This window comes from Oncorhynchus tshawytscha, unplaced genomic scaffold (genome assembly GCF_018296145.1).
Source record: "Oncorhynchus tshawytscha isolate Ot180627B unplaced genomic scaffold, Otsh_v2.0 Un_contig_10867_pilon_pilon, whole genome shotgun sequence".
In the NCBI taxonomy this organism is placed as follows: domain Eukaryota; kingdom Metazoa; phylum Chordata; class Actinopteri; order Salmoniformes; family Salmonidae; genus Oncorhynchus; species Oncorhynchus tshawytscha.
Genome location: NW_024609139.1, coordinates 1 through 113,305, shown reverse-complemented (window position 1 = coordinate 113,305; position 113,305 = coordinate 1). Strand labels below are relative to the sequence as shown.

At 43.5% G+C, this 113,305-nt stretch overlaps 9 protein-coding genes across 18 annotated transcripts; 6 read left to right on the top strand and 3 right to left on the bottom strand.

Annotated features, from left to right (window-relative positions):
• The first annotated feature begins 655 nt into the window (after window positions 1–655).
• On the top strand, window positions 656–2,078 carry LOC112240165 (myosin-7-like). The gene is made up of 4 exons (XM_042314320.1): window positions 656–802; window positions 899–994; window positions 1,366–1,497; window positions 1,946–2,078. Exons 1-4 carry the CDS (start codon window positions 671–673, stop codon window positions 1,964–1,966), a joined length of 381 nt encoding a protein of 126 aa, XP_042170254.1. The 5' UTR covers window positions 656–670; the 3' UTR covers window positions 1,967–2,078.
• A 3,585-nt stretch (window positions 2,079–5,663) lies between these two features.
• On the bottom strand, window positions 5,664–21,003 carry LOC112238570 (zinc finger protein 883). Of its 2 annotated transcripts, none has more exons than XM_042314310.1 (3): window positions 20,732–21,003; window positions 11,149–12,023; window positions 5,664–7,686 (listed from the first exon to the last, which is right to left on the bottom strand). In XM_042314310.1, the coding sequence occupies exons 2-3, from the start codon at window positions 11,951–11,953 to the stop codon at window positions 6,413–6,415; spliced, it is 2,079 nt and encodes a 692-aa protein (XP_042170244.1). In that variant the 5' UTR covers window positions 11,954–12,023; window positions 20,732–21,003; the 3' UTR covers window positions 5,664–6,412. The 2 variants fall into 2 exon arrangements, with proteins under 2 accessions (XP_042170244.1, XP_042170243.1); XM_042314309.1 differs by having other exon boundaries at window positions 20,806–21,003.
• A 7,142-nt stretch (window positions 21,004–28,145) lies between these two features.
• On the bottom strand, window positions 28,146–31,636 carry LOC112238571 (zinc finger protein 883). Its single transcript, XM_024407136.2, has 2 exons — window positions 31,483–31,636; window positions 28,146–31,035 (listed from the first exon to the last, which is right to left on the bottom strand). Exon 2 carries the CDS (start codon window positions 30,923–30,925, stop codon window positions 29,090–29,092), a length of 1,836 nt encoding a protein of 611 aa, XP_024262904.2. The 5' UTR covers window positions 30,926–31,035; window positions 31,483–31,636; the 3' UTR covers window positions 28,146–29,089.
• On the top strand, window positions 31,617–47,944 carry LOC112238573 (gastrula zinc finger protein XlCGF17.1). Of its 3 annotated transcripts, none has more exons than XM_024407142.2 (4): window positions 31,617–31,697; window positions 32,962–33,148; window positions 33,776–33,889; window positions 46,910–47,944. In XM_024407142.2, the coding sequence occupies exons 2-4, from the start codon at window positions 33,016–33,018 to the stop codon at window positions 47,224–47,226; spliced, it is 564 nt and encodes a 187-aa protein (XP_024262910.2). In that variant the 5' UTR covers window positions 31,617–31,697; window positions 32,962–33,015; the 3' UTR covers window positions 47,227–47,944. The 3 variants fall into 3 exon arrangements, with proteins under 3 accessions (XP_024262910.2, XP_024262908.2, XP_024262909.2); XM_024407140.2 differs by lacking the exon at window positions 46,910–47,944 and adding an exon at window positions 43,199–44,639; XM_024407141.2 differs by lacking the exons at window positions 31,617–31,697; window positions 46,910–47,944 and adding exons at window positions 31,707–31,836; window positions 43,199–44,639.
• Window positions 47,945–48,865: 921 nt separating this feature from the next.
• Window positions 48,866–62,721, top strand: LOC121844330 (zinc finger protein 2 homolog). Its single transcript, XM_042314321.1, has 3 exons — window positions 48,866–49,110; window positions 54,483–55,495; window positions 60,452–62,721. Exons 2-3 carry the CDS (start codon window positions 54,553–54,555, stop codon window positions 61,837–61,839), a joined length of 2,331 nt encoding a protein of 776 aa, XP_042170255.1. The 5' UTR covers window positions 48,866–49,110; window positions 54,483–54,552; the 3' UTR covers window positions 61,840–62,721.
• Window positions 62,722–66,861: 4,140 nt separating this feature from the next.
• Window positions 66,862–80,911, top strand: LOC121844329 (oocyte zinc finger protein XlCOF6-like). Of its 2 annotated transcripts, none has more exons than XM_042314319.1 (3): window positions 66,862–67,139; window positions 73,141–73,966; window positions 77,054–80,911. In XM_042314319.1, the coding sequence occupies exons 2-3, from the start codon at window positions 73,207–73,209 to the stop codon at window positions 78,541–78,543; spliced, it is 2,250 nt and encodes a 749-aa protein (XP_042170253.1). In that variant the 5' UTR covers window positions 66,862–67,139; window positions 73,141–73,206; the 3' UTR covers window positions 78,544–80,911. The 2 variants fall into 2 exon arrangements, with proteins under 2 accessions (XP_042170253.1, XP_042170252.1); XM_042314318.1 differs by having other exon boundaries at window positions 66,862–67,215.
• Window positions 80,912–83,897: 2,986 nt separating this feature from the next.
• On the top strand, window positions 83,898–95,723 carry LOC121844328 (inner centromere protein-like). Of its 6 annotated transcripts, XM_042314315.1 has the most exons (9): window positions 83,898–84,275; window positions 84,455–84,528; window positions 84,647–84,706; window positions 84,920–85,103; window positions 85,241–85,666; window positions 85,880–85,957; window positions 86,033–86,243; window positions 93,662–94,182; window positions 94,293–95,723. In XM_042314315.1, the coding sequence occupies exons 2-9, from the start codon at window positions 84,481–84,483 to the stop codon at window positions 95,462–95,464; spliced, it is 2,700 nt and encodes an 899-aa protein (XP_042170249.1). In that variant the 5' UTR covers window positions 83,898–84,275; window positions 84,455–84,480; the 3' UTR covers window positions 95,465–95,723. The 6 variants fall into 6 exon arrangements, with proteins under 6 accessions (XP_042170249.1, XP_042170247.1, XP_042170245.1 ...); XM_042314313.1 differs by having other exon boundaries at window positions 83,899–84,275; window positions 85,880–86,243; window positions 94,344–95,723; XM_042314311.1 differs by having other exon boundaries at window positions 83,899–84,275; window positions 85,880–86,243.
• Window positions 95,601–107,843, top strand: LOC112263864 (partner and localizer of BRCA2). The gene is made up of 8 exons (XM_042314317.1): window positions 95,601–95,972; window positions 96,093–96,245; window positions 97,247–97,329; window positions 101,805–101,954; window positions 102,054–102,170; window positions 102,545–102,632; window positions 106,049–106,200; window positions 106,310–107,843. The coding sequence occupies exons 1-8, from the start codon at window positions 95,931–95,933 to the stop codon at window positions 106,518–106,520; spliced, it is 996 nt and encodes a 331-aa protein (XP_042170251.1). The 5' UTR covers window positions 95,601–95,930; the 3' UTR covers window positions 106,521–107,843.
• A 388-nt stretch (window positions 107,844–108,231) lies between these two features.
• Window positions 108,232–111,010, bottom strand: LOC112240166 (myosin-7-like). Its single transcript, XM_042314322.1, has 5 exons — window positions 110,831–111,010; window positions 109,575–109,679; window positions 109,383–109,478; window positions 108,872–109,003; window positions 108,232–108,364 (listed from the first exon to the last, which is right to left on the bottom strand). The coding sequence occupies exons 1-5, from the start codon at window positions 110,993–110,995 to the stop codon at window positions 108,344–108,346; spliced, it is 519 nt and encodes a 172-aa protein (XP_042170256.1). The 5' UTR covers window positions 110,996–111,010; the 3' UTR covers window positions 108,232–108,343.
• Window positions 111,011–113,305: the final 2,295 nt, after the last annotated feature.

Here is a 113,305-nt window from a genome sequence, read left to right as displayed (position 1 = left end):
CTTCTGTCTTGCTGTGGACTCACTTGGCAAACTTCGCAATCCCCCATAACAGAAGCAAACTCATAACATTAAAAGAGGCGTGTGGCGGCCTCTATTGGCCATACTGGTACTGCAACATGCACTGCTAAATGAACGACAAAATCGGTCAAATCAAACAAGAGTCCTATATATTATAACTACAAGAAGAATTTAGTTAAAAAATATATATATAATTGTTGGAATAGTGGGCCTACCAATATCCCTGTTAGTCTCCCATGCCCATGTTGTACATCTAGGGGTTAAGAACATAAATAGTGGATTAATAATATTACATTGTATTGTATTCTAATCTTGTTAATAATATTACATTGTATTGTATTGTATTCTAATCTTGTTAATAATGTTACATTGTATTGTATTGGACCTTCTAATCTTGTTAATAATATTACATTGTATTGTATTGGACCTTCTAATCTTGTTAATAATATTACATTGTATTGTATTGGACCTTCTAATCTTGTTCCACAGATCCTCGGTAGTTTCATCTGTTGTTGCTAGCAATATTCATGAACAAATTTAAGTGTAAATTCCACTTTGGGAACCACTTGGAAAAATACATAGTGAAAGACAACAATTGTGCCTCATTGACATCCTCCTGTTTTACAAAGATTTGTTTCACCACCTCAAACAAATGCCTAAATGTATTTCTTCCACAAAGGTGCGTGAGCTTGAGACTGAGGTGGAGGCCGAGCAGAGAAGAGGTGCAGACGCAGTCAAGGGAGTCCGGAAGTATGAGCGCAGAGTCAAGGAACTCACTTACCAGGTAAGAGAAAGTGCATTCTTTACACTCTTGGCACTTACAATGACAGGTTTGTGTATAAAACTCTTGGGGCATTGATTATTTGATCTTCTCTCACAGACTGAGGAGGATAAGAAGAACGTTAGCAGACTTCAGGACCTGGTAGATAAGCTGCAGATGAAAGTGAAGGCCTACAAGAGGCATGCTGAGGAAGCGGTGAGTCACTGACAAAACTTCATGTCCATACAACTTAGTTTGACGTGTTGCTACAGCAACAACACATCAGTCAACAATGACAATTGATAGTGCAAGTAAATGCTGATGAAATGATGCACATTTCTAAATGCCTCCTATTCGTTACCAACTTATAGGAGAGGGGTTGAATATTAATTAGCTGCACCAGGGGCTGGTCTAGTGATCGTGCTGGAGGCAGTGGTTTGATTCCCTGTTCTGCCGCTCACTTCCTCTGCTGTATCCTCTAGCTCCCTGTATACATTGTTATCCTAAAAACAGAACATTAATTTGCTACCTGAAGCTTCAAACTTTAAATGCTGATGTTCTGCTCTCCCTCTCCTTTCCTCACCCAGGAGGAAGCAGCAAACCAGCACATGTCTAAGTTCAGGAAGGTTCAGCATGAGCTGGAGGAGGCTGAGGAGCGTGCTGACATCGCTGAGACTCAGGTCAACAAGCTCAGAGCCAAGACCCGTGACTCTGGAAAGGTACAGAACTGCTACTAAACCTGTACCTGACTCATGTTCAGATATGAACACATCAACACCACCTATGATTCAGTCTTCTCAGAGGTCAATACAGACTTTTACACTCAACTGTATTGAAGATCCCTAAGAAGAACATTTCAGGAAGGGCTAAACAATCTAATGAGAGTTATTCAGTTGGTACTTCAACATCAAATATCCAAGCTGAGTACTGAGCACTAAAGACTTGATCCATTATATTCTATCCATATATTTATCATGTTCATTATTATTACTGATCCATTATATTCTATCCATATATTTATCATGTTCATTATTATTACTGATCCATTATATTCTATCCATATATTTATCATGTTCATTATTATTACTGATCCATTATATTCTATCCATATATTTATCACGTTCATTATTATTACTGATCCATTATATTATTTCTTTCTTCTTACAGGGAAAAGAAGTTGCTGAATAAACAAGACCAAAGTATTGAAGATCAAAGTCTTACCATTTTCCTGTGATGCATAAAATATGATTTTCATGGTGAAATGTTGAGCATTGATTAAAAACATGTAGATCTACATACACTTCCTTTGTGACTGTGGATTTATTACTCAGCAAACAGCTTTTTAAACCATAATAATATTGTACTTTAAATAATGGAGCAATCTGGGATTTGAACAACAATAGTGGTCACCCCGAAAAAGCAGTCAGTTTTTTGGGTAAACAGATGAGGGATGAGCCTGGAGAAATGTCACCACTTTCAAATTCTCAGACTGAGCTTCGTCACACTTATAGATTTCAATGTAGTTCAGCCAGCCTCTGCAGTTAAGCTGCTTCTTTTTACAAGGTTGCTGGTAGATTGCCGTTGGAAATAATGACTCTAGTGTGTAAAAATCTGACACTGGCTAAATATGCAATTACTAAAATATCAATCGAGCCTTACCACCAGGAGTTGATTTTGCACTTGTATTTATTATGGATGCCCATTAGATCCTGCCAAGGCAGCAGCTACTCTTCCTGGGGTTTATTATGGATGCCCATTAGTTCCTGCCAAGGCAGCAGCTACTCTTCCTGGGGTTTATTATGGATGCCCATTAGTTCCTGCCAAGGCAGCAGCTACTCTTCCTGGGGTTTATTATGGATGCCCATTAGTTCCTGCCAAGGCAGCAGCTACTCTTCCTGGGGTTTATTATGGATGCCCATTAGTTCCTGCCAAGGCAGCAGCTGCTCTTCCTGGGGTTTATTATGGATGCCCATTAGTTCCTGCCAAGGCAGCAGCTACTCTTCCTGGGGTTTATTATGGATGCCCATTAGTTCCTGCCAAGGCAGCAGCTACTCTTCCCAGGGTCTGGTAGAATGAAGGCAGTTATACAATTTTTAAAACATTACAATACATTCATTACAGATTTCACAACACACTAAGTGTGTGCCCTCAGGCCCATGCCACATATCTCCGACACAAAATCTGTTATCATGTGTGTGTATGCATGTGTCTGTCTGTGCCTTTGTGTTGCTTCACAGTCCTCACTGTTCCTTACTTAACCTTTATTCAACTAGGCAAGTCAGTTAAAGAACAAATTCTTATTTACAATGACAGCCTACCCCGGCCAAACCCTAACCCGGACGACGCTGGGTCAATTGTGCGCCGCCCTATAGGACTCCCAATCACGGCCAGTTGTGATTCAGCCTGGAATCGAACCAGGGTCTGCAGTTACGCCTCTAGCACTGAGATGCAGTGCCTTAGACCGCTGAGCCACTCGGGAGCCCCATAAGGTGTATTTTCATCTGTTTTTAAATCTGATTCTACTGCTTGCATCAGTTACCTGATGTGGAACAGAGTTCCATGTCGTCATGGCTCTATATAGTATGGTGCGCCTCCCATAGTCTGTTCTGGACTTGGGGATTATGAAGGGACCTCTGGTGGCATGTCTTGTGGGGTATGCATGGGTGTCTGAGCTGTGTGCTAGTCGTTTAAACAGACAGCTAGGTGCTTTCAACATGTCAATACCTCTCACAAAAACAAGTAGTGATGAAGTCAATCTCTCCTCCACTTTGAGCCAGGAGAGGTTAACAAGCATAGTATTAATGTTTGCTCTCTGGGTACATCTAAGGGCCAGCCGTGCTGCCCTGTTCTGAGCCAATTGACATTTTCCTAAGTCCCTCTTTGTGGCTGAACAGTCGTCCAGGTGCGACAAAACTAGAGCTTGTAGGACCTGCCTTGTTGACAGTGTTGTTAAGAAGGTAGAGAAGCGCTTTATTGTAGACAGACTTCTCCCCATCTTAGGTACTGTTGACTCAATATGTTTTGACCATGACAGTTTACAACCCAGAGTTACTGCAAGCAGTTTAGTCACCTCAAATTGCTCAATTTCCACATGATTTATTGCAAGATTTAGTTGAGGTTTAGGGTATAGTGAATGATTTGTCTAAAGAATACATTGATTTTTAATTTTTAAATATTTAGGACTAACTTATTCCTCGCCTTCTGAAACTAACTGAAGTTCTTTGTTAATGAACGGGAACGTCAGACAAACAGTGAATACAGGTCATATCTGCATACAGTCGATATCAATGCAACATTTGAAGTGTAAACCAATATTAGCTATGAGAGTAGCAGCGTCAACCATCACAATGGACATCACAACCATCAGATTAGGATTAACACACACTTACAAATCAACAAAGACGTAGTTAAGAAAGACAATATAGCATTGATTTCCTCACACGATAGGTTATAGGTAACAATCCTTCGTATGAACTGCCAACTTTATTGTGCATATTATTAGTTCATTGTGGAAATAAATTAAGATATGCAAGATGTTTTAATATATATGCATATTTTTTTAAATAACTGTATATAACGAGGGGAGTGCGTTGGAAATGCTTTTGTCAGTTAATCAGTTTCTGTCCTGTAGGTGGCACTGTGTGCTCTTTATAAAGGATGGGTGGGCCATGTCCTAAACACACGCTATATCAAGTTTATTTGTCGCGCGTGCATAGCATACAGCAGGTGTAAACGGTACAGTGAAACGGTTACTTGCAACAGGAAGTGTCCAGATAAAAAAAATATTTTAAATATTTTGTAATTGTTAGATGACGCTTACCCGGCACATTTATCTAAATTGATGGGTCATGTGAAAGAAATGCTAAACCACTCCCCAGCCACATCTAGCTAAGTGGATGGGTCATTTTGTCTCGACATGTACACATGTTTATGAAATACAATAGATGGCCATAATCACCCCCCAGACACACCTGGGGGTCCACTCCCCAGTCTAGCTAAGTGAATAAACCACTCCCCAGGCTGAAGTGGAGTCTTTTGTTCAGACATGTATCTAGCTGTGGTATGAATCGGCAGGTAGCTAAATCTAACAAACTAGGTTCAATGTTAGCTAGCTAACATTAGGCTATACCTAGCAATGAAAATGGTTTTCTGATTAGAATAATGTGACTACACAGATCATACACGTAACGTTAGCTAGAGAGCCAGCAAGCTGTCGTTCGCTAGATAACTAACGGTACGCTTTAACTTGTAATAAAGCGACATTCTGACCAAATTAGAAACTTGTATCTGAAAATTGAGCGAGACTCTTAGATGAACGCTCACAGCAGACTGGAACCATTTCACTCCCTTTTATTTGTAACTACATCTTGTTTGGCCAGCGTTGTGTCAAGTCACTCTGGTTCACTCTGACCGTGGCGTGTGCAGAAAGTAGCCCATCACTTTTTCCAACTGATTTGTCGATAGTGCCTGATAAATTCAGGGCATTAATGTTTGTTTGAGAAAAGTAGCAAAACTTTTGTAGTCCTCGATGGCTAACGTTATATCTTTCAAAAACGGCACGGTAGAAAGGACTATCAACACATACTGAGCAGCTCATGTTATAGACAGAAGCATGCTACATGGCAGACCAATCCACACTCATCTCCCGGCATGTCCAGCCCATCCATTATCTCAGCCAATCATGGCTAGCGGGAAGGTTCCTGACTTTTTCCGTGGCTAAACCAACTAGGCTCGTAATTTAACAATTTGATTCATATTTATGGATGGAATACAAGTTTGTTATTAAGGCACATGAAAGTTCACATGTTCCAGAAGGCATTTCTGCCCAAAAACACATTTTGATAAATAAATTAAATGCACTCACACAAAATGGGCATTATAATAATTTTCACAATTTCAGAGTGTTATTTCGACCTCATAGTGTAAAATTACAAAGACTGACAGAGGCTTTAAGGCTAGGATTTGTGGAGAAGAAGCTGATCCTATATAGATCTGTAGCTATGGGAAACTCCACCCCAGGACTAGGAGAGCAGAGGTTAGGTCTCCCTGTCAGATACTGAATGTATGTAATTTCAGGCAGTTTAAAACCACAATCCTGGCTTTGTGTTTCAGTCCAATGGCAGCTGTGGGACGGGGCTGAGCAAACGTAACCTCAAATACAAAGCTACGGACCCTCTGCTCCCAACCCATGTGTGTGTGTCTGCAACAACAATAATAATAATAATAACTTGATGTTTATATTGTCCTTATTTCACACATGTACAAGTGTGTCTTATATACACGCGTGTGAATTGGTCATTTGTTTTTTTGCATATCCCAACTCCCCCTGAGACGCCATCAGAGAGTGGAGTCGCGGCCAGGGTCAGCCATTATCAACGGCAACCCAGGAGCAATTAGGGTTAGGTGCCTTGCTCAATGGCACAGCAACACATTTTTTTGCCTCGTCGGCTCGAGGATTAGAACAAGTGACTTTTCGGTTACAGGCCCTAAGCTCTAACCGCTAGGCTACCTGCCACCATGTGTGCTTGTGTCCCTTTCTCTCTCTAGAGGTAGATTATAAGCAAAAAGACAAATCCCTTTAGTCTAAAAGTTAAACAATGGACAATAAAGTCTCTTCATAGAGCTTCGATCATTCTAAGGCTGTTCAGCATAGAGTGCATCGGCAGGATGTCCATGTCCTTTCTTATGTTTCAACATGGCTACTAAATACGTGAACCTCTCCCCGCATATATCACAGCTGTAAGGCTTCTCTCCGGTGTGGGTGCGTTTGTGTACAGCCAGTGCGTCGGTTCGGGAAAACCTCTTCCCACACTGATCACAAGCATGAGGCTTCTCTCCAGTATGAGTTCTCTTGTGTGCAGCCAGGTTTTGTGACCGACTGAAGCTCTTCCCGCAGAAAGAACAGTGGTAAGGTTTTTCCCCAGTGTGCGTTCGCTGGTGATTCACCAGAGTACGAGACAGCGAAAACCTCCTCCCACAGTGATTGCAGACATAAGGCATCTCTCCAGTATGCACACGCTGGTGTGTTATTAAACGGCGGCGGAATATGAAGCTGCTGCCGCAGTCGGAGCAGTTGTACAGTTTCACTCCTCGGTGTATCTTCATGTGAATTCTGAAGTCGTCAGGATGGTTGAAGGTCTTTCCACACAGGTCGCAGACAATAGACTTCTCTTTACTGTGCCTTTTCTGGTGATTCTTCAGATACACCGGATGAGAGAAACAGTTCCCACACTCAGAGCAGCGGTAAGGTCTCTCTCCCCGGTTGTGCGTCAGCTGGTGAAATTTAAGATTACCTTTTGTAGTAAAACACACCCCACATTCAGAGCAGCGGAAGGGCCTTTCGGCGGAGGGCTTGTGTTTATGTTCATGTGCTTTCAGTAAACTGAAATGAATGAACCGCATTCCGCAGTCAGAACATTGGAACGGTTTCTCTTCGGTGTGCATTTTCATATGGAAATTAAAGGTTGCCAAAATACAAAATGTCTTCTCGCAGAAGGAACATTGGTAAGGCCTTTCTACGGCAGGCTTGTGTGTTTGCTTGTGTGCTTTTAAAGTGGCGTTTTGTGCAAAACTTTTCCCGCAGTCAGAGCAGTGGTGAATTTTTTCACCTGTATGTGTTTTCTGGTGCATTTTAAGATTACCTTTTAGACTGAAACTTTTTCCACACTGTGAGCAGCGGTAAGGTTTCTCTCCTGTATGGATTCTCTGGTGCATTTTAAGTTGCGCTGAACCAGCTAAACTCTTCCCACACTGAGTGCAGCAGTAGTGATGTTTCTTCCCTGTAAGTCTCTGCGGTTGTTTGTTGGCGTGTTTTGATTCGGTGAGACTCCAGTCTGGGTCATCAGCATCATGATGATGATGTTGTTCTTGGGGCTCCCCAGAGGATCCACAATAGCCACGTCTTTTTCCTGGGTGAACAAGGAAAAACAATCAAAACATTGAATACAGTTTGTCCTAGAGAAGTTACATCATTCTGAGGTATCGTTAAAACCATTCATCAGATAATCAAATTCCCTAGACTGCACTGTAACTTAGGATTTAAAAAAAAAATCTTCCACATGCATAACCAGTCCTTGAGAAGTATTGTTATCAAATAGTTCATGGAATTTTGAATAACGCTTATTGGCCAGCTAAAGGACTGCGATTACCATAAAAAAAATGTTTAAATAGCAAAACAAAGATATATATACACACGGTACCAGTCAAACGTTTGGACACACGTACTCAAAGATTTTTCTTTATTTTTTACTATTTTCTATATTGTAGAATAATTGTGAAAACATCAAATTTATGAATGCATATGGAATCATGTAATAGCCCAAAAAAGTGTCATTTTAGATTCTTCAAAGTAGCCACACTTTGCTTTAATGACAGCTTTGCACACTCAACCAACTTCACGAGGAATGCTTTTGCAACAGTCTTGAAGGAGTTCCCACATACGCTGAGCACTTGTTTGGCTGCTTTTCCTTCACTCTGCAGTCCAACTCATCCCAAACCATCTCAAAGGTGTTGAGGTTGGGGGATTGTGGAGGCCAGGTTATCTGATGCAGCACTCCATCAGTCTCCTTGGTCAAATAGCCCTTACACAGCCTGGAGGTGTGTTTTGGGTCATTGTCCTGTTGAAAAACAAATGATGGTCCCACTAAGCGCAAAGCAGATGGGATGGCGTATCACTGCAGAATGCTGTGGTAGCCATAATGATTAGGTGTAAAAATCACCAACAGTGTCACAAGCAAAGCACCCCCACACCATGACACCTCCTCCTCCATGCTTCACGTGGCAACCACACATGCAGAGATCATCCGTTCACCTACTCTGTGTCTCACAAATTGTTGGAACCAAAAATCTCAAATTTGGACTCATCAGACCAAAGGACAGATTTCCACCGGTCTAATGTCCATTGCTCATGTTTCTTGGCCAAAGCAAGTCTCTTTTTCTTATTGGTGTCCTTTAGTAGTGGTTTCTTTGCAGCAATTCGACCATGAAGGCCTGATTCACGCGGTCTCCTCTGAACAGTTGATGTTGAGATGTGTCTGTTACTCCGTGAAGCATTTATTTGGGCTGCTATCTGAAGTGCAGTTAACTCTAATGAACTTATCTTCTGCAGCAGAGGTAACTCTGGGTCTTCCTTTCCTGTGGTGGTCCTCATCAGAGCCATTTTCCACATAGTTTTTGCGACTGCACTAGAATAAACTTTGAAAGTTCTTTCAATTTTCTGGATTAACTGACCTTCATGTCTTAAAGTAATGATGGACTGTCGTTTCTCTCTGCTTATTTGAGCTGTTGTCGTCATAATATGGACTTGGTCAATTACCAAATAGGCCTATCTTCTGTATACCACCCCTACGCTGTCACAACACAACTGATTGGCAAAAACGCGTTAAGGAATATAATTCCACAAATTAACTATTAACAGACACACCTGTTAATTGAAATGCATTCCAGGTGACTACCTCATGAAGCTGGTTGAGAGAATGCCAAGTGTGCAAAGCTGTCATCAATATTTGTTTAACACATTTTAGGTTACTACATAATTCCATGTGTGTTATTTCATAGTTTCGATGTCTTCACTATTATTCTACAATGTAGAAAACAGTAAAAATAAAGAAAACCCTTGACTGAGTAGGTGTTCTAAAACTTTTGACTGGTACTGTATATATTTTTTAAGTATAATAATACGTTTTAATGTATGTGCATTGAGTGTGGGAAATGTGCTTTACAAAACATAATTATGATTTTTTTTTTAATGAGGTAAGGACTCATAAAACCTGAATAAAGGATACATCTCGTAATAATATACAAGGTCAAGCACTTTTCATGTTTAGTCTTCACATGATAAACACATGTGGACTCAGACCTTTGTGTTTCAAGTGGGTGTCAGGTAAAAGTAGACGATGGCAGAGAACAGGATTCTTAGTGAGAGGGCTGTTGTTGTTGAACGTGTGCTTGACTTATACACCACCGTTCAAAAGTTTGGGGTCACTTAGAAATATCCTTGTTTTTGAAAGAAAAGCAATTTTTTTGTCCATTAAAATAACATCAAATTGATCAGAAATACAGTGTATACATTGTTAATGTTGTAAATGAATATTGTAGCTGGAAACAGCTGATTTTTAATGGAACATCTACATAAGCGTACAGAGGCCCATTATCAGCAACCATCACTCTTGTGTTCCAATGGCACGTTGTGTTAGCTAATCCAAGTTTATCATTTTAAAAGACTAATTGATCATTAGAAAACCCTTTTGCAATTACGTTAGCACAGCTGAAAACTGTTGTCCTGATTAAAGAAGCAATAAAACTGTCCTTCTTTAGACTAGTTGAGTATCTGGAGCATCAGCATTTGTGGGTTCAATTACAGGCTCAAAATGGCCAGAAACAAAGAACTTTCTTCTGAAACTCGTCAGTCTATTCTTGTTCTGAGAAATGAAGGCTATTCCATGCGAGAAATTGCCAAGAAACTGAAGATCTCGTACAACACTGTGTACTACTCCCTTCACAGAACAGCGCAAACTGTCTCTAACCAGAATAGAAAGGGGAGTGGGAGGCCCCGGTGCACAACTGAGCAAGAGGACAAGTACATTAGTGTCTAGTTTGAGAAACAGATGCCTCGCAAATCCTCAACTGGCAGCTTCATTAAATACTACCCGAAAAAACACCAGTCTCAACGTCACCAGTGAAGAGGCGACTCCGGGATTGCTGGCCTTCTAGTGTTTTTACAGTCGTTTTACAGAATTTGGCAGTACGTCCAACCAGCCCCACAACCACAGATGATGTGTAACAATGCCAGACCAGGCCCTCCACATCCAGATTCTTCACCTGCGGGATCGTCTGAGACTAGCCACCCAGACAGCTTATGAAATTGAGTATTTCTGTCTGTAATAAAGCCTTTTTATGGGGAAATACTAACTCTGATTGGCTGGGGCTGTTGCATTTTATATTTTTGTTCAGTATTCAATAACATTCTCAGTAACGGTTACAGAAATATATTTTTCTTGTTACAACTGTGATATGTTGTTTATCTACATTAGTTGAATGCACTGACTAAATTAGCTCTGGATAAGAGCTCCTGCTGAATTACCAAAATGTAAAAGTAAAAACAAAACACATTCAAAGCATGCTGGGTATTATTCTAATGTTCTCGGTCTTCAGCCACAACTGTCAGATACACGGTTATATGTTAATTGTATCAAAACCATTGGCAACATGTTGCGCTCCTCTATGTTTAACAATGTTTCTACAATGAAAAAAGGTGTTGATGCAACTTACAAACGTTGATATCAGAGGCCCCTGGACTGCACTGTAATGTTAGAAAACAACAACTCAACTTCACAATGGAACCAAAACAAAAGGTATCCTGCTGCACTTACTTTGATGAATCACGTCTCCTTCCTCCTCCTCGTCTCCTCCTCCAGCAGTTCCTCTCAACCCTGGTGTTTTCCTGCAGTCGACCAGCCGCACAGACACCCTCTTCAGACCCAGCAGTAAGGCATTACCAGGAGAGGACAAAGAGGGGGCCCCACTCACTCTCTTCAGACCCAGCAGTAAGGCATTACCAGGAGAGGACAGAGAGGGGGCCCCACTCACTCTCTTCAGACCCAGCAGTAAGGCATTACCAGGAGAGGACAGAGAGGGGGACCCACTCACTCTCTTCTCCTTCTGTTCTGGTGTGTGTCTCTCTGGAGCTGATTCCGCCTCCAGCCCTTTGCTAGGCAACAAATCCCTGTCCTCCTCATCCCATTCTTCATCGCAGTCTGCAACTTCGTCATCAAAGGATTGGTTGTGATTCATGGGTTCCCCCTCCAGCCTTTTGCTAGGTAACCAATCCATGTCCTTCTGGTTCTCGTCTTCATCACAGTCTACAGCATCATCATCAATGGATTGGCTGGGACTCAAAGGTGCACCGATACCCTCCTCCTGTATCTTCCTGATGTCCTCTTTCAGTTGGAGTAACCAAGACATTCCCTGCTCCTCCGATTCCATTGAATCTGCATTTTCCCAAAGTTCCTCCAGGATTTTACGGCACAATGAGTGATGGTGATTCTTTCCTTGAACATCAGAGCCATCCTTGCCACCTATTCCACTGCGTTCACACAGGCAGCGTAAATTGTCGTTGGTTAAAGTGTATAAACTCTGTTCCATTTCATCCATCAATGTTTCCCTCTTTCCACTCATATTGTCCTGCTCACGTGGCAACAGCAGCAATGAAGTCAATGTCAAGACTGATATAGTTCAGTTAGATGACCTGTAATGAAAATGAAAGATTAGAACACATTAACGATTGCATCTGTCATTTCACCCTAAAATGTTGTTTCTTTTTACTTTGAGTGTTAAATTAGTTTAGGAATATTCAGGCATGTTTAAATTTAAATATTAATGTTGGTATAGTCACAAAATGACATGAAAAGATTATGCATGTCAAGATGACATGGTGGTTTACATCTATTGTGTTTTGCCTTAGTTTGATTAATACCTAGGAACTAAGATGACATCATACAGGGAGATCTGTGGAAGGGAGCCATTTCAATTACGGCGGGCATGGGTTCCCTACTTGCGGATCTTCACAGGGGAACCCAGGCAGTGGGAGAGCAGGGATACATGTTCCCCGGTTTCAGATACACCAGGGGAGGCAGATGTCTGATGCAGTTTCAGTCTTCTCTGCTGTGTTGTTGGCACTAGTGTGGGGTAGTGTTGGGGGAGTGTTGTGGGGTAGTGTTGGGGTGTTGGGGTGGTGTTGGGGTAGTGTTGGGGTGTTGGGGTGTGTTGGGGTGGTGTTGGGGTAGTGTTGGGGTAGTGTTGGGGTGGTGTTGGGGTAGTGTTGGGGTAGTGTTGGGGTGGTGTTGGGGTAGTGTTGGGAAGGTGTTGGGCTAGTGTTGGGGTGGGTGGAAGACGTGGGGCCTAAAAGGGTTACTTTGTGTTCAGACTGCCACTGCCCTGGTCACGCTGAGAGAAGGGGAGTCTAGAGCACAACCAGACTTGTTAAATCGAGCTGTTGATGGCGCTTAATAGGGTGGAAGGCTTCTCTGTCAAAAGGCACCTCCTGCTCTCTGTTACTGTGGATATTTGAAAGGTCCATTGGATTTACTCATATGTTCATCATGGACAACATGCAGCGTGTAGCTACAGCTTTCAATACCAGTGTTGTCCTGAATACAGCTGCTGGTATCGATGCAGCTCTGTCTTTTGAGGCTGAAGCAGTCTGGACTGGTTGAAGCCGAGTGGGAAGGATTATTCTGGAAGTGTTTCAGTCTGCCGTGAATCATCATTATCCATACACCGGTAAGAGTCTACAGTTAAAATGCTAAGATGGCTACATACGTTATTGTCTCAACTGTATCAAAAAGTTGTTTTCATTGCTAGCTATTGTTCGCTATATAGCTAGTTAGATAGACAACTGCATACAGGTAAAGTTGTAGCCAGCTAGCTAGCTGAGCTGGCCAGCCGCATTCTGCTGTCTAAGAGTCTACAGTTAAAATGCTAAGACAGATACATAATTGTACATACGTTATTGTCTCAACTGTATCAAAACAGTTTTTTTTATTGTTAGCTAAATAGCTAGCTAGATAGACAGTTGTATACAGATACTGTTTTGGCTCGCTAGCTAAGATGACCAGTTGCATTCTGCTGTTAATGTTGATTGTTGATGTGCTAAGCCGCGCATGACATTATGATCATATTTTAATTGTCTGTCATGTTCAACGAGCTGGCTACCGAAAATAGCCACTGTGGTGCGAATGCTAATCGATTATCAAGCTAATCATACCCCATTTTAAGTGATTAGGTACACATGCGAAGTTGGCTAGTTAGCAAGCCACGATAAAAATGATAGCTAAATAGCTAGCTATTGGATTGTAGATTTCAAGGTCTTTTTTTTCCATGTTCAACTAGCTGGCCAGCTAGATGAATACAACTTACATTTAGCCAGCTGGTAATTATGAAGCTAAATGTTTGCTAAAACTAGCTAGTAATCTTGTCTGCATTGCCATTGTTTGACAGGAAGCAGGTTAAGTGTGTACAGGATGCTTTATTACAACTGTAGAGGTCAACAGGAAATAAAAATCTATAAGAGATTAATTCATTGATGTTTCAACACCTTTTTCTGGAATTTGTCTTTCAGCATAAACCTGCTCTCCACCATCAGTACAAGGAGATGATCACGGGTGAACAGGAAACACTTCAGGTATTTTGTCTTTCAGCATAAACCTGCTCTCCACCATCAGTACAAGGAGATGATCACTGGTGAACAGGAAACACTTCAGGTATTTTGTCTTTGAGCTTATTTCTCTAACTTGGGGGGTCAATCAGTGTTATTTATGTTATGCAAGGTTTGAATGTCTTGTCTATTTTATAGTCTGCTTTCGTCCTTCACAGCTTTAATTGTCTGGAGCCTGGTGTTGTTGTGGCCAAGGAGCTTCCACTCAGATGGAAGCCTGGTGTTGTTGTGGCCAAGGAGCTTCCACTCAGATGGAAGCCTGGTGTTGTTGTGGCCAAGGAGCTTCCACTCAGATGGAACCAGGTTTCAGCTGCTGTGCAACGTTGACGTCCTTCCTCCCAGAGATGTGAAAGCATCCCCCCCCCCTGGACTGGACACAACCCGGCAAACATATTTTGAGAAGATCAGGACTTTTGCAATGAAAATAGCATGGACATTACATGTCCTGCACCAAAAGGGCAGGACAGAAATATGCTCTCAGGCTAGATTGGTTCATGTTATGATATGGACAAAGCAAAGTTACTCCAGAGTTTATGATATAGGCCTAGGACTAGATAGTGTTTTTACCTTTGTGTTTTCAGTGTTTCCTAATTGTAGACTATTAACTTGAAGTGCTACAGGTAGTAACGTACTTTATTGTTGAAATCTTTTCCGTTTTTTAAAGCACGGCCTCCCTGCTTTTAGCACATGGCCACAGTCACCTGCTTCCAAATGAATTATTTAAGAGATGGGTGTGTCTAAGGCTTCCAATGCTAAATTGGTGTAAAACCAGGGGTGTCAAACAACCAGAACACAGGCCATATAAAAAAAAAAATAATAATAAAAAATACTTGTTTCTGCATCCCCAAATTTTCCACAAGGCAAAATAAATGGCTACACGTCAACTGCTCGTTCAGTGCAGCAGCCTGCGGGTTTGTAGTGCTGCCTGAGCTCCGCCACTTCTCACAACGGTGCTCCTTTAGTAAAGTTAGATAACAGTGCGCGCCTCTAGGCAGAATGTGCTTTGATTGAAACAAAATACAGGAAGTATAGTATAGTTTAACACCAGCTGTTCTAATTTGCTCACAAAACAGTCATTTAAGAAGATCTAAATGCATATGCAAATACTGCCAAATGGTTTTATTCATGTGGTATTCACGACACCCCCAGGAAGAATGACACTTTGTTTTTTTTTCCTTCACATTTGACAAGCGATCACTTAGATATGATCATTTTCCTGAATTCATAGAATGTTTGGGAACAATGTAGAACAGTGGTCCACAACCTTTTCAAGCCTAAGATCACATCCCAAGTCCAAATGTAAACCAAGATCTACCACTTGCAAAAGAAAACAAGGCCACAGTGAAGTTCCACTTTGACATTCTCTATTTTGTTACCTGCCAATCACAGGCAAAGTATTAATTTAATTATACAAATAGTATAATCAGAAGGGCAACTATCATTCAACATTTTATAACAGTCATATTACATTGTTCAATATTTCCACAGGCCTATTACTCATTCACCATTCATATATAACCTCAATAATCAGTCAATTACAGGCCTAAGCCAATCATATATAACCTCAATAATCAGTCAATTACAGGCCTACTACCATTCATATATAACCTCAATAATCAGTCAATTACAGGCCTAAGCCAATCATATATAACCTCAATAATCAGTCAATTACAGGCCTAAGCCAATCATATATAACCTCAATAATCAGTCAATTACAGGCCTAAGCTAATCATATATAACCTCAATAATCAGTCAATTACAGGCCTAAGCCAATCATATATAACCTCAATAATCAGTCAATTACAGGCCTAAGCCAATCATATATAACCTCAATAATCAGTCAATTACAGGCCTAAGCCAATCATGTACAGTTCTGTTTCACTTTCCCTTTTTAAACATCATATTTCAAGACACTTCAAAATGACAATTCATAACCTTCAAAATAATCAGTCAATTACAGGCCTACTGTTCAATCATATATAACCCTCACTACCATAATCAGTCAATTACAGGCCTACTACCATTCATATATAACCTCGATAATCAGTCAATTACAGGCCTAAGCCAATCATATATAACCTCAATAATCAGTCAATTACAGGCCTACTACCATTCATATATAACCTCAATAATCAGTCAATTACAGGCCTAAGCCATTCATATATAACCTCAATAATCAGTCAATTACAGGCCTAAGCCATTCATATATAACCTCAATAATCAGTCAATTACAGGCCTACTACCATTCATATATAACCTCGATAATCAGTCAATTACAGGCCTAAGCCAATCATATATAACCTCAATAATCAGTAAATTACAGGCCTACTACCATTCATATTTAACCTCAATAATCAGTCAATTACAGGCCTACTACCATTCATATATAAACTCGATAATCAGTCAATTACAGGCCTAAGCCAATCATATATAACCTCAATAATCTGTCAATTACAGGCCTACTACCATTCATATATAACCTCAATAATCAGTCAATTACAGGCCTACTACCATTCATATATAACCTCGATAATCAGTCAATTACAGGCCTACTACCATTCATATACAGTGCCTTGCGAAAGTCTTCGGCCCCCTTGAACTTTGCGACCTTTTGCCACATTTCAAGATATAAAACTGTATTTTTTTGTGAAGAATCAACAACAAGTGGGACACAATCATGAAGTGGAACGACATTTATTGGATATTTCAAACTTTTTTAACAAATCAAAAACTGAACAATTGGGCGTGCAAAATTATTCAGCCCCCTTAAGTTAATACTTTGTAGCGCCACCTTTTGCTGCGATTACAGCTGTAAGTCGCTTGGGGGTATGTCTCTATCAGTTTTGCACATCGAGAGACTGAAATTTTTTCCCATTCCTCCTTGCAAAACAGCTCGAGCTCAGTGAGGTTGGATGGAAAGCATTTGTGAACAGCAGTTTTCAGTTCTTTCCACAGATTCTCGATTGGATTCAGGTCTGGACTTTGACTTGGCCATTCTAACACCTGGATATGTTTATTTTTGAACCATTCCATTGTAGATTTTGCTTTATGTTTTGGATCATTGTCTTGTTGGAAGACAAATCTCCGTCCCAGTCTCAGGTCTTTTGCAGACTCCATCGGGTTTTCTTCCAGAATGGTCCTGTATTTGGCTCCATCCATCTTCCCATCAATTTGAACCATCTTCCCTGTCCCTGCTGAAGAAAAGCAGGCCCAAACCATGATGCTGCCACCACCATGTTTGACAGTGGGGATGGTGTGTTCAGGGTGATGAGCTGTGTTGCTTTTACGCCAAACATAACGTTTTGCATTGTTGCCAAAAAGTTCAATTTTGGTTTCATCTGACCAGAGCACCTTCTTCCACATGTCTGGTGTGTCTCCCAGGTGGCTTGTGGCAAAATTTAAACAACACTTTTTTTGGATATCTTTAAGAAATGGCTTTCTTCTTGCCACTCTTCCATAAAGGCCAGATTTGTGCAATATACGACTGATTGTTGTCCTATGGACAGAGTCTCCCACCTCAGCTGTAGATCTCTGCAGTTCATCCAGAGTGATCATGGGCCTCTTGGCTGCATCTCTGATCAGTCTTCTCCTTGTATGAGCTGAAAGTTTAGAGGGACGGCCAGGTCTTGGTAGATTTGCAGTGGTCTGATACTCCTTCCATTTCAATATTATCGCTTGCACAGTGCTCCTTGGGATGTTTAAAGCTTGGGAAATCTTTTTGTATCCAAATCCGGCTTTAAACTTCTTCACAACAGTATCTCGGACCTGCTTGGTGTGTTCCTTGTTCTTCATGATGCTCTCTGCGCTTTTAACGGACCTCTGAGACTATCACAGTGCAGGTGCATTTATACAGAGACTTGATTACACACAGGTGGATTGTATTTATCATCATTAGTCATTTAGGTCAACATTGGATCATTCAGAGATCCTCACTGAACTTCTGGAGAGAGTTTGCTGCACTGAAAGTAAAGGGGCTGAATAATTTTGCACGCCCAATATTTCAGTTTTTGATTTGTTAAAAAAGTTTGAAATATCCAATAAATGTCGTTCCACTTCATGATTGTGTCCCACTTGTTGTTGATTGTTCACAAAAAAATACAGTTTTATATCTTTATGTTTGAAGCCTGAAATGTGGCAAAAGGTCGCAAAGTTCAAGGGGGCCGAATACTCTCGAAAGGCACTGTATAACCTCAATAATCAGTCAATTACAGGCCTACTACCATTCATATATAACCTCAATAATCAGTCAATTACAGGCCTAAGCCAATCATATATAACCTCAATAATCAGTCAATTACAGGCCTAAGCTAATCATATATAACCTCAATAATCAGTCAATTACAGGCCTAAGCCAATCATGTACAGTTCTGTTTCACTTTCCCTTTTTGAACAACATTACAACTCAGATCATATCCCTTTGTAAACAATAGAGCCTACAACTGATTTCAAATTGGCAATACCCACTCACTGATGGCTGTGGATGAGATCCCCCCCCACACACACACACATTCAATGTGATGGCACACTAACAGCAAGTGCTTTGTAGTCTGGATCATAGTTTGACACAGCAAGTCTGACACTGTGTGAGACGTCTATTAGTTAGACAAGACCTGTTCTTTTGACTTGATCATTTTCATCTGTGAAAAGGCCATCTCACAGAGATATGTTGATCCAAAGTAGGCCTTCGCCTTAAGTGCACTGGATGAAAGGAGGGGAAACATTTCAGTGTTTACAAGAACCCAACAGTCACGGTCTCTTGATCTTGCTTTCAACTCTGTGTCCTTTTGCAATTCAATTATCTCCATGTCAACTCCGATTGGTAAAGCAAATACTTGCTGGAATTTGGCAGACACCTCCTCAATCTCAATGGGGAGGTAAGGGTTTGAGATAAATGCAACAACCACTCCTATGTCATTGAACTCCTGAAAACGCATGTTGAATTGAGATGCCAGTTTCTGCAGGTGGGAACAGAATTCGTGCTGGAGAAAAGCATCTTTGTTTCCGATGTGTTGCTACATTTTCTCCAGGTTTGGGAAGTGCACCAGCCTTCCATTCCTCAGCTGAGAGGCCCACACACCCACCTTGGCCTTAAAGGCACTGACAGCGCTGATCATGTTTGCCACGTCTTTGTATTTTCCCTGAAGCTCATAGTTGAGCTGGTTCAGTTTTGCTGTTATGTCCGTGAGGAAACCTCAGTCTAGCAGCAGACAGTTCCTCATACTTCTCATTTCGTGACTCCAGAAATGATTTGAGCTCGGGCAGCAAGTCAACAAATCGCTGCAGTACTTTCCTGCGACTCATCCACTTTACGCAAAAGCGTGGAGACTCAAGTCACCATATGCGGCGTCAAACTCATATAATTCAAATTTAAACAAGCGGTGCTAAAGTCCATTTGCGCGAATCGAATTAACAATCGTAACAACAAGTGTCATGACATGAGACAAGTACACTACTTTACTAGCTAGTGCTTGCTGATGAATCACACAGTGATAGTTCAAAAACGAGGAGAAATCGGGATCACGACGGCACACTGCAACGAAGCCCGAATGCACCCCACGCATTGCTGGTTCCCGGTCTGTAGTAATATCGCCACCAGCTTATGAATGGGAATGCTGTTTTCATGCACATAACGTTTAAACTCGTTGTAAATGTTCTCACCTCTTGTCCTCCCTTTTAATAGCAACAAGGGGATAAAACGCCTCCTTAAAAAAAAAATTAATTAATTAAAACAGTTATGATTTTTTCCCCTCTGATTTTGAAAACTCCTCCCGATCGACTTGGAATGCTTCCAATATCGACTTGTCGACCACGATCGACGGGTTGGCGACTCCTGATGTGGAATAAGGCATTTGTGAAAATTATAAAGTAATATATTCAGCTGGTGTTGCGTGTTGTTAAATTCACCTATTCTGCATCAGGCGCACACAGACCAGACTGCTCTGAAATCGGAGTAGATTGCCAGAATGACTTCTACGACCGCTAGAGACATGTTAACTGGATAACAGTCGTTCAATTCAGCATAGCTAGCTAGCAAAGCGATTCAAATGTATTTCTAGCTAACCAAATGACACCTGCATCTAGTTGTAGCCACCGAAAAACGATATGAGGGGGAAAAATCGGTTACTCACCCACTCCTCCAATGACATGACATCCTCCCAGCAGCTAACTAATGATAGCTTCCGTGCTTTTAACTTGTTAAATAAATAGATACACTAGTTTATTAGCCACGTTATAACTGCCTTGTGATCATTGCTAGTTTGATCGTATTGATATTCCCAGCCTTAGTTATATTCGTCAATTTTTGTCCGAAATATAGAATCATTGAAACTGAAACGGTGCTTTCCGAATTGATGCCGCAAACAATGCACCAGTCCAGCTGTGATTTACAACCAGATATCAATATTTTTTGGAATAGCAAGAAATGTATTGGTGAATTACATCGCTCATGCATTGAATTGCATTCTTACTGTACGTCATTTAATTGAGTCAAATCGAACCTATTTATAAAACCTCTTATAAAGTTGGTTTTGTAGCATACACTGGAAATTTGATAGTTTAGACTGATATGATTGTTTGTTTCATATCTGCAAAGTAGTTAGAACGCTGTCGTTTACACTTTAGGGTTAAGCAAGTTATTATCAAACCAAAGCCATAAACAGTAGCTAATCGTTCACAGGGTTGGTGGTGTACAAAACATCAAACTGGCTCCAGTAGAAGTGCTCGTAACCTTTGCTACCTACCAGGTACAGTAGAAAGGCTAGCTAGGAAACTAACAGGCCAGCGCGTATCTGTCCAACCTGAACTAGAAGTATACCTCGTGACTTTCGCTTGATGTTCCTTCGATAACGTTGTTCTGAGATCAGTTTTAAGCTGTATTTTGGAGTTTGAGTGTAGAAATTCCCACTATGTTGGAAGACTGATCTAGTTCGGGTTAGCTGCTCATTCTTTGCTTGGTTCCAATGTATGCTATGCCGTCATCACGCACAGACCAGACCAGTCGAGTATCGATAGATCAATGGTAAACTTCTTCTTCGATGAGGTTTAACGGCGATTGGCATCCAATGTGTTGCATTACCGCAATTTACTAGAATGGTGTACAACTCCTTTATACTTTGCTTGATTTTTTAATTAAAAAAAAGATTTTCAAATACCCTACCATCTAACACTACACTCACAAACAAATCTACAAATGAATAAAATATTCATATTTCTCTCGCACGGGATATTTCTGATCCCCAGCCCCATGAGGGACACAATTAACACATACCACTACTTTCCCCAATGCTACCCATTCCTTTGTCTCATGCCCATCTGCACACTTCTCATACCTAGGAACCTCCCTCTTACACACTTCTGTCACATGCCCATAAGCTTGACACCTGTAACAACATAATGTATTCGGTATAAAAGCTTGCACAGATTAATTTATATATCCTAGCATTACTTTGTCGGACAAAGACTCAACATCAAAACTCAAAAGAACAGACAATGACTCTTCTGTTTCACCACTCTCGCCACCCTGTCTGCTTCGCAGCAAACAACGAGCATCACAAACACTGGGAATCTTCCTCTTCAGTTGGTAAACTTTACATTTACTGCTACCCCAGTAATCACTCCTTTCAATGGCACCCTTATCTTGAGAGCAAAACAATTCGGGCGCCTTCTCCCTCTGACCAGCAGAAACATAAACAATTATCACAAGACCACTTTTGGTTACACTCACCAATTTCAAGGCACCCAGCTCTGTTTTCACCCACCCTGAAACCACAAATGGATCAGCAAAAAGGCAAGGGTCCACTTTCTCCAAAAACTTCACTCCACTGTCATAGACTCATCTTCATCCTGACTCTCGGTTCAAGCCTCAGGCGCCTGAGAACTTCACCACACCCACCACCTCCGATACGTCAACCTCATTCACTTCCAATTCTCATCCTGTCTTCAGCTCCATCTGCTTACACTTTCTACCATTCTTCTTTAAAAAACCATCTCCCCTTTTCCGCCATTTTTAACCGACTCAAGCTCACCATCTTCCTCCCTCTGTTTTAGACCTCTGCCTCTCTTTTTCCCTGCATTCCTCCTCCTTAATTCCAAGTATATGTAAAGTTACACTGTTACATATACGTCCCCTTATGATAATACTGCACTTCTCCTGACATACATCTTGTTTTTGCTTTCTCAAGTGACGCCATTTAACCTGCTGTCACAATCTCCGTACAATCAGCACAAATCCCTCAGGATGTAGCGCTCAACAGCGCATCCCACTTATTATGCAGCTGCCTAGTCTTGAAGATATTCTTTATCAAAAGCTATTGCGACACTTTCCAATTTTGACTTCCTTCTACCAGCTCTGTACGTGATCCACCATTAGCTGGGACCGCTCTCTCTTTCTCCCCACCAATGGTAAACTCTATGGCTGATGATGCTTCGTGTAATCTCACTTCAGGCGACATTTTTGCTGCATTTAGGATGTTTTCAGGCAAATATAAAGTGTGAAAAAAACGAATTTTGAAGTTCAGAGGAGCTTTTTCTGTTTTTCATTAACATTACGAGGCTTAGTTGTCTAAGGATTACCACGCACTTCTTAACATGAAAAAAGGCGTGCATAGGTCAAAATAAATAATAATAATCAAAACACAAAACAATTCAACTTTATAGCATACATTAATTGATAAACCCATATGGAAAAAAATCTACATTGGAATATATTTAAATGAAATTGAATTAAACATAAAATGTCAATATATTATTTTTTTTACGTATGGGAAAGTCTATGAAATAAGATAACCCATCAGGAGCACTAACCCCCTTCAACGTGTCCTCTAAACCAGTGCATTGAATATTAATTTAGAGATCTGGAACCTCTTCACTAGGTGTTTTCTATTGAACCTTTATTTAGAGATCTGGAACCTCTTCACTAGGTGTTTTCTATTGAACTTCTATTTAGAGATCTGGAACCGACCACTAGGTGTTTTCTGTTAGGTGGATGGATTATCTTGGCAAAGGAGAAATGCTCACTAACAGGGATGTAACAAAAAGTTGTGAACAACATTTTGGAGAAATAAGCTTTTTGTGCCTGGAACATTTCTGGGATCTTTTATTTTAGCTCATGAAACATGGGACCAACACTTTACATGTTGCGTTTATATTTCCGTTCAGTATACTTGCACCACAAAGTTCTTGTTGATAGTACGGATGTTTTCATTGGGTGAAGATTGGTGACCACAGGAAGTATTCAAACCTGATTGACTGGGTGCGTTGCTATAGTATCTCCTTAAGTGTGCAACCATTCTACTTCCCACAAATCTAAAAGCATTGGATTGGTGGAGACATGGGCTAGCGGGAGTTTTTATGATTTTAATTTTAAATACCAATCATTACCTTTCAAATTAGCAGTGGCGATTTTAGCATGTACATCTTGGTGGGGCACTACACAATACAATACAACACTAAACAATACATTAATTGCACTATAACGGTGACAAATGGTGCCCACAAACTGTTAGGGTCTACATAAAGCTGTCCCAACAACAGAGTTCCAACAGCAATCCCAACACCTTACCACTGCTACACCTGGCTATCAGCGGAGCCTTGTCTGGCAGCGAAACATTCAGCCTCATTTACTGCCTTTAAAAAAAACATAGCTGATATGGCTGACTTGTTTAAACAAATGTGGGTTATACGGGCAATTGAGATGTACAAACTATGGCAAAAGCAGACAACAAATGGATATGAGGCAATCCGTAATTTCAATTAAGACATTACTGAGTGAGCTAGGACAGACGTAGTCAATATAACTATTTGTTCAGCACTTTTGAAATGTACAGCGACAGAATTCAGAACATGGGCCGTTCTTACAGTGTTCTCTCTGTACACCAAGTCAGAACCGTAGGATAAATAAAGGGGGCATATAAGCAGACAATGAAAGCTCTTACAATATTCAATGATTACATTTCTCAAAAACAGGTTATAGGCTACATGTGCACCACCAAGTCAGAACAGTAGGCGAAATTAAGAGGTGACGATAGACCAAATTAGGGTGAGACACATGGGCTACTAACAGCTTACTACACTACATACACTTAGTATTACTTTCTTAGCTACAGTATACATATCTCCCTGGCATATTACATCATTTATGCAGCAGCATACAATACATTTTTGGAATCACCTTGTGCTGTGCTCACTTGAACAGGAAGGTGGTGCGGCAGTCCTTCGTGGGCAGATTTTTTCATCAAACTTTGTAATCAAAGTTGCCATTCTCTGAGTTTATGGTGCTTTCAAGACAACTGGGAACTCGAAGAAAGAAAAAAAGGTTGAATCATGATGACATCAGAGATCTTCAGGTCATAGCGCTTGAAAGAGCCCCGAGTTCCCAATTTACAATTCCGAGTTGATGAAAATTCAAAACGCATTTCCCCAGTCGTAGCTCGTTTTTCCCGAGTTCCCAGTTGTCTTGAGCTAACTAAATTTAGATTTTGCATTTCTGAGTTAACAGTTGTTTTGAGCGTGGCATAAATCATGCTTCATTGACAGCGTGGCCAATGTTGAATGTTTATAATTTTAAACTAGGAAAAAAGACCCTTAATCTTAGACTTGGGACCCCACAGCCACTCCACTGAAGAGCAGGCTAATGATTGCTTTGTAATGCTTGCAGTTAGCCACTTATTCCTTCCAAACCACTCATTGTTGAATTTGCGATTTCCAACTTGTTGTGTAATGTTTATGCCCAATAGCCGATGAGTACTGATACGTTTTATCTATAATTTCTCTTCATTATTTCTCTTCGTATGACAAGGATTAAAAATGATTTTTAGTCAGCCACCAATAAAAAGGATATTTAGTCAGCCACCAATTGTGCAAGTTCTCCCACTTAAAAAGATTAGAGAGGCCTGTAATTTTCATCATTTCATCACTGCTCTAGAGGAGATCTGCATGGAGGAATGGGCCAAAATACCAGCAACAGTGTGTGAAAACCTTGTGAAGACTTACAGAAAACGTTTGATCTCTGTCATTGCCAACAAAGGGTATATAACAAAGTATTGAGATAAACTTTTGTTATTGACCGAATACTTATTTTCCACCATAATTTACAAATAAATTCATTAAAAATCCTACAATGTGATTTTCTGGATTTTTTTTCTCATTTTGTCTGACATAGTTGAAGTGTACCTATGATGAAAATTACAGGCCTTTCTCATCTTTTTAAGTGGGAAAACTTGCACAATTGGTGGCTGACTAAATACTTTTTTGCCCCACTGTATATATATATTTTTTTTAACATTGTTTGCAAACGGATGTGTAACACGTATTAATGCCAAAACAACATGCAAAACAGGCAAGCCCCAAAAATATAATTACATGCTGCTAAAAATGTGGGGCTCTGCCCTGAATGATGGGTCACCACTGCAAGTCATTAACCTGGTTTCTATCTAACCTTGTTATGCAAATAAAATGTATCTAATGACAAGCCTGATGTGAACAGAAAATTTGTCGGTAAACTTTCCTAATGTCAACAAAACAAAATACGCTAGACAAGGCTGGATAGATTATTCCACTCAGCACGGACCGACGCCAATGTCTTCCGGCCGTGTGTTTTTGGTGTGGTCCGGCCCTGTGTTTTTGGTGTGGTCCGGCCCTGTGTTTTTGGTGTGGTCCGGCCCTGTGTTTTTGGTGTGGTCCGGCCCTGTGTTTTTGGTGTGGTCCGGCCCTGTGTTTTTGGTGTGGTCCGGCCCTGTGTTTTTGGTGTGGTCCGGCCTTGATTTGACCCAAACATAGACGCCTATGTTTCACAAGTTTGGACAGCACAATACAGCACAGTCCAGTAGAGAGCAGCACAGTACAGGAAAGTAAAGTAAAGTATAGTTCAGTACAGTACAGTAGAGTAGAGCAGCACAGTACAGTACAGGAAAGTAAAGTATAGTTCAGTACAGTAAAGTACAGTAGAGAGCAGCACAGTACAGGAAAGTAAAGTAAAGTAAAGTAAAGTATAGTTCAGTACAGTACAGTAGAGCAGTACAGTACAGTAGAGCAGCACAGTACAGGAAAGTAAAGTATAGTTCAGTACAGTACAGTACAGTAGAGAGCAGCACAGTACAGTACAGTACAGGAAAGTAAAGTATAGTTCAGTACAGTAAAGTACAGTAGAGAGCAGCACAGTACAGTACAGGAAAGTAAAGTATAGTTCAGTACAGTAAAGTATAGTTCAGTACAGTACAGTACAATACAGGAAAGTATGGTTCAGTACAGTAGAATAGTCCAGTATAATGTACTGTATTGTACCCTACTTTACTCTAATGTACACAACTGAATTATACTCTACTGTACCGTACTGTACTCTAGGGAATAAAACTCTACTGTCCTGTACCGTACTGAACCGTGCTGTTCAAACTTGTGAAACATAGCCAAGACGTCTATAATTCGTTCAGATTTGGTCTGGTAATTATTATTATTTTTTTTACCCCCTTTTCTCCCCAATTTCGTGGTATCCAATTGTTAGTAGTTACTTGTCTCATCGCTACATCTCCCGTATGGGCTCGGGAGAGACGAAGGTCGAAAGCTATTCGTCCTCCGAAACACAACCCAACCAAGCCGCACTGCTTCTTAACACAGCGCGAATCCAACCCGTAAGCCATCCGCACCGCTAGTGCGCGATGAGACAAGGATATCCCTACCGGATCCCTGTGCCACCCGGGAGGCCCTTGGTCTGGTAATTTAATGTTAATTTCATTAGAATCATATCCAGCACGCTTTGAACATGTTTGTTTTTACTTTTACAGTTTGGTCATTCAGCAGGAGCTCTTATCCAGAGTGACATAGTCAGTGCATTCAACTAATGTAGGTAAACACCATCACAGTTGTAAGAAGAAAAACATATTTCTGTAACCGTTACTGAGAATGTTATTGAACACTGAACAAAAATATAAAACGTCTTCTGTAAAATTACCTCTCTACCATGGTTTATGGTTGAGAAATGAACATTAAATGATCTGGCAACAGCTCTGCCAATTGCACATTCCCTCAACAGGAGACATCTGTGGCATTGTGTTGCGTGTGAAAACGGCACATTGTAGAGTGGCCTTTTATTGTCCCCAGAACAAGGTGCAGGAGGTTTCTTTTCAGTCACTTTGTCTTCGAGTCTCGGTTTTTCCTTTTCTCTTCATACCGTTTTTGATCTACGCATTTAGTTTAAATGTGTTAACTTTGATATTCAGTTGTGTTATACTGATGTTGTGTATGTTCATGTCATTTATGTCAAAATAATTGCTCACAACAAAATGTACATTTGTATGCATTTTTCCTCTGCTCTACAATAAAACATATTTGAAACATTTTATACAGAACAGCATGCCTATGCTGTTGAAAAGCATACAAACTCACCTGATTCATTGTGGAAGATATTGTTTCCTCAGAGTTTATTCACATGACAAATAAGTAAGTGGGCTACATTTACTTTGTTAGTCGCAGCCCTTAGATAAAGATTAGGGGGTTGCTGGGAAATAATTCCAGGATTTCATGTCCGATGAGCTCAAATACCAGACCAATCAAACGTTGATTTAGATATAAAAACTTGATTTAAGTAGTGACAAATAAGCGTCTCGCGTAGGCTAATCTTACTTCGGAAAGATCCTGGATAAGATTTTACCGGATCTATAAATCAAGAACACGGTTCAACAACAACAGCCCTTTCACTAAGAATCCTGTTATCTGCCATCGTCTACTTTTACCTGACACCCACTTTGAACAGGAACCTCTCAGAGTCCTGATGTTTTTTCGGGTGAAGACAAAGCATGAAAAGTGCTTGACCTTGTATATTATTATGAGATGTATCCTTTATTCCAGTTTCACGAGTCGTTTCATAATTCTTTAATAACAATAATTATATTTTGTAGAGCACATTTCCCACACTCAATGCACTTTATATATTATATAGATGATATATTAGATTATATATATATTTTTAAGCGTACTAAACAATTAAGGTGATAAGCTGACATTGTTGAGAAGATAATGGGTTGAATTTATTGATCAATTGAATACATGAATACATACCTACTATTGTTAAAACATTCTACATTATAACAATTGAATTGATAATGGGAGTACATGAAAGATACAACTCTCAACACCCCCCCCACACCCCACCCCACTCACTCACCCAAACATCCCCCACTCCACACACACAGTTCACTATGACATGTTCTATGACATTGAAACAGGTCAGTATGATGTTGTTTGGCCCATAGAGCCGGTTTCCGAGACAACACTTAATACTAGTTCAGAGCAGGCCAGCCCCAGAAGAGACCCTTCTTATCAACTGTAAGCCAGAATGTCCTCTGTGTCGTCTTCTCTGTGTTATTCTCCAACCGCATTGTCAGACCTCTGACAAGCAGAGCTTCTGTTGTCTTTACAGGTCTGTGGGTATGATATCTGATTGGAGGTTAGCTTTACAGTAATGCTATTGGTCAACAACTCAGATTTTGAATTCAAACAAGTCTGACATTATAAAAGGTCTTACATTCACTGCCTCTCTCTTTTTTGGTTCCTGAAATGCTGTGGTGAGATACTCTCTCAATTTCTTTCTCTCTCCCATGAGCCATGGTTTCTTCGTCTCCCTCGTTCTCTCTCTGACCATGCCTAGAAGGATGTCTTGTAACACTAACTATAGTCTCTTGCATATTGCCATTAATCTTATGGAGTCAGATAATTAAATTTAATGGGCTTTTTTTGCTGTCTTATTACGATTAGCATGTAAGGTACACATGCATATATGATAAATATAACCCCATTACACTAGCCCTAAACTAAAAAACAAGCTCAATGGAGAATCTCAATTCAATTATTTTTTAAATGATACTCTGTGTCCGGGAAACCACCCCATAGTGTCCACGGTGTTGAGCAGTGTTTCTCAAACCTCTCCTTGGACACCCCCAGACGTTTCACAACTTTGTTGTATTCCTGAACTAGCTCACCTGGTTCACCTAGTCAAGGGCTTTAGGATTAGTTGACCAGTTGAATCAGGTGTATTAGTTCTGGAATAGATCAAAATCCACAAAATGTCCCTGAGGAGAGGTTTGACAACCACTGGTGCAGAAAACAGGTCAATAAGGGGGTTTAGTAGCAGAAGGTGCTGTGTGTAGCGGGTAGCCAGTGTTCACATAGAACACTGGTGACGTGGTTTCAGAACTTGGTGTGGCTGAGGAGTCCGGCAGCTGAGTTTTGGACCATTTAGAACTTACAGAAGGTACCGGAACAGATGTCGGAGAGGAGAGGGTTGGAAGAGGACACATTCCTCCTCTGGCGTGGGCTTTCTGGTGACTTTTTAGGTGCCCCGACTGAGCGAAGCTCTTCTCGCATAGATTACAACCGTAGGGCTTCTCTCCCGTGTGTGTTCGTTGATGATTGGCCAGGGTGGCTGATTGAGTGAATCTTTCACTACACTGATCGCAGCCATACGGCTTGGCTCCTGTGTGTGTGCGCTGGTGGCTCGTCAGTTGCCCAGACTGAACAAAACTCTTCCCGCACAGATCACAGCTGTAGGGTTTCTCTCCGGTGTGTGTTTTGCGGTGGCTCGCCAGGGCTCCGGCCCGCGTGAAGCTCTTGCCACATTCATCACAGAGGTGAGGCTTCTCTCCAGTGTGAGTCCTCTGGTGGCGTCTCAGGTGGCTAGAGGTAATGAACCTCTTCTCACACTGATCGCAGGCGTAGGGCTTCTCTCCTGTGTGTGTCCTCTGGTGGATTGTCAGAGATCCCGACTGAGCGAACCTCTCCCCACACTGATCACAGCTGTAAGGCTTCTCCCCAGTATGAGTTCTCTGATGATTTGACAGGGTGCCGGATTCAGAGAAGCACTTGCCACACTGCTCGCAACAGTAAGGCTTCTCACCGGTGTGGGATCTTTGATGGGAGTTTAAGTGGGCCCAGTTAATGAAGCTCTTTCCACATTCGCAGATGAAAGGTTTCTCTCCGCTGTGGGTTTTCTGGTGGAGTCTCAGGGCGCTCGAGTGGGAGAAATTCTTCCCGCAGTCCGAGCAGTGGTAGGGCTTCTCTCCCGTGTGGACTCTCTGGTGGGATTTCAAGTGTGCCGACGTGACGAAACGTTTCGGACAATCCAAACAAGAGAATGGCAGCTCACCGGTGTGCCTTCGCATGCGGTGTAGCTTCAGGGCGTTCGATTGGCCAAACCTCTTCCCACAGTCGGAGCAGCGGTAGGGCTTTTCACCAGTGTGCGTTCGCATGTGTGATATCAGATAAGATGAGCAGTAGAAACTGTTCTCGCACTGCGTACAGTGGTAAGGCTTCTCTCCGGTGTGCGTGTGCTGATGGACAGTCAAATGACTTTTGTGACTGAAGCTTTTGCCACAGTCTGAGCAGCAGTGGGGTTTTTTCACTGTGCGTTTCGGCTGGCGTTTTTTAACACTCTTCTCTGCTGCCTCAATCAAATCTTCTTCTTCCTCCTCCTCTTCTCCTCCTTTCACCGTTCCACTCAGCCCCGGTGTTTTCCTGCTTTCGAGTCCAAGTGAAGCACTACCCGGGGATTCTTGGAAGGGGGACAGGTGAGGGTTGTTCTGGTAACTATAAAGATTCCCTCCATCCTCTTTACGTTCTGCGTCGCAGCTTCCTTGTGCTCCGTCGTCCACATGCGCTGACGCTGATTGTCTGGAGGCCACACCCCCAGCATCCTGTATCCTTTTGATGTCCTCTTTCAGTTGGAGTAACCATGACATTCCCCGATCCTCAGATTTCATTAAATCCTCATTTTCCCATGTTTCCTCCATGATTTTACGCCGTAGTGCTCGTTGATTCTTTCCTTTAATTTCGGATCCATCCTTGCCACCTATTCCACTGCATTCACAAAGGGAGCGTAAATTGTCCTCTGTTAAAGTCCATAAACTCTCTTCAATTTCATCCATCAACGTTTCTCTTTCACGATTCATATTGTCCTGCTCACGAGGTATCAGAAATGATGAAGTTGTTGAACACCTGAAATTCGTTCGGTGCTCTCTAGTAAGCTACTCCAAGGTCTTTCACTCGTTGTCCTCTGTTCCTGAAGAATAAAATAATTTGATACTACTTTAATTACCATTAAATAAATACTTTGTCAAGGGCTCAACTGCAGGTGATTGTTAGACAAGATACCCCTTAGAAGTGTGTTGATCTTATAGGTGTTCGGCTGTAGCTAAGCAATATAGCCTAGTAGCTCAACTACTGTACTCCATCTCGCCCTTCGAAAGGCCAGGCTGGTGGAATTATTGCTGTATTGCAAACAGACTCCTATCCAATCCTCTCAGTTATAGCTACATAGCTAAGTGCATAAGGAGCTGTGTGTTAATTCGGGATTCAGTGTAGGATTCGAGCTAGATATCGGTTATAAACGTTGGTAGCTATAGTTACCCGGACCCATTGTCGGTAGTTATAGCTAGCTGGCTAACGTTAGCTGGATAGCTAGCAATTATCTCTACGACTATATTGCGTGGCATTAAAATATTATCACCTTATTTTCGCTTTGTGGTTCTTCAGTGCGTCCAGATAAAGTTGTCTTGTTGCTCAAGTTTTTACGTTTTACATTGTATATTTAGAGAAAAATACAGTTGCAGTCGTGGGGAATCAACGATAAGGCAACAACTTCCTGTTTGTCTGCGCTCTCAGGCCAGAGCAATCGAATGTCGACGTAGATCTCCAGTCATAACATCCGCTAGGGAAGTCGAGGTGAGTAACAGCTCGCTGGCTAGTTAACTAATTTTGTTTTAACGGGCAATTAAATGTACGCAGTTATATTGAAAAGGTGCTCACCCAAGCTAGCACTATATACCAGAACGCTAGGTGGCTAATGCTACGAAAAGGACGGGTCAGTTTCGGCGAGAGCTAGCTCAGTTAGCTAATATTGTGTAGCATCACCACTGTCCATCTTGTTTAGCGTATCTTCTCTCCTTGTGTCTATGATAATACAATCACATGTAAACTAGAGTGTAACCTGCATTTGTAACACAATTAATCTTTGAAGTGAGCCGATCTACGCGCCCTGTTTAAAGAGGTGAGGTCATCTGGTAAATAACTAGCACTAAGCAATTGCACAACAAGTTCTCATCAGGGGTGGAGCATGAGAATTCAAAGATCTGCTGCAACAATTTATTTTCGTTTTTTGTTAATTTTCAAAATGCACAATAATGACCCCCAGCTTACAATTGCCTCATTCATCTCCTCTCCCCTGTAACTATTCCTCAGGTCGTTGCTGTAAATGAGAATGTGTTCTCAGTCAACTTACCTGGTAAAATAAAAATAGATTTTTGTAGTATGCCTATAAGACAATGACCAAGGTTAGTGACAGTTGCTGACAATCAACAAACAAGACATCCTAATGTGATTTATCACCTGCCTCTAACAGTGAAATGCTTACTTACATGCTCCTATAAAAATAGAAGTAGTGACACAAGGAATGAATACAGTGAATAACGTATACAGGGAGTACCAGTACCAAGTTGATGTGCAGGGATACCATGTAAAATGACTAGGCATCCAGATACATAATACTGAGCTGTAGCAGCAGCTTATGTGGTGAGTGTGTGTATAGTCGGTGAAAGAGCGTTAGTTTAAAAAAATAAAAACCGGTCAATGCAAGTAGTCCTTATTAGCAGCCTTGACAGTGTCCAGCGCGTGTCCACAGAAGACCGGTTCTAGGTGGAATAAGAGCATTGCTATAAAAACAACTGATTTAAATGACTGCCATCACCAACCTACACCATCAAGGGGAGCCCCTGACTGAACTCATGGCCAAACATTTATACCTGATGCCACACCCTTAATTAACAATAAGGCACACCTGTGTTAACAGGCCATGAGCACATGCCTGTTAAACCAGGGTTTCCCAAACTGGGTCCTGGGCCCCCCCCCGGGTGCAGGTTTTGGTTCTGCCCTAGCACAAATAATTGAATCAGCCTCATATCATTGTGTGTATGTAACACTGAACCCACAGATAACCATGGATCTACACTAGAATACACAATTACAAGCCCAAAAGGATTCAGAAATGGATTTTGTGGAGAACGCGGGGTCTGAGTCGGAATCAGACTACCTTCCTAGTCCCACTGCCCCAGAACCTGAACCCAATGTGACTGTGAAGGAAGAGGAAGAGGAGGGACATAGTGACATGGCTGACCCAGGTGAGTCCATGTTGCGTGAAGTTGGCCCTAGACGCTGATCTTTGGTCAGTTTTGTATTTCTCCCACCAATGAGAGAGGCTTGGGGGAGATTAGGCAAATCCTAGATCTGCACCTATGGGAGAGAGAGGTTAGTAGTGTTAAAAATATAAAGCAGTGAACAAAATGATTATGAATGGAATACTATGAAAAAAAAAAGTTGGATCCGGGACTGATCAAAGATAACAGTAGAGGCAACTAGAGGTAGATGTTGCCTTAGGGAGAAACCCAGCTAGAGGTAGGCCTAACCAGAGCATTATGCTGCCTTAGGGAGAATCCCAACTAGAGGTAGGCCTAACCAGAGCATTATGTTGACTTAGGGAGAATCTCAATTGCATTTCCTTGATTCCTCGCATCCTCTCTCCTTCTGAAAAATGATCAGATGTAAAGGTCAGAGGGGAGGGACCTCTGACCTCATCCAATGGGTTTTGAGAAAGAAGCAAGGAGAGAGGACAAGGAATCAAGCAAATTAAACTGAGATTCTCCCTTACTTATTCCCTTCAGTTCCTAGAGGAACACAGGGCCCCAACGGTGCATGTCCAGCATTACAGTATTAGCTGGCAATTAATTATATTGGTTTGGTTATTTCAGACCACCTCTCAGGTCTCACCGTGGCAGAAAGACCCAGATTTAATATGATTATCAAAGAAGAGGAGGAGGAAGATGATGAAGCAGAAGCAGAGGAAGATGAAATGGTTTACTCGGGTAAGTCCAGAGGCCTGTTCAGAGGATGTAAGTTCGAATCAGGTAGAAATCTATGGTGTCAAACAGAAATGATTGCCTGTCAGATTGAATAAGCAGGGCTATTCAACTCTTACCCTACGAGGTCCGGAGCCTGCTGGTCTTCTGCTCTACCGGATAATTCAGCAGCCCTGGTTAGAGGTGAAAAATGAAAACAAGCAGTGGAACTGGCTTCGAGGTCCAGAGTTGACCTTGAGGGGGAATAGGGAATCACGTCAACTCCTTTCATTCCATTTCTATCTGCAACGTTCAGATTGTTTCATGTCACTGAATCCACCCGTTGTAGGTGGGCCTGTGAGGTGTCGGGAGAAAGTTAGTGTCATAATAATGTTGATATCACAACAACATCACGATCTGTCTGATACAGTGTGATTTGTGACAAAGGAAGGAAGGGTTGCTAGGATACACAATAGTAGGTGTTTGTAGATAGGTGCTCTTTGGTAGAGCGGTAAGATAGGTGCTCTTTGGTAGAGCGGTTAGATAGGTGCTCTTTGGTAGAGCGGTTAGATAGGTGCTCTTTGGTAGAGCGGTTAGATAGGTCATCAAAGAAAGAAGGACCAAGACACTCTTCATATCATTAAAATGCATTTATTGTTATGGCATGTTCAATAGAACAAAGATTTAAAACCTTGGCGTGTTTCGGCAGCATGGCCATCGTCAGGGACTACAAAGATACGATGACAGCACAGGAGGTTGGTGCCACCTTAAGTAGGGAGGATGGGCTCGTGGTAATGGCTGGAGCAGAATTAGTGGGATGGTATCAAATACATCAAACGCATGGTTTCCATTGGCTCCGTTCCAGCCATGATTATGAGCCGTCCTCCCCTCAGCAGCCTCCACTGAATGACAGTGTGATTTCTCAGTTGTATTTTCCCTTATATTTTCCATACAATGTTCGTTGAAATACAAACGGCAAGGTGCTGTCTGCAATAAATAATAAAAAACTGGTGGTAGGTCAAGAGTGTTGATCTAGGACCAGGTGCCCCCGGTCCACATAATCTTATTCATTATGATCTAAAAGGCAAAAATGATCCTAGATCAGCGCTGGTACACTGAGACGCTTTGTGAATGCAGTCGCTGGTCTGTGATTATCAGGCAGTTTGATGGATTTGGTTTTGGGCTGGAATCCTAACTGGATACTTGGCCATTTAACTGAAACTAGCTTGTAAATTATCAAGCTTAGTTCCTTGAGCGAATTAATCTGCAGAAAAACTGGTGAAGACAGAACGAGAGATTTGCTCTTCAGAAAAAGAGAGAAACTCCTGTGCAGAGCAGTGCGTCTAGATCTAGGTGCTAATTTTGGCGGAAACAACTGCTATTCTAAATCAATTCTAAAACCACACAGTAAAACAAGACAGACATGCCTGCCCTCTGTTCTAGTGTGGGATTGTTACACTTTTTTGAGAGAGATTTGCTCTGTCTCATTGTTAACCATGGCACTTTGACAAACATTTTTGGCTTGTATTGTTTATTCTGGTTTAATTTTTAGCCAGTTATGTGAATTTAGAACAAAGTCTTATTTACAATGACTGTCTGTGTGTTTGTCTGTAGCTGGAACGTAATACCCCCCTCTAGTGATGTCACAATGCCAGAATTTTGTATCATGATACTCGATACGAAACGATACCGAAACCACAGCAAAACCATTTTTTACAATATGTTTAACTGTTATTCGAAATTGAATTTATAAAAAAAAAACAAAGCACCATGTTTAATAACAGAATAATCTTTAATTGTCCTTCTGCAAAACCATATGAGACTCAGAGCATACTAAATAATTGTACAATTAAATCTAAACTGTTTTAACATGTAATTTCATACATATCAGGCTTATTTTGCTCATCTATGGTCATAATATTGGGTCAAATTACATTAATCAGCAAAATAATTGTATGTAAAATGTAATAGTTTAGTTCCAAAACAATATATAAAAACACTTTGACGCTCTTGTCTTGCCCTAGTCCACACACCGTAGAAATAGAATGGATTCTATGGTCCACACAGCATACTACGATTCCCAGAATGAATTTCACCTCCCATGGTGCAATGCTCTGCCAAGGGCTGCTGGCTGGCTAGCAACACGACTAGCAGGCCCAGACGAGCTAGCTACGTAGCTAGTTGAAATATATAGCTGTCATAGCTAAGTTATGAGTGCATTGGTGGGTGATATAATATACTAGCCTTAACAATATAATACTGACAAAAGCACATACAATGCCTTCAGAAAGTATTCAGACCCCTTGACTTTTCCCATATTTTGTTATGTTACAGCCTTATTCTAAAATGGATTAAACTGTTTTTCCCCTCATCAATCAACACACAATACCTCATAATGACAAAGCAAAAACAGTTTACATTTTTTAGAAATTAAAATAACATCACATTTACATAATTATTCAAACCCTTTACTCAATACTTTGTTGTAGCACCTTTTGCAGCGATTTACAGCCTTAAGTGTTCTTGGGTATGACGCGACAAGCACCCCTGTATTTGAGCAGTTTCTCCCATTCTTCTCTGCAGATCTTCTCAAGCTCTCAGGTTGGATGGGGAGCATTGCTGCACAGCTATTTTCAGGTCTCTCCAGAGTTGTTCGATCGGTTTTCAAGTCCGGACTCTGGGCCATTCAAGGACATTTAGAGACTTGTCCTGAAGCCACTCCTCTGTTGTCTTGGCTGTGTGCTTAGGGTCGTTGTCCTGTTGGAAGGTGAAACTTCGCCCCAGTTTGAGGTCCTGAGCACTCTGGAGCAGGTTTTCATTAACCTGTCTAGGACTGGGGAACCCCGTTCCGCTAGCGGAACCCCTCGCCAACAGCCAATGAAATTACCGGGCGACAAATACAAATCAACAGAAATCTCATAAATCTAATTTCTCAAACATACAAGTATTTTACACCATTTTAAAGATAAAATTCTCGTTAATCCAGCCACAGTGTCTGATTTCAAAAATGCTTTAAAGCGAAAGCTCCACAAATGATTGTTAGGTCACCACCAAGCCACAGAAAAACCCAGCCATTTTTCCAGCCAAAGAGAGGAGTCACAAAAAGCACAAATAGAGATAAAATTAATCAATAACCTTTGATGATCTTCATCAGATGACACTGGATTCACATAGGATTTCATGTTACATTATTGTGTATGTTTTGTTCGATAAAGTGCATATTTATATCAAACAATCTAATTTTACATTGGCGCGTTACGTTCAGTAGTTCTAAAACATGCAGTGATTGTGCAGAGAGCCACATGAATTCACAGAAATACTCATTATAAATGTTGATGAAAATTCAAGTGTTATGCATGGAACTTTACATACACTTCTCCTTAATGCAACCGCTGTGTCAGATTTCAAAAGAACTTTACGGAAAAAGCATAATCTGAGTACGGCGCTCAGAGCCCAAACCAGCCCAAATAAATATCCGCCATGTTGCGCAGTTAACATTAGTCAAAAATAGCATTATAAATATTCACTTACCTTTGATGATCTTCATCAGAATGCACTCCCAGGAATCGCAGTTCAACAATAAATGTTTGTTTTGTTCGATAATATCCATCATTTATGTCCAAATAGCTTCTTTTGTTAGAGTGTTTGGTAAACAAATCCAAACGACCGTTCAGGTCCAGTCGGACGAAAAGTTCAAAAAGTTATATTACAGGTCGAAGAAACTTGTCAAACTAAGGACAACTAAGGATGTTTTTATCATAAATGTTCAATAATGTTCCAACCGGAGAATTCCATTGTCTGTAGAAAAGCAATGGAATGAGAGATACCTCTCATGTGACTGAGAACGAGGCTGCTGCCAGACCCATTAGTCAAACAGCTCTCATCCGGCCCCCCTTCACTGTAGAAGCCTGAAACAACGTTCTAAAGACGGTTGACATCTAGTGGAAGCCTTAGGAAGTGCCTTAGAAAATAACCCATATCCCACTGTGTATTCGATAGGGGCTGAGATCAAAAACTACAAACCTCAGATTTCCCACTTCCTGTTTGGATTTTTTTCTCAAGTTTTTGCCTGCCATATGAGTTCTGTTATACTCACAGACATCATTCAAACAGTTTTTGAAACTTCAGTGTTTTCTATCCAATACGAATAATAATATGCATATATTAGCATCTGGGACTGAGTAGGAGGCAGTTTACTCTGGGCACGTTATTCATCCAAAAGTGAAAATGCTGCCCCCTATCCCAAAGAATTTAAGGATCTCTCTGTACTTAGCACCGTTCATCTTTACATCTATCCTAACTAGTTCCCAGTCTCTGCCACTGAAAAACATCCCCATAGCATGATGCTGCCACCACCATGCTTCACCGTAGGGATGGTGCCAGGTTTCCTCCAGACGTGATGCTTGGCATTCAGGCCAAAGAGTTCAATCTTGGTTTCATCAGAACAGAGAATCTTGTTTCTCATGGTCTGAGAGTCTTTATGTGCCTTTTGGCAAACTCCAAGCGAGCTGTCATGTGCCTTTTACTGAGGAGTGGCTTCCGTCTGGCCACTACCATAAAGGACTGATTGGTGAAGTGCTGCAGAGATGGTTTTCCTTCTGGAAGGTTCCCCCATCTCCACAGAGGAACTAGAATTCTGTCAGAGTGGCCCCTCTCCCCCGATTTCTCGGTTTGGCCAGGCGGCCGGCTCTAGGAAGAGTCTTGGTGAGTCCAAACTTCTTCCATTTAAGAATGATGGAGGCCACTGTGTTCTTGGGGACCTTTATTTCTGCAGACATTTTTTGGTACCTTTCCCCAGATCTGTGCCTCGACACAATCCTGTCTCGGAGCTCTACGGACAATTCCGTTGACCTCATGGTTTGGTTTTTGCTCTGACATGCACTGTCAACTGTGGGACATTATATAGACCGGTGTGTGCCTTTCCAAATCATTTCCAATCAATCGAATTTACCACAGGTGGACTCCAATCAAGTTGTAGAAACATCTCAAGGTTGATCAATGGAAACAGGATGCACCTGAGCTCAATTTCAGGTCTCATAGCAAAGGGTCTGAATACTTATGTAAATAATGTATCTGTTTTTTATTTTTAATAAATTTGCAAAAATGTGTAAAACTCTGTTTTCGCTTTGTCACTATGGGGCATTGTGTGTAGATTGCTGAGGTTTTTATTTATTTAATCAATTTTAGGATAAGGCTGTAACATAACAAAATGTGGAAAAAGTCAAGGGGTCTTGTTGCTACATTTGATGTATTGTCTATGCCCAATAATGTTTGTACCATGTTTTGTGCTGCTACCACGTTGTGTTGCTGCCATGCTGTGTTGTTGTCTTAGGTCTCTCTTTATGTAGTGTTCTGGCGTCATGATGTGTGTTTTGTCCTATATATATATTTAATCCCAGCCTAGGTCCCCGCAGGCCTTTTGGTAGGCTCTTTATGTAGTGTTCTGGCGTCATGATGTGTGTTTTGTCCTATATATATATTTAATCCCAGCCTAGGTCCCCGCAGGCCTTTTGGTAGGCTCTTTATGTAGTGTTCTGGCGTCATGATGTTTCGTATGATGCTCCTTTCCAATAAATATAGACAAATACAAATATTCTAGCTCTTATCCATAATCATGTATTATTGTAGACTACCCTACTCACACAGTTTACCCGCACTGTATCTAGCTGTTGGCTAGAGCGCACATGCCAATACCAGAGTAGACACATTTGCTATTTAACGCAACAGTTTTTGTTATTATCTACATGTTTCTCTCTTAAACAAGTGGATTATTTACAGTGCCCTCCACTAATATTGGCACTCTGGGTAAATATGAGCAAAAAGGGCTTTGAGAAACATGTATTTGCTGTTTATCCTCTTGGACTTTCATTCAAAATATTCACAAAAATCAAACATTTAATTGAAGTAAAATAATAAAAATTCAAATGTGAAATTAATATTTTGCTCTGAAACGTGTGCGACAATTATTGGCACCCCTAGAAATTCTTATGAGTAAAATCTAACTGAAGTATCTTCCCATTCATATGCTACATTTAAGATAACCTGGGTGATTAGGAACACTTAAGAGGTAAGCCACGACTTCCTGTTTCACTGGGGTATAAATATGTGGTGACACAAAGGCCAAGTTCCCATAGTCATCCAACACTATGTGAAAGATCCGAGAATACAGTAATGATGTGCGACAAAAGGTTGTCATGCTGAACAAATCAGGAAATGGCTATAAGAAAATAGCTCAACGGTTGAAAATGACCATTTCCACTATCAGGGCGATAATTAAGAAGTTTAAAGCAACTGGAAATGTTAACAAATCGGCCTGGAAGAGGACGTGTTTCTATATTGACCCCACACAGTGAGGAGGATGGTTCGAGTGGCCCAAAAATGTCCAAGGATCACAGCTGGAGAATTGCAGACCTTAATTGGGTCTTGGGGTCAGAAAGTCTCCAAAACTTCGATCAGACACCACCTACATAACCGCAAGTTGTTTGGGAGAGTTGCCATAAAAAAAGCCTTTGCTGTCATCAAACAACAAACTCAAGCACCTACAATTTGCCAAAGTTACTGGAACTTTCAATGGGACTGAGTTCTATGGTCAGATGAGACCAAAATAGAGCTTTTTGGAAACAAACACCAGATGTGGGTTTGGCGTAGACAGAAAGATGTCCATTCAGAAAAGTACCTCATCCCCACTGTGAAGTATGTTGTGGGCTGTTTTTCTTCCAAAGGCCCAGGACAACTTGTTAGGATGCATGATATCATGGACTCCATGTACCAGCGGATATTAGATCAAAACCTAACTGCCTCTGCTAGGAAGCTTAAACTGGGCAGTGGTTGGATCTTCCAGCAGGACAGTGATCCAAAGCTCCACTCAAAATCAACACATTGTTCACTGACAACAGAATCAAGGTCTTACCATGGCCATCCCAGTCTCCTGACCTAAACCCCATAAAAAAACCTGTGGGATGAGCTAAAGAGGAGAGTCCACGAGCGTGGACCTCGACTCTGAAGGATCTGGAGAGATTCTAAATGGAGGAATGGTCTCAGATCCCTTGCCATGTGTTCTTAAACCTTATTACGCATTCAGAGCTGTTATCTTTGCACAGGGAGGTTGCACAAAGTATTGATTGAAATGGTGGCAATAATTGTGGCACACATATTTGAGAATATTTGTTTGACGATAAGAATTGTATTTTTTCTTTCAATTATTTTACTTTAAAGTTTGGATTTTTGTGAATATTTTGATTGAAAGACCAAGAGGATAAACAATAAAAACATTTTTACAGACCGTTTTTCTCATATTTACCAAGGGTGCCAATATTAGTGGAGGACACTGTATCTCAAGGCTTTCCTACTTGTATTTTTTAAATTTTTTTTACAATTATAGATCTAACATTGGAATATATCTACAACTTTTTAAAAAATGTACAAAAATTATAACAACTTACCACAAAATCGTTTTTGTTTAAATATCTAAAAGTTGTGATGACAGAGGGCATTTTTTGTTGAGCAAGAGCAGTGGGAAAATAATTTGGTGACATCTTATGGTCTTAATGTGAATTACAGGGGGCGGGCGCCAGTTACCCCAGGTGGCCAGTTGTCCCCTGGTACACAAGGGTCTCAGCTCCAACTGGCTCTCATTTGGATCATAGGTGGGACCCAGCCCAATTCAACCCTGGGTCATTTTGGAACTAAATCTCCCTTGCACTGCGCTGTTTTGTAACACCTTTTTCTTTGTTGTTTTGTTGGGCTGGCCCTCATCTGCTCTGTAAACAAAGTTTTCCCATAGTTTGAGTCCAGTGTCAGTTTTGTCAACAAATTGTGGGCGTGGAGATACCGGTTTGATGTTTTTGTTAGAAGAAGCCATGCTGTTGGCATTCTCTCTCCGTGAGAAGATTCAGACAAATTACTAGACTCAACCCTCTCAATCAGTACACACGTGAGACACATGGCAGAAGTAGCGAAAGGTCCAAAAATTCTAGTACCGAACCATTTTTCATATAGTACAGAAGTTTCTGTACACCACACAACATTACCCCCCTCTAGGAACAATAAAGTAATAATCTGTGCATAGCCGTGATTGAGTGTCAACTCCCGGGACCTCCCATGTATGACTCCTCACTGGAGACCAGGGTTTAATCCCCTTTCACTGTTCTCCCCACTCGAGACCAGAGTTTAATCTCCTTTCACTGTTCTCCCCAATGGAGACCAGGGTTTAATCCCCTTTCACTGTTCCCCCCACTCGAGACCAGGGTTTAATCCCCTTTCACTGTTCTCCCCACTGGAGACCAGGTTTTAATCCCCTTTCACTGTTCTCCCCACTGGAGACCAGGGTTTAATCCCCTTTCACTGTTCTCCCCACTCGAGACCAGGGTTTAATCCCCTTTCACTGTTCTCCCCACTCGAGACCAGGGTTTAATCCCCTTTCACTGTTCTCCCCACTGGAGACCAGGGTTTAATCCCCTTTCACTGTTCTCCCCAATGGAGACCAGGTTTTAATCCCCTTTCACTGTTCTCCCCACTGGAGACCAGGGTTTAATCCCCTTTCACTGTTCTCCCCACTGGAGACCAGGGTTTAATCCCCTTTCACTGTTCTCCCCACTCGAGACCAGGGTTTAATCCCCTTTCACTGTTCTCCCCACTGGAGACTAGGGTTTAATCCCCTTTCACTGTTCTCCCCACTGGAGACCAGGGTTTAATCCCCTTTCACTGTTCTCCCCACTCGAGACCAGGGTTTAATCCCCTTTCACTGTTCTCCCCACTCGAGACCAGGGTTTAATCCCCTTTCACTGTTCTTCCCACTCGAGACCAGGGTTTAATCCCCTTTCACTGTTCTCCCCACTCGAGACCAGGGTTTAATCCCCTTTCACTGTTCTCCCCACTCGAGACCAGGGTTTAATCCCCTTTCACTGTTCTCCCCACTGGAGACCAGGGTTTAATCCCCTTTCACTGTTCTCCCCACTGGAGACCAGGGTTTAATCCCCTTTCACTGTTCTCCCCACTGGAGACCAGGGTTTAATCCCCTTTCACTGTTCTCCCCACTGGAGACCAGGGTTTAATCCCCTTTCACTGTTCTCCCCACTGGAGACCAGGGTTTAATCCCCTTTCACTGTTCTCCCCACTGGAGACCAGGGTTTAATCCCCTTTCACTGTTCTCCCCACTGGAGACCAGGGTTTAATCCCCTCTCAAAATTCTCCCCAATGGAGACCAGGGTTTAATTCCCACCCGTGACAATCCTTTCTCAGTGTTCTCCCCAGGTGCTTGTCTGTCTCCTCTTGCTGAACGGTCTTCAATAAAAATGAAGTATTAATCTATTTGTCTGTTTTATTCAATCTGTATAGGAGACAGGATAAAGTTGGACCCAGACTATCTTCCAGAAATGACTGTGGCAACAGGGCAACCACAACACCAGAAGAAGAAGGCTGCGAAGAAGCTTCATCCATGTCCTGACTGTGGGAAGACATTTGACAGACCATCACACCTAGAGAGACATGAGAATACCCACACTAGAATCAAGAAGCTGGCCCCTGACTACACTTGTTCTTACTGTGGCAAGATCTTCGCTAAACCGTCAAAGCTGGCTCGGCACGAGCGAGGACACACCGGAGAGAAACCGTACTCTTGCTGCAAGTGTGGGAAGTGCTTCGCTGAGCCAGGACACCGGAAGAGTCACGAGCTGACGCACAATGAAGAGAGACCGTACACCTGCGCTGACTGCGGGATAGGCTTCTTCAACCAGTCCAAGCTGCAACGGCACCAACGCACACACACGGGTGAGAAACCGTACTGCTGCACCGAATGTGGGAAGACCTTTGCTCGTTCAGGAGGCCTAAAGACTCACTGGCTAAGCCACACAGGAGAGAGACCATACCTCTGCTCCGACTGTGGGAAAAGCTTCTTCAGCTCTGGGGACCTGAAAGTCCACCACTTGACCCATACCGGAGAGAAACCACACTGCTGCTCCGTGTGCGGGAAGGGTTTCGCGCAGAGGGGGAATATGCGGGCTCATGAACGGTCTCACTCGGGGGAAAGGCCTTACAGCTGTGCCGACTGCGGGGCCAACTTCGCCCATTCTAACTATTTAAAGATACACCGGCGCATTCACACGGGAGAGAGACCCTTCCCTTGTCCTGTCTGCGGCAAGAGGTTTATTCTATCCGGGCACCTCGGAAGACACCAGAAAACACACATACCTAAAAACAACACTTAGGAGAACACACATATCCAAACACACACGGGGACACACTCATGAGCTTACTGAAGTATATTTTATTTGCATATAATCATGAACTACAATGAAACGGATGAAGAACAAAAAATAAAAGACATGGTAAAAGTCCTGAGAGAGCGAGGGTAAGGGATGCTCCCCCGTGAAGCTCCACCCTCAACACTTCTCTTTCCATACTGTGTCCCAAATGACACCCTGTTCCCTATATGGTGCACTACCTGGTCAAAGGTCAAACCTATACAGAGCAGAGGGTGCCCATTGTCCTGTTCCACTGTTTTAATCTAAACATTGTATAGAATTTATTTGGCAGGTTGTTGTGTGTGTGTGTGTGTGTGTGTGTGTGTATATATATATATATATATGTGTGTGTCTTTGTCCTGAACTTTTTTGGTGGTTTTCATAATGTGAGAGCTCTGGTGAGTAAGGTTTCTATTGTAGTTAGTTACCTGTCTTACCTGACTTTTTCCACATTTTGTTACGTTACAGCCTTATTCTAAAATGTATTAAATTGCCCCCCTCCCCTCAATCTATACACAGTACCCCATAATGACAAAGCAAAAAGGCCTGTCTCACAGTCCCTGCTACTGAAAAACATCCCCACAGCTTGATGCTGCCACCACCATGCTTCACCGTAGAAATGGTGCCAGGTTTCCTCCAGATGTGACGCTTGGTTTCATCAGAACAGATAACCTTGTTTTTCATGGTCTGAGAGTCCTTTAGGTGCCTTTTGGCAAACTCCAAGTGGGCTGTCATGTAGCTTTAACTGAGGAGTGGCTTCTGTCTGGCCACTCTAACATACTGGTATAGTGCTGCAGAGATAGTTGTCCTTCTGGATGGTTCTGCACATAACTTTGGAGCTCTGTCAGAGTGATCATTGGGTTCTTGGTCACCTCCCTGACCAAAACCCCTTTCCCCCTCAGTTTGCCTGGGGCGGCCAGCTCTAGGAAGAGTCTTGGTGGTTCCAAACTTCTTCCATTTAAGAATGATGGAGGCCACTGTGTTCTTGGGGACATTCAATGCTGCAGGCATGTTTTTGGTACCCTTCCCCAGACTCTGTGCCTCAACACAATCCTGTCTCGGAGCTCAATGTACAATTCCTAAAACCTCATGGTTTGGTTTTTGCTCCGACATGCACTATCAACTGTGGGACCTTATATAGACAGGTGTGTGCCTTTCCAAATCATGTCCAATCATTTGAGTTTACCACAGGTGTACTCCAATCAAGTTGTAGAAACATCTCAAGGATGATCAATGGAAACAGAATTTACCTGTGCTCAATTTCAAGTCTCATAGCAAAGGGTCTGAATAAGGTATTTCAATTACTTTTTAATCAGATTTTGCAAAAATGTATAAAACTGTTTTTGCTTTGTCATTATGGGGGATTGTGTGTAGATTGGTGAGGGAAAACATGACATTTAATCCATTTTAGAATAAGGCTGTAACGTAACAGAATCTGTATAAAGGGAAAGGCTCTGAATACTTTCTGAATGCGCCGTATATTCTGAAAGTATCGCCTTGCTAACTATAGTTATTGTTACTCAAATACAAAGTGTAATTAGTTATAACACCTTGTTACTGAGTCAAGTAATCATATTATTGTGCCACATTATGTTACTGAGAAGTTAACCCACGATCCTGGTGAAATGGACGTCAATATGCCTGAATAAAACGGTTCCACGAGGAGCTGGCTGTCTGGCTGGTTAAATTGCAACAATGGAAGTTTGGTTTAGAAAGTATTGATTTATGCAGATGGAAAGTGAATGGATTTCTGGAGGAATAAGACAATTTAGTTCAAATGTGACCCTCGTCGTAATTCATACTCTTTAGTACATTTTCATATTAGAATATAAAAAAAAAATGTACTTCGGGTTTCATGAAGAGGGGAAAAAAATAGTCTGTCAACATTAGTTAGATATGCACATAATTGACCAGCTTGGCAACAAACACCAATATGACATCAGGGTCTGTGTCCACAAGACATCTCAGAAAAGGTCCTAGGAATCCTGTTAAAACCTGTTAAGACTATTAAAACTCCCAGCTCAGAGGAAGTTTTAGGATGATGTTAGAACACTGCCCAGACAAACTGAGCCCAGAGTAAAATCAACTCATACAGTGGGGCAAAAAAAGTATTTAGTCAGTCACCAATTGTGCAAGTGCTCCCACTTAAAAAGATGAGAGAGGCCTGTAATTTTCATCATATGTACACTTCAACTATGTTAGACAAAATGAGAGAAAAATCCAGAAAATAACATTGTAGGATTTTTAATGAATTTATTTGCAAATTATGGTGGAAAATAAGTATTTACAGGCCTCTCTCATCTTTTTAAGTGGGAGAACTTGCACAATTGGTGGCTGACTAAATACTTTTTTGCCCCACTACATTTCTGCATATTGCGTCTTTAACATAAACCCTAGATGCCTTAAATTGCCCAATTTGTAGGCTTTTTTTTTTTAAATAATGTGATTGTGCTCCAAAGGGATTACTTGGAATAAATAACATGATGTAGGTAATTCAATAATCAAAAGAAAAACATGTTTAATTAGCCTAGTGGTCATAAATATTTAGACATATCATGTGAAATTTACAAAAACAAAGAAATAGGCCTTGTGAAATCATTGTATAAAGAGCGAGAAATACTGTTGCATGTATTATTTCTGGATTGATCATATAGAAATATCAAAACATTCTTTGAACAACTCCAAACCAATTGCATGTGGTGCAGGAACCACTGACCCACTGCCTTTTTCTATTACAAAGACACCTGCTGGCGACTCTTAACTGGTCAGGACAGCTCATGAGGTCTCCTAAATATCTGTCCACTAGGTGGAACTCATGACGAAAGAGGCTTCACGCATCGAACCGCAGTTCTCGTGGGAACCGTCACTGATGATGTCAGAATTCAGGATATCCCCAAGCTCAAGGTGTGCGCTCTGAAGGTGACTGACTGCGCTCGCCGCAGGATCCCAAAGGGCAGGGCACCGTGCTGCTGTCAGGACCCCGTAAGGGCAGAGAGGTGTACAGGCATTTTTGGAAAAGCCTGTGGAACCCCCCACAGTCACACCAAGCCCTACATTCACTCCAAGGGCAGGAAGTTTGAGCGTCCTCTTGGGCGCAGATCCAGCCGTGGATACAAGGCCTAAAGTCATTTTTGTTTTCCCTAGAATCTGATACAAATAAAGATAGCGATACAAAATGAGAGAAAAAAACGAGAAAAAACTATGTAGCTAGCAACGCAACGTTTAACCAAGAAAGAAAATATATAAAGCAATTGTACGTGATATATACTTGATACATTGTTCAGCCAAGCATTACTGCCACTACCAGAACGCTAGATAACAAAATAGCTTTACTCTATGAAAAGGACAGCTTTAAGTGTAGGTGTGGGGCTTTTGTTTTCCTTGCTGCGGTGCTAAACTAGTCTCGGAAAATCCTAGACACAGGGCAACAACACGAACAGTGAGGGGATTTGATTAATGCTCAGGATGAACCAGGTTAGCGTTGAGTGCATTCGCTTTGGAAACCGGGCTGTCTCCCGGGTGCCCCGCCCCGTTTTGGCCGAGGGTGAAGTCTGCTCAAAACAAAAGTGCCGTAGGTTAAGCAAGTGGAGTAATGAGTAGGATTCTGGGTTTTCACTTGCATAAGTGATTACTTTTGATAAAAGGCTTTGTCTGTCTTCTCAATGAAAACAGGTTTGAAAATTCAAACACATTTAATGGAAAACATATGTATGTTTCTGAACGATGCTTTGTTGACAACATGCGGCACAGATTACTGTTCAATTGAGGGTGCTCCTCTCATAACGCTTTTGCCCCACGGGCCATGCCATAGCTGTGCCAACTTTACTTAAATAAACAACATTCAAACACAACTCCAGAGCATGACTCTTCTTTCACCACCATCATTTTATTTTATAATAGCTACAGTGTTAATAACATGATATCAATTTTAAAAGGTTGTCACCCTATTCAATATACAATATTTAAACTGAAATTCTTCTTTCACTACCACTTATTACCAGACATCCAGGGTTTATTACAGGATACTCAATGATTATAACACGTTACTCTTGCATCTTCAAAGTATTTGGGGCTCTTTGTTGTGAGTTCCCTAGCGTTTCTTCAGAGCTGATGACTGCCTGAAACTCTCCCCACCTTGGGAGCAGTGGAAATGCTTCTCTCCCGTGTGAGATAGCTGATGTATCTTCAGAGTTGATAACTGACTAAAAGCATAGTGATTTTGAGATTTGAGGTTGGTGTGAATGTTCTTTTGCCATACTGGCTGGAAAGGTTCTTATACCTTGCTTGCTAGCTAGCCAACTTCGGCTAATTTACAGTCACGTCAAACAGTGCAGCTCAATCTTGCTTACTCACAGTGCTAGGGCTAATTTGGGCTCCAGATGTCCAGCCTGTTAAGATTATGTACCTGATAAGTAAAAAATAAAATAAATATAAAAAAGTGTCTGAGCTTGACCAATATGTTTTTCTGAAAGTCAAACGTCCTTTTTCAGATAACACACACACACACACACACACACACACATATATATATATATTCTATGACGTCCAAAAGGAACCATATAGGAGGAATGATCCGATTTATTGATTTTAACATAAAAATGCATGTTGATTAGTGATTTTTGGGTAGTCAGTATGATTTTATCCATATCAATTTTGGGATATTTATTTTCATCTAGTTTGTGGCAAAAACACACATTTTTGCATGTAGTTCGTCATAAAACCCGAAGTAGAAGCTTTTAATCATGGTTATAGCTATCGGTACTCGACTGCTCTGGTTTGTGTGTGATGAAGTTGGAAGTAACATTAGACAAGGAAGAGTTAGTCATCTAGATAAGTCTTCAAGCATAGCTGGATATTCTACTTTACTTTCAAACTCCAACGGGAAACTGACATTAGAACAACGTTGTCGAAGGAACATCAAACGAACGTCAGGAGACATAACGTTACTTCTTTCCCACGTGGACAGAAACGTGCTAGCTAGCTACTGTAGCCTTTCACCTGAATCAGGTAGGTAGCAAAGATTACGGTCACAGTCATACTAGAGCCGAGTTTATGTTTTTGTACACCACATTATTAACCCCTTGTACGATTAGCTAATATTCAGGGCTTTCATTTGATAATAACTTAATTCCCGATGTGTGAGGTGGCGACAAACACCCGAAAAGTTGTGTTTAACGTTGCTAGCTAACGTAGATAACTATCCAAGTAACTTTAGAAGATTGGAACATTCTCTATTTAAACTTTTACGTTGAACCGAATAACTTTCATTTTCATGTCGACATTTGTCATATATGTATATATATGTAAACATTCATACACATAGCTCATATATTATACAGCGCCAAGCCAAACCGCCTGACTCAAGTCATCTTACCTACCCCTGTTAAAACAGGAACTAGCTCACACAGCCAGCAATAAAACTACCCCCCTAACACTATCCCCTCAGCTTTGTTGTCTCCCGACCCCAGGAAACAAAGACATTCCATCGCAAGAACACATACACCCAGCCATAAAACTGACCCCCTCTGCTCTCCTGTGTCAGATTTCCTGATACACAAATGTCTCCTTGTATAAACACACATCTCACTCAGTCCAGGTCAGGGAGCTCAGAGAACACGACTCTGCTATGCACCAATGGGGCCCGCTCTGGCTAGAGCAAGGCCCGCCTCCAACCCTTTGTGACCAGTCAGAAGACCAAAACGACAAGACTCCACCTACTTTATTCTATGTATAAAAATGAATGTAACCTTTGTATAAGGCCTCTTTTTCACCTGACTCCTTGCCGAGTTATATGAACTAGATCCGTGCACGTAAAACTGCGGGCCAGATATCTTTGACTCATTAAAACTGTCTTTTGTTACAACTGAAATCCACTCTGTCCAGCGTCCGTGATTTGGTCTCAACTCTCCAATATATAAACACCAATCATAACACATTACATTGTTGAACGCTATGTTATGAAATCTGCCAAAAGCATAAAAGCTGGTTTACTACAGTCCGTCTATCGACATGTCTGTGTAGACCATTACCGTAGCAACATCATGAACGTTCTATTGTCGTCCGACATCATACTTGTCGTAAACACAAAACGACAGCCCCTGCATGACATCATCAGCCCTGTGCTCCAAATAACATACTTTCTCTATTTTAACACCAATAAAGCCATCCGTTTAAAAACACATTGAGGAAATGTCAGCCAGGTTCGTTACTTGGTAGCTAGTTTAAATAATGACCAGAGTATATCCAAAGACTTGTAACTAATTAAGTGATAATGCCAGAGAAGTCGGTGTTTGGAGGATATATTGGCACAGGTGTCATCGAGGGCTGGCAAATCATGCCAATACATCCTCCAAAAACTGGCTTTGTTGTACCTTTTTTTTAAATGGACTTTTCTTTGTATATATCCATAAAAATGATATCAGCTGATTCATGATTTCGACTGGCTGAGAAAAGCTACATGTCTGTCTCCTCCAGACTCCCTACACATTGCAACATATTGAAACAATGTTGCAAATGTCAGAGAGACAGACAGCAGGGTTTATACAAATCTCTGCTGTTGAAAACTAGATGTTAGTCTAAAAGAAATGTGAGATGATGTCTAGATGCTTTTTGTAGTGGATCAAGTTTATAAACTGCCTGGCTGGGCTGATGAGACAGTGGATTGCACAGTCAGCTGAAACAGAGTAAATAGCAGCAAAGACACAGCGGTTGCAACTACAACAAAATATTTCAAATTTGGACTCATCAGACCAAAGGACAGATTTCTACCGGTCTAATGTTCATTGCTCGTGTTTCTTGGCCCAAGCAAGTCTCTTCTTATTATTGGTGTCCTTTAGTAGTGGTTTCTTTGCAGCAATTCAACCATGAAGGCCTGATTCACACGGTCTCCTCTGAAAAGTTAATGTTGAGATGTGTCTGTCACTTGAACTCTGTGAAGCATTTATTTGGGCTGCAATTTCTGAGGCTGGTAACTCTAATGAACTTATCCTCTGCAGCAGAGGTAACTCTGGGTCTTCCTTTCCTGTGGTGGTCCTCATGAGAGCCAGTTTCATCATAGCGCTTCATGGTTTTTGCGACGGCACTTGAAGAAACTTTCAAAGTTCTTGACATTTTCCGGGATTGACTGACCTTCATGTCTTAAAGAAATGATGGACTGTCATTTCTCTTTGCTTATTTGAGCTTTTCTTGCCATTATATAGACTTGGTCTTTCACCAAATCTTCTGTATACCACCCCTACCTTGTCACAGCAGAACAGATTGGCTTAAACGCATTAAGAAGGAAAGAAATTCCACAAATGAACTTTTAACAAGGCACACTAGGCAGGGTAGCCTAGTGGTTAGAGCGTTGGACTAGTAACCGGAAGGTTGCAAGTTCAAACCCACGAGCTGACAGGGTCGTTCTGTTGTTCTGCCCAATGAACAGGCAGTTAACCCACTGTTCCTAGGCCGTCATTGTAAATAAGAATTTGTTCTTAACTGACTTGCCTAGTTAAATAAAGGTTATTAAAAAAATTGAAATGCATTCCAGGTGACTGCCTTGATGACAGCTTTGCACACTATTGACATTCTCTCAACCAGTTTCATGAGGTAATGGGTGGCTACTTTGAAGAATCTCAAATATTACATCTATTTTGATTTGTTTAACACTTTTTTGGGGGTTACTACATAATTCCATATGTGTTATTACATAGTGTTGATATCTTTACTATTATTCTACAGTGTAGAAAATAGTAAAAATAAAGAAACTGTTGAATGAGGAGGTGTGTCCAAACGTTTTGATTGGTACAGTATATGGATGATGTATAAAGGCACATTTAACAGTTAGGCTGTTGATTATAGACCTAATGAAGATGGGGTTTCCTCACTTTCCTTAGACCATTAACAAGGAAACTGCTGTTTTCTCGTCTCCCAACTCCACCGCATTGTTCTCAACACCTCTCTCTCTAACATCACTCCATTACCTCTCTCTAACATCACTATATTACCTCTCTCTATAACATCACTACATTACCTCTCTCTAACATCACTCCATTACCTCTCTCTATAACATCACTCCATTACCTCTCTCTATAACATCACTACATTACCTCTCTCTATAACATCACTCCATTACCTCTCTCTCTAACATCACTCCATTACCTCTCTCTGTAACATCACTCCATTACCTCTCTCTGTAACATCACTCCATTACCTCTCTCTCTAACATCACTACATTACCTCTCTCTCTAACATCACTCCATTACCTCTCTCTCTAACATTGCTCCATTACCTCTCTCTCTAACATCACTCCATTACCTCTCTCTCTAACATCACTCCATTACCTCTCTCTCTAACATCACTCCATTACCTCTCTCTATAACATCACTCCATTACCTCTCTCTAACATCACTATATTACCTCTCTCTCTAACATCACTCCATTACCTCTCTCTCTAACATCACTCCATTACCTCTCTAACATCACTCCGTTACCTCTCTCTTTAAACATCACTCCATTACCTCTCTCTATAACATCACTCCATTACCTCTCTCTATAACATCACTCCATTACCTCTCTCTATAACATCGCTCCATTACCTCTCTCTCTAACATCACTCCATTACCTCTCTCTATAACATCACTCCATTACCTCTCTCTATAACATCACTATATTACCTCTCTCTCTAACATCACTATATTACCTCTCTCTCTAACATCACTCCATTACCTGTCTCTCTAACATCACTCCATTACCTCTCTCTATAACATCACTCCATTACCTCTCTCTATAACATCACTATATTACCTCTCTCTCTAACATCACTCCATTACCTCTCTCTAACATCACTCCATTACCTCTCTCTATAACATCACTCCATTACCTCTCTCTAACATCACTCCATTACCTGTCTCTCTAACATCACTCCATTACCTGTCTCTAACATCACTCCATTACCTCTCTCTCTAACATCACTACATTACCTCTCTCTCTAACATCATTCCATTACCTGTCTCTCTAACATCACTCCATTACCTGTCTCTCTAACATCACTCCATTACCTCTCTATATAACATCCATACATTACCTCTCTCTAACATCACTACATTACCTCTCTCTAACATCACTCCATTACCTGTCTCTAACATCACTCCATTACCTCTCTCTCTAACATCACTCCATTACCTCTCTCTCTAACATCACTCCAATACCTCTCTCTCTAACATCACTCCATTACCTGTCTCTCTAACATCACTCCATTACCTGTCTCTCTAACATCACTCCGTTACCTCTCTCTATAACATCACTCCATTACCTCTCTCTAACATCACTCCATTACCTCTCTCTAACATCACTCCATTACCTGTCTCTCTAACATCACTATATTACCTCTCTCTAACATCACTCCATTACCTCTCTCTCTAACATCACTCCATTACCTGTCTCTCTAACATCACTCCATTACCTCTCTCTCTAACATCACTCCATTACCTCTCTCTCTAACATAACTCCATTACCTCTTTCTCTAACATCACTCCATTACCTGTCTCTCTAACATCACTCCATTACCTCTCTCTCTAACATCACTCCATTATCTCTCTCTCTAACATCACTCCATTACCTGTCTCTCTAACATCACTCCATTACCTCTCTCTCTAACATCACTACATTACCTCTCTCTAACATCACTCCATTACCTGTCTCTCTAACATCACTCCATTACCTGTCTCTCTAACATCACTCCATTACCTGTCTCTCTAACATCACTCCATTACCTCTCTCTAACATCACTATATTACCTCTCTCTCTAACATCACTACATTACCTCTCTCTCTAACGTCGCTCCATTACCTCTCTCTCTAACATCACTCCATTACCTCTCTCTAACATCACTCCATTATCTCTCTCTCTAACATCACTGCATTACCTCTCTCTCTAACATCACTACAATACCTCTCTCTCTAACATCACTCCATTACCTCTCTCTCTAACATCACACCAAAATGCTGGTTAACTTTTCTATTATGCACATAGCAACATGGTCTAGGAAAAGGCGCCAATTCAACAGCGCACTGATGTGATTCAGAACCGCGGAGAGCGACCGCATTTGTTTTAAAATATATACATTTTTTGTTAGTGTTGTTCTGACAATATAGCTATATACAATTACAGTAGCACATGTCTTAGACGGATGGACTGTACCATCCCCACGGCCTCCACAATGGATCAGTCCACTCAGACAGGAGCCAATCAGAAAGGTGTCTTACACCATGATTATTATATATTTTTTGCTACTGCTCAACTAAAGAAATCTCTGTTGACCAACAGCCAAACAATGGACCAGTCGACTAAATGGGGTCAGCACTAATGTGTTCTAATCTTTCATTTTACTTTCATTACAGGTCATCTAACTGAACTATATCAGTCTTGACATTGACTTCATTTCTGTTGTTGCCACGTGAGCAGGACAATATGAGTGGAAAGAGGGAAACATTGATGGATGAAATGGAACAGAGTTTATACACTTTAACCAACGACAATTTACGCTGCCTGTGTGAACGCAGTGGAATAGGTGGCAAGGATGGCTCTGATGTTCAAGGAAAGAATCACCATCACTCATTGTGCCGTAAAATCCTGGAGGAACTTTGGGAAAATGCAGATTCAATGGAATCGGAGGAGCAGGGAATGTCTTGGTTACTCCAACTGAAAGAGGACATCAGGAAGATACAGGAGGAGGGTATCGGTGCACCTTTGAGTCCCAGCCAATCCATTGATGATGATGCTGTAGACTGTGATGAAGACGAGAACCAGAAGGACATGGATTGGTTACCTAGCAAAGGGCTGGAGGGGGAACCCATGAGTCCCAGCCAATCCTTTGATGACAACGCTGCAGACTGCGATGAAGAATGGGATGAGGAGGACAGGGATTTGTTGCCGAGCAAAGGCCTGGAGGCAGAACCAGCACCAGAGAGACACACACCAGAGCAGAGGGAGAAGAGAGTGAGTGGGTCCCCCTCTCTGTCCTCTCCTGGTAATGCCTTACTGCAGGGTCTGAAGAGAGTGAGTGGGTCCCCCTCTCTGTCCTCTCCTGGTAATGCCTTACTGCTGGGTCTGAATAGAGTGAGTGGGTCCCCCTCTCTGTCCTCTCCTGGTAATGCCTTACTGCTGGGTCTGAAGAGAGTGAGTGGGTCCCCCTCTCTGTCCTCTCCTGGTAATGCCTTACTGCTGGGTCTGAAGAGAGTGAGTGGGTCCCCCTCTCTGTCCTCTCCTGGTAATGCCTTACTGCAGGGTCTGAAGAGGGTGTCTGTGCGGCTGGTCGACTGCAGGAAAACACCAGGGTTGAGAGGAACTGCTGGAGGAGGAGACGAGGAGGAGGAAGGAGATGAGGAGGAGGAAGGAGACGAGATTCATCAAAGTAAGTGCAGCAGGATACCTTTTGTTTTGGTTCCATTGTGAAGTTGAGTTGTTGTTTTCTAACATTACAGTGCAGTCCAGGTGCCTCTGATATCAACATTTGTAAGTTGCATCAATACCTTTGTGTGTAACATTGTAGAATCGTTAAGAGGACAGTGACATACCAAATCCAATCAAATGTCTTTTTCACACATGCCGAATACAACCGGTATTACTGTGAAATGCTTGCTTAAAATGCAAAGGTTTTAATTTAAAGCCTTAATTTTAGAATCGTAAAACATAGAGGACAGCGATATGTAATGCACTCCCCCTGCCCTCTAACATCGCTCCATTACCTCTCTCTCTGACACCACTCCATTACCTCTCGCTCTAACACCACTCCATTACCTCTCTCTCTAACATCACTCCATTACCTCTCTCTCTAACACCACTCCATTACCTCTCTCTCTAACATAACTCCATTACCTCTATCTGACATCACTCCATTACCTCTCTCTCTAACACCACTCCATTACCTCTCTCTCTAACATCACTCCATTACCTCTCTCTCTAACATCACTCCATTACCTCTATCTGACATCACTCCATTACCTCTCTCTCTAACATAACTCCATTACCTCTATCTGACATCACTCCATTACCTCTCTCTCTAACACCACTCCATTACCTCTCTCTCTAACACCACTCCATTACCTCTCTCTCTAACATAACTCCATTACCTCTATCTGACATCACTCCATTACCTCTCTCTCTAACACCACTCCATTACCTCTCTCTCTAACATAACTCCATTACATCTGACATCCATTACCTCTCTCTCTGACACCACTCCATTACCTCTCTCTCTAACATCACTCCATTACCTCTCTCTCTAACACCACTCCATTACCTCTCTCTAACATAACTCCATTACCTCTATCTGACATCACTCCATTACCTCTCTCTCTAACATCCATTACCTCCAACATTATTACCTCTCTAACATCTGACAACACCACTCCATTACCTCTCTCTCTAACATAACTCCATTACCTCTATCTGACATCACTCCATTACCTGTCTCTCTAACACCACTCCATTACCTCTCTCTCTAACATCACTCCATTACCTCTCTCTAACATCACTCCATTACCTCTATCTGACATCACTCCATTACCTCTCTCTCTAACATCACTCCATTACCTCTCTATCTGACATCACTCCATTACCTCTCTCTGACATAGCTCCATTACCTCTCTAACATCACTCCATTACCTCTCTCTCTCACATCACTCCATTACCTCTATCTGACATCACTCCATTATCTCTCTGACATCACTCCATTACCTCTCTCTCTAACATCACTCCATTACCTCTCTCTCTGACATCACTCCATTACCTCTCTATATGACATCACTCCATTAACTCTCTGACATCACTCCATTAACTCTCTCTGACATAGCTCCATTACCTCTATCTGACATCACTCCATTACCTCTCTCTGACATCGCTCCATTATCTCTCTGACATCACTCCATTATCTCTCTGCCTCTGCCCCATCTCTCTGTCTATCCTCTCACATCACTCCATTACCTCTCTCTTTGCCTTTGCCCCATCTCTCTGTCTATCCTCCCTCACTTTTGCTCCATTGTCTCCTACTTTTTACATCTCTACCGTGACTCGGTCTGCCCTCCATTTCTGCCACTGCACCCCCCTCCTGGTAAGGCTCCTGGACTACTGTTCAGAGAGATTGACTTCATCACTACTTGTTTTTGTAAGAATTGTTGACGTGCTGAATGCACCGAGGTGTCTGTTTTTAAACTAGTAGCACAGAGCTCGGACATCCCATGCATACCCCTCGACATGCCACTCGAGGTCTCTTCACAGTCCCTAAGTCCAGAACAGACTATGGGAGCCGCACAGTCCTACTATTTAAAGCTGCAAAATGTTTCATCGAAATGTACAGCTGTGTGTCGTCCGCATAGCAGAGAAAGTTGACATTGTGTTTCCGAGTGACATCACCAAGAAGTAGAATATATAGTGAAAAAAATTGTGGTCCTAAAACAGAACCTTGAGGTACAACAAAATGTACAAATCTTTCTGACAACCAAGCAAGAACTTGTCCATGTAGACCAATTAGGGTTTCCAATCTCTCCAAAATAATCTGGTGATCGGTGTCAAAAGCGGCAGTAAGGTTTAGGAGCACGAGGACAGATGCAGAGCCTTGTACACGCTCCCTTCTTTTCACTCGGTCATTTAGGTTAGTATTATAGAGTAACTACAATGTTGTTGATCTGTCCTCAGTTTTCTCCTATCACAGCCATTAAAGTTTTTGTTTTAAAATGACCATTGGCCTCATGGTGAAATCTCTGAGCAGTTTCCTTCCTCTCCGGCAACCGCGTTAGGAAGGACACCTGTATATTTGTCAGTGGTGTAAAGTACTTAAGTAAAAATACTTAGAATGTACTAATTTAGTTGTTTTGGGGGGTATCTGTACTTTACTATTTTATATTTTTGACAACTTTTACTTTTACTTCACTACATTCTTAAAGAAAATAATGTATTTTTTACTCCTTACATTTTCCCTGACAACCAAAAGTACTTGTTACATTTTGAATGCTTAGTCGGACAGGAAATGGTCCAATTTACACATCCCTATTCATACCTACTGCCTCTGATCTGATGGACTCACTAAACACTAATACATCGTTTGTAAATTATGTCTGACTGTTGGAGTGTGCCCCTGGCTATCTGTAAATAAAATAAAAACATTGTGACGTCTGGTTTGCTTAATATAAGGAATTTTAAATTACTCATACTTTTACTCTTGATACTTAAGTATATTTTAAAACAAAATACTTTTTGACTTTTACTCAAGTAGTAATTTACTGGGTGACTTTTACTTGAGTCATTTTCTATTAAGGTATCTTTACTTTTACTCAAGTATGACAATTGGGTACTTTTTCCACCACTGATATTTGTAGTGACTGGGTGTATTGATACACCATCCAAAGTGTAATTAATAACTTCACCAGGCTCAAAAGGATATTCAATTACTGGTATTATTTATTTATTTTTATTCCTAAACTTATTTCGGCTTTCCATAACAAATTGGTTGAATACTTATTGTTTGAATACTTACATTTTAAGCTTTTCACTTTAAATGAATTTGTAGAACTCAAAAACTCTGTAGAACTCTAGAACTCTTTGTAGAATTTGTAGAACTCTAAAACTCTGTAGAACTCTAGAACTCTTTGTAGAATTTGTAGAACTCTAAAACTCTGTAGAACTCTAGAACTCTTTGTAGAATTTGTAGAACTCTAGAACAAGATAATTCCACGTTGACATTATGGGGTATCGTATGTAAATGAATTCTGTAACACAAACAATATGGAAAAGATAAAGGGTGTGAATACTTTCTGAAGGTATTCAGACCCCTCAACTTCTTCCAATTTTGTTAGGTTACAGCCTTATTCTGAAATTGATTAAATCGTTTTTCCCTCATCAATCTACACACAATACCCCATAATGACAAGGCAAAACAACTTATTAGAAATGTTTGCTAATTTATATATATATATATATTTATATATATATATATATATATATATATTTGAAACCACATTTACATAGGTATTCAGACCCTTTATTCAGTACTTTGTTGAAGCACCTTTGGCAGTGATTACAGCCTCTAGTCTTCTTGGGTATGACACTACAAGCTTGGCACACCTGTATATGGGGAGTTTCTCCCATTCTTCTCTGCTTGAGGTTGGATAGGGAGCGCTGCTGCACAGCTATTTTCAGGTCTCTCCAGAGATGTTAGATTGGGTCCAAGTCCGGGCTCTGGCTGGGCCACTCAAGGACATTCAGAAAATTGTCCCGAATCCACTCCCGCATTGTCTTGGCTGTGTGCTTAGGGTCATTGTCCTGTTGTAAGGTGAACTTTCACCCCAGTCTGAGGTCCAGAGCGCTCTGGAGTAGGTTGTCATCAAGGATCTCTCTGTACTTTGCCTCGATCCTGACTAGTCTCCCAGGCCCTGCCGCTGAAAAACATTCCCACAGCATGATGCTGCCACCACTATGCTTTACCGTGGGATGGTGCCAGGTTTCCTCCAGACGTGGTACTTGGCATTCAGGCCAAAGAGTTTCATCAGACCAGATAATCTTGTTTCTCATGGTCTGAGTCTTTAGGTGCCTTTTGGCAAACTCCAAGCGAGCTGTCATGTGCCTTTTTACTGAGGAGTGCTGCGGAGATGGTTGTCCTTCTGGAATGTTCTCCCATTTCCACAGAGGAACTCTAGAGCTCTGTCAGTGACCATTGGGTTCTTGGTCACCTCCCTGACCAAGGCGCTTCTGCCCCGATTACTCAGTTTGGTCGGGCGGTCAGCTCTAAGAAGTGTCTTGGTGGTTCCAAACTTCTTCTATTTAAGAATGATGGAGGCCATTTTTTGGTACCCTTTCCCAGATCTGTGCCTCGACACAATCCTGTCTCGAGAGCTCTACGAACAATTCCTTCGACCTCATAGCTTGGTTTTTGCTCTGACATGCACTGTCAACCGTGGGACCTTATGTAGACCGATGTGTGCCTTTCCAAATCATGTTCAATCAATTGGATTTACCACAAGTTGACTCCCAAGTTGTAGAAACAGCTCAAGGATGATCAATGGAAACAGGATGCACCTGAGCTCAATTTCAAGTCTCATAGCGAAGGGTCTGAATACTTAGGTACATGTTTTTTTAAATTTTTTATAAATGTGCAAAAATGTCAACCTGCTTTCGCTTGGTCATTATGGGGTATTGTGTGTAGAGGATTGTTTATTTATTGAATCCATTTTAGAAAAATGCTGTACCGTAACAAAATGTGGAAAAAGTAAAGGGGTCTGAATATTTCCAGAAGGCACTGTAATACCTCAATATGATGTCACTTCTGTTTGGACAAACTGTATTCACTGTTTGTTTGATTGTCTCTTTCACACAGGAGAGAGACGTGGCAACCGTGGATCTTCTGGGGAGCCTCAACAACAACCTCATCATGCTGACGACCCAGACTGGAGTCTCGCCACATCAAAACACTTCCACAAACAACCACAGAGACATGCAGGGAAGAAACCTCACCACTGCTATGACTGCGGAAAGAGTTTCAGTGTTTTATCAGGCTTGAAAATCCATCAAAGCACCCACACTGAAAATAAACCATTCCAATGCTCCAAGTGTGGGAAAGGTTTTGCAAACAACCACTATCGAAAAATACATGAGAAAACGGTACATGAGCCTCCCACAGAAAGGTCTTACCACTGCTCTGACTGCGGGAAGAGCTACAGTTTTTTATCAACCTTCAAAAACCATCAAAGGATACACACAGGAGAGAAACCATTCCAATGCTCCAAGTGCAAGAAAAGTTTTGCTCAGAAATCCACTCTGAAAGCACACGAGCAAACACACATTCCTGCCGCAGAAAGGCCTTACCAATGCTCCTACTGCGAGAAGAAGTTTTGTATTTCGGCGTCCTTTAATTTCCATATGAGAATGCATACTGAAGAAAAACCATTCCAATGTTCCGTCTGCGGAATGCGGTTCATTCAAGCCTATTTACTGAAATCACACAAGTTTAAACACAAGCCCATTGAAGAAAAGCCCTTCAGCTGCTCAGAATGTGGTGCGGGTTTTGCCACGAAAGGTAGTCTCAAATTTCACCAGCTGATGCACAACCCAAGAGAGAGACCTTACCGCTGTTCTGAGTGTGGTCATTGTTTCTCTCATCTGATATATCTGAAGAAACACCAGAAGAGACACAGTAAAGAGAAGTCCATTGTCTGCGACCTGTGCGGGAAGACCTTCAACCATCCAAGCAACTTCAGAACGCACATGAAGATACACCGAGGAGTGAAACCGTACCACTGCACCGACTGTGGCAGGAGCTTCATATTCCGCCAAGGTTTAACAACACACCAGCGTGTGCACACCGGCGAGCTGCCTTACGTCTGCGATCAATGTGGGAGGAGGTTTTCTCAGTCCAATTCTTTGGTGACTCACCAGCGAACACACACCGGAGTGAAACCTTACCCATGCTTGGTCTGTGGGAAGAGCTTCAGTCGGTCACAAAACCTGGCTGCACACAAGAGAACTCATACTGGAGAGAAGCCTCACGCCTGTGATCAGTGCGGGAAGAGGTTTTCCCGAACCGACGCACTGGCTGTACACAAGCGCACTCACACTGGAGAGAAGCCTTACAGCTGTGATATATGCAGGGAGACATTCACCTATTTAGTAGCCATGCTGAAACATAAGAATGGACATGGACGTCCTGCAGGTGATGTACTCTGTGCTGAATGTCCTCAGGACGATTCCAGCCCTGTCTATGAATAGAGAACTTTGTTTAACTTGCAGAAGACCTCAATTTGTTGTTTTACTTACAATCTAACCCCCAGAGAGAGAGAGACACAAACACTCACACACGCAGACAAACCCAGAGGGCGGCAGGTAGCCTAGCGGTTAAGAGCGTTTGACCGGTAACCGAAAGATCGCTCATTCGAATCCCTGAGTCGGCAAAGGTTAGAAGGAAAAAAATCTGCTGTTCTGCCCTTGAGCCAGTTAGTACCCAACAACAACTGCTCCCTGGGCACACATGACTTGGATTAAGGCAGCCCGCCGCGCCTCTGTGATTCAGAGGGTTTAGATGTGGAAGGTTGAAGGCATTTAGTGGTGCAACTGGCTAGTTATCCCTCATTTCCTTTCCACCCAGAGGAATTGGGAGCACAGAGTGGTTACTATGAGTTTTGAGAGTAGTTACTCTGGTCTTTGAGAGTGGTTACTGTGGTTTTTGAAAGCAAGGATTGTGGCTTTAAATAGTCTGAAATCATAATGTTGTGTTGTATACATACACACCTGACAGGTGTAGGATCAGGTTCCTCTCCCCCAAATCTCCCCCAAATCCTATCTTTTAGCATTAGTGGGGAAAATGCTAAACTGACACAAGATCAGCATCTAGGGGCAACTTCACCCTACACTTGCCCCTTCCCTGGGGGCTGTTCCAGATAGCAGATTCATTGAGGTACTGTCCTAAATATTCTCAACTATTATAATTTTTTTGGACAAATATAGACTTGAAATTGGCAGAGTAGTGTAGTACATATACAGGAAGGAGTGGCTTCCGTCTGGCCACTCTACCATAAAGGGGTGCTGCAGAGATGGTTGTCCTTCTGGAAGGTTCTCCCATCGCCACAGAGGAACTCTGGAGCTCTGTCAGTGTGACCATCAGGTTCTTGGTCACTTCCGAGACCAAGGCCCTTCTGCCCCAACCTCAGTTTGTTCGGGCAGCCAGCTCTAGGAAGTGTCTTGGTGGTTCCAAACTTCTTCCATTTAAGAATGATGGAGGCCACTGTGTTCTTGGGGACCTTCAATGCTGCAGTAATTTTTTGGTGGCTTGGATTTTGCTCTGACATACACTGTCAACTGCGGGACCTTATATAGACAGTTATGTTCCTTTCCAAATGATGTCCAATCAATTGAATTTACCACAGGTGGACTCCATTCAAGTTGTAGAAACATCTCAAGGATGATCAATGGAAACAGGATGCACCTGAGCTCAATTTTGAGTCTCAGTGGGTCTGAATACTTATGTAAATAAGGTATATCTGTTTTTTATATTTTTTTAATATAAGTTTGCAAAGATTTGTAAAACCTGTTTTCGCTTTGTCATTATGGGGTATTGTGTGTAGGTTGATGAGGAAAATATTTTCTTTAATCGTTTTTAGAATAAGGCTGTGACGTAACAAATGTGGAAAAATCAAGAGGTCTGAATACTTTCCTGAATGCACCGTACATTCACACACAAACAATGAAAGCACATGGCAAAAGCTGGCTCCTAATTACTGATTACAATTATTTGACGAGCAAGCTTTTTTATTTTTGTGTTTATGTTGCTTAAACATACCTAGTATTACATTAACATTATGCACATTGTGACTGAAATCATTTCAAATACTTTATCTGGGCATGATTGAGTTTGACTGATGTATGTATAGTTGTAAAATAAGATAAGGACTGCAAGGGATTATGGATGTGTAAGTTGGTGGCAAGCTTGGCTCCGCTGTTCAAGGATAGAATCACCACGCTCATTGCGCTGTAAAATCCTGGAGGAATTTGGGTAAAATGCAGATTCAATGGAATCGGAGGAGCAGGGAATGTGTTGTTTCCATAGCGATTACCGCAATCGGGTTTGCATTGAACTGTTCTGTACTTAACTCCCTGTGACGTCAACTAGTCAAAATGTAAATCCTGTTGTTTAACAAATACAATAGGGCCTTCAAAAAGTTGGGGCTGACTTATCAGCTCAGTATTCGGTACTAAAACATTTACTTGGATCTACTCCAATTCTAGACAGTGTTCCACATCATGGAAACAGATTATTGTTTTAGATGACATTACCTTCTTATTTAAATCACTGGTATATTCAAACTATCAAATTGTATAATAACAATTGGAAATAGTCAAAGACGTATCTTCTATCTGCCCCTAAATTTTCCCACTGTGTTCCTTCCAGCCTGTTTGAGTTCAGTACCACTCACTTTCACTGGAGGCTTATCTATTTATCCACAGGAAGCTTATCTTTAACCCAAACACCAGATGGCAGCCTCTAGTTTAATATCAGTCCCAAGGCTCAGTCCCTCTGTCATGTGACCTTGTATTGAAACATTTACTTCTTCAAATTACTAAGATATTGCATTATTAGAGTGCTATCTGAAAGCCGCTAATATTACCATTCACTTTGTTACTTTCACTAGTCTCCATATCTGTTTCCTTCAACTAGGAGCCTCCCTTTCTTCCCAATAGGAAAGACCCTCTCAATCACTACTGCTAATGCACATAGATCACACTCAAACTATGTTCTGCTTTTACACCTATTGTAAGGTTTAAAAACAAACAAAACAAACATGATAACGTTCTCCTTATTGGAAGGCATTGTTTTTATTTTAGTCTAACAATGTTACTTTCTGCTTCGCACTCATTAAATGTCTTATTTTGAGATTGATCTGTAATGTACCGAAATTATAAAATACACCAGCCAATTCAGACGGGGAGATGTAAACTTTGGAGGGAGCTTCCTTTTTAAGGTAGCTCTCGAGACTAGAGTTTCTTTCTGGGATCAACAGTTATTATAATGGAATCTGCCTCTCATACTCATCAGTGCCAATGGAAGCACCTTTACCCATGTCAGGCATGTTTCACCAATTTGTTTAATAAATGTTATTTTCAGAGTTTGGTTCAACGTTGTTAGTCATGTACAACCCCACCACCTGTGAAATGTTTTGCAAACACAGTAAAAACCCTACTGTACATAAATATCTATTTACAAGCGCCACCATCCCTCCTTTTGACACATGGTCTTGACTATGTGGCAAGAAATTGGAAAATACAACGTGGCATGGATGGTCTGCTCCAGTGGTCCAGCCATACACGCCAGGCGTCCTTCTCTGATGCATCAGCCGTTGACTGCAAAGCAATGATGTCATTCGTGGAAGCAGGAACTGCTGCCATCTGTAGGAGGGAAATAGAAGATGAAGCAGCCATTTTGGCTGTGCAGTCAGCCTTAGCGTTCCCCAGAGAAAGGTTATCGTTAGAGGAAGAATGTGCCCGACTTGATTATAGAAACAGAGGACGGAGGCTGGACAGACTGTAAGAGATGAAACAAGATTACTGTGTGCAATCTGTTTTCTAGACGAGGTCAAAACCCCTCTATTCTTCCACAATGTTACAAAAATAATGCACTATACCAAATGCATATCTACTGTCAGTGTAAATGTTAACAGAGCTCTCTCTACTGTCAGTGTAAATGTTAACAGAGCTCTCTCTACTGTCAGTGTAAATGTTAACAGAGCTCTATCTACTGTCAGTGTAAATGTTAGCAGAGCTCTCTCTATATCTATTGTCAGTGTAAATGTTAGCAGAGCTCTTATCTACTGTCAGTGTAAATGTTAACAGAGCTCTATCTACTGTCAGTGTAAATGTTAGCAGAGCTCTATCTACTGTCAGTGTAAATGTTAACAGAGCTGTCCTTGGCCAAAATACACAAGCTCTAGTCAAGCCAAATAGTTCTGCTGCCTATGCAATCAACCAAAGAAATGAAGTCTGGATTGTCTAACGGGGTGTCTCTCGAGTCCAACCTATGGCTACAATCAACTACAGTCATGGTCTTCACCGGCATCTGCTGTAGGGAGAAGAGTTGAAGGGTTAAGAATTGTACATTGTTTCAGAGTAACATATGGGACATTGTCAACAGGATAGTCTTGCAGGTTTTTTCCTGTGTAATAATTGTGTGCACAGCATGAGGCACATGTACGGTCAGAGGAGACATTGCCACAATATCAGAACTTGGCAAAAACAGTCCAGACCAACTTCACTCGTCTCCATCTTTCTCCCATAAACACAGTCCTGCAGCGGTTGAACTAATGAATTGCCTCTAATCTATCTTTGGAGAGGGCGCGACCCTCAGAAGTAATGTCATGGGTAAGTTGAGAACAAGTTCTCATTTACAATTGCGACCTGGCCAAGATAAAGCAAAGCAGTTCGACACATACAACAACACAGAGTTACACATGGAGTAAAACAAACATACAGTCAATAATACAGTATAAACAAGTCTATATACGATGTGAGCAAATGAGGTGAGATAAGGGAGGTAAAGGCAAAAAAAGGCCATGGTGGCAAAGTAAATACAATATAGCAAGTAAAACACTGGAATGGTAGATGTGCAGTGGAAGAACACTTCCCAGTGAGCACACAAGGGGGAAGGGAGCGATTGCTCTCTCAGCTGTCCCTCAACATGTTGGTCATTCAGGTGCCAAGCAGTGTTAGGTTCGAATTTTTAGAGTAAGTAACCGCTGCACCACATAAAAAAAAATTTAAAGTTCATTTTAGGTTCGGTAACCCCTATACTAATTCCTCGTGAGCCCTCCACCCTTTCATCCATTTTTAGAAATCTATTTCCGAATAAGACGACATCAAATGTTTCATGAGATCAAAAAAACAAAACAAGGCTTTCTGAGTTTTAAAGGAGTGTTTGGCCATATAATTTGTTAACTTTAGAATACAAATAAAATATTGAAATGTTATGTTTAATTCAATTTTATTTAAATATATTCCAATGTATAACTTTTCCGTATGGGTTTATCAATGAACGTATGCTATAAGGTAGAATTTAGTAATATATGTTAGTGTTTTGATTACATTTTCTTTAACCTATGCACGCCTTTTTTCATGTTGAGAAGTACGTCGTATGCCTTAGACAAACTAAGTATCGTAATGTTAATACAATCACAGAAAAAGCTCATCTGAACTTCAAAAATCATTTTTTTTCACAATTTACATTTGCCTGAGAACATTCTAAATGCACCAAAAATGTATCCTGAAGTGAGATTACGAGGAGTATCATCAGCCTCAACTGCTCCAGCCATAGAGTTTACCATTGATCTATCGATACTCGACTGGTCTGGTCTGTGCGTGATGACGGCATAGCATACATTGGAACCAAGCAAAGAATGAGCAGCTAACCCGAACTAGATCAGTCTTCCAACATAGTGGGAATTTCTACACTCAAACTCCAAAATACAGTTTAAAACTGATCTCAGAACAACGTTATCGAAGGAACATCAAGCGAAAGTCACGAGGTATTCTTCTAGTTCAGGTTGGACAGAGACGCGCTGGCCTGTTAGCTAGCTAACGTTAGCTTTTCTACTGTACCTGGTAGGTAGCAACGGTTCTGTAAATCACAGCTGGCCTGGGAAATTGTTTGCTGCCTATATTCGGAATGCACTTGTTTCAGTTTCAATTACTCAATATTTTGGACAAAAACGGACGAATGTAACTAAGGCTGGGAATGTCAATTACAATCAAACTAGCAATGATCACAAGGCAGTTATAACGTGGCTAATAGGCTAGCGTATCTGTTTATGTGGCAAGTTTAGAGCACGGAGCCTCATATTAGTTAGCTGCTGGGAGGATGTCATGTCATTGGAGGAGTGGTTGAGTGACCGATTTTTAACCCCTCGTCGTTTTTCGGTGGCTACAACTAGATCCAGGTGTCATTTGGTTAGCTAGCAAGAAATGTGATTCACTTTGCTAGCTAACTATACTGAACTTGAACGACTGTTATCCAGTTAACATGTCTCTAGCGGTCGTAGAAGTCGCTCTGGCAATCTACTCCGATTTCAGAGCAGTCTGGTCTGTGTACGCCTGATGCAGAATAGTTGATGGATTTACCAACACGCAACACCAGCTGAATATATTGCTTAGGAATTTTCACAAATGCCTTATTCTACATCATTCCCAGACATTCATTTTTTATTTTTTTATTTCACCTTTATTTAACCAGGTAAGCTAGTTGAGAACAAGTTCTCATTTACAACTGCAACCTCACCAAGATAAAACAAAGCAGTGCGACACAAACAACATAGACTTACACATGGAATTAACAAGCGTACAGTCAATAACACAATATAAAAAAATTAAGTCTATATACAGTGTGTGCAAATGGCGTGAGGAGGTAAGCCAATAAATAGGCCATAGTAGCGAAGTAATTATAATTTAGCAGATTAACACTGGAGTGTTGGATGAGCAGATGATGATGTGCAAGTAGTGATACTGGTGTGCAAAAGAGCAGAATAGTAAATAAAAATATGGGGATGAGGTAGGTAGATTGGGTGGGCTATTTACAGATGGACTATGTACAGCTGCAGCGATCGGTTAGCGGCTCAGGTAGCTGATGTTTAAAGTTAGTGAGGGAAGTCTAAGTCTCCAGCTTCAGCGATTTTTGTAATTCATTCCAGTCACTGGCAGTAGAGAACTGGAAGGAAAGGCAGCCAAAGAGGTGCTGGCTTTGGGGACGACCAGTGAGATATACCTGCTGGAGCGCGTGCTACGGGTGGGTGTTGTTATCGTGACCAGTGAACTGAGATAAGGCGGAGCTTTACCTAGCATAGACTTATAGATGACCTGGAGCCAGTGGGTCTGGTGACGAATGTGTAGCGAGGGCCAGCCGACTAGAGCATACAGGTCGCAGTGGTGGGTGGTATAAAGGGCTTTGGTCACAAAACGGATGGCACTGTGATCGACTGCATCCAGTTTGCTGAGTAGAGTATTGGAAGCTATTTTGTAGATGACATCGCTGAAGTCGAGGATCGGTAGGATAGTCAGTTTTACTAGGGTAAGTTTGGCGGCGTGAGGGAAGGAGGCTTTGTTGCGAAATAGAAAGCCGATTCTGGATTTGATTTTGGATTGGAGATGTTTGATATGAGTCTGGAAGGAGAGTTTACAGTCTAGCCAGACACCTAGGTATTTGTCGGTGTCCACATATTCTAGGTCAGAACCATCCAGAGTAGTGATGCTGGTCGGGCGGGCGGGTGCAGGCAGCGGACAGTTGAAAAGCATGCATTTGGTTTTACTAGCATTTAAGAGCAGTTGGAGGCCACGGGAGGAGTGTTGTATGGCATTGAGGCTTGTCTGGAGGTTAGTTAACACAGTGTCCAAAGAAGGGCCAGATGTATACAGAATGGTGTTGTCTGCGTAGAGGTGGATCAGGGAATCACCCGCAGCAAGAGCGACATCGTTGATATATACAGAAAAAAGAGTCGGGCTGAGAATTGAACCCTGTGGTACCCCCATAGAGACTGCCAGAGGTCCGGACAACAGGCCCTCCGATTTGACACACTGATCTGTCTGCGAAGTAGTTGGTGAAAGAAGGCTATGAAAATGATCATATCTAAGTGCTCGCTTGTCAGAATTGTAATTTAAACAGTGTCATTCTTCCTGGGGGGTGTACAGTTGTGGCCTAAAGTTTTGAGACAAAGTTTAAATGTCCACGTTTCGGTTCCAACGAGTTATTGTTGTAGCCTACAGAAAAGGTAATGTTGGTTATCAACAATTCACACGCGGGTATAAATTACTTCTAATCGGTTACCCAAGCGAGTATAAATGAGTCAACAGTTGAGTCATGTGCTTTATGAAATTACAGCCTGATCCGCTGTCACGAGAAATTTCAATCCTAATGATAGTAACTAACAATTATTTAAGTGCTGACTAATAATCCCCGAGGTTTGTAAGACCCTGGGTTTAATAATAATTAGGCAAAGACTCAGCTTATGCAAAAGGTCCGTAAAGTTTATTCACGAGAACGTTCTAAAGTCAAGAATACAAAGACCTGCCATTTTATAACTCACTCCCTACTTACGCACACACCTCCACACAAACAGTAGATAGCCTACGCACATACATACACATGAACAGTAGGTGGAATGTATCCTTTCCCTGGTTCTCACCACTGTTTATCACTAGCAAACTGGCAGTTCCATTTCCCTGAGATTAGAGGAACCTTGACAGGACTCCCTGTCCTGCCGTAAGTTTCTCAGAGTTCTAGCCAGGTCAGGTCATACACAGTTTAATTGTTCTCCGGATCTTCTTAGTCACACACACTTTTCTAGTTGTCTCGACCAAACCTTATTAGACTGAAGTTTATCGTTCTAATTCATTATACATGTTACAGAATCGAATGATTACTAATAGTTACGTTTGTCTAATTATTCGTTATATCTGTTACATAATGTCATAGTTACGTTTCAGGGTGGAATTGTTTAGTCATTACCTTTTTAAGCATATAACTTCCCTTCCCATCCGCTCCCATCGATGAATTCAACTTCAATTGCTTTCATGTGTCTGTTTTACTGCGCGCAACAGAGCGAAACTGTACAGACACATGCCTAAGGTGACCACATTTGAAAATACCCACATGCAGGACAACAGGATGATTTTGCAGGCGAATCGTGGAACGGTGTAGCCTACATGAATAAAACCATTTGGCAGCATTTACATATGCATTTACATATGCATTTAGATCTTATTGAATTACTGTCTCTGTGAGCAAATTAGAACACATGGTGTTAAACTATACATCCTTCCTGTATTAACTTCAAGTACTAAAGGTAATGATATGGACAAAGGAATCTAGCCCGAGAGCATATTTCTGTCCTGCCCTTTTGGTGCAGGACATGCAATGTCCATGGAATTTTCATTGCAAAAGTCCTGATCTTCTCAATATGTTTGCCGGGTTGTGTCCAGTCCAGGGGGGGATGCTTTCACATCTCTGGGAGGACGGACATCAACGTTGCACAGCAGCTGAAACCTGGTTTCATCTGAGTGAAAACTACTTGGCCACAACAACACTAGGCTCCAGACAATTAAAGGAGGAAAGCAGACTAAAATAGACAAATAGACCTTGCATACCAGAAATAACATTAATTAACCCATTTTTTAAATTTTATTTAACCTTTATTTAACTAGGCAGGTCAGTTAAGAACAAATTCTTATTTACAATGACGGCCTACCAAAAGGCAAAAGACCTCCTGCGAGGACGGGGGCTGGGATTTAAAATAAATAACATATATGACAAAACACATCACGTCAAGAGAGACAACACAACACTACATAAAGAGAGACCTAAAGACAACAACATAGCAAGGCAGCAACACATGACAACACAACATGGTAGCAACACAACATAGCAGCACAAAACATGGTACAAACATTATTGGGCCCAGACAACAGCACAAAGGGCAAGAAGGTAGAGACAACAATACATCACGCAAAGCAGCCAGAAGTGTCAGTAAGAGTGTCCATGACTGAGTCTTTGAATGAAGACATTGAGATAAAACTGTCCAGTTTGAGTGTTTGTTGCAGCTCGTTCCAGTCGCTAGCTGCAGCGAACTGAAAAGAAGAGCGACCCAGGGGTGTGTGTGCTTTGGGGATCTTTAACAGAATGTGACTGGCAGAACGGGTGTTGTATGTGGAGGATGAGGGGCTGCAGTAGATATCTCAGATAGGGGGGGGAGTCAGGCCTAAGAGGGCAGGACAAAAGTGAAGTGTTTCTTGTTCACCCGTGATCATCTCCTTGTACTGATGGTGGAGAGCACGTTTATGCTGAAAGACAAATTCCAGAAAAAGGGGTTTAAAACATTAATTAATCTTATAGATTGTTATTTCCTGTTGACCTCTACAGCTGTACTAAAATGTCCTTTACACACTTAACCTGCTTCCAGTCCAACAATGGCAATGCAGACAAGATTACTAGCTAGATTTAGCAAACATTTAGCCTCATAATTACCAGCTGCCTAGATGTAAGTGGTATTCATATAGCTAGTTGAACATGCAAGGAAAAACGACCTTGACATCTATTGTCCAATAGCTAGCTAGCTATTTATTAATAATTTCATTCTGGCTCGCTAGCTAACCAACTTAGCATGTGTCCCTAATCACTTAAAATGGGGTTTGATTAGCATTCGCACCACAGTGGCTATTGTCAGTAGCTAGCTAGTTGAACATTACAAACATGAGAAAGAGGATCGTCGTGCAGGGTTTAGCACATCAGCTATCAACCTTAACACCAGAATGCGGCTGGGCAGCTCAGCTAGCTAGCTGGCTACAACTTTACCTGTATGCAACTGTCTATCTAACTAGCTATATAGCGAACAATAGCTAGCAATGAAAACAACTTTTTGATACAGTTGAGACAATAACGTATGTAGCCATCTTAGCATTTTAACTGTAGACTCTTACCGGTGTATGGATAATGATGATTCACGGCAGACTGAAACACTTCCAGAATAATCCTTCCCACTCGGCTTCAACCAGTCCAGACTGCTTTAGCCTCAAAAGACAGAGCTGCATCGATACCAGCAGCTGTATTCAGGACAACACTGGTATTGAAAGCTGTAGCTACACGCTGCATGTTGTCCATGATGAACATATGAGTAAATCCAATGGACCTTTCAAATATCCACAGTAACAGAGAGCAGGAGGTGCCTTTTGACAGAGAAGCCTTCCACCCTATTAAGCGCCATCAACAGCTCGATTTAACAAGTCTGGTTGTGCTCTAGACTCCCCTTCTCTCAGCGTGACCAGGGCAGCGGCAGTCTGAACACAAAGTAACCCTTTTAGGCCCCACGTCTTCCACCCACCCCAACACTACCCCAACACTAGCCCAACACCACCCCAACACTACCCCAACACTACCCCGACACCAGCCCGACACCACCCCGACACCACCCCGACACTAGCCCGACACCAGCCCGACACTAGCCCGACACTAGCTCAACACTAGCCCGACACTAGCCCGACACTACGACACTAGCCCGACACTAGCCCGACACTAGCCCGACACCAGCCCGACACCAGCCCGACACCAGCCCGACACTACCCCGACACTACCCCGTCACTAGCCCAACTAGCCCAACACTAGCCCAACACTAGCCCAACACTACCCCAACACTAGCCCAACACTCTCCCACTGCCTGGGTTCCCCTGTGAAGATCCGCAAGTAGGGACCCCATGCCCGCCGTAATTGAAATGGCTCCCTTCCACAGATCTCCCTGTATGATGTCATCTTAGTTCTTAGGTATTAATCAAACTAAGGCAAAACACAATAGATGTAAACCACCATGTCATCTTGACATGCATAGCCTTTTCATTTCATTTTGTGACTATACCAACGTGAATATTTAATTTAAACATGCCTGAATATTCCTAAACTAATTTAACACTCAAAGTAAAAAGAAACAACATTTTAGGGTGAAATGACAGATGCAATCGTTAATGTGTTCTAATCTTTCATTTTCATTACAGGTCATCTAACTGAACTCAGTCTTGACATTGACTTCATTGCTGCTGTTGCCACATGAGCAGGACAATATGAGTGGAAAGAGGAAAACATTGATGGATGAAATGGAACAGAGTTTATACACTTTAACCAACGACAATTTACGCTGCCTGCGTGAACGCTTTGGAATAGGTGGCAAGGATGGCTCTGATGTTCAAGGAAAGAATCACCATCACTCATTGTGCCGTAAAATCCTGGAGGAACTTTGGGAAAATGCAGATTCAATGGAATCGGAGGAGCAGGGAATGTCTTGGTTACTCCAACTGAAAGAGGACATCAGGAAGATACAGGAGGAGGGTATCGGTGCACCTTTGAGTCCCAGCCAATCCATTGATGACGACGCTGTAGACTGTGATGAAGACGAGAACCAGAAGGACATGGATTGGTTACCTAGCAAAAGGCTGAAGGGGGAACCCATAAGTCCCAGCCAATCCTTTGATGACGAGGATGCTGTACACTGCAACGAAGAATGTGTGGAAGACAGAGATTTGTTGCCTAGCAAAGGGCTGGAGGCAGAACCAGCACCAGAGAGACACACACCAGAGCAGAGAGAGAAGAGAGTGAGTGGGTCCCCCTCTCTGTCCTCTCCTGGTAATGCCTTACTGCTGGGTCTGAAGAGAGTGTCTGTGTGGCTGGTCGACTGCAGGAAAACACCAGGGTTGAGAGGAACTGCTGGAGGAGGAGACAAGGAGGAGGAGGAAGGAGACGAGGAGGAGGAAGGAGACGAGGAGGAAGAAGGAGACGAGGAGGAGGAAGGAGACGAGGAGGAGGAAGGAGACTTGATTCATCAAAGTAAGTGCAGCAGGATACCTTTTGTTTTGGTTCTAAGTATCATTATGAAGTTTAGTTGTCTAAATTACAGTGCAGTTTGATATCAACGTTTTGTAAGTTACATCAATAAATTTTTTCATTTGTGATTCGTTAAACATAGAGCACAGTGACGTGCAATGCACCCCTCTGCCCTCTCACATCACTCCATTACCTCTCTCTGCCTCTGCCCCATCTCTCTGTCTATCCTCCCTCTCTCACATCACTCCATTACCTCTCTCTGCCTCTGCCCCATCTCTCTGTCTATCCTCCCTCTCTCACATCACTCCATTACCTCTCTCTGCCTCTGCCCCATCTCTCTGTCTATCCTCCCTCTCTCACATCACTCCATTACCTCTCTCTGCCTCTGCCCCATCTCTCTGTCTATCCTCCCTCTCTCACATCACTCCATTACCTCTCTCTGCCTCTGCCCCATCTGTCTGCCTCTGCCCCATCTCTCTGTCTATCCTCCCTCTCTCACATCACTCCATTACCTCTCTCTGCCTCTGCCCCATCTCTCTGTCTATCCTCCCTCTCTCACATCACTCCATTACCTCTCTCTGCCTCTGCCCCATCTCTCTGTCTATCCTCCCTCTCTCACATCACTCCATTACCTCTCTCTGCCTCTGCCCCATCTCTCTGTCTATCCTCCCTCTCTCACATCACTCCATTACCTCTCTCTGCCTCTGCCCCATCTCTCTGTCTATCCTCCCTCTCTCACATCACTCCATTACCTCTCTCTGCCTCTGCCCCATCTCTCTGTCTATCCTCCCTCTCTCACATCATTCCATGACCTAGCCTTAACAGGAAGTCAGTGTAGAGAGGCTATCACTGGAGTAATATGATAGTTATTGTTTTGGTTCTAGTCAAGATTCTAGCAGCTGTGGTGTTGCAGAATTCTATAGTAAGAGAGACTGCAGATTCTTTAAAAAAAAACAATTTAGTGTAAGTTTTTTGCAAAAATGAAGCAATTAACCATCACTAAGAGTAGTTAAGTGTTGAAAGCTCAACGAACAAAGTTATCTATCTCCTCTTAAAGTAAGTACATCCTTTTATCTCTGTGACAGTTAGCAGATGCGCAGCATCAGGCCCTGGGAACAGAGTTGTAAAAAGTAATTTAGCTTGTCTATGTAGATAGCTGATATCGCCACCATTCTCTGTTCCTTCCTGCACTTCCCACATAGCTAAATTCCTGCCGATCAAAACATAGGAGGTCACATATTGTGGTAGCACCCAAGCAGCTCATAAATCTGTACGCTCAGATTAATCACTAAGTCACACAAGACTAGCCTGTGTCAGTAAAAATACTAACATATAACAATGGACAAATCTCTAAGTTAAAACAGCATAGTATGTCTAATTAAACAGTACAGTATATAATGAATATTACATTTCCATCACAGTGGTTAGCAGCAGTAACTGAAGTGCATGTAGTGCTTATCTGGGTAGCAATGTTACAAAGATGGGGTCTAGAGTAACGCTGAGGTCCTACCGTTTTATTTGAGACGACTGTACAACCATCAAGATTAATTGTCGGATCAAACAGCAGATCTCTCTGTTCCTTGGGACCTAGAACTAGCATCTTCATTTTGTCACAGTTTAAAAGTAAAACATTTGACCCCATCCGCTTCCAGGGTAAGCAATTTTGGTGCTTCAACATGTTTCATCAAAATTTACAGCAATGTGTTGTCCGCACAGCAGTGAAAGTTGCCATTGTGGTTCCGAATGACATCACCAAGAAGTAGAATAAATCATGGTCCTAAAACAGAACCTTGAGGAACACCCCGAAACTTACAATTGATTTGTCAGAGGACAAACCATCCACAGAAACAAAATTATATCTTTCTGACAACCAAGCAAGAACTTGTCCATGTAGACCAATTAGGGTTTCCAATCTCTCCAAAATAATCTGGTGATCGATGGTGTCAAAAGCAGCAATAAGGTCTAGGAGCATGAGGACAGATGCAGAGCCTTGTACACGCTCCCTATTTTTCACTCTGTTTTCTCCTATCACAGCCATTAGTCTTCAATTCCCGAGCAGTTTCCTTCCTCTCCGGCAACCGCGTTAGGAAAGACGCCTTTATATTTGTAGTGACTGGGTGTATTGATATCAAATCAAATCAAATGTATTTATATAGCCCTTCGTAAATCAGCTGATATCTCAATGTGCTGTACAGAAACCCAGCCTAAAACCCCAAACAGCAAGCAATGCAGGTGTAGAAGCACGGTGGCTAGGAAAAACTCCCTAGAAAGTCCAAAACCTAGGAAGAAACCTAGAGAGGAACCAGGCTATGTGGGGTGGCCAGTCCTCTTCTGGCTGTGCCGGGTGGAGATTATAACAGAACATGGCCAAGATGTTCAAATGTTCATAAATGACCAGCATGGTCGTAAAGTAATGATAAGGCAGAACAGTTGAAACTGGAGCAGCAGCACGGTCAGATGGACTGGGGACAGCAAGGAGTCATCATGTCAGGTACCTGGGGCATGGTCCTAAGGTCAGTCATCAGATGGACTGGGGACAGCAAGGAGTCAGTCCCTGGGGCATGGTCCTAGGGCTCAGGTCCTCCGAGAGAGAGAGAGAAAGAAAGAGAGAATTAGAGAGAGCATATGTGGGGTGGCCAGTCCTCTTCTGGCTGTGCTGGGTGGAGATTATAACAGAACATGGCCAAGATGTTCAAATGTTCATAAATGACCAGCATGGTCAAATAAGGCATCCAAAGTGATGATAGACCATCCAAAGTGTATTTAAATAACTTCACCAGGCTCCAAGGGTTATTCAAGGTCTGTTTTATACAAAATATTGTACTCCTGAACTTTTTAGGTTTGCCATAACAAATGGGTTGACTGAAGATTTTTCACCTTTTAATTTTTTATTAATTTGTAAAAATCTCTAAAAAGATAATTCCACCTTGATATTATGGGGTGTATGTGTGTAAATTCAGGCTGTAACACAACCAACGTGGAAAAAAATCAAGGGGTGTGAATTATTTTGGAAGGGACTGTAATACCTCAGTATGATGTCACTTTCTTCTGTTGGACAAACTGTATTCACTGTTCGTCTCTTTCACACAGGAGAGAGACGTGGCAACCATGGATCTTCTGGGGAGCCTCAACAACAACCTCATGCTGACAACACAGACTGGAGTCTCCCCACATCAAAACACCTCAATAAACAACTGCAGAGACATACAGGGAAGAAACCACATCACTGCTGCTCTGAGTGTGGGAAGACTTTCGGCTGTCCAGCGACACTCAAAATGCACAGAAGAATCCATACGAGAGAGAAACCTTACTGCTGCTCACAGTGTGGGGATACTTTCAGTCAAAAAATGACTCTTAAGATTCACCAGCAGATGCACACTGGGAAGAAACCTCACCACTGCTCTGACTGCGGAAAGAGTTTCAGTGTTTTATCAAGCTTGAAAATCCATCAAAGCACCCACACCGAAAATAAACTATTCCAATGCTCCAAGTGTGGGAAAGGTTTTGCAAACAACCACTATCGAAAAATACATGAGAAAACGGTACATGAGCCTCCCGCAGAAAGGTCTTACCACTGCTCTGACTGCGGGAAGAGCTACAGTTTTTTATCAACCTTCAAAAACCATCAAAGAAAACACACAGGAGAGAAACCATTCCAATGCTCCAAGTGCAAGAAAAGTTTTGCTCAGAAATCCACTCTGAAAGCCCACGAGCAAACACACATGCCTGCTGCAGAAAGGCCTTACCAATGCTCCTACTGCGAGAAGAAGTTTTGTATTTCGGCATCCTTTAATTTCCATATGAGAATGCATACTGAAGAAAAACCATTCCAATGTTCCGTCTGCGGAATGCGGTTCATTCACGCCAGTTTACTGAAAGCACACAAACATAAACACAAGCCCTCTGACGAAAGGCCCTTCCACTGCTCTAAATGTGGAGCGTGTTTTACTACAAAAGGTAATCTTAAATTTCACCAGCTGACCCATGACCGGGGAGAGAGAACTTATCGCTGCTCTGAGTGTGGGCATTGTTTCTCTCATCCGATTTATCTGAAGAAACACCAGAAAAGGCACAGTAAAGAGAAGTCCATTGTCTGCGACCTGTGCGGGAAGACCTTCAACCATCCAAGCAACTTTAAAACGCACATGAAGATACACCAAGGAGTGAAACCGTACCACTGCACCGACTGTGGCAGGAGCTTCATATTCCGCCAAGGTTTAACAACACACCAGCGTGTGCACACCGGTGAGCTGCCTTACGTCTGTGATCAATGTGGAAAGAGATTTTCTCAGTACAATTCTTTGGTGATTCACCAGCGAACCCACACCGGGGAGAAACCTTACCCATGCTTGGTCTGTGGGAAGAGCTTCAGTCGGTCACAAAACCTGGCCGCACACAAGAGAACTCATACTGGAGAGAAGCCTCACGCCTGTGATCAGTGCGGGAAGAGATTTTCCCGAACCGACGCACTGGCTGTACACAAGCGCACTCACACTGGAGAGAAGCCTTACAGCTGTGATATATGCAGGCAGACATTCACCTATTTAGTAGCCATGTTGAAACATAAGAAAAGACATTGACATGCAGGTGATGTACTCTGTGCTGAATGTCCTCAAGACAATTCCAGCTCTGTCTATGAATAGAGAAGAACTTTGTTTAACCGACAGAAAACATCAATTTGTTGTTTTACTTACAATCTAACCCCGAAAGAGAGAGAGACACAAACACTCACACACGCAGACAAACCCAGAGGGCGGCAGGTAGCCTAGCGGTTAAGAGCGTTTGACCGGTAACAGAAAGATCGCTGGTTTGAATCCCTGAGTCGGCAAAGGTTAGGAAGAAAATCTGCTGTTCTGCCCTTGAGCCAGTTAGTACCCAACAACAACTGCTCCCTGGGCACACATGACGTGGATTAAGGCAGCCCGCCGCGCCTCTGTGATTCAGAGGGTTTAGATGCGGAAGGTTGAAGGCATTTAGTGGTGCAACTGGCTAGTTATCCCTCATTTCCTTTCCACCCAGAGGAATTGGGAGCACAGAGTGGTTTTTGAGAGTGGTTACTGTGAGTTTTGAGAGTGGTTACTGTGAGTTTTGAGAGTGGTTACTGTGAGTTTTGAGAGTGGTTACTGTGAGTTTTGAGAGTGGTTACTGTGAGTTTTGAGAGTGGTTACTGTGAGTTTTGAGAGTGGCTACTGTGGGTTTTGAGAGTGGCTACTGTGGGTTTTGAGAGTGGCTACTGTGGGTTTTGAGAGTGGCTACTGTGGGTTTTGAGAGTGGTTACTGTGGGTTTTGAGAGTGGTTACTGTGGGTTTTGAGAGTGGTTATGTTTCCTCCGCATTGGACTGAATCACAAAACAAGGATTTGTGGCTTTAAATTGTCTGAAATCAGTGTTGTGTTTTATACATACACACCTGACAGGTGTAGGATCAGGTTCTCCTCCCCAAATCCTATTATTAAGCATTATTGACGAAAATGCTACAAGATCAGCATCTAGGGGCAACTTCACCCTACACTCACCCCTTCCCTGGGGGCTCTTCCAGTTGGCAGATTCATTGAGGTACTGTCCTAAATATTCTTAAGTATAATTTTTTTTAGACAAATTTCCACTTGAAATTGGCATGGTGTCATTAACTTGAAACCAGCAACACATATTCATGTTTAGGTTTCCAAATAAACCCCTGATTTAAGAGATAAGAGATAAGTTAAGGATCCTGGTCTCTGGAACACCCCACTGCTCCCAGTCACAGTAAAGCAGGAGTCAATTCCACCGTGCCAATTTCAAGTCCTTATATTCCTTTACCAATATGGTTAAGTTATTTCAGAATATTTAGGACTAAAAATGTTTCCATGGTAACTTAAATCTTCATGCAGATCTCATGTGAGCATTTGAGAGAAATTCATTTTTATTGCGAGACATAAATCTTTATCAATGAAACTAACCAGGAATAAATGAAGTTTTAAAGGCTGTAATTAAATGAAAAGACATGTCTTATCTGAAATGTGTTTTTATAGGTCACAAGTGAAATGATGTTATAGGTAACCTGTGTAGCCTAGGTTTAGGGCATGTTAAAGCCCTAGGCTACAGTCAGCTCTATATGTTTGTATAAATATGTTGTTATATACATTGTTTATGTAAGTAGAGAACAGTAGTAGTACATATACAGGTATAATAGAGGAAGCACCAACATGAGGCTTTGCGGCCACCAGAACATCTTCACTGCTCCTTGGCACAGATTCTACAAATGCCTGGAATTCTATTGGAGGGACGCGACACCGTTCTTCCACGAGAAATTACATCATTTGTGTTTTGTTGATGTTTGTGGGATAACGCTCTCTCAGGCGCCACTTCAGAATCTCCCATAAGTGTTCAATTCGGTTGTGATCTGTTGACTGACACACACACTTTAACCCCCCCCCCCGTGCTCCTTGGAGACCCCTCTATCAAAGTCAAAGAGATCTCTTGTAGCCAAAATAATGGTCATTTTTATATGATGTTAATTAACTCAGAAAAGCACACCTGCGGAAGCACCTACTTGCCAAATGTAGTGTTTCCTTCTCTTTTGGCAGTTCCCTGTATATATATCAGAGAACACGCACACATATGTATGCATTGCACCACACATGCATGTACACACAACTACACACACAAACATGCATGTCTGCACATACACACATACATGAAGACACAATTAAAGAATGAAATCACATGGCAAAAGACAGCTCATAATTACTGATAACAATTCTGTGATGAACAAGCTTTTATTTGTATTTTACATTGTTTAAACATACTTAGTATTACATTGTTAATTAGCATTGTGTACATTGTGACTGAAATCATTTCAAATACTTTATCTGGGCTTGATTGAGTTTGACTGGCGTGAACTCCGGACTGACATTGTGTATATGTATACATTTCAGCAGGCTTACATTAAATAAGACGAGGACTGTAAGTGATTTATGGATGTGTAAGTACCTAGTGGGCCCCTTTCAACCTCAAATCATTACAAAATTCACGTGTTTTTTTTATTGTGTCTATGGCAACCTTATGTCTTCTCTCTTGTGTGCGCTGGTGTACTTTAAGATGGGTTGATTGAGCAAAGCATTTCCCCACAGACAGAGCAGAGGTCAGGCTTACAATTTACATTTAAGTCATTTAGCAGACGCTCTTATCCAAAGTGACTTAGTAGTGAGCGCATACATTTTTCACCATATTTCATACTGGTCCCCGGTGGGAATCGAGAGACTCTTCTCTGCCTAGTCAGCTTCATGATGTTGAGGCTCCCCAGAGGATCCACAATAGTCACATCTCCTGTATGAACGGGAACATCAGACAAACAGTAAATACAGGTCATAGAGAGAGAGGGGTGTCAGTCTAGAGAGAGAGGAAGGGAGGGAGGGGTCAGTCTAGAGAGAGAGAGAGGGGTGTCAGTCTAGAGAGAGAGGAAGGGAGGGAGGGGTCAGTCTAGAGAGAGAGAGAGGGGTGTCAGTCTAGAGAGAGAGAGAGGGTGTCAGTCTAGAGAGAGAGAGGGAGAGAGTCTAGAGAGAGAGGAGGGGAGGGAGGGGTGTCAGTCTAGAGGGGAGGGAGGGGTGTCAGTCTAGAGAGGGGAGGGGTGTCAGGGAGGGGGGTGTCAGTCTAGAGAGAGGGGGGGGTGTCAGTCTAGAGAGGGAGGGAGGGGTGTCAGTCTAGAGAGGGGGAGGGAGGGGTGTCAGGGGGAGGGGTGTCAGTCAGAGGGGGGAGGGAGGGGTGTCAAGGGAGGGAGGGGGGTGTCAGTCTAGGAGGGGAGGGGTGTCAGTCTAGAGAGAGGGAGGGAGGGGGGGTGTCAGTCTAGAGAGAGGGAGGGAGGGGTGTCAGTCTAGAGAGGGGGGGGGGGGTGTCAGGCTAGAGAGGGAGGGGTGTCAGTCGAGAGAGAGGGGTGTCAGTCTAGAGAGAGAGGGAGGGAGGGGTGTCAGTTGAGAGATGGGGGTGTCATGGGGGGAAGGGGTGTCAGTCTAGAGAGAGAGGGAGGGGTGTCAGGCTAGAGAGGGAGGGGTGTGTCAGTCTAGAGAGAGGGAGGGAGGGGTGTCAGTCTAGAGAGAGAGGGAGGGAGGGAGGGGAGAGAGGGGGTGTCAGTTGAGAGATGGGGGGGGTGGATGTCAGGAGAGGGAGGGAGGGGTGTCAGGAGAGGGAGGGGTGTCAGGAGAGATGTCAGTCTAGGGAGAGAGGGAGGGGGGGGGTGTCAGTCTGAGAGATGGGGGGTGTCAGTCTAGGGAGGGAGGGAGGGAGGGGGGTGTCAGTCTAGAGAGGAAGGGGTGTCAGTTGAGAGATGGGGGGTGTCAGTCTAGAGAGGGAGGGGTGTCAGTTGTCAGAGAGATGGGGGTGTCAGTCTAGGGAGGGAGGGGTGTCAGTCTAGAGGAGGGAGGGAGGGTCAGTTGAGAGATGGGGGGTGTCAGTCTAGAGAGAGAGGGAGGGAGGGGTGTCAGTTGAGAGATGGGGGGGTGTCAGTCTAGGGAGAGAGGGAGGGGGAAGAGTGAGGGTAATATAAAGGAAGAGAGCGGGAGAAAGATATGAAAGGAGCACCACAATCCAATCACAAATTACAAATTTCATTCTCCCCCTCACTGACAGCCGCTTATTCAATAATGCATCCAGAATGGCACCCTATTCCCTGCACTACTTTAGAAAGAAGCTCTATAGGCCCTGGTGAAAATTAAGGCACTAAATACAGTCAGGTCCAAAGTTATTGGCACCCTTGACAAAGATGAGCAAAAAAGACTACAAAAGAAATAAATCAATACAAATACTGAGCTACAGTGGGGAGAACAAGTATTTGATACACTGCCAATTTTGCAGGTTTTCCCACCTACAAAGCATGTAGAGGTCTGTAATTTTTATCATAGGTGCACTTCAATTGTGAGAGATGGAATCTAAAACAAAAATCCAGAAAATCACATTGTATGATTTTTAAGTAATTCATTTGCATTTTATTGCATGACATAAGTATTTGATACATCAGAAAAGCAGACCTTAATATTTGGTACAGAAACGTTTGTTTGCAATTACAGAGATAATATGTTTCCTGTATTTCTTGACCAGGTTTGCACACACTGCAGCAGGGATTTTGGCCCACTCCTCCAGATCCTTCAGGTTTCGTGGCTGTCGCTGGGCAATACGTACTTTCAGCTCCCTCCAAAGATGTTCTATTGGGTTTGTTAGCTACGCTATCCTTACGAACCGCATAGCATTACATCAGTATGTACCGGTATGTTAGCTAGTTACCTAAAGTTAGTTGGCTACTAATACATCAAATACATAATTCTGTCTATCTACTCCGATTTCAGAGCACTCTCGTTTGAGTGTGCGGCTCAACACCTATTGAATACATGGCCGGTGTTAGTAAAAGTAGGCCCCAAAAAAGCGTTAAATGGTCAGAGTGAGGTGTTCTCTCATTTGTGTTTGGAGCTAGCTAGCTAGCCAGTTAGCTCGTGTGCTTGACTGCCATTATTGTGAGGTCAGAACTCGTGAGGTCAGAACCGTACTCCTGATTTACAAAAAGGCCCAGAGCTCACTCTGGCACTCCAGATTGAATTTACAAACACACCCAAAATCGTAAAATTTCAGCTAGTTATTTGTTATGCCAACAAGCTAGCAAGAAGTTGCATAGCAACAGCATCAACTTCCGGTAGACAGGTGAAGCGCTAGTACTCTCAACTGAAATGATACCATTCGTTTACAGTATACTAAAATTAACTAATAGTATGTACTCATTGTGTAGTATTCAAACACAGCTATGGTTTCTATATGTTTGATAACGTCCCATGTATTCCATTCCAGGCCACCAACCAGCCCAATTTTTTTCTCCCTGTTTGTATCATAAATGTAACGTGATTGAACACACACTATCGCACAGTAGGTGGCGGCATCCACAAACAAAATGTGTGAACGCCATGATACCAAAGAAGAAGATAGACCCCCCACCCTCGCCAGCCTTCCTTCTGAGAAGCAGTCAGTCAACCGGCTGTTGCATTTTTTTTTTTCGGTTATCGATTGGTCTTGTCTGGACCGTGAAGTCGCGGGAGAGTTTGGACAAAAATGGTGGATAAATAAAATAAGAGTTCACTAAGGCCGTTTTTTAAAAAGTATCAATTGACGGTCTGCTTAACAGGGTGGCGCTCCCATAGACACCAATGCGGTAGCAGCTGGGTCTGGTCTGCTTTGTTCATTGATTGAACCAGAAAAAACAGCGACTGGATTGGAATCCTTCCTGCCCCCTTCAAAAAAACGTGACTAACTAGCATATTGACGCCGATAAATACAGGAACAAATGGCTTTGAATGGTACGTTTTATCAAATAATTAGCGACTAGCTACTATTCTTAAAATGTGAGGTAACGTTAGTTAACGTTGCAGTAGTTTGTTAGCTAACTAGCTAGTTTGTAAGCTAACGCTAGCTATGATTCTTGTTCACTTGCTAAATCTATCGTTTTTTTTTGAAAACCTCTCGCTAACTGTCAAAGGTGACCGTTAGGATCGCGTGACAAGAATGGAGGATAATTTGGAGCGCGTGCTCCATTGCGATGACAAGGAGGCGGTAGGTGTATTGTTTACATATAGTAGGGCCTTGTGTAAGCGGTCTTAAAATGTCTTGTAGCTAGGCCTACCTTCCTTCTCAAGTAGCATGATAAGTGTGTGTGTGTGTCTCTCCCCAGTTGAGGCGGAAACTGGCCCTGCTACAGAGGGAGTACTCCAGGACAGTTCAGAGATTACAGGTGAGAGATATGGTGTGTGTGTGTGTGTGTGTGGGGGGATATGTATGTACTGGTGGGTTAGTAGTGTGTGTAGTAAGCACCACAACCAGTGGGTTAGTCTTGTGTGTAGTAAGCACCACAACCATGACTGATACCTGTGTTGTGTAGTACTGCACGTGTTTGACAACATTGATGTACATTATCCCCCCTATACACACACACACACACACACAGCGAGCTGAGCGTTCAGATGCCGTGCGGAAGCATGTGAGGAGTCGGATCTCTGAGCAGAACCTCCAGGACCAGACAGACCCAGTCCCAGCCAGCACCTTTCCCAACCCAGCTCTACCTCCCCTCTCCATTGGTACTCCTGCTAGGACAGCCCCAGGTTCAGCCTCACCACCAGGCCCTGCTGGAGGTCAGTCTGCCCGTATTAGAAATTGTGACGTTAGCATATTTGAGCTTACCACTATTATATTATTAAGGTTGTAGTGTGTGTGTTCAGGTTGTAATGTGTATTGGAAATGACATTGTACTGTGTGTGTATGTGTGCAGACTCGACATCGTGTCCGGTGGAATCTGAGAACCCCAGGCGGAGGAGTCCGTCCATCCGCTTCCTCCTCCCCGTCGATGACTCTTGCCCTCGGACACCTGACCTTAACTCTCACAGACGAAGCCACTCCCTCCGGCTGAGGTCACGGAGAAGCCGGCTGCGCTGGGAGCGGACGGGGAGGGTCCAGGGCGGCGAGGGGGCAGGGGGGAGGTACGACACGGAGACCAGCGAGGATGGGCTGGAGCTGGATGCACAAACAGAGAAAGAAGAGGACGGAGAGAAGAGAAATATGGAGGAAGAGAAGGAGGGTGTGAAGAAAGAGCTAGAGAGGGAGGAGAATGAGAGGGAAATTCCAGATAAAGAGGCAATGAAACAGAGCGATGGAGAGGAGAGAGAAGAACAGAGGACATATGGACAGAAGGAGATCGGTTCACCCCTTCCTTCTCTGAGGAGAGATGGAGAGAATGAGAGAAGAACAGAGGACATATGGACAGAAGGAGATCGGTTCACCCCTTCCTTCTCTGAGGAGAGATGGAGAGGAGAGAGAAGAACAGAGGACATATGGACAGAAGGAGATCGGTTCACCCCTTCCTTCTCTGAGGAGAGATGGAGAGAATGAGAGATATGGACAGAAGGAGATGGTTCACCCCTTCCTTCTCTGAGGAGAGATGGAGAGAATGAGAGAGAAGAACAGAGGACATATGGACAGAAGGAGATCGGTTCACCCCTTACTTCTCTGAGGAGAGATGGAGAGGAGAGAGAAGAACAGAGGACATATGGACAGAAGGAGATAGGTTCACCCCTTCCTTCTCTGAGGAGAGATGGAGAGAATGAGAGAGAAGAGGGAAGTGATTCAGTAGCTGTGGGAGACTCCGTGTTAGGGGCTGTTGGGTTGTGTAACACTGGGGGAGTCCTGGACTCGTGCACTCTGGTGGAAGGTCTGCCGTTCCCAGTAGAATACTACATCAGAACCACAAGACGCATGGCCTCTTCACAGAGCCACAGGTTAGTGGTCACCTTTTAATATCTGTTGTTGTTATACTTGATTGTATTGTATTGTACTCTATTGTTGAGTACTACTTCAGAACCACTAGACGGCGACGCATGCCTTCGTCTCAGATCCACAGGTTGCCTGGGTGATTCCACGCCAGGGTGGGACGAATATATATTTTTGGTATCTCTGCTTGTTCTGGCAATTCTCACACATACATTTAATTGGGGGGAAGAATGTTTGATATGATTTTTACATGGTCACAAACCATTTCATGATGAAATTGGCTGTTTTAGCTACTTTTAGACCAATAATCAAATACAAGTTTGAAAGCCCTTCCCAATGATGCACAGTTAAAAATAATAAGATAAGAAAAATACAAATAGTAACACAAGGAATAAAATACAGAAGAATTAAGCTATATTCAGGGAGTACCAAATCAAATTTATTTATATAGCCCTTCGTACATCAGCTGATATCTCAAAGTGCTGTACAGAAACCCAGCCTAAAACCCCAAACAGCAAGCAATGCAGGTGTAGAAGCACGGTGGCTAGGAAAAACTCCCTAGAAAGGCCAAAACCTAGGAAGAAACCTAGAGAGGAACCAGGCTATGTGGGGTGGCCAGTCCTCTTCAGGCTGTGCCGGGTGGAGATTATAACAGAACATGGCCAAGATGTTCAAATGTTCATAAATGACCAGCATGGTCGTACAATAATAAGGCAGAACAGTTGAAACTGGAGCAGCAGCACGGTCAGATGGACTGGGGACAGCAAGGAGTCATCATGTCAGGTAGTCCTGGGGCATGGTCCTAGGGCTCAGGTCCTCCAAGAGAGAGAAAGAAAGAGAGAAGGAGAGAATTAGAGAACGCACACTTAGATTCACACAGGACACCGAATAGGACAGGAGAAGTACTCCAGATATAACAAACTGACCCTAGCCCCCCGACACATAAACTACTGCAGCATAAATATTGGAGGCTGAGACAGGAGGGGTCAGGAGACACTGTGGCCCCATCCGAGGAGTAGGGTACCAGTACCAGATCACTGTGCAGCTATATACAGGGAGCACCAGTACCAGATCACTGTGCAGCTATATACAGGGAGTACCAGTACCAGATCACTGTGCAGCTATATACAGGGAGTACCAGTACCAGATCACTGTGCAGCTATATACAGGGAGTACCAGTACCAGATCACTGTGCAGCTATATACAGGGAGTACCAGTACCAGATCACTGTGCAGCTATATACAGGGAGTAGCAGTACCAGATCACTGTGCAGCTATATACAGGAGTAGCAGTACCAGATCACTGTGCAGCTATATACAGGGAGTAGCAGTACCAGATCACTGTGCAGCTATATACAGGGAGTACCAGTACCAGATCACTGTGCAGCTATATACAGGAGTACCAGTACCAGATCACTGTGCAGCTATATACAGGGTGTACAGTACCAGATCACTGTGCAGCTATATACAGGTGCAGTATATACAGGGAGTACCAGATCACTGTGCAGCTATATACAGGGAGTAGCAGTACCAGATCACTGTGCAGCTATATACAGGGAGTAGCAGTACCAGATCACTGTGCAGCTATATACAGGGAGTACCAGTACCAGATCACTGTGCAGCTATATACAGGGAGTACCAGATCACTGTGCAGCTATATACAGGGAGTACGAGTACCAGATCACTGTGCAGCTATATACAGGGAGTACCAGTACCAGATCACTGTGCAGCTATATACAGGGAGTACCAGATCACTGTGCAGCTATATACAGGGAGTACCAGATCACTGTGCAGCTATATACAGGGAGTACCAGATCACTGTGCAGCTATATACAGGGAGTACCAGATCACTGTGCAGCTATATACAGGGAGTACCAGATCACTGTGCAGCTATATACAGGGAGTACCAGATCACTGTGCAGCTATATACAGGGAGTACCAGTACCAGATCACTGTGCAGAGTTACGAGGTAGATACTGTATGTACATGAAGGCAGGGTAAAGTGACTAGGCATCAGGATAGATAATAATAAGATTAAATTTAAAGAACACACTAGAAGCAGCATATGATGTGTGTGTTTAACTCGTGTGGGGTCCAGAAGAGCTAAAACGAAGCCATGAGGTCGAAGTAATTGCCTGTGCAGCTTCTGTGACAGGATTGTGTTGAGGCACAGATCCGGGGAAGGGTACCAAAACATTCTGCAGCATCGATGGTCCCCAAGAACACAGTGGCCTCCATCATTCTTAAATGGAAGAAGTTTGGAACCACCAAGGCTCTCTCTTTTTGGCCGCTCGGCCAAACGGAGCAATCGGGGGAGAAGGGCCTTGGTCAGGGTGGTGACCAAGCTTTGACAATGCTCCAGAGTTCCTCTGTGGAGATGGGAGAACCTTCCAGAAGGAAAACCATCTCTGCAGCACTCCACCAATCAGGCCTTTTATAGTAGAGTGTTGGACGGAAGCCACTCCTCAGTAAAAGGCACATGACAGCCTGCTAGGAGTTTTCCCGAAAGGCACCTAAAGGACTCTCAGACCATGAGAAACAAGATGTTCTGGTCTTATGAAACGAAGATTCAACTATTTGGCCTGAATGCCAAGCGTCACGTCTGGAGGAAACCTGGCATCATCCCTATGGTGAAGCATGGTGGTGGCAGCATCATGTTGAAGGGATGTTTTTCATCTGCAGGGACTGGGAGACTAGTCAGGATGGAGGGAAAGATGAACAGTGCAACATAAAGAGATTCTTGATGAAAACCTGCTCAGGACCTCTGCCTGGGGTGAAGCTTCACCTTCCAACAGGACAAAACACACAGCCAAGACAACACAGGAGTGGCTTCAGAAAAAGTCTCTGAATGTCCTTGAGTGGCCCAGCCAGAGCCCGGACTTGAATCCGATCGAACATCCCTGGAGTGACCTGAAAATAGCTGTGCAGCGACGCTCCCCATCCAACCTGACAGAGCTTGAGAGGATCTGCAGAGAAGAATGGGAGAAACTCCCCCAATACAGATGTGCCAAGCTTGTAGCATCATACCCCAAGAAGACTTGAGGCTGTAATCGCTGCCACAGGAGCTTCAACAAAGTACTGAGTAAAGGGTCTGAATACTTATGTAAAAGTGATATAAAAAAAAATATATATATATATATATATATTTATAGAAATGTAGAAAAATGTCTAAACCAGTTTTTGCTTTGTCTTTATGGGATATTGTGTGTAGATTGATGAGGGTGGAGGGTGGGGGGGGGACTATTTAATCAATTTTAGAATAAGGCTGTAACTAGGGATGAAATGGTTACCGGTTTCACGATTTAACCACGGTAAAATTCCCAACGATTAGTATTATCGTTTCAAATGTATATTCTGATTAAAACCGTGTTTGACCGCGGCGTGCAGCAGTCTGATGCAACGTGGGCTTGGTTTTGGGTGAAAACATGGCGGAAGGGAGATTTTTTCAGCCTTCTAAGAGGACCAAATCTGAGCTGTGGTTGTATTTTGGGTTTTCCCCCTGACTGCTGAGGGAAACTTAATCGAAGATGGTCACCCTGTCTGCAGAACATGCAACAAAATAATTGCTGCGAAAGGGGGCAACACTTCAAATCTCTGGAGTCATCTTCGTGACCGCCACCCACTACTTTATAGCGAATGCAAGGTAAGTTCACTTTTAGCTCAATGCATGATGTGTGGACTTTGGGATTGGGGGGGTATGTCATGGTTTGTCTAACTTGCTAATAGCTTGTCAATAATGTAAACTGAAGCGTTCAGTGTTACCTAGTCCTGTAAAAACACTACACGTTGATCTGCTGCTGTATGTGTCGTGTGTCTGCAGACTATTCTCCCGTTGCACACGATAACACGTTCTGTAGTTTAGTCACCCAAACAACCATGTTTTGTTCATTTAAAATCCCTCAGTCGACCACTTGGTTGTTAAAATGTTCCAACAGGAGAAACACTTGACTCCTCTACAAGACTCCTGTATCTATGTCAATTGTTGGGCTCACTGCAATTACTATCACTGTCTTCTTAAGACTCATTTGTATTTATGTCAATTGTGCATGGGGTCATTGCATATACTCAAATGCAACACAGAAGATAGACTGAGTTTATAATTATAATCTAACAACACTAATAATAATACATTTGCTATTCCCTTGTTTACAGAGGGTCATGCAGTAAACCCAGTGACGCTACTGGTCCCTCATCTACGATTGTGACAGACACTCCAGCAAGCATTTAAAAAGCAGGCTGCTAATGCACCCACATCAAAACATGCTCAAGACCTCACTGCAGCCCTTTCATATTACATTGCAAAGGACATGATGCCATTTCATATTGTTGAGAGGCCTGGATTTCTGTGGCTGGTGAAGGTTGCTGTGCCCCACGACAAAGTGCCATCACCAACATTATTTTCCAAGACTGACATCCCAAACCTGTACAACCAGGTTAAAGCTGATGTTGGAAAATTTTGGGCTCAAGGCACATGTTTTGCTGCAACTACTGACCTCTGGACCAGTGAAAGTGGGGGTGGTTCAACCCTACATCAGCGTCACTATCCATTACCTCACCCCAGACTGGCAACTGGAATCAAACTGCCTGGAAACACAGTTCTTCCCAGAAGATCACTCGGCTCACAACATCAGAGTTTTTTTGAGAATATGTCCTGGACCACATCACCCGTGATGTTCTGGTGGAAATGGATACGGAGCCGTCCCTGACTAAGGAGATGAAAAGGGTAATGAGAGAAGACCTTAACAACATACACAGAGAAGGCAAAGAGAGTCGTGCACATGGCTTGTTTCATTGTCCCCTGCTTCAAAAGGAGCTTGTTAGATGAGCCTGAGGCTGCAAACGTTGACACTGACAGCTGTGTCCAGGAGGCTTTGAAGCTGACAGCTGCACAAGTCAGGGAAGAACCACAAAGCACCAGCAACGCCTCCACCACCCCCACAGCGGCATCGGAGAGGAAAGGCCTGGCTGGGTTGCTGAGAAGGATTACCTCAACAAGGCAGCAGAGAGGTGAAGAGGGTCAGATTCTGACCTCCCCAGAATACAGAGTGAAAGAAGAGATCAAGGTCTACCGGTCTCTGCCATCCATTCCAGCTGAAGAGGATCCACTGGTGTGGTGGAGGGGCCCTGCATCAGAGCTGCCTCGCCTTGCCAGGGTTGCCAGGAAGCTTTTATGCATCGCAGCAACCAGCGTGCCGTCAGAGAGAGTGTTCAGTGCCAGCGAGCACTTTGTCTCCCCTTGCAGATCACTATTTAAACCAGACAGAGTAAATATGTTGACATTTTTACATTTCAGTTTCAAGTGAACAAAGATGCATAGATACAGGATGTTAGGCCAGCAGCACCTTGTTTCTATATCAAGGAGAGAACAGACATACAGGATGTTAGGCCAGCAGCACCTTGTTTCTATATGAAGGAGAGAACAGACATACAGGATGTTAGGCCAGCAGCACCTTGTTTCTATATGAAGGAGAGAACAGACATACAGGATGTTAGGCCAGCAGCACCTTGTTTCTATATCAGGATGTTAGGCCAGCAGCACCTTGTTTCTAACAGACATACCAGCAGCACCTTGTTTCTATATCAAGGAGAGAACCATACAGGATGTTAGGCCAGCAGCACCTTGTTTCTATATCAAGGAGAGAACAGATGTTAGGCCAGCATATATCAGGATGTTAGGCCAGCAGCACCTTGTTTCTATATCAAGGAGAGAACAGACATACAGGATGTTAGGCCAGCAGCACCTTGTTTCTATATGAAGGAGAGAACAGACATACAGGATGTTAGGCCAGCAGCACCTTGTTTCTATATGAAGGAACAGAGAACAGACATACAGACATACAGGATGTTAGGCCAGCAGCACCTTGTTTCTATATGAAGGAGAGAACAGACATACAGGATGTTAGGCCAGCAGCACCTTGTTTCTATATCAAGGAGAGAACAGACATACAGGATGTTAGGCCAGCAGCACCTTGTTTCTATATGAAGGAGAGAACAGACATACAGGATGTTAGGCCAGCAGCACCTTGTTTCTATATGAAGGAGAGAACAGACATACAGGATGTTAGGCCAGCAGCACCTTGTTTCTATATGAAGGAGAGAACAGACATACAGGATGTTAGGCCAGCAGCACCTTGTTTCTATATGAAGGAGAGAACAGACATACAGGATGTTAGGCCAGCAGCACCTTGTTTCTATATGAAGGAGAGAACAGACACAGGATGTTAGGCCAGCAGCACCTTGTTTCTAGGGATACAGGATGTTAGGCCAGCAGCACCTGTTTCTATATGAAGGAGAGAACAGACATACAGGATGTTAGGCCAGCAGCACCTTGTTTCTATATGAAGGAGAGAACAGACATACAGGATGTTATACAGACATACAGGATGTTAGGCCAGCAGCACCTTGTTTCTATATGAAGGAGAGAACAGACATACAGGATGAAGGCCAGACCTTGAACAAGGACATACAGGATGTTAGGCCAGCAGCACCTTGTTTCTATATGAAGGAGAGAACAGACATACAGGATGTTAGGCCAGCAGCACCTTGTTTCTATATCAAGGAGAGAACAGACATACAGGATGTTAGGCCAGCAGCACCTTGTTTCTATATGAAGGAGAGAACAGATATACAATCAGTGTTGTTCGTTTGATTTGTTTACATATTGTGTTATGTTATTGTCATCACCTGCACATTGGATGGGTTTACATATGGTTGTATTGTTCTTACATGCACATGGCTTTACTTGTGTTGCTTAAGGTTGTGTTCATTTTAACCTGCACTATGGATACTTAGTGCATGGCCACATGGCGCCATCTTTAATGTTAAGGATATTCTTTTTAAAAGTGCTGATAATTGTATTTGGTTGTTGGTTTTCAGTATAAAATTGGTTGGTGAAATGATTTCAGTGTATCAGTACTTTTTGAACATCTTAACAGTACTGCGATAATACCGATAATACTGATAACCACGATAATACTGATAACTCCGATAATACTGATAACCACGATAATACTGATAATACAAATAATACTGATAACCGTGATCATTTGGGTCACTATAATGGTGATATGAAATGTTCATACAGTTTCAACTCTAGCTGTAACACAAAGTGTTAGAAAAAGTCCAGGGGTCTGAATACTTGATGAATGCACTGTATATTAGGTAGAACAAAAGAAACGCCAATATAAAGCATTGGCCACCACGAGCCACCAGAACAGCGCCTTGGTGAAGATTCTTTAAGTGTCTGGAACTCTATTGGAGGGATGCATAACCATTTGTCCACGTGAAATTCCATCATTTAGCGTTTTCCACCACCATCAACAAAACGCCGTCTCAGTAAGTTGTATGTGAGGGTGTTCCGTGTGTGAGCCTGCTCCGTCTGTGGTTCACAAATCTAATGTAAGGTGTTTTGTTAATGCTACTTTCAGAGACCTGCAGGCTGTCATTCTGAACCAACTCAACAGGGGGCGCCACAGAAGGAGCAGGGTCCGGATGTCTAACACACACTCACTCTCAACTTCACAGTCCGACTCACTAGCACAACCCTCCAATCACCGCCCGTGCTCAAGTCAACTGACCTCAAACTCACCGAACAATCCCACACCGGTTGAGGAGCCATCAGCCAATCAGTTGCTTACCGCTGAGTCAGGGACTAATCAGAGTGAGAGTTTACCCTCCAGAGCCTGCAGTGTTCGGCCTATCAGAGGCCGGAGGAGGAGAGGAAGGAGGCCGAGACTTGGCCGCTCTCTAAGTTTGGACTCAGATCCCCCAGCACCAGTCCCAGACAACATCCAGACACCGGCCACTATTAGCCCAGCCTCACAGCCTCTCCCTGGGGGTGGATGTCCGGAGCGCTGGACTCTCTCTGGAGGTGTGGAGGAACGGCTTTATCCCATCTTCAGAAGGAGCTGTGTCTCTCCCCTCATTCACACATCAAAGCAGAGCAAAGGTGGGACTGAGCCATGTTGTGTATCTGAAGGCTGTTACACTTAACTGTGACTTCACAGCTAACTTTTTCATTCTTTCACTCATGTTCTGTGTGTGTGTGTGTGTGTGTGGAGAGTGTGTGGTCTCTCCTCCTGCCCTCCTCCCTCTCCCCTGGAGGACCAGCAGTGCACCCTGGGAGTCTGGGCTGCGTCATCTCAACCTTTGGCCTCCAGGATTTCCATCTCCCCGACGACCAGTTCGGACAGCTAAAGCTCCAGAAGCTTCGCGCCTCATCTGCCGTTGCCGAACCGGAACCCTTCTCACCTTACAACATGCGTCGTCGCCACAACAGAGGCTCGGTCCACGGTCTCCATGGCAACACAGGCGGTCAGACGTCTAAAGCGCCTACGCCTGAGCCCCTCCCTCTCAGCCTAACCCCTCCTGTCACAGACTGCGTCACTCCGGTAGAACAGTCTATAGACAGATCTATAGGCCAGCATCTTATAGACCACCCTATAGGCCAGCAGTCTACAGACGCACTAGACCATTCTACAGACCTCCATTCGGAGTACCATTCAGTTTGCCAGTCTACAGACCACCTTGTAGACCAGCCTACTGGCCATCAGTCTACAGACCACCCTGTAGACCAGCATATAGGCCATCAGTCTACAGACCAACCCGTAGACCAGCCTACTGGCCATCAGTCTACAGACCAACCCGTAGACCAGCCTACTGGCCATCAGTCTACAGACCACCCTGTAGACCAGCATGTAGGCCATCAGTCTACAGACCACCCTGTAGACCAGCCTACTGGCCATCAGTCTACAGACCAATCTGTAGACCTGCTTATTGGCCATCAGCTTACCGTTTTAGTAGGCCAGTCTATAGACTTTCCTTCAGTAGACCAGCAGACAGGCCTACTCACTACTGAGTGCCCTTCCCTTCAAACTGAAACCGAGACCGAGTGCCCTCCCGAGTGTCCATCCTTCCACACAAAGACTAAGTGCCTTTCTCCGTGCCCTACGGAGTTCTCTGTCGAGTGCCTTACAAAATGTCCTTCCGTGTGCACTACTGAGTGCCCTTCCCTCCGGACGGAGACAGATGCAGAGTGTGCTGTCCCCCCCAGCCCTTCCCTGCTCCTCCTTAGCCCCTCCCTAACCAGCCACACCCCTCACGGACACACCCTCTCCCTTTCCCTCTCCTCCATTCCCCCCTTACCTTCCTTAGGGATGACCCCTAGCCCCTTGACCCCTAACCCCGACATACCCCTCTCCCTCCCTGACAGCCCCCATTACCTTCTTTAGAGGCGGTGACTCTCCCCCTCTCCTGCCCTCCCTGCCCCCAACTCTGACCCTCCCTCTCTCCTGCCCTCCCTGCCGCCCCACTCTGACCCTCCCCCTCTCCTGCTCTCCCTGTGCCCCTACTCTGACCCTCCCCTTCCCCTCTAGTCCCTCCACCCAAGCCCTCTCTCCTCCCTCCCTCTCTCCCTGCCCCTCTCCAATCATCCCTCTCTCCTCCCCTCCTCCCTCCCTCGCTCTCTGCCACCCCAACCTTGTTGATTCCCTGCCCCAACTTTTTCTCCCTCCCACTCCTCTACTACTGCCTCAATCTCTCCCTCCAACCCCAAATACACCCCCTCCATCGCCCCCTATCCAGCTTCTTCGCCAGCCAGCTCCCTCTCTCCACTCAACCAGACAGGCCACCGAGGAGAGAGGAGAGGGAGAGGAGGAGAGAGTGTGGAGGAAGAAAGAGGAGAAGAGGAGGGATGGGATGACCGAGGAGGGTCTCTTAAAGCTCTCTCACACACTGAAGGTCAATACTGTGATGACAAGCCATTGTTGTGTATTTCAACATCCATGTCACCACTCACTTCAGAGAATGTCTGTGTGTAATAATAATCTTGTGTGTGTGTGTGTGTGTGTGTGTGTGTAGGCCCCTGCAGGAGGCAGCCTGGTGGATGTGTGCTGTGTGTCGTGGCTGTCAGTAGGTGTATGTGTCGCGGTGGCAGGAGAGTGGGAGGTGTGTGTTTGGGGTCAGAACAACCCCCCACACTGGAGACGACTCCACACCTGGACCTTCATAGAAGTAACTTTGTGTTGTGTGTCTTAATGTGTGTGTGTGTGTAACAACTGTGAGTTTATATTGTTTATGGGTGTTTCTGTGTTTAATGAGTGTGTGTGTGTGTAACAACTGTGTATTAGTCAAAGGTTTGGACTCATTCAAGAGTTTTCCTTTCTTTAGTTTCTTTAGTGAAGACATCAAAACTACGACATAACAAATATGGAATCATCTAGTAACCAAAAAAAGTGTTAAACAGATCAATATGAACTAAAATATTTTATTTTTTGAAATTCTTCAAAGTATCAACCCTTTGCCTTGATGACAGCTTTGCACACTCTTGGCATTCTCTCTTTTGAATTGTTTACCCTTTTTTTGATTCCATATGTGTCATTTCATAGTTTTGATGTCTTCACTATTATTCTACAATGTAGAATAATAGTAACACACAAAGAAAAACCCTTGAATGAGGAGGAGAGTGACAAGAACCGTGCAAGCTAACAGGCGGGCCACAAACAGACAAATAACGGAGCAGAACGGCATCTCAGAACGCACAACTCATGGATCCTTGTCATTGATTGGCTATTGCAGCAGACGACCACACCGGGTTCCACGCCTATCAGCTAAAAGCAAGAAGAAGAGGCTCCAGTGGGCCGTCACCAACACTGGATGAGAGGAGTGGAAAAGCATCACCTGGAACAGCGAGTTCAGTTTATTTGAGTGGCCTGGTCAGTCCCCAAACCTCAACCCTGTAGAGCATCTGTGGGATGAGATGTTGGTAGCATGAATGTACCGCCGTCCAATCAGAAGCAACTGCGTGATGACATCACATCAGCATGGACCAACATCCCTGTGGAACGTTTCCCACACCTTGTTGAATACCCCCCAAAATTCAGGCTGTTCTGGAGGCAATGGGGGGGGTCTGACCGATACTAGATAGGTGTACCTAATAAACTGTCCAGTGAGTGTACATTGTATATGTGTGTGTGTGTGTTTAATGTGTGTGTGTGTGTGTGTGTGTGTTTAAGTCAGTGATGTCAGTCTTTCCTGTGTCGGACGCTCCTGGGCTTCTGTGTGTGACTCTGGGCCAGCTGGAAATCAGAGAGGCCAGGTACCACACACACACACACACATACTGCTACCACTCCCCCATCCCACACACATACTGCTACCACTCCCCACCCACACATACTGCTACCACTCCCCATCCCACACACATACTGCTACCACTCCCCATCCCACACACATACTGCTACCACTCCCCCATCCCACACACATACTGCTACCACTCCCCATCCCCACACATACTGCTACCACTCCCCATCCCACACACATACTGCTACCACTCCCCATCCCACACACATACTGCTACCACTCCCCCACCCACACACATACTGCTACCACTCCCCCATCCCACACACATACTGCTACCACTCCCCCATCCCACACACATACTGCTACCACTCCCCCCACACACACACATACTGCTACCACTCCCCCCACACATACTGCTACCACTCCCCCACACCACACACATACTGCTACCACTCCCCACCCCACACACATACTGCTACCACTCCCCCACCCCACACACATACTGCTACCACTCCCCACCCCACACACATACTGCTACCACTCCCCACCCCACACACATACTGCTACCACTCCCCACCCCACACACATACTGCTACCACTCCCCCACCCCACACACATACTGCTACCACTCCCCACCCCACACACATACTGCTACCACTCCCCACCCCACACACATACTGCTACCACTCCCCCACCCCACACACATACTGCTACCACTCCCCACCCCACACACATACTGCTACCACTCCCCCCCACACACACACTGCTACCACTCCCCATCCCCACACACATACTGCTACCACTCCCCATCCACACACATACTGCTACCACTCCCACCCCACACACATACTGCTACCACTCCCCCATCCCACACATACTGCTACCACTCCCCATCCCACACACATACTGCTACCACTCCCCCATCACACACACATACTGTTACCACTCCCCCACACACACACATACTGCTACCACTCCCCAATGCACACACACATACTGCTACCACTCCCCCACCCACACACATACTGCTACCACTCCCCCACACACACATACTGCTACCACTCCCCCATACCCACACACATACTGCTACCACTCCCCACCCCACACACATACTGCTACCACTCCCCCACCCCACACACATACTGCTACCACTCCCCACTCACCCCACACACATACTGCTACCACTCCCCCACCCCACACACATACTGCTACCACTCCCCCACCCCACACACATACTGCTACCACTCCCCCATCCCCACATACTGCTACACCCCCACCCACTGCTACCACCGCCACACACACATACTGCTACCACTCCCCCACCCCACACACATACTGCTACCACTCCCCCCCCATACACACACATACTGCTACCACTCCCCCACCCCACACACATACTGCTACCACTCCCCATCCCACACACATACTGCTACCACTCCCCACCCCACACACATACTGCTACCACTCCCCCACCCCACACACATACTGCTACCACTCCCCCACCCCACACACATACTGCTACCACTCCCCACCCCACACACATACTGCTACCACTCCCCCATCCCACACACATACTGCTACCACTCCCCCCCCACACACACATACTGCTACCACTCCCCATCCCACACACATACTGCCACCACTCCCCCACACACACATACTGCTACCACTCCCCATCCCACACACATACTGCCACCACTCCCCACCACACACATACTGCTACCACTCCCCCATCCCCACACACATACTGCTACCACTCCCCATCCCACACACATACTGCTACCACTCCCCCACCCACACACATACTGCTACCACTCCCCCACACACACACATACTGCTACCACTCCCCCACACACACACATACTGCTACCCCCCACACACACACATACTGCTACCACTCCCCCACACACACACATACTGCTACCACTCCCCCCACACACACACATACTGCTACCACTCCCCCACCCACACACATACTGCTACCACTCCCCCACACACACACATACTGCTACCACTCCCCCACCCACACACATACTGCTACCACTCCCCCACCCCACACACATACTGCTACCACTCCCCCACCCCACACACATACTGCTACCACTCCCCCACCCCACACACATACTGCTACCACTCCCCCCCCCACACACATACTGCTACCACTCCCCCATCCCACACACACATACTGCTACCACTCCCCCACCCCACACACATACTGCTACCACTCCCCCACCCCACACACATACTGCTACCACTCCCCCACACACACACATACTGCTACCACTCCCCCCCCCACACACATACTGCTACCACTCCCCCATCCCACACACATACTGCCACCACTCCCCCATCACACACACACACTACCACCACCCCACCACACACACATACTGCTACCACTCCCCCATCCCACACACATACTGCTACCACTCCCCCATCCCACACACATACTGCTACCACTCCCCATCCCACACACATACTGCTACCACTCCCCCATCCCACACACATACTGCTACCACTCCCCACCCCACACACACACATACTGCTACCACTCCCCCACACACACACATACTGCTACCACTCCCCCACACACACACATACTGCTACCACTCCCCCACCCACACACATACTGCTACCACTCCCCCACCCCACACACATACTGCTACCACTCCCCCACCCACACACATACTGCTACCACTCCCCACACACACACATACTGCTACCACTCCCCCACCCACACACATACTGCTACCACTCCCCCACCCCACACACATACTGCTACCACTCCCCACCACACACACATACTGCTACCACTCCCCCACCCACACACATACTGCTACCACTCCCCACCAAACACACATACTGCTACCACTCCCCCACCCACACATACTGCTACCACTCCACCCCACACACATACTGCTACCACTCCCCACCCCACACACATACTGCTACCACTCCCCCACCCCACACACATACTGCTACCACTCCCCCACCCCACACACATACTGCTACCACTCCCCCACCCACACACACATACTGCTACCACTCCCCACCCCACACACATACTGCTACCACTCCCCCACACACACACATACTGCTACCACTCCCCCACACACACATACTGCTACCACTCCCCACCCCACACACATACTGCTACCACTCCCCACCCCACACACATACTGCTACCACTCCCCCACCCCACACACATACTGCTACCACTCCCCACCCCACACACATACTGCTACCACTCCCCACCCCACACACATACTGCTACCACTCCCCCACCCACACACATACTGCTACCACTCCCCCCCACACACACATACTGCTACCACTCCCCACCCCACACACATACTGCTACCACTCCCCACCCCACACACATACTGCTACCACTCCCCACCCCACACACATACTGCTACCACTCCCCCACCCCACACACATACTGCTACCACTCCCCCACCCCACACACATACTGCTACCACTCCCCCACCCCACACACATACTGCTACCACTCCCCCACCCCACACACATACTGCTACCACTCCCCCACCACCACACACATACTGCTACCACTCCCCACCCCACACACATACTGCTACCACTCCCACACACACACACATACTGCTACCACTCCCCACCCCACACACATACTGCTACCACTCCCCCACCACACACATACTGCTACCACTCCCCCCCACACACATACTGCTACCACTCCCCCACCACACACATACTGCTACCACTCCCCCACCCACACACATACTGCTACCACTCCCCCACCCACACACATACTGCTACCACTCCCATCCCACACACATACTGCTACCACTCCCCATCCCACACACATACTGCTACCACTCCCCCCACACACACATACTGCTACCACTCCCCCACACACACACATACTGCTACCACTCCCCACACACACACATACTGCTACCACATCCCCCACACACACACATACTGCTACCACTCCCCCCACACACACATACTGCTACCACTCCCCCACACACACATACTGCTACCACTCCCCCACACACACATACTGCTACCACTCCCCACCACACACACATACTGCTACCACTCCCCCACACACACACATACTGCTACCACTCCCATCCCACACACATACTGCTACCACTCCCCATCCCACACACATACTGCTACCACTCCCCACACACACACACACATACTGCTACCACTCCCCCACACACACACATACTGCTACCACTCCCCCACACACACATACTGCTACCACTCCCCCACACACATACTGCTACCACTCCCCCATCCCTCCCTGTTCTTCTTTCTCCTCTCTCCCTCTTCTTTGCTTGTCAGTCTCTGTGTTCATGCGTCTGTAAATGTTTCTATTAATATGTGTGTCTGTCTGTGCACATGTATCTCTGTGTGTGTGTGTGTGTCTGTGCACATGTTTTTCTGTGTGTGTGTGTGTGTGTGTGTGTCTGTGCACATGTATCTCTGTGTGTGTAGGGTACTGTGCTGCTCCAGTCTGTCCCAGGCAGTGCTGTGTGAGGGGGAGATCCACATGGTGGTGGGCATGTCCAACCGAAGGCTGGTTAGCTCCTCCTACTCTGTCGCCACAACCCCGCTGCAGGTCTACACACTGACACAGGATGGCAGGTAGGTAACCATGGGTGACCAGGGTCTTCTCTCATCTGGCATTGTTAATGCTGTGTGTGTGTGTGTGTACTCTATCTCTGTCTTTCTGACCTCTCTCAGGCTGCAGGCCTGCCTGTCTTTGGTCTGTCCTACTGAGCGCGTGCATACCGTGGCGGCGGTGGAGGGACAGACTGACGCTCTGATTGGCTCAACCCACGGAGGACATGTTGTTCTGTGGTGAGCAAAAGAACGTAGCTAATTCAGTGCTTCCTGGTGCTGGGGACCTAAACGGTGGCACCCTTGTGGTTATTTGAATAAGTGGTGTCGTTCTGGGGCAAAAACATCTCTTTAGGTCCCCGGGACCAGGATGCTCTAATTGAAAGGTTTTCAAAGACACTTTGCACTGGTTTTGTAGACAGCTGCTTTATCAAGGAAAGCTTTTACTTCCAATGACTAATGTGTGCTTGTCTCACCTATCTTAGTGGAATTCATTGACTGTAAGTCTCTCTCTGGATAAGAGCATCTGCTAAATGCCTTCTCAAACCTGTTTACAGTTGAATGAGAATTTTCTCCGTTAACTGCGTGCGTGTGTGTGTGTGTGTGTGTGTCAGGAACGTGACGACGGGGCAGCTGCTGCGGAGCATCAATCTGGGAGATGGTTTCACGGATACGACCTGCCTCCGAGGATACTCCCTCTGCGTGAGTGTGCGTGCGTGTGTGTGTAGTATCTGTACCAGAAAGAGTGTGTTCGTTCCTACTATAATGTGTGAGAGAACCCACAGGACACGGGAGAGTTTCTGATCTTTGTGTGTTTGTGTTCTCACCATGTCATTCCCCATGTCTAACCAACAGCCTCCACCCACCTTGACTGAATAGTGATGAGGTTGTCATGTCCCACTCCATCCTACGAAACCTCCCAGTGTCCGCGTCCCAAACCACCCAATTCTCTGCCCTTTCTCTATGTGCACTCTCTCCCACACACATTTAAAGCATTACTGTCCATAACCCATCCATGGGTTTAGAGGGAGTGTCCACTACTGTCCATAACCCATCCATGGGTTTAGAGGGAGTGTCCACTACTGTCCATAACCCATCCATGGGTTTAGAGGGAGTGTCCACTACTGTCCATAACCCATCCATGGGTTTAGAGGGAGTGTCCACTACTGTCCATAACCCATCCATGGGTTAGAGGGAGTGTCCACTACTGTCCATAACCCATCCATGGGTTAGAGGGAGTGTCCACTACTGTCCATAACCCATCCATGGGTTAGAGGGAGTGTCCACTACTGTCCATAACCCATCCATGGGTTAGAGGGAGTGTCCACTACTGTCCATAACCCATCCATGGGTTAGAGGGAGTGTCCACTACTGTCCATAACCCATCCATGGGTTAGATGGAGTGTCCACTACTGTCCATAACCCATCCATGGGTTTAGAGGAGTGTCCACTACTGTCCATAACCCATCCATGGGTTTAGAGGGAGTGTCCACTACTGTCCATAACCCATCCATGGGTTAGATGGAGTGTCCACTACTGTCCATAACCCATCCATGGGTTTAGAGGGAGTGTCCACTACTGTCCATAACCCATCCATGGGTTTAGAGGAGTGTCCACTACTGTCCATAACCCATCCATGGGTTAGAGGGAGTGTCCACTACTGTCCATAACCCATCCATGGGTTAGAGGGAGTGTCCACTACTGTCCATAACCCATCCATGGGTTTAGAGGGAGTGTCCACTACTGTCCATAACCCATCCATGGGTTTGCAGCAGGGGTGGAAAGACCCTGGATCATTACATCCATGGGTTCCGCGAGAGGGAGTGTCCAGAAACTACTGTCCATAACCCATCCATGGGTTTTAGAGTGTCCACTACTGTCCATAACCCATCCATGGGTTTAGAGGGAGTGTCCACTACTGTCCATAACCCATCCATGGGTTTAGAGGGAGTGTCCACTACTGTCCATAACCCATCCATGGGTTTAGAGGGAGTGTCCACTACTGTCCATAACCCATCCATGGGTTTAGAGGGAGTGTCCACTACTGTCCATAACCCATCCATGGGTTTAGAGGGAGTGTCCACTACTGTCCATAACCCATCCATGGGTTAGAGGGAGTGTCCACTACTGTCCATAACCCATCCATGGGTTAGAGGGAGTGTCCACTACTGTCCATAACCCATCCATGGGTTTAGAGGGAGTGTCCACTACTGTCCATAACCCATCCATGGGTTTAGAGGGAGTGTCCACTACTGTCCATAACCCATCCATGGGTTTAGAGGAGTGTCCACTACTGTCCATAACCCATCCATGGGTTAGAGGGAGTGTCCACTACTGTCCATAACCCATCCATGGGTTAGATGGAGTGTCCACTACTGTCCATAACCCATCCATGGGTTAGATGGAGTGTCCACTACTGTCCATAACCCATCCATGGGTTAGATGGAGTGTCCACTACTGTCCATAACCCATCCATGGGTTAGATGGAGTGTCCACTACTGTCCATAACCCATCCATGGGTTAGAGGGAGTGTCCACTACTGTCCATAACCCATCCATGGGTTTAGAGGAGTGTCCACTACTGTCCATAACCCATCCATGGGTTAGAGGAGTGTCCACTACTGTCCATAACCCATCCATGGGTTTAGAGGGAGTGTCCACTACTGTCCATAACCCATCCATGGGTTTAGAGGGAGTGTCCACTACTGTCCATAACCCATCCATGGGTTTAGAGGGAGTGTCCACTACTGTCCATAACCCATCCATGGGTTTAGAGGGAGTGTCCACTACTGTCCATAACCCATCCATGGGTTTAGAGGGAGTGTCCACTACTGTCCATCCAACCCATCCATGGAGTTTAGAGGGAGTGTCCACTACTGTTAACCCATCCATGGGTTTTTAGAGGGAGTGTCCACTACTGTCCATAACCCATCCATGGGTTTAGAGGGAGTGTCCACTACTGTCCATAACCCATCCATGGGTTTAGAGGGAGTGTCCACTACTGTCCATAACCCATCCATGGGTTTAGAGGGAGTGTCCACTACTGTCCATAACCCATCCATGGGTTTGTCCACTACTGTCCATAACCCATCCATGGGTTTAGAGGGAGTGTCCACTACTGTCCATAACCCATCCATGGGTTTAGAGGGAGTGTCCACTACTGTCCACAACCCATCCATGGGTTTAGAGGGAGTGTCCACTACTGTCCACAACCCATCCATGGGTTTAGAGGGAGTGTCCACTACTGTCCACAACCCATCCATGGGTTTAGAGGGAGTGTCCACTACTGTCCACAACCCATCCATGGGTTTAGAGGGAGTGTCCACTACTGTCCATAACCCATCCATGGGTTTAGAGGGAGTGTCCACTACTGTCCACTAACCCATCCATGGGTTTAGAGGGAGTGTCCACTACTGTCCATAACCCATCCATGGGTTTAGAGGGAGTGTCCACTCCATGGGTTTAGGGAGTGTCCACTACTGTCCATAACCCATCCATGGGTTAGAGGGAGTGTCCACTACTGTCCATAACCCATCCATGGGTTTAGAGGGAGTGTCCACTACTGTCCATAACCCATCCATGGGTTTAGAGGGAGTGTCCACTACTGTCCACAACCCATCCATGGGTTTAGAGGGAGTGTCCACTACTTTCCTTCTAAATCCATGAAGGGAAGTGAACAAGTGTATTGTGAGAGTACAGAGAATTGAGACAGTCGATGTGTAACTCAAATTGTATTTGTGACATACGCCGAATACAACAGGTGTGTAGATCTTACCGTGAAATGCTTACTTACAAGCCCTTAACCAATAATGCTGTTCAAGAAATAGTTAATACAAATATTTACTAAATAAACTAAAGTTAAAAAAAAAAAAATCTAATCAATCAAAGTAAAACAGCACATTTACATAACAATAACGAGGCTAAATACAGGGGGAACCGGTACCAAGTCAATGTGCTGGGGTACCTTTGTAGATATAGTGATGGTATGTACAGTCATGATGTTGTCCTGTTTTATTGGTTGTTTCTTGTTTTTTAAAGTTTTTTTGTGCAGTGTGTTGAGACCTGGAGAAATACACTTTGAATGAATTTAGATTTGTCATGTCCCCAATCGTCCTACAGGGGGTGCTGTTTGTCCTGTTACAACACCCGTCCCTGTGTGCTGTGGAAGAGGAAGAGGGAGGGGCTCTGTTCTCGCTGGTCGCCACCAACCCTCTGACTGGTACCGTCGCCCTGGCAACCAGACTAGGCCTCCCCAAAGCCTGCACCGAGAGGTGAGAGGGGGAGGAGGAAAGGGAGAGTTGGCAGGAAGAGGGAATTGTGTGTTAACCTCTCTCTCGTTTGTGGGTGTGTGTTTATTCTGTGTGTGTGTTCTCTCCCTAGGCTGGTGGAGGTTGATGTCCATGGATCCAGTGTGGTTGGGGTTTTCCGGTCCGGCTCTGTGTGTGTGTGGCAGCTTGGGGGGCGTCAGGGCCAGCAGGGGGTCTGGTTCCCAGAGCTGGGGTGTCAGCTCGCCCGTTGGGGGGCGCAGGGAACTGTCTTGACGGCACACCTCAATGGAGACGTCTGCTTACACCGCTACAGACCACTATAGACCACTCTGAACGACTATAGACCACTCTGAACAACTACAGACCACTTTAGACGACTCTGAACAACTAGAGACCACTATAGACCACTCTGAACAACTAGAGACCACTATAGACCACTCTGAACAACTAGAGACCACTATAGACCACTCTGAACTACTATAGACCACTCTGAACAACTACAGACCACTTTAGACCACTCTGAACAACTATAGACCACTCTGAACAACTACAGACCACTATAGACCACTCTGAACAACTACAGACCACTCTGAACTACTACAGACCTCTTTAGACCATTCTGAACTTCCATAGACCACTCTGAACTACTTCAGACCACTGTAGACCCCTCTGAACCACAACTTATCCACTATAGACCACTCTGAACTACTGTTATACATGCCAGAGAGGCATGTTTGTTCTACCAAACACATTTCTATCTGAAGGTTGTCCAACGTGTCCTCCTGAATGCAGCCCAGAAGGGTCTGCTACATAGCAGGAACAATGAGTTAGCGCTCTAACTTTGATAAGCAACCAGAAATAACTATTGATGTTCTGGTTCATTAAGAAAGCTAAACTTAGATATGTGTTTTTGGTTGTTTTATTATGCCATGCACTTTATATATTTCTATAAAACATGTTATTTCTGAATATTTAGGCAAGTTAGCTGGGTAACACATTGATCTTGCTTTGTTGTAAACACCTGCAACCGTGACCTCTGGTGCTGAATCACATTTTGATTCTGATTCTTCTGAATCACTTTCTACCACATCCAAATGACATGGTTCAACTGTTTGGTTCATGAGTCTGTTCCATATGTACCTACATATAAGTGATGTGGTTCAACTGTCTGTTCCATATGTACCTACATATAAATGACGTGGTTCAACTGTCTGGTTCCATATGTACCTACATATAAATGACGTGGTTCAACTGTCTGGTTCCATATGTACCTACATATAAATGATGTGGTTCAACTGTCTGGTTCCTGACCCAATCTGCTGTTGAATGCTCATGATATATTTAAGCTATAAGGCATGAGGGGGTGTGGTATATGGCCAATATACCACGGCCAAAGACTGTTCTTAAACATGACACAACATGGAGTGCCGGGATACAGCCCTCGGCTGTGGAATATTGGAACAAGTATTTACCTGGCTAAAAGAGAAGGAATAATAATATATAGTGATCCCTTTTGCTACCATGGTTATGCATATTCTTCTCATGTATTTTTATTTTTAGAAACATTTACATTTGGGCCTGTCCATATAGGTCAATTCCCCTCAGTGTAAATGGTTAAAACTATAATTTTGATGTTTAGCTGGTCAGTCCTTACATCCATAGCTCAGTCAATGAATTTGAGTGGTTACATTTCTCCATTCTAATCCCTCAGCTGATTTTTTTTAATTTAATTTATTTTACCTTTATTTAACTAGGCAAGATCAGTTAAGAAAAATTATTATTTTCAATGACAGCCTAGGAACAGTGGGTTAACTGCCTGTTCAGGGGCAGAACGACAGATTTGTACCTTGTCAGCTCAGGGGTTTGAACTTGCAACCTTCCGGTTCCTAATCCAACGCTCTAACCACTAGGCTACCCTGCCGCCCCAGGCTTTTCTGTTGTTGGAATCCCAAATTGCTCCTTTAATTAAAGTACAATATTTTTATGGTATTAAAAGCTGTTTGCTGAGTAATAAGTCCACAGTCACAAAGGAAGTGTATGTAGATCCACATGTTTTTAATCAATGCTCAACATTTCACCATGAAAATCATATTTTATGCATCACAGGAAAATGGTAAGACTTTGATCTTCAATACTTTGGTCTTGTTTATTCAGCAACTTCTTTTCCCTGTAAGAAGAACGAAATAATATAATGGATCAATAATAACAATGAATATGATAAATATATGGATAGAATATAATGGATCAGTAATAATAATGAACATGATAAATATATGGATAGAATATAATGGATCAGTAATAATAATGAACATGATAAATATATGGATAGAATATAATGGATCAGTAATAATAATGAACATGATAAATATATGGATAGAATATAATGGATCAGTAATAATAATGAACATGATAAATATATGGATAGATTTGGATAGAATATAATATATCAAGCATTTAGTGCTCAGTGCTCAGTTTGGATTTTCCATTTTGAAGTACCAACAGAATTAACCTTTCATTTTTAGCCCTTCCTGAAATGTGCTGCTTGGTGATCTTAAATACAGCTGAACCAGTGTAAAAGGTCAGTATTGACCTCTGTGAAGACTGAATCATAGGTGTTGTTGATGTGGTCATATCTGAACATGTGTCAGGTATAGGTTTAGCAGCAGTTCTGTACCTTTCCAGAGTCACGGGTCTTGGCTCTGAGCTTGTTGACCTGAGTCTCAGCGATGTCAGCACGCTCCTCAGCCTCCTCCAGCTCATGCTGAACCTTCCTGAACTTAGACATGTGCTGGTTTGCTGCTTCCTCCTGGGTGAGGAAAGGAGAGGGAGAGCAGAACATCAGCATTTAAAGTTTGAAGCTTCAGGCAGCAAATTAATGTTCTGTTTTTAAAGATATTTAAAAATAAAATACAAGATTTAGGATAACAATGTATGTATACAGGGAGCTAGAGGATACAGCAGAGGAAGTGAGTGGCAGAACAGGGGATCAAACCACTGCCTCCAGCACGATCACTAGACCAGCCCCCAGTGCAGCAAATTCATATTCAACCCCACCTCCTTTAAGTTGGTAACGAATAGGAGGCATTTAGAAATGTGCATCATTTCATCAGCATTTACTTGCACTGTCAATTGTCATTGTTGACTGATGTGTTGTTGCTGTAGCAACAGTTTTGTCAGTGACTCACCGCTTCCTCAGAATGCCTCTTGTAGGCCTTCACTTTCATCTGCAGCTTATCTACCAGGTCCTGAAGTCTGCTAACGTTCTTCTTATCCTCCTCAGTCTGTGGGAGAAGATCAAAGAATCAATGTCAGTATAGTTTTATACACAAACCTGTCATTGTTAGTGTCAAGTGTGTGAAGAATACACTTTCTCTTACCTGGTAAGTGAGCTCCTTGACTCTGCGCTCATACTTGCGGACTCCCTTGACAGCATCTACACCTCTTCTCTGCTCGGCCTCCACCTCAGTCTCGAGCTCACGCACCTTTGTGGAACAAACACATTTGGGCATTTGAGGTGGTGAAACAAATCTTTGTAAAACAGAGGTATAGTCTTCTACCCAGTCAAGGAGGCACAATTGTTGTCTTTCATAATGTACTTTTCCAAGTGGTTCCCAAAGTGGAATTTACACTTAAATTTGTTCATGAATATTGCTAGCAACAACAGATGAAACTACCAAGGATCTGTGGAACAAGATTAGAAGGTCCAATACAATACAATGTAATATTATTAACAAGATTAGAAGGTCCAATACAATACAATGTAATATTATTAACAAGATTAGAAGGTCCAATACAATACAATGTAATATTATTAACAAGATTAGAATACAATACAATGTAATATTATTAACAAGATTAGAATACAATACAATGTTATATTATTAATCCACTGTTTATGTTCTTAACCCTTAGATGTTCAACATGGGCCTGGGAGGCTCACAGGGATACTGGTCGGCACATTATTCCAACAATTGTAAAAAAAAAAATAATAATAATTCTTCTTGTAGTTATAATATATAGGACTCTTTTTTTGATTTGATCGATTTTGTCATGCATTTAGCGGTGTACGTTGCAGTATCAGTATGGCCAATAGAGGCCGCCACTCGTCTGTTTTAATGTTACGAGTTTGCTTCTGTTATTGGGGCTCGCGAAGTTCGCCAAGCTTAAATGAAACAACTAGATAAATACATTTGTATATCTTGACTTTATTTGAAGGTCTTGGCTCCAATTCTTCTCAACTCCATAACATAACAGTAAAATATTCCCAATGATTTTATTCTGAACATAATTGCACTGTAATTTATGCTTTAAAACTGGAAAATATTCCCTCTGATGCCAAGAGAGGGGACTGTCAAATGTTCTTTCCCAGGGGCCAAGACCTGATTAGTCTGACCATGCACTGCTGAAGTCATAGTAAAACTGTGTGGATAATATTTATATCTCACTCTAAAGTAAGAGTTGGGTTCTGATATTATGAAGGGGTCCCTGATGCAAAGACATTTGGGAACTCCTGTTCTAGGTGGGTTAATGAGAGAAAGTCATTACATAATTCTCCTGTGTATTTTACATTATCAAATACTTTTCCAGCAATCAGTCTTTCAATCCACCCTAATCCACCCTGCAGGTATCTCACCCTGGACTCCAGTTTCTGGAGCTGCTTCTTGCCTCCCTTCATGGCCAGATTCTCAGCCTCATCCAGGCGGTGCTGCAGGTCCTTGACTGTGACCTCCAGGTTCTTCTTCATCCTCTCCAGGTGAGAGCTGGTGTCCTGCTCCTTCTTCAGCTCCTCAGCCATCATGGCCGCCTGGAAAAGTATTTTTATTTTTTATTTCACATTTATTGAACCAGGTAGGCGAGTTGAGAGTTCTCATTTACAAGTTCTCATTTACAACTGCGACCTGGCCAAGATAAAGCAAAGCAGTGCGACACAAACAACACACAGTTACACATGGGAAAAACAATCGTACAGAGTCAATAACACAATAGGTATGTCTATATACCGTGTGTGTAAATGTAGTAAGATTAGGAAGGTAAGGCAATAAATCGGCCATAGTGGCGAAATATTTACAATTTAGCAATTAAACACTGGAGTGATAGATGTTCAGAAGATAAATATGCAAGTCGAGATACTGGGGTGCAAAGGAGCAAAAAATAAATAACAATATGGGAATGGGTGGGCTATTTACAGATGGGCTGTGTACAGGTGTAATGTTTGGTAAGCTGCTATGACAGCTGATGCTTAAAGTTAGTGAGGGAGATATAAACGACTCCAGCTTCAGTGATTTTTTACAATTCGTTCCAGTCATTGGCAGCAGAGAACTGGAAGGAAAGGCGGCCAAAGGAGGAGTTGGCTTTGGGGATGACCGGTGAAATAACCCTTCTGGAGCGCGTGCTACGGGTGGGTGCTGCAATGGTAACCAGTGAGCTGAGGTAAGGCGGGGCTTTACCTAGCAAAGACTTATAGATGACCTGGAGCCAGTGGGTTTGGTGACAAATATGAAGCGAGGGCCAGCAAACGAGAGCATACAGGTCGCAGTGGTGGGTAGTATATGGGGCTTTGGTGACATATCGGATTGCACTGTGATAGACTACATCCAATTTGCTGAGTAGAGGGTTGGAGGCTATTTTGTAAATGACATCGCCGAAGTCAAGGTTCAGTAGGATAATCAGTTTTACGAGGGTATGTTTGGCTGCATGAGTGAAGGATGCTTTGTTGCGAAATAGAAAGCCGATTCTTGATTTAATTTGGGTTTGGAGATGCTTAATGTGAGTCTGGAAGGAGAGTTTACAGTCTAACCAGACACCTAGGTATTTGTAGTTGTCCACGTATTCTAAGTCAGAACCATCCATAGTAGTGATGCTAGACAGGTGGGTGCGGGCAGCAATCGGTTAAAGAGCATACATTTAGTTTTACTTGCATGTAAGAGCAGTTGGAGGCCACGGAAGGAGTGTTGTATGGCATTGAAGCTCGTCTGGAGGTTTGTTAACACAGTGTCCAAAGTAGGGCCAGAAGTATACAGAATGATATTGTCTGCGTAGAGGTGGATCAGAGAATCACCAGCAGAAAGAGCGACATCATTGATGTATACAGAGAAAAGAGTCGGCCTGAGAATTGTGGCACCCCCATAGAGACTGCCAGAGGTCCGGACAACAGGCCCTCCGATTTGACACACTGAACTCTATCTGAGAAGTAGTTGGTGACCCAGGCGAGGCAGTCATTAGAGAAACTAAGGCTGTTGAGTCTGCCGATAAGAATGTGGTGATTGACAGAGTCGAAAGCCTTGGCCAGGTCGATGAATACGGCTGCACAGTATTCTCTTATCGATGGCGGTTATGATATCGTTTAGGACCTTGAGCGTGGCTGAGGTGCACCCATGGCCAGCTCGGAAACCAGATTGTATAGCGGAGAAGGTGCTGTGGGATTCGAAATGGTCAGTGAACTGTTTGTTAACTTGGCTTTCGAAGTCCTTAGATAGGCAGGGTAGAATAGATATAGGTCTGCAGTTTGGGTCTAGAGTATCTCCCCCTTTGAAGAGGGGGATGACCGCGGCAGCTTTCCAATCTTTAGGGATCTCAGACGATACAAAAGAGAGGTTGAACAGGCCAGTAATAGGGGTTGCAACAATTGTGGCATATAATTTAGAAAGATTAGGGTCCAGATTGTCTAGCCCGGCTGATTTGTAGGGGTCCAGATTTTGCAGCTCTTTCAGAACATAAAAAATCTGGATTTGGGTGAAGGGGAAATGGGGGAGGCTTGGGCAAGTTGCTGTTGGGGTGCAGGGCTATAGACCAGGGTAGGTTTAGAAAAAGGCTTATTGAAATTCTCGATTATCGTATATTTATCGGTGGTGACAGTGTTTCCTAGCCTCAGTGCAGTGGGTAGTTGGGAGGAGATGCCCTTATTCTCCATGGACTTTACAGTGTCCCAGAACATTTTGGAGTTTGTGCTACAGGTTGAAAATTTCTATTTGAAAAAGCTAGCCTTTGCTTTCCTAACTGCCTGTGTATATTGGTTCCAAACTGGTCGTTTCACCGTGGTGCATAAATTGGTGTTTAATTTATGCACCAATTGGCACCAATCATAACGTCCCTCTGAGATCTTTGTTGT

What these genes read in the sequence shown, in the direction of transcription:
- LOC112238570 (XM_042314310.1), bottom strand. Translation starts at nt 11,953, where the DNA reads ATGAGTGGAAAGAGGGAAACATTGATGGATGAAATGGAACAGAGTTTA. An exon ending in AGGAGACGTGATTCATCAAA is followed by an intron (nt 7,687 to 11,148) that starts GTAAGTGCAGCA and finishes TTGTTCACCCAG; the next exon opens with GAAAAAGACGTGGCTATTGT.
- LOC112263864 (XM_042314317.1), top strand. Translation starts at nt 95,931, where the DNA reads ATGACCGAGGAGGGTCTCTTAAAGCTCTCTCACACACTGAAG. An exon ending in ACACTGACACAGGATGGCAG is followed by an intron (nt 101,955 to 102,053) that starts GTAGGTAACCAT and finishes GACCTCTCTCAG; the next exon opens with GCTGCAGGCCTGCCTGTCTT. An exon ending in CCCAAAGCCTGCACCGAGAG is followed by an intron (nt 106,201 to 106,309) that starts GTGAGAGGGGGA and finishes TTCTCTCCCTAG; the next exon opens with GCTGGTGGAGGTTGATGTCC.
- LOC112238573 (XM_024407140.2), top strand. Translation starts at nt 33,016, where the DNA reads ATGGATTTTGTGGAGAACGCGGGGTCTGAGTCGGAATCAGACTACCTT. An exon ending in TAGTGACATGGCTGACCCAG is followed by an intron (nt 33,149 to 33,775) that starts GTGAGTCCATGT and finishes TGGTTATTTCAG; the next exon opens with ACCACCTCTCAGGTCTCACC. An exon ending in AGATGAAATGGTTTACTCGG is followed by an intron (nt 33,890 to 43,198) that starts GTAAGTCCAGAG and finishes CAATCTGTATAG; the next exon opens with GAGACAGGATAAAGTTGGAC.
- LOC121844328 (XM_042314311.1), top strand. Translation starts at nt 84,481, where the DNA reads ATGGAGGATAATTTGGAGCGCGTGCTCCATTGCGATGACAAGGAGGCG. An exon ending in ATTGCGATGACAAGGAGGCG is followed by an intron (nt 84,529 to 84,646) that starts GTAGGTGTATTG and finishes GTCTCTCCCCAG; the next exon opens with TTGAGGCGGAAACTGGCCCT. An exon ending in ACCACCAGGCCCTGCTGGAG is followed by an intron (nt 85,104 to 85,240) that starts GTCAGTCTGCCC and finishes GTATGTGTGCAG; the next exon opens with ACTCGACATCGTGTCCGGTG.
- LOC112240165 (XM_042314320.1), top strand. Translation starts at nt 671, where the DNA reads ATGCCTAAATGTATTTCTTCCACAAAGGTGCGTGAGCTTGAGACTGAG. An exon ending in AGAGGCATGCTGAGGAAGCG is followed by an intron (nt 995 to 1,365) that starts GTGAGTCACTGA and finishes TTCCTCACCCAG; the next exon opens with GAGGAAGCAGCAAACCAGCA. An exon ending in AGACCCGTGACTCTGGAAAG is followed by an intron (nt 1,498 to 1,945) that starts GTACAGAACTGC and finishes TTCTTCTTACAG; the next exon opens with GGAAAAGAAGTTGCTGAATA.
- LOC121844329 (XM_042314319.1), top strand. Translation starts at nt 73,207, where the DNA reads ATGAGTGGAAAGAGGAAAACATTGATGGATGAAATGGAACAGAGTTTA. An exon ending in AGGAGACTTGATTCATCAAA is followed by an intron (nt 73,967 to 77,053) that starts GTAAGTGCAGCA and finishes TCTTTCACACAG; the next exon opens with GAGAGAGACGTGGCAACCAT.
- LOC121844330 (XM_042314321.1), top strand. Translation starts at nt 54,553, where the DNA reads ATGAGTGGAAAGAGGGAAACATTGATGGATGAAATGGAACAGAGTTTA. An exon ending in AGGAGACGAGATTCATCAAA is followed by an intron (nt 55,496 to 60,451) that starts GTAAGTGCAGCA and finishes TCTTTCACACAG; the next exon opens with GAGAGAGACGTGGCAACCGT.
- LOC112240166 (XM_042314322.1), bottom strand. Translation starts at nt 110,995, where the DNA reads ATGATGGCTGAGGAGCTGAAGAAGGAGCAGGACACCAGCTCTCACCTG. An exon ending in TCAAGGAGCTCACTTACCAG is followed by an intron (nt 109,479 to 109,574) that starts GTAAGAGAAAGT and finishes CTTCTCCCACAG; the next exon opens with ACTGAGGAGGATAAGAAGAA. An exon ending in AGACCCGTGACTCTGGAAAG is followed by an intron (nt 108,365 to 108,871) that starts GTACAGAACTGC and finishes TTCTTCTTACAG; the next exon opens with GGAAAAGAAGTTGCTGAATA.
- LOC112238571 (XM_024407136.2), bottom strand. Translation starts at nt 30,925, where the DNA reads ATGAATCGTGAAAGAGAAACGTTGATGGATGAAATTGAAGAGAGTTTA.